This window comes from Daucus carota, chromosome 6 (assembly GCF_001625215.2).
Source record: "Daucus carota subsp. sativus chromosome 6, DH1 v3.0, whole genome shotgun sequence".
Taxonomy (NCBI): Eukaryota; Viridiplantae; Streptophyta; class Magnoliopsida; order Apiales; family Apiaceae; genus Daucus; species Daucus carota.
In genome coordinates, this window is record NC_030386.2 from 2,824,565 (window position 1) to 2,950,531 (window position 125,967).

The following is a 125,967-nucleotide window of genomic DNA, read 5'->3' on the forward strand; positions in this document are numbered from 1 at the left end:
CATGAAAGTTTTTGTGATTGAGTTTTTAGGTAGAAATTTGTTTATATTCGAAATTCAACTTTTAAAATAATAAGATATCCCAAACAATGGATTTGGATTTCAAATACAGGAATTGAAATACTAATATTCTTTGAAATCCTACATTTAAAATGAAATTCATTTTTTCAAACGGCACCTTAAAGGATTTATCTGCAATACACACTAGTACACTGCTCACCACCTACCTGCCACTCACTCTTTTTCCAAGCATTCGTGTTTCACATGAGCCCCGGTTGGATTCTTTCAGTGGATTATGGTCGAGAAATTCGTTTGTCTAAAATTACATGATTGAACCGTTTTTTTTTCCCTTAACTTGCATTGTATAATTATTATATACAGCACCACAGACCTCACCGGCTGGAAAGGTATTTAAAGCCTTTCATATATTATTATGATTTAAAGTTGCATATTATAATACTAACAATTTCTGTAACTTAGCTTACTAACTAATGTTGACATAATATCACTTTCATACGGTTGAATTTGCAAAAACAAATATGAATTTTAGGAGCCCCCGGTAGAAAAACTATCTAACATGCCAGATATACTATTCTCCGTTGGCAAAATACCAAGGTTGTTAAAAATCGTTGAAAATATGAATTTATATAATGCATGCAGTCGATTCTTCTATTTGTGAACATCGTCTATAATAAGACATTAATATAATTAATTTTGTGCCGGTCAAACTGAAATTTATTGATATTTTATCAATTGATAAAATAAAAAATATATATCACCGGAAATAACTTTTAATCTACTTTAAGATATAATTTTCAGTTTTTTAATATAATAAAAGAGTGACTTATAATTTTTGTCATAAATTAGTCAATTTGACTAATATAAATAGAAATGTTACAACTAAAAAGAGACCGAGCTAGTAGTTTATAGCATCACCAAGAATTTTCAGCTAGAAATTGATGCATGAGTTTCAAATTATAACTTACAATTTAATATAAATTGATGTGATAAGTTGAGATCAGATTATGTTGAATTAGTAATAATTTATAGGTTGCTAAAAATATAATAAAAATAAACATAATGGATAACTTATAACTTTTGGGTAATTATAATCAAAAAAGATTTTTAAAAATTTAGGTCACTATAAAAAATATCTCAAATTAACTTATAACTTTAATTCAGTTTCAGACTTTAAATTCGTTTAAACACAAACATTTTTCCAGCTTAAAATCGGAAACACCTTTAAACCCCCCGACTTAAAATCTAAACCATCAGCCACCATAACAGTGGTGCACGGGAAGAACTCAACGCCATTATCAATTTTTCGAGAATTCTAAAAACTATAAATCCAGAAGAAGTTGAAAAATATGTATTTGTATTGACCCCCTCCTGCAATACCTTTTCCGGCGAAACACTCAGCACTCAATAAGTCAGAAAGGTCTCCCCAGAAAGGTCTAAACAGGGGAGCCGGAGCGAGAGAGATAATACTAGACTAAAAGTTCTTTGGTAGCCCTCTTTGTTGGCATAACATAAATAGTACATGTATTCATATAATTCTCAAAAACACAAGTTGCGGTGTATGCTTACAAACAAGTACCAAAACTTCCTATATAAAGGCGGAACGAAAAAAGGAACTACTACGCAAGTTACTATGAATAAACTGTAAACAAATACCATGCAAAATCTTGTGGGGTTTGGCACAACATTAGAGGCTTTGTGATGATCGCATTCCATTTCCAAAATTAGTCATTTGACGTCGAGTTCTTTTTCTGACTACTGTAATTTCCGTATTTCCGAGAGATCCCTGCATCGGTTATTGTATCCCAGAGCTGCAAGTATAGTGAAAGAAAATTAATTTCCTTGATAAAGAAAACCTGTAAAACAGAAAAGGCTGAATGGTTCCACAAGATGTATAGTTCACCGCTATTGTCTACTTACTTCCAATTTTCCTTTAGAACCCCCTATAGCCAGCAAAAAGGGGGAATCTTCTGAGAAGGCTATGGAAAATACTGCTCCCTGGTATCATTACATGTAAGAAAGTGAGAAGTAAGCTACCGACTACTGAAGACTAATACAAAATATTCATAATGAATTAAAAGTTTCATGAACAATGAATCACATACAGCTTTAGGATTCTTAGATGCAAGACATGAAGGTTGATTATTGGAGATATCCCATAGTTTTACCTGCAGCAACAATAAACAAAGCTGTAAATATAGAGAAGCTATTTTGGGAAGCAGGACACAAAGTCATACACGCTGCGGATGTGGGAAAAAATGGGAAAATGCAGACTGCCAAAAAGGCTTTACCATCTTATCCGTAGAACCTGTTGCAAGAAGCTACGGAAACACGAAAAAAAACAAGTCAGTAGGACCGTTAAAAAGATAAAACATTAAGGGCCAGGTGCAAAGAGGCATGTACATTTGGTATCCGAGGGTTATAAGAAATAGAGGAAACAGCTTTGTCATGAGCATGGAGAGTGAAACTTGGCTTTGGCCCTGATGCGTCAGCCTTGGCAGCCCGTATGTCAAAACCACTAACAGTGCCATTTTCCAGACTGACCTAAAAATGCATGAATGGAACACTAATGTATAAGGTCTCACAGGAAACTATATAGTTATATAGGAAAAAAAGAAAAAACCTTCAACTTCTTTTTCTCAAAAAAAAAAAAGAAAGAAATGAAAAGAAGATCATGACAAAACATTTATCAACTTTGATTTTTAAGAGCTATGCTACTGATTTTGAACAAGAGGACAGACCACAAATGAGTGCTCGGTGTGAGGATCCCATGTCAGGCTCTCGACATCAGCATTTACTGACCACTTGAATCCAGTATGCTCCGGAATTCTTCCGTCTTTCTGTAATAGGATTTGGGGAGGGGGATGGAAAAGTTGAGCACAGACATATTCTCAATAACAAAGGAAACTGTATTTGATAATACAACAACTGCTGGTGTATATAACTGGAGACTCTAATAATTACAGTACATAACTATTTACCATAACTACTGAATGATCGAAAGATCCACTGAGAAGAACTTGGGGAGCATGATTGTTCCATGCAACAGCTTGGACCTGATGGGACAAAATCAAAAAGAACCCATTTAGAGGTTATTTCATCATTTCTCAACAGCTATAGATGTACAAGCCCCTGTACCGATGCTGAAAATTGAGTTATGAGCACTCACTCATATACAGGATGCCACAGATATCTTTCACGTGTCCAAGAACCTCTAATTTACCGACTATTACAGATTGATAGTGTAGTAGAACCAGTACATATAATCAGAAAAATCTATTAAATGAAGTAAATCTGTGAAGATAACTACAATGCTTAATCAAGTACTCGCTCTTTCTTTTACTCCTATAAAATTTGTTAACATGTACTGCATAGCTGACACAGAGATACTTGGTACATTGTATATGCACAATAGTACTGCATGTCAGACATATCTAAATAATTTAGTATATAAATAATTCTTCATCTGAGAGGAAGCTAACTCGCCGCTTACATTGTTAATTGTTTCAACAGAGAGGATTGGAACCTACCAACTACCAAGGTTTAATATTTCTTATTCTAAATACTTGAACTACTTATATTTTTGTAGGGAGATGTGGTGAATTAGATTTATGTCGGAGCCAAGCAATTTTTATATTCAGAAGCGGCTCTTTCCAGTAGGTATGTATCTATTGCTGCATTCAGATCATACTAGAGAAATACACACAGTACTAAGCATAATACTCACTTTATCTGTATGGTGTTCCATTGTGATATTGCATTCTCCAGTGGCCACGTCCCAAATCTTTACTGTTTTGTCAGCACTAGCACTAGCAAGAATATTTCTGCAAACAAATAAAAGTAAACATGTTAATGTAACTTAAACCGCGCAGACCAGAAGAAAGAATAAAGAACCCGCCATTACCTGTACTCTTTGTTCCAAGCAAGTCCAAGCACTGAATCTGTGTGACTGCCTTTTTTGTATTTAATAGATTTCTAAATGAAAAACAAGAATATAGAGGTAAAATAACAGTGTTCTTCACAACTTAATTTTTTAAAGAAATTATTACAATAAGAACAATAAAAGTGAGATACAAGTAAACTCAAACGTTATCCATCTTTTGACAGGCTCTGAAACTTTGTATTTAAAGCTCAGACTTTATTCACTGTGGAAAGAAAGTAACTGACCTTTGTTCCCTTTTTTTTCTTCTTCTCCTCCTCGGCAATACCTCCTAGTATCAGGGATGGTTGTACTTCATCCATCTAATAAACGTAAAAGGAAATTTTTTCCGTTACTGCAATGATAAAAAGTCATTTGACATCTTATGAGGTTTGAGCTCCATGAGTCACATACAATGTCAAGATCCCATATCTCAATTGCTGGGTCCATTGATCCAACAGCAACAAAGTTCCCTGTTAAGAATAACACCATAACTGGTAAATAAGGATGGAAAAAATAGAGCACGGGATGAACAAACACATATTTATTTAAACAAAAGACATATTGTCTCCCATGATTTTCCAGAGAAAAAAAGAGATAACTAGTTAAGAACTTAACGACTTTATTGAGTTCTTTGTAAATGCTCGAATATACGCTTCTCAGTTCACAATGTGAGTTGAACCAACTAAAAAATCAATTATCAGTACTCAAAGGAAACAAAGGCCCTGTCCTGTCCCTGAAATACAGTGAAAGGCGTCGATCTATGAATGTGTGGAGATGGTATCACTTATTCACTTAATTATTGTGACTTGGCTATGAGCCTATGCTTCTTTAGGATCAGTCATAAGTCTCGTGGGGACTACTGGAGTGAGATAAATAAAAAGCTTTTGACACTGTAATGCTTGGTGGACTATTTCTGGATTTTAGAGTTGAGCAATTATTTGAACTCATAAATGACAAAATAATAGTAAAGTTTATATACTCAAACAATAGTAACGTTAATATAATACACTGTTATTAAAGATCCCAAGTTTGATAGAAAAATACAATAATTTTTAGGAGGGATATATATACATTTTAAAAGCAGTTCAAATCTTCATATATGCATCAAACTAATTTGTTGTAAATCCTCTCAAGAAGTAATTAAAAGTACTGTATTAATAAATGACTACATAAATTTAATGTACAACTACAAATGCTAATAATATGTAAAAAAGTGATGTACCTTTTTCTCCACCTTTTATTGGGCAATCAAGCCATGCTGTGCAGAGGGGAAATGCCGGGAGTATAATATCATGATGGATAAACATGTTTTGATCGTCATCAACTATATCTTCCAATATCCAGATCTGTAATATAAATGAACCTCACCAATTAGTGGGGTGCTCCATGTTAAAAAAGTAAAATAAGACCATGTGGTATTATGCCAACAATATAGTACATGCCTCAAGATGGCTAAGATCATCCTCATTACGTGCACATATTATCACAGAGTCCTCGGCTTTTATTACCATATCTTCAAGCTCTTCAGAGTCATTACCCTGCAGTGTCAAAGAAGAAAACCATGAAAAATTATGACATCTAACAGAAACTGAAGACCCATATTAAAGGTACCACGCAAAGGAATAACTTACATCATCCTTCAGATATGGATCCTCTTCGTTATCCTTGTAGTAAGTGTCCCCCAGTCCCTTACTAAAAAGCTCGATGCCTAGGGTCAAATCAGGGATATACTGCTTTACTATCCTTCTTATTTATTGCCCAAGAAATAATTCACAGAAAGATAGAATTTTGGTGCTGAAATTATATTAGTTTCTACTATCTGCTGTCTACCCGCAACTATAATATAAAGGCTATACAAGGAAAGTAATTGTCAAAAATATAGGAAATTGAGAAAATTCAATGAGATAGACAGATAAAGATACCATCATCCTCTTCATCATAGTTATCCATATCTAATTCTCGTAAACCATCTGCAATGTCCTCAAAACCGATACTCTTAGATGACTTCCCCATGGCATCAGCTGCTGCTAATGCTCGAGCAACCTCATCAGGCTCCTCGACAGCCTCCACATCCATACCTTCGTCATCTTGTTCACTTTCACCATCTCCACTGCACAGATAAGAAGTGTTGTTATATATATAAAAAAAAAACTACCTACATGGCTACATCTTTGATATGTAATTCAAGATATCGAGTGCTAAATTATCCTTCATTTTTGAAAAAAAAAAAAAATACACTTCACATCAAGCCCTGAATCTGATATAGACAGAGCATGTAAAAGCTCATATTAAATAACCCTTTCTTATAATCTATATGTGAAACGGAAGGGTACTTACAAATAAACTGCTTATCCCAACCACTACACTGAGTAATGGAATTCTCCTGGTGAACCTTGAAAGTGTCATGTTAAAATGACCACAAATACTTAACAAATTACAGACATACACCCATTAAAATGTTAACATATTTATCATCATCTTGGCACTTAGTATCCATAAAGGGAGTGAGATGGAGAGAGTGAACATGGATTACTGAAAAGGGGTTGCAAGCAATGTCTGACACCACCCAAGACCTGTCTCGATTTTTCACCCACAAAACCCAAAAATGAGACTGACACGCATTTGGAATAATCCGAAACGACATTTACCATAAATATTATTACTTCTAAAACTTCAAACTAGCATTTATCAAATGCAAGTAAGTTCTGAAACTACACGACATAAACAAAGTTACACTAACACAACCCAAAAACCGAAATTGCCACAACAGCAAAAACTATCCTATACATACTACTTAAACCTAAAATCCACTAAACGAAAAATAAAGAACCTACCTTTCTTCCAATACTCCGCTCTTTATAAGCTTCTCGATTTCCTCCTTTGAAGGAGGCTCGGCTGCTTCCGGCACAGGTTTTGAAACCCCCTTAGGGATCCAAGAAACAGCTGCAATCATTCTTCAATGCCACTACTCCTCCCCTGCCAAACCCAACAAACATACAAACACAACCCCATCAAACAACACACACAACAACCTTAATCAACAAATCTTGAGACCCAATTACACCAAAATCAGGTCTTGACAACTCTACATAGCTCAATCATCAATTAACAAACTAAAAACCCTTACTATACAACTACACAAGACATTAAATTTATAAACAAATACAATATAAATGCTTATATGAATTAATCAACAAATCTTGAGACCCCATTACATCAAAATCATATCTTGGCAACTCTGCATAGCTCAATCAATCAATTAACGAACCAAAAACACTTACTTTATAATTACAGAATATATAAAATTTATAAGCAAATTAAATACAGATATTTATATAGAACTTAACACATGTGTGTATCTGTCGAAAAGATAGATATGAAGAAGGTGCAGCTTACTTAGAACACAGAGGGGCTGAGAGTTGCAGCGATGAGTTTTCAGGGTTTAAGACAGATGTGCAGCTGGAAGCTGCGGCTTTAGGATGTTTGTTTTTACAATAACCAAACAAATTGGTATTTATATTTTTCTGGCCCATGTGTGCATATTTTATAATATTTGTTTGTGTATTCATTAAATTCAAAAATAATAATGAAAAATATTTTATTGTGAAATAATAATGCAATTGGTTGTCAAATAAAAAATAAATCTAATATATTAAATAACTATATATTTCATTATAAAATTACATAATTAATTTAGAGTTTGGTAAAATTAAAATTTATTTTTTTGCCAAAAAGCGATTTGATTTTATTAAAACCGTAAGTCATCCAACATTACATAAATGAATAGTTATATCTCATTCGCATACTGTTTGACAAATCTAAAATGAATATTTTTGTTATTTAAGCTTGCAAGTATGTCACGGGCCTCACGGCTTTCCTGCACAACTCTTCCCAGGTATGAAAAGCATGAGATAAAGCTGTGAATGGCCTACAAACAATCAGATTCCACAATTGCTTCAGTACAGTTGTTATCCCTAACCCAATTTAAAGCCTCTTGAATACCAAGAGTTTCTGCTAGATCTAGGTTAGGCTATCCTATCAGGCATCTTGAGCGAGCTTCGATAACTTTCCTTCATGATCACGGACTACAAATGCATGGCTGTAGCAGTTTGTATTCTCAAAGATAGTTGCATCTGTGTTTATCTTAATTTCGTTAAACAAAGGTGTATGGCAATGCTCACCATCATCTTGATTCATGTAGGCCATAAATCGATCAAAGTTTTATCCAGAACACTCTTCCACCGGTTATAAATAGAATATGCAGATTCCACTACCTCTGTGATCTCCAAACTACGCTGATTCAAGACAAGTTCATTGCGATGTTTCCAAATCATCCAACAGATCATGACACTAATATGAATTCTCTTATTATCTTGTTGCTTAAAAACTAGTTGGAGCCGCTCGTTGAAAGAGTTGAACACCCCGCTAACAGGCTGAGTGTGCACTCTTGTCCAGCAAGTGACGGCATAAGAGCACAAAACTAAAGTAAAGAATGGTCTCAAGGAAATCATTACAAGTGGGGCAAGACTCACTCATATGTACTCTTCTTTGACGTAGAAGTTCCTTGGTTGGAAGATAATTCGTTGAAGCGCGCCATAGAAAGTTCTTGATCTTTGGGGGCATCTTTAGGTTCCAAAATTTTCTCCAGAATCCTGAGCTTGAGTCTAAGCTTTGGTTGATCTTGAGATCCTGCGACAAATAGTATGCATTTTTAACAGATCATTCTTTCTTGGACTTCAAGTAAGTCAGAAAGATGATGGTATCTTCATTTGACAATCAAAATATATTAGAGATCTTATGAGAAAGTACAATCTAGAAGACTTTTCTCCGGTCCGGCAAAGACACCAATGACCACTTCCACTAAGCTTGGTCTGGACAAATCTAACACGAAAGTTTATATTTTAAGTTATAGAGGTATGATTGGCTCATTACTATATCTCACTGCTAGTAGACCTGATATAATGTTTGCAACATGTTTATTAGACACCTTATAGCTATTAAAAGAATTTTAAGATGTCTTAAGGGTACACCTAATTTAGGTATCTAGTACCTTAAGAACGCTGGATTTGACCTAACAGACTATACATATCTTGATTATGCAGGATGCAAGATAGACAGAAAAACACTTCTAAAAGCTGTCAGTTTCTAGGATTATGGTTGGTTTCCTAGTATAGCAAGAAACAACACTCAGTATCTACCTCGACGGTAGAAGCTGAATGTATTGCGGCAGGTAGCTGTTGTGCTCAAATCTTAGGGATTAGGAATCAACTCAATGACTATGGACTTGTATTTTGTGATAATACAAGTGTGATAGCCATTTTCAACAATCTTGTACAACATTTTAGAACCAAGCACATAGATATTAGGTATCATTTTGTTAGAGAACATGTCATGAATGGAACTGGGGTACTGTTACACTTTGTACCATCAGCCGGTCAGATTGTTGACATCTTTACTAAACCACTTAATGAATCCACTTTCTCAAGATTGGTTTGTTGACTTGGAATGTTAAACATGACTTGAGCTCTTGTAATAGTTTTTATGTTTATTTCTATTTTTAGTTGCATGCTTCTAAAATATCTATTATTGGTATCTATAATGTTTATAAGTATTGATTATGTTTTAAAAATTTATCATTATTCGTAAATATTCAAGTAATTGACGGTTGCAATAACTATGTCGCCCATATCAGGGAAAGACATTGGAATTGCTGGTTCTTTATTGAATCAAGTGCCTTCACAGGCATCCGAGGAAAACTTGGACACGTTGCCATAAAAAACGTCCTTGTCTATCCTCCTGGAAGGAAAATTTACCGATCCCCAAAGGGATTTTCACCCTTATAGGTGAAAGGCAATGATTTAATTTGAAAAAGATGCTATTGTTTAGATCTTATGAGGCCAATAATGTTGTTTCTGCAGGCTGTATAAAAATAAATTTGTTGTAGGTTTATCTTCTAAATAATCAGTGAACCATACTGATTAAAAGGAACAGTTTGATTGTAATATAAACTATGCAATAAGAGTTACAAAGGAAAAGACTTTAAGAGATACTCCCTCCGTCCCTATTTACTTGTCACTTTGACTTTTTGCACGTAACTTAAGGTGATTAAAAAACATAGTTCCGCTCATTATTTTTACAATTTTCTTTTTCTGAATTAAAATATAAACTATAAATTTTAATTCAGAAAAAAAAATTTAAAAACAATAAGCGGAACTATGTTTTTTAATCACATTAAGTTACGTGCAAAAAGTCAAAGTGACAAGTAAATAGGGACGGAGGTAGCAAAGGGGAAGAAGACGTTATACATAATGTACAAAATTTTAAATTTCTAATACCATCCTAAAAATAAATGTCAGGAATAACTATTAATTATTCTAATAATTGTTATCTTTTGAAGGAACTCAGAAGGATTACAGCTTTACTTACTAGTATTTTTTGCCCGCGCTCCGCGCACGGCAGACAATTATTTATTGTTTGTTCAATTATTATTTCAGAAATAAATTTAATAATATCTTAATTTTCAATTACAAAATAGGCCGGAAATTTTATGTTAGACATAATTTTGTGATACTTAAAGGTATTATATATCAGGAATATTAAAGTGAAATTATTCGTCAAACTTAACAGTATATGTCAAACGAACACCATATTAATAAAATTTCCAAAAAATATAAATTTGTATCAAATTCGAACTAGTAACTAATCCTAACATAGAAGTACTGAAAAAACTCATATAAGCAAAAAATTTCAAATATCTGCTTAAGTATCTGCTGTAAGGTTTAAGTATCTGGAATCATGAATGGAAATTCTTTTGCAGCTAACATCAGATTTTGCGATTGTAGTTCTGATCTCTGTAGCAAATCTATACTCAAGATCTAGTCTATCGAAATTTGAAATTGTCGTCTTTGCTGATACAAAGATTTGTCGCAAATCTAATTATTTTGCTGGTAGTCGAAAACTAAAAATCGACAAATTAACTGAGTTAAAATTTCAAATACATACTCTACTGCATAATGCAGAACTTGACAATACAAATGAAACCAGAATTCAAATGCGCATTCTAAATGCGCGCATAAGAATCAGTAGAAATCCGAAATTCACATTCGACATGTATGTAAAATCTGCCATGAATCTGATCATCCGAATGACCTGATTCTACAAATTGAAAATAAACCAACATTGAACACCTCTATTTTAAGAAAACGTTTCAGGATGGCAAAATGTACGCAGACCTTACTAAAAGTATAGCGTGAAAATTCTCGCCTCAAGGGACAATAGCTTGAAAATGATCAAACTATGCTCATCTATTAATCATTTCTAAAAATCTCTGCTCAGATTCTTGCCGTTGTAATCTCATATCCTTGTTGAACTTGCTGATAAACGCTTCGATTCGGTGGTTCAACTCAGCCTGACCTATTGACATGTCCCTCTGCAGCCCACCTCTCTGCCTCCCCAACACGGACTCATTAAACGTCTCATATTTTCTCATCTCCTTCCGCCCTGCCACAGGCATAACTACTGGAGGTGCATTCCATGTTTCCGTCTTCTTCAGCTGCTTTTTTTCGGGTAATTTCCCAGCCTCAATAATTGCTTCCCATGTTGCCTCCATTGTATCAAATTCTTTGTCAATGTTTTCAGTAACCGGCTCTTCAGTAACTAAGACATGTTTGAAGTGTTCTGAAGATGGACTCTGCTTCCCTTCTTCTTTCGTTGTTTTCTCCGAAGAAACAATCTTACTTGTGTCTAGTCCAGTGAGTGGTAGTAATGTCTTTGGAGTTTCATGAAAAAAAATGAAATCAACGTCCTCATTCTCGTTGATTTCATCTACTGATGAAGGTTCTGGTGGCACTACTTCTGACAAAGTGTCACCGTAACCTTCATCTTGTAAACGAGGACTAACATATTCATGTTGGTCCTCGTTTATCTTAGGATGATAAAAACTGGAGGTAAAAACTACGAAAACAATGATGATATTAATGAGGACATAGATATAAGGTGGAGATAGCCAGAACTTGAGGGAGAGCCAAAGCTGTGGTAGGGTAGAAACTTTGGAAAAAGAGTATGGTATGACAGCTGTTTTGAATAAGAGAATTATTGAGATGAACCCTACAAATAAAAGTAGTAGTTGAATGGCCCAGAATGTGGTTTCCAATCTGCTCTTCCCTCTGTTTCCAAACAAATCTTTTGCCATGAAGAAAATATCCATTAACTTGTGCTCCTAAGACGAAAATTCGAAATGAGCTTCTGAATGGTTTTTGGGTAGTGTTAATGTTTTAGTCCAAGAACTTGATAAAATTGTTCGATTGGACGATCAAATTGCAGAACAGAATGATTAAAAAAATAGAGATGAAGAAACCCTTTAAGAAAACAGGGGATAGAAATGAAAAAAAAAACAGAGTTGGAAGAGGTAGATGAATGAAAGCAGGGGAATATAAAGATTGGATAGAAGCTAAAAAAGGGCCAGTTTCATCTGCTCAAATTTGTGCATATAAATAGTTGTAGACATGCAACACTTGAGGGAGAGAGAGAAGGGGAGAGAGGGAGGGAGAGAGGGAGAGGTTTCTGTGTGGAAATAGAATCTGTAAGCAAAGAATTGGAGGAAAGATGAAGTGATTTACGTTATACTACATACCTGAGCTTGCTGCATCATTCTACAGAGGAGAAAGAGAGGGAGAGAGCTGATGTTTGTACTATATAATGCAGAAGCACCTACTTCACTTGTTTATGTAGAGAAACAATGCCTTCAGCAAACCATTACATGTTTCCACTTTACACTCTCTTCCTGGCCGTTGATTCGCACTATTTGCGCCCACACCGTTAGATCAATCGTTATTGTTAATTCATTGTTAGTGCTATAATTAATGGCCTCAAGTTTATAATACAATCATTTTGAAAAATGCTTACATGACAAAATTGGTAACAAAAATTTTATAAAATCCACCCGATTGAAATAGAGAAAATTTTATAAAATCCACCCGATTGAAATAGAGAAGAAAGACAGTGAAATCTCTGATGGTTTTAGATCTAAAAATTATCCGAGAATACATCTTGAACGGAATCACAAAAATAAGAGAAATCGGACTGAAAACCCATCCACTTGGAAGAGAGACAACGAAATCTCCGACAGTTTTAGATCTAAGTTTCCCGAGAAGAAGTATTATTCAAAAACTAAAAAAAAAAATTATGTAATTAACTGATTTAGAAAACGAGGGAAGCCTCAGGCGGTTACGACAAGAGAAAGGTTAGAGAAAATTAGGGTTAATACTAACTTTTTAGAAAATATTTGCAAAAATACGCTCCGCAACTAGATGCAACGAGATGTAATTTCAGTTAATTGCCCCGCAAGTTTGCTAATATGGTTGCAACGGGTTGCATGTGGTTGCAACGGGTTGCATACAGTATTTTTGCAAATATATTCAAAAATTTGGTATTTTTTCAAAATATTTTTAAAAATGTAGTAATTTTTCAAAAAATAATTTTGAATTTAAATATTTATGAGAAAACCCCAAATTTTATATCCACGTTTATGCATATAAGCAATACTTATCCACTTTTAACACAAGTTCAATAGGTCAGATGGAAAAATCCACGCAAGATAATATGAAAAAATAGGGTTTGAAAACGAATTCGAGTAATTCGAATACGAATCTAGATTCGTCTCGTTAAAAGTAAATATAATTTGTATTTGTATAATAAAATGAGCGAGTTTGAATGATTTTTATAATTTGGATGAATATTGAGTCCGATTTAGGGTTGTAATTCGAGTCGAGCTGGGCGAATTTCGAGTCGAGCTTAATTCGAGTCATGTTTAATCGAGTCGACTCGAGCCGGCTCGATTAACTAATCGAGCATAAATTTTTGTCCGAACTCGACTCGGTTAATTTCACGAGTCGAGTCGAGCCGGCTCATTTAGCTAAACGAGCCGGTTCTAACGAGTCGAGCGAGCCAGCTCGTATAATTTTACACTTAATCGAGCCCAAACCTCTACCCGAACTCGACTCGTTTAATTTCACGAGTCGAGTCGAGCCACTTGTTTAATTAAATGAGCTGAAACCTTTGCCCAAACTCGGCTCGTTTAACGAGTCGAGCCGACCCGAGCCCACTTAAACGAGTTCAAGCCGGGTAAGCTCGCGAGCCGCCCAACTCGAATTACAGCTCTAGTCAGATTCTACCACTCTCATATTCGATCATATTTTTTTGGAGTAGTTTGTCTAATTAGAGATACTCGAATGTAATTCGTAAATTATATATATCATTGTGTATATATTATGTAATAATGTTTAATATTAATGAAATACTTTAATAATTATTTTATGTTAATTATAATAAGCAATTAACCGAACAAAAACACAATCATTCGAGTACTCTTACTTTTTTAATTATCTTTTTTCTAAGGAACTTTTTTAATTATCCTTAACGAATTCAAAAATAATATACAAAAAGAGTAATTTGTTATTCATTCAAGCTGAGCTGAATCATATATGAACTCAAGTCAAACAAAATAAATTTTTCTAATTTTAATTCGAATCCGAACCAAATAAAGATGCAACCCTTCGACTCGGTTTGACCCTAGAAAAAAATAATCATACAAGTCTCCCAAGAGATGACAGAGTCGCGACTAATCTCATCGATACACATATAATCATAAAAGTAATTCTCTTGGATAAGAAAGCTACACTCCACATAGGCTTTACGATTTTAGACCTAAAATTTCACTAATGTTCTAAATTGTCGTGTTCTTGTACTTGTTTGAAACAGGGAATCAACTATTGCGAATAAACACTTATTTAATGTTACAACCATATGGAGGCACTTTCCAGAACTCGGGTTTGCCCCGATCTGGTTTCGCTTTTTATTGATACACTATACATGGCTGTTTTATTGATACATTATAAGTGGTTGTTTTATTGATACATTGATACACGTACGTCCAAGTATCTGAAACATGATCATCGATGACAACCGCGTAGCCACGTGATACGCAAGAATCCACATTGATACACGTACGTTCAAGTATTTGAAACATATTCATTGATGACAACCGCATGGCCACACGCAAGAATTCATGTAACTCGTAGAATTGTTTTTTTCATGCACGAGTTTATCACCCATGTCATACTCCATTCCTATGTTTTCTGTATACGTTGTGAATACACTGTTTGGAAAAGATGTAGAAATCCTCAAACAAAAGTTAGCATTCTCAGTTTCTTATAAGTGCTTCTGACTTTTTACACGTCCGGGTTAAGAAAAGTATAAGCCGACTTCTTACGGAAAAAAGCCAGAAGAGGTTACACAAACCGGCACTATATACGCGTGTTTTGGCAAACACCACCATAGTTTTAAATTTGATTTACCAAATCATTCAAATTTAGAGCATGATAAAAATCATGTTTCAATCATATGATCCAATTATAAATTCAAATTCAAATTCAAATTTATAATTGTTATATTTATTCCTTGATCCAAATTTCATTCACTTTAGTCCACGGTTAAAATGGTTTGGGACAAAACTGAATTATTGAAGTTCGAACACATGAATTTGTGTGATAATCATTGAATTACAATTGTATATGAAATTTGGTGGAGTTTTTCCTCGAGAGTATTGCCATACAAAATATATAGAATGATTAATCCAATTATTATTTAAAAAATAATTTTATATAGATAATCAAACAATTAATTTGATTGGTTAGTAAAAAAAACTAAGAGCCTGTCTATGTGGCTTTAAATCAGGAATTTAAAGTTATTTTTGACTTTAAATTAGAAAATGTATGTTTATGAAATAAGCTTGAAATTGATTTAAATCACAAGTCATAAACGTTTTTAAGTGACTTAATTATTTTAAACATTTTATTTTGATAAAATTTACTAATACGTCATAAGTTATCCATAATTCATTTTTATTTTTATTTTTATTTTTATAATACTCGTAAATTATTAATAAGTCAAAATTATCCAAACAGACAATTTATACGCAAGTTTTTCATATCAAGTTATGTTAAGTTATACGTTATATTTTTAAACAATCAAACGTCCACTAATTCAATCTACTAGAGCATCTCCAATATTTTTTATCTAAAATTGGTTTGGTAAACTGAACTTGTAGAGAATATTATATAAATTTGTTGAACCCGTGAGATATTGTGCATCTCATATTGGATTAGTTATAATTTAAAATAGTATTCTTCAGGCTATCATGTTCAGGATATGAGTGTGCTAGTATATTTAACCCGAATACTTGAGGGGCACGTAAGCTTGCCTAAACTTTGGTTTAACAAAAATATTTTTTTTAATTTAGCTAATTGTTCTTCATAGAACATCTCCAAGAGTTTCCTATTGGATCCCAAATATAATATAAAAAATATGACTCTTAGTAATATAATGTCATATTTTTAAGAGTTTTAACTCCAATAATCCTCTCAATTTCGTCCTACTGTTATATATTTTATTCCTATTTAAACCCACTATGTCAAAAATTTCAATTCATGTAGGGGAGGGAATGCATTTTTTATTATTAAAAACAAATTAAGAACAAATTAAGATTCACTACAAAACTTCTAAAATAGAGGAAAAAGAAAAGACTCTTAAGTTTTTTAAGAGTCACCGAGAGTCTCTTGAAACTCAAGTTTTGATCTTTCTCTTCAAGTCTATTTAAGAGTCTTTTATATGTTCTTAATCACTAATCAAATCAGCTATCAAAACAAGTAATTTAATATACTAATCGATAATCACTCTACCCGTCAAACAACACATATATTTGATGATTTTGGAATTTGTATCAGTGATTGATATAATTCTCTATTTCTCGTAATAATATTGTTTGCGCAACGGTGGATGTCATGTCCCAAACTTGAAATGGGCAGGGAGTGAACAATTTCCATTGGCGAGGGGTCCTCCAAAATGAGTAAAAATGAGACCATTAGTAGAGCAATGATAGCTAGCATGCTCTTTTATGTTTGCTTTGCTTTTAAGATTAGGGTACTGTTTGGGGTTGCTGTTGTAGACAGCAACAGCAGCTTTTTGCTGAAAAGCAGGCGAAAAACTGTTTGGTAAATCTAAAAGCAGCTTTTCCGAACAGCAGCTTTTAGCTGAAAAGCTGCTGTTAGAGAAAGCAAGTCCTCCCATGCTTTTGGAAAAAGCTACTTTTCAGCTTTTGCAGAATGCTATTATAGATTTCATTATAAAATCTCACCAAAATCATTATTTTTTTTATATTACAACTCAAAATAAGTAAATATCAAAAAAATTACCAAACAGCTATCTGATTTCTACAACAGCACTTATTTTACCAGCACTTTTTCTGACAGCATAGCAATTTTTAACAGCACTCCCAAACAGACCCTAGGGTTCTAAAAGTACAGTGGTGCGCACCACACTCACACTTGCATGCCAATTTCCAAGCTAAATGCATTTGAGGTTGATGTCAAATTGTCAATATGTTAATAATAACTATTGTTAACGATCATTTACTTTCGACAACCCTCCTTCAAATCGAGAAGCGAAACTAATTAGTAGAGTCTTTTGATTCAAGATTTATCAGAATTTTTAGATTTAAAATTTTAATTAAATCACGATTAAATAACTCAAATGGTTAAGAGCTTATACTCTGTCGTACCAGATTCTGGATTCGACCCCGACTCACTCGAGAATTTATTTAAACAGATAAGGCTATAAGCCATATTTGTCAAAAACAAATATATAATTAATAAATCGATGATATATTTCTATAGATTAATACTACACTCGTTACTCGAATAAATTAATTTGTAAATTTTTAATTTTTAGTCTAGGTTTACAAGCCAACACGAACCAATTTATTTATTTTAAAATCTCACTAAGAAAAAGATGTGTTGACTTTAATGGACTAACAAGTAACCTTGATTCTACTGGTGCCTCGATGATTGTCATATACTCCCTCCGTCCCAAAATGAATGAGCTAATTTAACTTTTAGGGAGATTAAGAAAAGGTTAATAAGTTTAGTTGAAAAATGTGTAAAGTGATGGGACTTATTAATATTTAATAATAGATTTGAGATAATGGAGTAAAGTAGTGGGTGTAATAGTGTTTATATTATTATATAATGGAGATAGTGGAAGAAGGTAGTGAGTGTAACATTGTAAAGTAGTGTTAAAAAATAGTAAGTATGATAGGTTCATTGTTTTTGGAACGTCCCAAAAAAGAATAAGAGTTGTATAAAATGGGACAGAGGGAGTAATAATGAAATTGCTACGACAACTTGATTCCCTGTTTTCAGAACCTTAAAATTGTTAATGTAGGGAAATGAAAAAACAAACATAAAAATAGTTAATTAACCTAATCTTTGGCTCATTGTCTCCTTTAAGGGCATCGGCTAAACATATTTTATGTAAATTGGAAAAAATTTTGAGGCCCTGTTCTCCTTTAATAAACAGGACTTTAATTATGAACCAACGAATTAACAAAAATTAGTAATGAAACAATTTTTTTTATCCTATCAGCCACTTTAACAAAAATTGATAAATCCAGTGATAAATTGATACCGATCAATTTGATTATAGACCGACAAGGCCACAATATATATGTAAAATTTTGAAATTTAATTGTTATTAGACGAATTAATTATTTGATTGATTTATAAACTTAGCACAGTATCTTAAAATTTTTGATTGATTTTCGATTAATTCTTAAAAAATATTTAACTGACTACAATCTGATTTGATATAAAATCTCCAAAAATTCCCGATAATTCCCGAATCGACAGGTCGACCGAGTAGTTTATTTTTTACAACCATAATATAGTAATAAATTTGATATTTTTTTATAATAATAAATTAACGAGCGACGATAATCCACAAGCAAGGATAACTTTACTATTGGCTGAGTCACGAATTTCACAAAAATATAAAATCCACTTTCCCGTGAGATACGGTGAAATTTCTTCCCCCTAATTAGCTTCGTTGTTGTGTTTTAATTTTGATGTTATTGTTGTCTTGTAGTTTGTCCTTGTAATAATAAATTGATCATCTTGCTAAGTGGTCACTCTCGAAAAATAAAGAAATGAGTAGGAGCAATGAGCCCAGAGCCATGTTATATAAAAAGAAAAAGAAACAAATTAAAAGGGAGAAGAGTGGGTGCATGGAACATAAGTTGATTGGACATTTTCACTAAGATATACAAAGTTAAAGCATCTTCATCTCATCTCAATGAGCAGAGCAAACAATGGATTTTAATTGTCTACTCCATGTTTTTTAATTCATAATGAAGCCTTCATGCATGCACATGAGAATGTAGGATGAAAAAACGGTTGCTTCAACTCATATTAAATCAATTTACTTCTCATTGTACTCAAATTATTTGGTCATGTTAAGGTCGTGATACTTTTGGGTTTTTTCGTCGTATTTGAGTCGTGTTCAGAAATAATTTAGATTCACAATTAGTCTATCTCAGAAATTATTTATCACACCACACTTCAAATATTACATATTATTTTCTGGACAAGATGGTCTTGACTCTTGATCTCAAAATTCACAAAATCTCAGTTAAAATCAATAGAATTGATCCAAAAATTCACCGTGTCTTAGTAAAAATTAAGATAACTCAAATATTTCATGTAATCTTTTGGACAAGATGGTCTCAGTCCCGAATTCATGTTATCTTCGGGACAAGATGGTCTCTCTCCCGAGATCGAGATTTATAATCTCAGTTGAAATAAACAAGACTAGAGTCTTGGTTAAAATCAAAATGATCGTACTAGTCTTGTGATTCACAATTGAAATCGACTTTTGAAGACTTGATTCATAAATATATCATATATTATCAAAATCTATATTAATCTTGAAATTCATAGGACTCTAAACATTTTGAGGGCCGTGGGCGCAAGTTTTGTCGATATGAATGCACCTCTTCAGGTTCATGGGTATGTACCACCACAATACCACGTTAAACATTATTTGCCATTTATCACCCTTCCTTTTCCATGCTTGAACTCAGAAATTTCTACCAGACTATTTAATTGCTCAATAATTAAGACATTATGGTATCAAGATATATTAACACAGTTGTGGGGTTGATAAGGGGCCTGAGAAGATGATTGTTGGGCTGTCATACTCAAGTACAAGATACTAATAATGACAAGATGCAAAGCAACAAAAAATGCCCCCTGTTTTAGAGGCAAATGGGTCAAATCATCTTATTACAAAAACTTGCGAAAATTAAATAAAATTGAGTTGTTTGATAATGCACCATACTGCAACTGAATGCTTCTGCAAGTGTTACTTAACAATTCCCTCTGCAACAAACTGGAAAGATTGCAAAAAACCGGAACTAAGGGCGGTGGAACTACTGTATCTGTAGGAGTTCGGTTTTTAACAGGCCCCTTTACTTTCGGATGAAAAAGGGAGGTGCATAATTTTATGCAAAAGCATTCGGTTTAAACAGCACTATGACATACTGAAATTAAGCAGTCAAGTGCTTCACAACCAAATGACAATAACTTGCGACAACTAATGTGAGAGCAAAAGGCCAACGCTCACCTCTCGGTGTCATCCACTTAAACATTGGCCCAAAAACATGCCAGAAATGAGAGATACAACACTTATTTACAATGGAACAAGTAGCTAGCTAGGTTGGTTGAGTCAGTCGTGTTAAGTGACCACAAGTTGTTAGGAGGAGGGCTTACCAGGATCATATATTATTCAAACAAGTCGGCCCAACTACATAAGTTATAAACTGGTACATTGGCTGCACTAATCAAGTTTATTAATATATCAGCAAATAGACACAAAGGGGAGGCTATATTAAAGCATATTCTAGACGGAAAGGTCACAGAAAAACTGAAATTAATAGATTAGGCCTGACAAATCAATCGACTGTAGCAAAGTCTTTTTAACATAAGGAAAATCATTAACTAAGGAAAGGTACACCTAAGATATTTATCCATTGCCAGATGTACCAAAAATCAAAATTTTTGAAACGGATAAGAGACTTTTCCCTTAACTGTGAATCAAGGGCGGAAGGATTTCATGCACACCTGTGATGAAGTAGAGTTGAAATTCTTCTAGAAGCTAGAGTTCCTGCAGAAGAATTTTATGAGAACTGTAGTTAGATGCAAGCATGGGGTTATTTGAAATCTGTTATTTCTGATATAGTAGATTTAGATGCTAGAGACTGATAAGGCACTGATCAGAGACGTGGTAAAAATATACGGATTTCAAACTCACAGATAGTCATTTGCAAATATAGCATATATTACCTACATTTTTCTTTCATCTACATGTATATGCATAGATCATAGAAGTTAACAGAGTTAATATGTGAGTAGTAGTTAGAAAGTAAAATTTTCATATTACATCAGGCATACATTTATTCAAACAGCTGCTTAATAGAAACCAGACACCTTCAGTGGAACATTGTTTTTAAATGTGAACTTATGAGAAGTTAGTAATTTTACATTGTAGATAGTAGCAACATTTATCAACCAACCTACTCACACGGACTCTCTCCTTCTCTAAAGTACTTATACACACTCCATCCAAGTCAATGCAACTAAAGCACCAACTTGGAGGGCTGGTATAAGTACACATCTTAAGTTCGCAACTCTTGATCATAATTTCTAATCATATGAGAGGCATCAAAGTACTTAAAAATTTCCTCAAGTGTCTTGCTTCTGAGAGCTTTTTTATTTTATTTTTATAGGTATTTTCAGCGGTAGTACTACAGTCCTGCTGGTATTTTTATGCTATTAATAAACATGCAAGCGTTTGTAGTCCAACGGTTAGGATAATTGCCTTCCAAGCAATAGACCCGGGTTCGACTCCCGGCAAACGCATGTTAATTATAGAAATTTTTTGCCACGTTCATTGCGCCCCTCTGGAATTTGCGGATGCCTATCTTCTCACTAAAATATTTTGAAAACCATTGTATGATGTAAGAAATCTTAAACTAGTTGTGAGTGGCCTTGTCATTCTAGTGATCATAAGCTGTTCTTGCTCACTGTTCATTATAAGCAAATATTATCAGGAAAATACACTTCCAACAGGCAACAACTATCGGTTCCTACTTTGCTAAAATAAGTGTTTAAAAAATGAAAACTGAAGCAATAATGACTAACTTGAAGAATTAAAATGCACACACGTAATATGTTAATTCTGTCTGTTTCTTTGACTCCACAGCAATACAGCATTACAGTCTGTAGATCTAAACAATTTCTTATCCTCGGAAAAGAAAGTGGTTTATGACAGTTGTCAATTTCCTGAAACATCATATATGGACATTTTTGATTATGTAACTGAGGAGCGTCCGTTTGGGAATCATTCCTTGGCCCAGGTCCTAAGAACGCTCTTCATTAAAATGTACTAGAGCATAATTCAATGTTGATTCATGGATTACCAGCTGATAGAGCATCAGAATTAGGGTCACATAATTTATCCACATTCCCGCACTTTTCATTTATAATTAAAAACATTTAAATATTAATGCTATTTCCTGTTAACAAGATTCTAGATGCTTGAAGATATTTAAAGACCAATATTTTTTGCCGGCTACGTCATGGTAACAAGATCCTGTAGTTAAAGATAAAAACCAGGCACATTCTGTAAATACTTGTTTTCTGGTAATCTTAGAGCTTCAGACATCTGATAAAACAGTAACCTCTTTTTGCTGAAATATATGTCCTACATTCTTAATAACTAAGGAGGGAAAAGAAAGATAAAAAAGTAGAAAGTCGAAACAAACTTACACTATTGCAATGTGCAATTCATATGAAGGGACATACCTTTATAACCAGAACCACTTCCCACCTCCATCTGTTAACTAATGCTTCAGGCAACATACTGGTGTCATAGTCATCTGCTTATAGCTCTATTCAGCTCCTGCGTGATAAAATTCATATCATAAACTGATTCTCTACTTTTGGCTTCAAACAATTGCTAAAATATGCAGTTGTCTGCATCATGTACTTACATAAACATATTATATCCAAACTTATGGTTCTAGTGAAACTTTGCAGATTCCTTATTTGCATGTTCCGGCAATTAAAACTATTAATTTTATCATTTGTAAGATATTTGAAGTAGAGAACCAAAGAGTGTTCTTACAGTCAAAAGTTGCCCATCTGGACGGAGGCACAACTGTACGATCATGATCCGAGACATAGAGCAAACTGAAGAGATCTGTATTAGCATCAATCTTCTTTGGTGTTGTATCATTTTTAGGCACATTTTCAGCAGGTGGAGGTATAAAAAAATTCTCTTTTAGATCCATTGAGAGTGAAGCCTGTTAGAAGTAGATAAATAAATAGCACTCTGTATAAGTGATACGCATGCATTAATGTGCAGTGTATAATTAAATTAAAAAGAAAAAAACATTGAAGAAAAGAGAGTAAGAAGCAGCATTAAGAAGGAAAATACATAGTTCAACACCAATATCTCATTTTACATGGCTGGCATGCAATCACGAACAGATGCCTTATACCTGTATGAACATGTAACTGCTAACTATATGATGCACCTAGCTGTAGTCCAGGCACCATGCAGTATTAATAGATATTTAGTAGCAACATACCCCGTGATGCTTCGTATGAGCAGATTGTGACGTGTACTCGATTATAGCCTCTTCTTCCATAGAATATTTTCTTGCTTTCCTCGGAATGGGAATCTTGACTGGACCTTCCATTATATTATGACATGTATCGCTACTTTGAAAATCTGAAGGATCTGGTTGTTTTTTAGATTTAGAAGCCCACCTTCTTCTCTCATACCTGACAACTCCAAATCACATATTAGAGAAGAAAGAGAGAAGTGTACTTGTGAATCTCAACTCTGAATGCACACACATTAAAGATCAGCTGAGAGATTACTTGGCACGTATGAAACTTTGAATATCACGCCTGTCATCGTCTTGTGGCAATTCAGCTTCCCAATAATTGTTTGCCTTTTCATTACCCATAGCTGCACCACAAAATTCGAAAGAGCAACCTCTTATATATAAAATAGAGCCTTTTTTTTCAACCCGAAAACCTGCTATTCTGTAGATGTGCAACTCATAATAAGAATTCAACCAAACATTGTATGTTCCACAAAACGATTCTGGGACCAAAATACTTTTCTTAAGGAGATTAATACATCTCAGGTTTATAAACCTTGCTAATGTGACCACAACCTCCTCACGTTGCGTCAGGACCTCAAGACAATGATACTAAGAGTAAGTTATTCCCTGTGTGTGAGAGAGGGAGGGGGAGAGGACTATGTATATATTCTTACCTTGCATAAAGGCAACCTGATCAGGTAGCCAAGTGTCGAGTGCTGTAGATCTTACCTGTATTATAAAAAAAAAAGATAAATTAGAAAGGAAATGCTTCGAGAATGTAATGTGACTAGGTTATATATTAATAGCATTACTTTGTAACTATAAATTTACTACAAATAAAAATTTTAAAATGAAACCTTTGATATGTGTACTCCAAGACTTCGATGTACTCCCGAACATTGCAAGCATATAAATATTCCAAGATTCACACTTGCCCATCTTGGCGCCCTGAATAAAAATATATCACAAACAAATAATATTATAATGAGGTTAAATATGTTCAAATTTGTTTTCATTGTAATGCTTAATAAGGAATTTGACACTTGCTTTACGTACTGAATCAGAAGATAGACTGGTATTACATGAATATAGAAAATGTGGTAGGAAAAGGCTATAACAAAAGCTGCATAAGATGCTTAAGCACTCATATACTTGGTATAAAATTAAACAACAATCTTTTAATTTTTCACTTCAAATTATTTATTCACAAGAAATTAGGGACTGTACTTCCACCGAACATGGTTACTACATCCTGATACAACCCTGGAGAGTTTTCATGCTTTACAAATATTATGACATCCTTTCTGCAATCCTTTATTTATTCCTAACAGAACTGTTAAAAATTCACCATTTTCTAAGTACTCAGATGGTATCCACTTTACGCAATCAAGTATATCAATCTAGAATATCATACTTGCTGTGACAATCTGCACACTCCCTATTTTCTGGTAGCTTGAGAAGACCCTCCAATATCTGCAAAAAAAATAAAAAAATAAATGCAGAACTGTAAAGAGAAGTACAATTCGACACTATATACATCCAATCTCCAATAGCTTAAAAATACAAAGGAACCAGCTATAAGTGTGGTATCACTCTATCTATATTATTCTATTTCCGGTTCCTGCAATTGATATTTCTAGGCCTTCACATCCAAAATCCTCATCCAATCATTTAAGTTCAGGTTTTCGATCAAATTGAAAAACAAATCCATACCATTTATGATTGTAAAATTTCAGGAACTAGCATTTGTAGGGTTGGATAGTATATATATCAATAAAAGAATGTTGCCATCCATGGTCTGTGGACACAGGATCAACACTGGTTAAAGTCCCACCAAAATGCCCTATATTTAGTACAACTGTATAGCCATGCTTAAACATCAGCATAACCAAACCTACCTGGTATATCCCGCAGGGTTCATACCATTATAATTGCAATAAACCTAAATTACAATTAAAATCCATATGGGTATAAGCACATATGCATGCTAATCACAGATTGTTAAATTAAAAAAAAAAAAACCATATATTTAAAGTTAAGCTTAATTCAAGAAGATGTAAGGTTTTGCATGATCAACACCCCAAAAAAAGAATATATCAAAAATTTATACCTTGGTGTGTTTCTGATTAAGTTCCTTAGAGACTGAAGCTTTACCATTCATCTTTGCCAAATAAAAATTAATTGGCTTCAACAAAAAACACTAAAAAGCAAAGAAACAGAAAGAGAGAAGGAGATGGGAGATTTTTCAGTTTTGTTATTTACTTCCCAAGCCCTTTCATCTCTCCATTTTCTTTCCTTTTCTTTTATCCTTTTAAGTATTGTTTTAGTAATCTTATTGAAGAATGGCAGATTGGGTGGAAGAAGGAGGGTTCAAATTGATGCAGATGATTAAAACAATCTAAATATTTAGTGGTGGATACCATGCAAATAATAAATATGGACTAAAAATAAATACTTGGAAGCTTCCTTATTACCCGGTATCACTACAAAATTGCTTGCCTCCCTTTTTTCTTTTACATTCTGTCCTGCCCTTCACTGCGATTTATCAAAAATTTGTCCAGAACATTGTGATGGGATGGCAACTAAACTATCTGATAGTTGAAGTTTAAACGCCTTCCTTGCCCGATATAAAAAAAATGTTCCCTCCGTTTCATATTACATGTCAACTTTTAAACACTTTTAAACAAATTACGCATAATAAGAAATATCAACCATGTCCTTATTACATTTCAAGGTATGTATGAAGATGTCTATGTTGTCCTGATGAAAAAATATATTTATGTCTAAAGATATCTATTATTTATGTTAAAAAATATTGTTTTTAGTACGCTTATTATGTTCCAGAGGCGGTCAATTAAAGGGGCATGCGGCCAGTATAGAAGCCGCAATAAAAATAAAATAAAATTTCACAACTCAGAAACGATGCGAGATTGAGTTCCTAGATCTCAAATATAAACAACGAAAATTGGAAGTCAGCTTAAAACTAACTTTTCATTTGTAATCTGAGGTACAAGTGACCTGAGTCAAACTTTAAGCTTCACTTAAGAGGCAAAAAGTTGCTTTCACATCAACTTAAAAGAGTAATAAGTTAACAAACAAGATGATGAGAAAGCAATCTTCTTAGATGCATGTCATTGAAAAGATTCAAATGGCTCCTAATCCCATCTATGGACCAATAATAGATGCCAAAAATTTTAACCATTTACTGGGACCAAAGTATTTGATAATTAAATTCGAGTTCGAACTCTGTCACAAGTGGTCATATACAGCTCTCATGTTTCTGATTGACTCTACAAGTAGCAAGTGCATTTAATCAGCTTCAAGTTCAGCTCCAAACTCCTCCAATCTTTTGGCATCATACTCCAGGTCCCTTATAGCGGCATGGTTGACTGATCCATCATCTTCACTAGCCTGTATTTGTCTACCACCAAACCTAGAGTCGCAAACAGGGTTATTAGAGCAATATTTACAATTAATTAAGCAAATAAGAAAATTATCGTGTCAGTAGAGGCTTCAGTCAGCTGTATACTCAAAGGTACAAAGCAATTCGAATTATAGCTTCATACTGATTAACCATGTGCATCACTGATGTATGATAATATACGCACAACCAAATATCTCAAGTTGATAAAAAATCAATAAACTTAAAAATGTGATCATGTTTAGAGATGTCCAAAAGATCTATTCGGGCCAGATCCAGATCGGGCCAAACAAAACCGGTTTTTTTTTAAAACAGATTGGCCCGGTTTTTTTTTTAAATCGGGCCAGGCCAGGCTTTTTCGAAAAATACTAAGCCTGGTCTACTTATAAAAAATCCAGATTTTTCAGAAATCCGGATAAAATCCAGATTTTTTGAAAATACTAGGCCTGTTTTAGGCCCTCGGACCGGCCGGGCCAGACCGGGTTTTTTTCCGGATCAGGTTTTTCAAATTTTTTTCCAGATCAGATTTCAGATTTTTTGGACATCTCTGATCATGTTTATCATTCCATGCGTCTCCATGGCCAGATATATCTATGTATGATAACTTTGTTTTCCTCTTATAGAATGGTCAAGAGTTGCGTTGACAATGTGAACACTATGCTACATGGGAAAAACATGCGTATTATACTAGCACATAATTAACCTAAGCATGCTTACAGAAATTCTATAAAGAAATGAAGTCCTGCACCAACTATCATATTATAATCAGCTACTATGATGCATGATATCGAGGCACGATGATAAATGCAATTCTTTGTTAGTCATGTAGAACATTACATTGTTTTAAAATTTAGTAAAAGCAAAATAGAGGCATAAGTTACCATCTTCCATTCATCACTTCTATGCACTTCCTTGCATCTTTCCTATCCTTGAACCTCACCAGCACAACACCCTGCGGATGATTCTCACAAACCTGCAGATATTACAAATTCAATTAAGAGCCACATATGTGCATGCGCGAACTCAAACTTGGATCGACCTTTAAATGCCAACTTACTCCAACTTAGATCAATCTCTAAATTCTAACTTAGTCAAACTTGGATCAATCTCCAAATGCCAACTGACAATGTTATAAAAATGCTTGCCCTTTGATCCTTATATAGTAGTACTACTTTAGTCTATATCCAGATTTACAAAGAATGAAGGGAAACAGAATAATGAAAGAAGACAAGTCAGAGGGTCCCCTTCACAAAGTCAAGAAAAAAACTTGGCCTTTAATGTCCTATACATTTTACACAACCATTTTCCAGGCTTTTGCATATCTATTGTACTCTATAACATATACACCTATAATTGATCATAGAATATAGATATCATCTCATGATACCATTACATAATTATAGACCATTAATTCGTTGAATTAGTGGTTATGGTAATGGTCAAGCAAACAAATAAATTGGGGCGCACAGAAGGTAATTACTAAATACTACATCACTTTTACCAAGATGCAAAACAGGATAGCAACACCCAAACTGAATGGCAGATATATTACAATACCTTCACTGACTCCACAGGACCTTGCTTTGCACACTCGTCTTCAACATCTGCTGCTAATTCAGCACGTAGATCCTCATCTGCCTGAGAGCATTACAATTTTACGTCAGAATATCAAACTAAAGATATGTATATAAACAGTGAGACAGTACCACTGTAATGAGATCTGAAAATTTGCATAAGTAACATTGTTGAATTAATTTGTGTGACTGTAAGTGGTGATTTTGTTTCCAATAAAAATCACTGATATGCATCCTGATCAGTAGTTTCCATTATATAATTCCCAATTCTTACAGTTCAAATTGGAGCACAAGCCTCTATATAAGAATGTCTGCAATGTAGAACGATGCAGTAGGTGTAAATTTTTTTATAAATTAAAATATTAAGAAGTTTCACAGACCAGTTCAATTGCAATTGTGATGGAACTACTAGAAATCTGTATGTCCAAGTTAACGCTTGCCATGATAACAAAAGAGCTACATATCTTCTCTTTCATCCAGATTTTTAATGTTGTAGGTGCGTGTGTGGAAACACACATACTGGTGTGAGTGTGCATAAGTGTACATGAGTAGGTTGTAAGGAGCGCAATAGTTTACCCTCATTTCGGCAGGAGAGAACATATAGCGGAGAACAACAGTTGTTGGAATCAACAACTTTGAGTCGTCACGGCCACCTGAACCATAATACGAGCATGTTATGGCAGGGTCTATGAATCATGCCAAAGGTATAAAATTGCAACATTTTTACAGAAAATTGCTTTTGGAGATACAGTATAGCACAGATTTAAATAAAATGCTTCTGTATGACCCCTATATGAGTATGCCTAGATATTTACACTTCTTATGATAAAACATTCTTTTAAATGCCTCTAAAGTCTGTTGCAGTACAGTAAAGCAACTATCTCAGGTAGCTAAATGATTTTCAATTCTCATGGATGCATCAATAAAAGTTCAAATGCTATCAATTTCATACCCAAATTTCTCCAAAGAAACTTGTTGAATAGTTTCAACCCCCCACCAAACAAACAAGGAGAACACATATAATATAAAAATTGAATCAAATATTTCAGAATCTAAAGCCACTTCAGACAAGTAACAGAAATCAAAACATATAACTGATTATTTGCAGCAAGAAGGTTTCAGCCTCCGAAGGACCAAAACAAAAATCAGTAAGACAACCAATTATAAAAATTTGCATAGTAGTTTACAGTAGATGGCTAAAATCAGGACGCCGCAAGAGATGCACCATTAGCAGTGAAGCTTAACACACCAAGATCTGTAAAATTCCTACCACTACATTAGTATTGAACTTGCTATCGCATTAAACAGTTTCAACCCCCCACCAAACAAACAAGGAGAACAGATATAATATAAAAATTGAATCAAATATTTCAGAATCTAAAGCCACTTCAGACAAGTAACAGAAATCAAAACATATAACTGATTATTTGCAGCAAGAAGGTTTCAGCCTCCGTAGGACCAAAACAAAAATCAGTAAGACAACCAATTATAAAAATTTGCATAGTAGTTTACAGTAGATGGCTAAAATCAGGATGCCGCAAGAGATGCACCATTAGAAGTGAAGCTTAACACACCAAGATCTGTAAAATTCCTACCACTACATTAGTATTGAACTTGCTATCGCATTAAACACGTATTAAATATACTACAGCTATTATCATGTACAACTGATATGAGGAATTTCAAAACCCTTCATGTGAAATAAACAGAATTTAAAATAGCATGTCACAAAAATGTTCATTTGAATTAGATAATACGGAGTATTTGTTATCATCCCCTGTCTCTTACAGCTTCTGGGTGAACTACACAGCAAGAAATATATGGAAGACATAAAGAGCAACATAATGTATTGTGTTTGATATATCGATAAGAAAAGGTTCTAATGATCTGTATGTAATAATAAATTATGGACATTAAAAACACAACAGAATTAAAAAAAAAACAGATCTTTGTGCCAGGTAATCAGAGAAAACCTGGACTTTATAATAAGTAAAGACGTCATAAGTAAACTACCTTAATGAAAAGTCACGGTGAGAAATACAAAAAATGGTTAATAGAGATATATATATATTAATACGTCGGTTTATCTGGCACTCTACTCCATCTTCGTTATAAAATATTCATTTTATTTTATAAAATGAATATATAGTAATTGCACCTGAGCATCTGACTGTAGTGTTTTTCATCCTTGCAAGCAGGCAGAGATAATTTCCTACGCATTGACGTCCACTAAATTTTAAGTTATCCAGTTATATTAACATCTTTCAGCCTAAGGTACTCGCCATACCCCCACAATATATAAGCAACTAATACTTGTAGGGGAAATTAATCAAGCACCCTGAAAATATACCAAGAACATCTTTCTTATTTAGACCTGGATATATATCTGGTTCAAGGACATTAATCCATTACAAAACCAAATATCAACATTCATAACAAAGGAAAATTTGACCCAAAAAAAATAGTAACTAAAAGAAAATTTTATCACACGTGACATAAATACTAACCCCAGCCAAGCATCTTGTGTTCAACCTTCTCAAGTTTCCTCTTCTTCTTCTTGTCCACTTGTTTCGAAATAAATTTCTCCCCTGCAAATCATAGAGAAAAATTGTCTAAAAAACATCACTGGCACTTCAAAGCTATATATCACACACAAGTTTGATCCAATGCAAAATTTAAATGTTTTAAATCCTATGGCAGATCAAAATAATGAAACATGTAAAAGAACTAACTAAAATAGAATAAACTCCTATGGCCCGAGCATAATACCTTTCTGCTCAAACTTGGCTACAGTAACTGACATTGGATTCTTGTCACCGAGCCTTAGGGGTGACCCATCCAAAAGTTGCAACGCCAGATGAACCGATGGCTCCTAATAATTAAAAAAGAGCACAAGAATGACTTAAGAAGCACAACCAAAATATAACAAGCATTCAAAGAGAACATAGTCATACGATCAAACATCATAAAAGCTACCTTCATATATGAAACAAGAGCATCCCCCTTCTTTTTTCCTGTTTGCTTGTCGACATAGATCTTGACACGAGGCTTTTTTGTTTCAGGGTCCTAATCAATAATACATCACAAAAAGGTTCATTTAATGGAATAGAGGTATCAGTTGAAGGTCAGTCCAGAACTACTTTAAAAAAAAAAAAAAAAGAGGATAACTAGTTTGGTACAATAAAGTAAAGTTTTCTTGGAGCAATCAAAAGCATATAGCACTGCAATGCAACAAGTTTGCAAAGTGAAACAAGTTTTAACACAGTTGTGATGGTATCCAGGTGAGACAATGCACTTGCAAGGATCCTGGACACTTCTAGGCTCCCACTTGAGCGATAAGCTGCTACCCTAGGCACCCTTCAACATAAGCTATGCCATATTATAATAGTATACACATCTTTCACTTAGATTACCCCATTGCCCCTAGGTAATGGCTGGCAACATTTAGACTTCACCATGGTATATATGGTGGTTAATCCTTGTTAAATTATTCAAATAATGAAGTGCAATCTCCACTCGACATAGTCTACGCGCAAAAAATTCCATAAAAAAATACAATGTATGAACAACAATTGTGAAAAAGATTTAAACCCTAACACAGTTTTCAAAATATTTATGACAACTCCACGATCTACCCCGCACAGTACATGGTCAAAGGCTATTCAAGAGGACTTATTTATCTATAGAAAGAGATAATGACATCAAAAATAACTCAGAGGCTCTAGCATTAGCGGAAATGGATGATATTCGATGTTTTCCCCAATAAGCAATTTATCAAGGCAGAAGGACGCATATACAATTTTGATTGGCATGGTCATTCAGTTTCTCCTACAATTTTTTTCTCTCTCACCTATTTTTCACTTAACTTGGTCTCACAGACTGATACTACGGACTGGAACAATTACTTCAAAACTAAGAGACATCAACTACATAAAATAAAAGGAAAGTAAGTTGAAATAATAAAGGCACTCACCTCTTTTATTATTCCACACTTGGAAAATACTTCGACTACCTGAATGGTATTCCAATGTTAGCATTAGAAACATTAAAAAGAAGGGTACTCTAATGTTGTGTTTGGTTGGGGTGAATGATTCCGGAAGGAATAGAATGAAAAATAAACTATTTTATAAACAATTTTTAAGAAATTTCATTCATTCCTCCATTTCATTCCTTACATCATGTGCTAGAGTTCACACCTTCACTTTGAGATGGAATGCTCCATTCTCTCCCATCCTCAATTTCTTCTCAAATCTCATCATAGCAATTTTGCACTTCCTCAATTTTTTTCAAAATTTTCTTCCTATCACTATCAGTTTCAAGTATTTTTACTCATTCCATTCCATTCTCCCCAACCAAACACAACATAAGGAAAAAAACAAGGCATCCATCCATAAAGATAATACTTTGTTATACTGTAAACTGTATATCAGTGTGCTAAGCATGAGTATTTTAAAGATACAAGATAAAGAAAGATTGACAGCAATACCTCATCAAAAGTAACATCTTCTGGCAATCCAGTCACGTAAACATGCGTATTAACTTTTAATTCAAACCAACTGTCAGGAGGTTTATTAGGCTCCTGGAATGAACAATAAAAAAGGCTTTATTAGAAGAAAAATATATTATTTAATATAAGAAAGGATATAATACAGAAATATTTAAAATGGAGTACACAATCATAAAAAGGAAGTGAATCTAGATGCTACTGTTAACATTCATGCTTAACTAACAAGTAAAAGGTATGTGCCAAAACATATTAGTATATTTGCATCCACGATAATAAATTAAATAGCCGGATAACTGAATGTCTAAGGACAACAATACACAACAAAACCTACCTTCTTATCAGCTGGCTTTTCAGGTGACTTCCTCTTAGCTTCAGGCACTGGTTCTGCAACTTCACTACTAACAGTAACATCTTCCTTTCCGATGGCATCGTCGACTGTCGGAAATACTTCCTCTTCTTTCTCAAAAGTCATGTTTTCTACATCATACTCACTACTTTTTATATTGCTTTCACTCTCCTGCCATAAATTAAATCAGTCAATGTTATACTCTATTTCAGACATTTCTTCTTTCCATCTTGGTATACGAAAAAATTATAAATGGTACAGTAATATAAAAATTGGATGATGCCAACCACACAACATATCAAATATTTACTATAAAAATTTGCTAATTGTGAATATGATTTGTAAATCATCAAATGAATGGTTCCTATATCTTTAGATGGACACCTATAACTTACTCAGCTAAAGCACAAATTGAACTGAATTGCTATCACAGAATTACATAAATTTAAAAAATAAAATAAAATAAGTTTTTCTCATTACCTATTAATTATTATCATCTACTTATTGTACAACTGTTTCATATAAATCAGTTTTCACAATTCCAACTCTGTCAGATTAACTTCATAACTTGCACCTACTTGCACATCTTAGTAAGCGTCTTAGTAGGGAGAAGTGACAAAGAGAAGCTATCAGTTCGTAGTTCACATATTAATAAGGAAAATTCACAACCTGGCAATGTCTCTTTTCTTGATAGCATAGAATTATTATCAACATAAGCTGCAAAGGTATTTCTAGACCAAGAGTTGTACATTCTTGTAATCCAGGAATTAGAGAACAATAATCATACCCATGCATAATTTTGGATAACACTCGAACAGTTCAATTTATATTGTCAGTTATTGTCACTGGAGGCTAATATTTGTATACTAAGAAGCCTGCCTATCTTACATGAGGAATGCAATTTTAGGATCTACGAGTACAATAAATCACATAAGTGTATACAAATCTTAATGCCTACCTGAGGAACCCAAGCTCTAAGCCCCCTGTCCCACTTGTAGGTAGTCCCATCATCATCAGTGAATTCTTCCTCGCCGTCTGGGGGTGTCGAAGGTCTTTCAGCATCATCATCCAGCTTGCTGGAGTCAGCTTTTAACATCTCTGCTTGTGCCTGTGCTTCTGCTTCCATCACCTCCTTCTGCCATTGTTCATACTCGTCACCATTGTTGGAGGGAAAAGCCACTGCAAAATATAAATAAACAAGTCTCTAATCAGACACAGAACCAAACAGCAGACTCCCAGAAAAGCAGACATAGTATCATCACAAAACTGGACTCAGTACCTTGTTGAGCAATCCCAGTAACCACCCCTGGTATTGCTGACAACGGCTGCCACTCAGTCCTTCCCTCAGACCAAACAAGTGTACTCTCAGTGAGATAGCCGCTTAAAAAATGCTCTGTCGAGGCCAACAAACAAGCTTAAGTACATTGTTCAATATCCCGTAATACCATTTCAGCAAGATTACAGATGGAACACAATTGTCCCTAAACCATGCTCTACTTGTTACTTGTGGAACTGAAATAACAAAATAAAACAGTATAAAAAAACAAAAAAGGGCATCTGAACAACCATTCAAACCACCAATTTTTCGCATTATAATCAAATACACTCCAACCATTTCCAATCAAAAAATAAAAACCAATACAAAACACTAACCTCGCAACTCGGAAACAGCATAAGGCCCAATGTGTTGTTGTTCTTCACTCAGAATAAACCATCCCACTTCACTCACATTTCCCGTACTCTTGTCATCACCAGCCTCCATACCTACAGATATCGTAACAAAAATCACTTTACATGTATTCACTATAAAACTGAGAAACACACACAGAAATATACTTCCTCTGTCCCATAATAAACGTCCTAATTTTTTTCAAGTGTTTTTCACGCATTTCCAAACTTATAAAAAACATACTTGTAGATATTATTTTTTCGTGTTTTTTGTTTTGTATAAAAATAGGAAGTTCAAATTTTAATACAAAATAAAAAATACGAGAAAATAATGTCTACAAGTATGTTTTTTACAAGTTTGGAAATGTGTGAAAAAACTTGAAAAAGAATAGGACGTTCATTATGGGACGGAGGGAGTACAACAAACCAGAATACACCAAATCTTAGTAAACAAAACCAGTTCGCAATTCTATATAGCATAAAGCTAAATCAAACCAGGGCTTAATTCTAACACGCATTTAACCCTCAAAACACAAATGCCACCTAGACCCGAGAATTCCATCCATTATTGAGATTAAAAATACCCAGCCCAACTTATTCATTTATCGAGATTCTACAGAACATATATATAACACTTACTAATTGATGGCAATCAGCTAAACCATCAAATTCACATACAAATATCACGAACATACATAACAACAAACACGAAAACACAAAACAGCAAGCTAAATTATAACAGGGCTCAACTGTTAACACACACTAAACCCTCTAAGATAAACACCGCCTAGACCCCAGAATCCCATTTATTTATAGAGATTAAAAATACACTTCCCGGACCGAAAAATAAAAACTAATTTATCGAGATTATTAATTTATCGAACATTCATTTATCGAGATTCTACTGAACATATACATAACAGGAGAGTATCTAAAAACATAAACTACCCACGAATCAGATATATCTGAATTAGGGTTTGATAGTGATGCAATAATTATGTGATTAAATGAAAAAAAAATGATGCAAAAATATATAAAAGAAAATGATAAAATAGAAAAAAATAGTGTACCTTGTTGATTGTTTGTGTGAGAGGTGGCCATTGATTGTGCTGTGTTTGTTTCTTCTTCTGCCATTGATTCAAGCTTCAATTACAGAAAGCTGGGTTGCAGTGGCTTTATGGGCTTTTGGATCCATGTTGTATTTTAACCGTATGTAGGGTTTGGGCCAAGCATGCGCGTCGGTTCTGCTGGGCCGGCTATAAATAAATCATGGGTGTGTTAAATGCAAATCATTTTTACAGGGTAGCATTGTACAGTATCATGATTTTTATTGATTTTTAAAAATTTAAATGTATTCAATTAAGATTTATAAATACTCTTTAAAAGTAAGGAGATATTGTATTAGGATTTTAAAAAAGTCTTTCAAATGTATTGAATTACAACTTTTAAAGAGTTATCAAAAATCAATTGTTATTCAACATATCAATGACTTTGGTGGAAAAATATAATTAATAGACTTTTAATGACTTTTAATGGATAATTGCATATATTTTTCTAGAAAATTGTCACGCCATTATTGAAAAGATTTGACATGATTTTATCTTCCCTCAAATTAACCAGTCGCTCCAACCTAGAGTTCATCCTCTGCCAAAAGTCTCCCCAATTCATCCTCTTGTGAAAAAGGTTCCTTTTCTTCTCTATTATCATTCTCTATTATCATTCTGTGTTTTTACATATATATAGATCTACTTGCTTCAGCTAATAGTAATATGTATACGTTATTTGTTTTTTATTTTTTCTGCATATACACATATATGTATCAATATGCACAGAATAATGGGCGATGCATGTCAAGAGAATGACACCTTCAGCAAATTTTTCACGAGGCACATATGGGAACAACCTAATGTACCATATGATGATTGATGCAGCTGGTCCCAGTTTTGAGACACTATATGAGGATCGTTCGGCACCCATTGAAGGTTCTGATGAACCTCTAGTTGTTGATGAAGACCAATTGTACCTTGAAACTGCTGGCGGACTAGACAAAAAAACAGAGTTATATATGGACCAGAAACTAGGTGTAGTCATTATAGGGGCTCCAACTTCAACAACGAAGAATATAAACAAATACAGATGGAGTTGCAGGGACATGAAGAACCAAGTGAAGGAATTACAGGAGATGAGAAACCAGGAACTATAAAAGATGAGAAATCTGATAGAAGAGATGAAGAGCCAACTTGCTATGGTGTTTAACAATCGGAATGGAAATTAATCATTAGTGTAAAAGACTGGCTGACTTTTATTTATGTATTAAGTTTGCATGGCTTCTGAATCATAATTTGGATGCTGCTTTCGGTTGTTAATTTATGTCATTTTTCCTTTAATTAATTAAGCAATTTATCTTATTAATTGTATAATAAAGGAATGTTGAAAAGATTTGAATGTACCAAAAAAAATGTTTATAATTTTGCCAACGATTTTTACCAACATAACTGAAATATAAATTATTAAATTTTAATAGGTATTCTTTGGTAAAATTGGCAACGGAATTTCATTATTCTGTTGGTAAAGTTACCAACAGAATTTTTTTCTGTCGTAATAATTTCAACAATTTTATTACCAACAATTTTTTCTGTTGTAATAATTCCAACAATTTTATTCTGTTGTAATAATTCCAACAATTTTATTACAATTTTTTTCTGTTGTAATAATTCCTACAATTTTTCTGTTAACAACGAAAAATCTGTTGGTAAAATTAACAGAAGGTTAATCTGTTGGTAAATACCAATGGTTTTATCTCTGTTGACACTTTAACAACGGAAAATCCGGAGATATTGAATTTCTCTCAAAGTCAACACTTTCTTAATCGGTCGTAAAATTACCATCAGAAATACATATTCCGTTGGGAAAACTTTACCAACGAGGATATTTGTAATAGTTTTTTCTGTTGATAATTCCGTCGCAATTTTGAATTACCAACCGAATATCATTTTTACCAACAAAATATTCCTTTGGTAGTCCGGATTTCCTTGTAATGACTTGTATAAATATATTCAGTCGCATGATTTTAAAATGAGATATACTTTGTTCAAAATAAATAAAAATTAGATATACTTATATTTATACTAGATTCAAATTTGTACGAATCTTCAATTTATACTAAATAATATATTTTCTTTGTCACTCTCATTATTTTACCGTTATTATATATTGTTTGGCATACATGTAAAGTGGATATAAAACATAGTTTCATTACTTATTTTTAATTTTTTCTATAAATATTAAATTAAATTTTTGTTTAGATGAAGTATATTAAAATAATTTATAAAACTTACAGGAGTCTTAAAATACTTGTCACATCCTCGTCTCTCAAGATAAATTGCCCGGAGACAAATTGAGTGTATTTTTTGAGAAAAATTATAATTTCTCGTTATCAAAATACATTACGAAAGAAAATCAACGTTCCTAAAATCCTCGGAAAAGCTTAGAATCAAGTTTTATATATGTGTTATTTGACTGAGCTTAAAAATCCAGTTTTCGAATTTATAAGTCACTTACGTGTACTTTTTACTAAAACGTTAAACTTCCGATTTATAAATCCGAATCTAAGAAATTAAAAATGTTATTTTTAGTGATTTATTTTTATTTTCAATATGATTTTACAAAAATAAAGAAAATCACTTTAAAAGATAATTTATAATATTTTATTATTGTACTAATAATTTTGAAACCGGATAAGTAGTAAATATAATAATGATCCAAACATATAAATTAAAAATCATTTTTTTATTCTAGACACTTGTTTTTAAGTTAAACCAAGCCGCTCCATGATTACATCTGATAAAATTTAATATTCCAATGCGGCCAAATTCAGATATCTTATAATATTGAAATATAATAATAGCTCCAAAATCTTTCCGAAACTGCCACCATATGACAAATAAATGCAGCAAGAGATTTTCAAAATCCAGACTTCTCATCGACCAACCAAAGTAAAAAACACAGCAATTTTTTTTCCCAAGTGATTGAGAAAGAATGAGCATGAGAGATGAAGAAGCTTATAGCAAGATGTGGAATAAGAAGGGGTTGGGATGGATTGCATGGTTAAGAGGATGCTTTCATTTGATGCACGACATGTTGTTCCAGAGGATCATGACTAGACATCTGCACAATCCAATGCCTCTTCCTCCTCTCCATCCAGATTTCACTTGTCTTGTCACTGGTTGCACCAATGGAATTGGCCGCGAAATCGCGAGGTTCTTTGTCCATTTTAATGCTTTTTCTACTCCCTCTGGGTTTTTTTTTTTAATAATAAGATGCTTTTACTTTTAACATGGATCTTAAGGCGCGTTAATTGTTCAGTAGATTAAGGGAGTGTTTGGCTGGGGCTTAAAAGCCCAGGTTCTCGACTATAAGTCCGAAGCAATTTATTTGTACCGTTAATGTAAAAAAGCTAGAAGCACTTATAAGAAGCTGAGAATGCTAACTTTTGTTTTACGTCTTCTACTTATTTTCCAAACATTTTAATAACTTATAAGTCTTAAATTACTTCTCACTTCCACTCCATTTGTTTATTTTAATTAAGAAGTCACTTCTTTTAAACTCATCCAAACGATCCATAATACTACTCCCTCCGTCCCTCTGATTTTTTTTACGATTTTCTTTCACTATTTGGCACGCATTTGAAATTTTCTTTTTCTGTATAAAAGTTTAAACGTCAAATTTTTATTCAGAAGAATAAAGCATTCAAAATAATTTATAAAACTATGTTTTTTAGGAACATTAAAATACATGTCGAGCCCGGTCCTCCAATGTAAACAATTAAGGGGAACGGAGGGAGTATATTTTGTAAATTAATATGTTGGTCACATATTTTTATTAAAAATATCAATTTGTTTAAAACAATAATTTCATGTGCGGTCAATAGACCCAAAAGTGTGTATCATAAGTCAAAACGTGGTATAAAGAACACCAATGGGAGTATTTTTTTGAACTCGCAAATTTTGCAGGTGTACTTAGCTGATATGTGGTTTTGCTGCATCTGACAGGCAGTTAGCAGAAGCAGGGGCGCACGTTGTAATGGCAGTTCGGAATACTACAAGAGCTAATGTTCTCATCGAGAAATGGCAGTGCGACTGGTCTAAAATGAGCCTTCCTCTCAATATTGAGGTACACACTTACTGGCATAGATATTTCTGGGAAAATAATTCTTTTAGCAGGACCGTTTAGAATCCGAGATTCTCCCCTTAGCCGATGAAATTATAGAACTAATGTGTAATGTGATAGTTACTTATGAGCACAGACTCTTAAAACATTTAGTAGCAAACTCAACCAAAATTTGACATTCAAGGTGATGGAGCTTAATCTCCTCTCATTGGATTCTGTTGCGAGATTTGCTGAAGCATGGAATGCACGCTCAGTCCCTTTGCATGTGCTCATCAACAATGCCGGGATATTTTCTATTGGAGGTTGGCGTTAAGCTAATTATATTCAAAGGACTTGCATTTTTTGTAATAATTTTACTGAAATGTCAAAAATCATTAGATATTAGATACTGTGTTAGCTTGTTCTAATTTTTTTCAAGGACGTCTGTATGAATTTTTTCTACAAATCGTGTTTAGAACCTCAAAAAATTTCAAAGGACGGTTTTGAAGAGCATATGCAAGTGAATCATCTAGCGCCAGCCTTGCTTTCAATATTGCTTTTGCCATCTCTCATCAGAGGCTCTCCCAGTCGGATTGTCAACGTTAGTTCAACTGTAAGTTCAATGTTATGATCATGTGTCTGTGTTCTTTCGCTTATGTAACATTTCTAATTGTTCTTTTCCCTCTGCTGAAGATTCACCATGTTGGCTTTGTTGATCCTGAAGACATGAATGTCTCGACTGGAAAGAGAAAGTACACAAATTTAGCGGGTTACTCAGGCAGCAAACTAGCACAGGTTAAATAAAACTCTAGGGCAATAAGGTTTTGTTGTTAATTCTTACTAATTTACGAGCTGTTTAGTTCTTCTGACTGCCTGCTCCTTCTTTTTTATAACAAAGTTGTTCTAAATTTTCTATTTAAAGATTTTATGTAAAGCATGTTAGTCTGCATACGAGATTACAGGTGATGTTCAGTAGCATACTCAACAAGAAATTGCCTTCCAAGGCTGGTATAAGCGTAGTATGCGTATCTCCTGGAGTAGTTCAGACCAACTTCGTAAGTTTCTTGAAGATCTGTTCTTTTCATATGTATTTTCTAATTGGGATTTTAATTTGTGATGCCTCAGTGCCTGAGTAGTCAAAAATTTTACTACATGGCAGGCAAGGGATCTTTCCAAGATTGTTCAAATCGTGACTCGTCTGTTTCCATATTATAAGTTCAGTCCTGAAGAAGGCAAGACTTCTGAAACGTGACTTTAAATTGTACATGTTCCCCTTGCCTAATATGTTCATCGGCATTTGCCTAATACGTTCTGCTTAATTAGAAGTCACTGGTGTCAAAAAAACGACTCAGAAACCGTTACTGAAAGTTATTACTATTATTTTGGGCTGCAGGTGCTAGAAGTGCCTTGTTCGCGGCCACAGACACTCAAATTTCAGAATTCTGCAAGAAGCTGGAATCAGATGACTGGCCAGTTTGTGCTTTCATTTCTCACGAATGTCGTCCTACAAATCCTTCTGAAGAAGCGCATAATCTTGAAACCTCTTACAATGTGTGGGAGAAGACAATGGAAATGATTGGCCTTCCATCAGACACAGTGCAGAAACTTATAGAAGGGCAGCAAGTTAAATGCAGATATGGTTCTCATCAAGATTAGTGTTTTTTCCCAAATAGTTTCAATTTTTTGATAAAATTACAATTAGTGGTTTTGTGATCTAATTTTAAGGCCATTTAACATCATGCTAGACAAAAATGCAAAAGTTCAACTTGAAGAAGAGGCAGAAACTGCCTCTGTTATTTTCTGATGCAAAATTTTTAAGTACTATAGTTATTCGTTTCGAGGTTATTTCCCTGCTTTCGAGTGCGACATACTTCGTATTTTATTTATCATCCGCTTTAAAGAATGTGTAAGCAATTCAAACTACAGTGATACATTTGAATTTAAAACAAAAGCACACATCTTAAAGAAACATAGCAAAAGCCAAAAGTGATAGCAAATATTTTAAAATCTGGCATAAGTTTTGTGTTTTTCTTTTTTGCCTTTCCTGAAAGCTTAAATATTGTCAAGTATAGAGCTTCTCTGCTCACCAAGCTACCAAAAGTTTACCCATAGGACCATAGCCCAAGCCTTTTGTTGACACTGTTTTATATATTCAAATTTCAAATAAATTTGGTTCAAATTGCTCTTCTACTGATAATTTATGAAACAGATGTTTTGCTCCGGAAAAGAGATCAAAACAGGAAGAAAGTTAAAAGAAAAATTATTGATTGTCACAAGGAAAAAAGATACTCTAAAATTATTCCTTCCGTTCCATCATTCTTGACTTATATATTCTTTTACCGTTTGATCATGAAAATTACGAGACGGAGAAACTATTCCCTCCACCCCACAATACATGTTTCTTTTAAAAAAATTACGCATGTAATTAGATAATATTTTTCCCCTTGTACCTTTAATAAATGCATGTAGACTCTTATTAAACTTTTATTAATTATACAACTTTCAAGAAGGGTAAATTTGGAATAATGTCAATATATTGGCATTGAAAACTAAAAGTGAACAAGTATTATGAGACAAATTTATTCCTTAAAAGAGACATGTATCGTGAGACGGAGGGAGTAATATTTATTAAAATCTAAAAAAACGTAATTTGAAATATTCTAAGAATTTACGCATGCTTAACGTGACAACAGTAATATGTTTGGGACCTGGCCATTTATTTTTTTTACAGATTTGGTACCTTCTTCTTGAGCAATATAAGTAAATATTTCTTTTTCCAGCAGCAGACATGTCTATTCTCCAATGACCGGCTTGTCCCATTTTCAATGATACTTACTGCAGCTCTGCACTTCTGCAGCACTCTTAAATACATTTGGAACTCAGATACTAACCAAGAACTCAACATACTCATACTCCCCTCCCCACCTCCACAAAATTCTTGACGACCTCCTAAAATATAATCTCGACATATATTTTTAGACTCTCATTAAATATTTATATATAATTTATTTTTAAAATCTTTTTTTAAAATTAAAATTTAAATATTCAATTTTTTTTAAAAAGAGAAAATTTTAAAAATAAATTATACAACTATACTTTACGGCGTCGAGCTCTCCGTCCCCACCCTAAAGATCTCCGTAGGACGAATGGAGTTTTATTTAGATTATGGGACCGTTTGGCTTAGCTTAAAAGAAGCTACTTATATAGTGGGTGTTTGGCACGGGCTTATAAGCCCGGCTTCTGAATTATAAGTTAGAAGCATTTATTTGTACCGTTTGTGTAAGAAGTCAAGAAGTACTTAAAAAAAGCTACGATTACTAGCTTTTATCTCACGGCTTCTAGCCTTCTACTTATTTCCCAAACACTTTTATCACTTATAAGTCTTAACTTGCTTCTAACTTCTACTTCACTTTTTTACTTTAAGCAATAAGCACTTATTTTAAGCTCACCCAAACGGCCTCTAGTTTAAAATAAAGAAGAGAATTATAAGTGTGAAGTGAACTTAACTTATAAGTTATTAAAAGTGTTTGTATTAATTTATAAATCAATTGAGTGTTTGGTAATTTAAATTAAAAAATTTTAAAAAAAAATCAGATTATAAAAATACAAGAAACTTTATTAATAAATTAAATTTATTACGTGTTAAAAATTTAAAAACTACATAAAAAAATACAAATCACTAAAACAAGTTCAAAAAACTAGCATTTCTAACTTCCAAGTTCCAACTTCTGACTCCAAAAACCCTGAAAAAGTACTTCTGACTACTGTAACCAAACATTGTCAAATAAGATGAGGTTAACTTCTAGAAGTGAGAAGTCGGGGTTCCCAAACACCCGTTATGATTTAAAACTTTAGATCATGATATTTCAAACTCGATTAATGGGAATGAGATCATTATAAATTCTCGCGCTAAAATTATATTCCGATTACAATCGTGACATTATCAGGTTGTGATATAATAATTGAGACAACAAGAGGTTTTTATAATTCTTGCGCTAAAATTTTATGTACCATTTCATCATTTTTGAATTATATTTGACATTTTATCTTTGTCCAGTACTCTAGTTCTTGATTTTATTATTACAATTGATTATGAAATTAGTTAATTTTTTTAAAATTTTACATCCTTTTTAAGCCCCTCTCTTTTCTTAAAGCCCAGTTATGTAGAGACTGTACGACTACGTGGCAGACAATGCATACACAGATACTCTGTATTTATTACTCTCTCATCTTTTCTCGAGCTCTGCTTCACAACACTTGACTGCCCTCTTGTGGATCGGATGCTTCCTGCCCTCTGCTTCTCTACACAAACTAAGGTATGTCTTTTGCATCATGCATGAATGTTGTAAGTTGTAACACCAAATAACTCTCCTTTACCGGAGAGAGTGGGAAGGAGAGAGATTTGAGAAGAGACAGAGAGAGGGATGAGAGAGAGATTTAAGAAGAGACAGAGAGAGGGAGAGAGATGAGAGAGGTTTAAGAAGAGACAGAGAGAGGAATGAGAGAGAGATTTAAGAAGAGACAGAGAGAGAGTGAGGGAGAGAGAGATTTAAGAAGAGACAGAGAGAGGGAGAGAGATTCAAGAAGAGACGGGGAGAGGGAGAGAGATTTAAGCAGGTGGCTCAAGAAGATTTTCGCAAGCCATTTTAAAAATGCAATCTCCAAATCCACAACCATACATGCACTCATTCATCAAACCTTCAGTTTTATTCAACTTAAATGTGTTTTACTCTCTGTCTCTCTTCTTCTCTTCAAGATACCGTTTTTACTACTTGTCTCTACATGCAAATATATAAATCAGTTTGTCCACAGCTTGCCGGCACTAAACACTTGTACAAAAACTTCATCTTGTTCCATTTTTACTTGAGCAGAGCAAAGGGTTGTAGTTGTTGAAGACATTAAAGAATTCAAGAGAACATAAAGATGGTACTCAAGAAAGGCTCTGCAGCAGCTGTATTTTCTTCATCTTCTTTACACGACTTATCAAATCAATCAAGTCGCAGCTTCTTCCCAACCTCTAGACCTTCTTGGCTTCTTGTTTCTATTGCAGGTATTGGACCCCACCTCACCTACTCTCTGCTTACACTCGGATTATATATTTTTTTAAAATTAATTTTTGCGAAAAATTTAAATACTCACCGCACAAACGTTTACCGGACCATGATGTTTGTTTTATCCGGGTATTCTATTAAATCAAATTTTACACTATTAGTTTTAAATTAATTACTAATATCATATGATCATAACAAATTTATTTTGCTCCGACTTTTTCAGAATCTTGATGATTCCGTATATATCTTAGCTCGATTATTTCATAATCTTGATTCCGCACATATGTATGTTGTAAATGGGTGCATAATTTTTTTGTTCTCTGAATACATGAAATGATTTTGCATGATCATGAATCTGAGATATGAGAGGGAATGATATCCTATTTTTGTGAGCAAGATTTAAGTTTGCAGAAGGAAAAGCCAATTCAACAGAAAAGCCTGTTTGAAAATCCTTTTCATTAGTCTCTTTTTGAGTTTTTGGTGTCAGAAAAGAAGATAAAATTCCACTGTTTAAAATTTGAATTTATGCAGAGAAGTAGATTCAAAATCCCAAAACGTGTTGCAGAGGATATAATATATTCCCTTTTCTTGAAATCTCTGCCAACCCTCATATCAGATTCTTCAGGGCTTGACTTTTCTGATCTTGTGACTATAGTTTTATGATTCTGATTCTTTGCCAAATAGTACAAATTTTACAACTGCACAAGATTTCTAGGTGAAACTTTAATGGTAGGAGAGTCATTTCAGATTTAATTTCAGAATTCAGACAGGTCTTGGGTCTAATCATCCTTATTTGAAAAATAAATCAACGGTGACATAATACTCTAAGAGCATCTCCAATAGACTCTTAGAATCACTCTTAAATATAATATAAATTATTAGCTCTTAGCAATTTAGTGTACATGTACTCCAACAATGTTCTTCATATCCCTTCTTTATTTATTTTTATATTATTAAAAGTACATTGAACTCATAAAAAGACAAAAGAAAGTGGAAAGAAAGAGAATAAGTGGAACAAACTTATAATAAAATATTAGTTAAGAGCTATCTAGTGGCTCCTACAATTGAGGAGAGAGAAGAGACTCTTAAGCTTTTAAAGAGCTTGTAAGAGTCTCTTGGAGCTCAAAATTTGGCATGGCTCTTTATTTTTTAATTTAAGAGCTCAAATAAAGAGCCTATTGGAGATGCTCTAAAGAGTTTCGCTCCAAGGGCTTCATAAAGGATTTGGACATGACCCGAATCCAATTTTATCAATGTGATCTACAACATTGAAATAACTGTTACTCCCTCTGTCTCATTTAATTCTATACGTTTCTTTTTTACTGCTCGACACACACTTCAGTGCTCTTGTAAAATATAGTTCTATAACTTACTTTTAAAATTTTCTTTTTTCTGAATAAAAATATAACATTCAAACTTCTATTCAGAAAAAAAAAATCTTAAAAATAAATTGTAGAACTATATTTTACAGGAGCATTAAAATCCATGCCGCGTCCCCGTCCCCCAAAATATACAACTCAGGGGGACGGAGGGAGTAACATTTTATTGCTTTTAATAATATTTTCATATTTTTTATTTGAATGAATTTAAAAAGCAAGAAAAAATTATTGCCCCGTGCCCCTGTTTCCGTATTACCTAGTGCTTTAACATTTGCAGACTGCAGTGTAGGAGTATTTCCTTGATCATAAAGACAAAATATTGGGATTTAATATTGATAGATTAATTTTAAGTTTAAAATGTGGTTTAATTTTTACAATTTGGGATTGAAGATATGGACAAGAGAATGAAGATGGTGTGTTCGAATAGCATCAAAGAACAGAAGGCTGACAGTTTTGCAGAACAAGCTGAAACATACTATCAGAAACGCCCTCAGCTACTGTCCCTGCTTCAAGACCTCTACAATGGGTATCTCACACTGGCTGACCGTTATTGCCGAGCATTGGCTAAGCAACATCACTCTCCTAGTATGACCCCGGTCTCAGTTCATCAGAGTTCAGATGACGAAGTGTGCAGCAATGAGGTGTCGGATGCTGAGAGCTCGATTTCATTCCAAGCTCCTGTTAAGCCACATGTGGTAATGAATGATGCTGATAGCATTGTTGCTGAAGTCGTGATTAAGAATGTTGAGTATGAGATTGTGATTGATGAGATGAATGAAGAGGAGAAGCAATGGAATGAGTCTTCGAGGAAGATAGAGTTGCAGAAGAGCTTGTTGGAGGTTTTGGAGACAGAGAGGTTAGTATTGTTGAATGAGAATGCAAGGTTGGAGCATAGAGTAGAGACATTGGTGGATGAGAACAAAGCACTGGGGGAAGAGTCATATTTCATGAAGACGAAGGCTAGTGAGCTTGCACGGTGCGTGTTAAAGTTGAGGGACGATTACAAGGCAAACATGTTTAGCAGCAAGGTTGAGGATCTTCAGGCGCAAATTTATGTCTTGGAGAAGCGGAACAAAGAGTATTATGACCAGCTGGTAAAGCAAAATCAGAGTAAAAACAAGATTATGAAGGCGAAGCGCAATACCATTGTGCTAATGAAGCGTTATTCACAGAGCCCCAAGAAGGTTTCTAAGCTGTGGAAGAAGGTGAAAAACTTTGATATGCTCAAGTGTTGTTCACACTACAACAATCCTTAATTGCTAAGCAAAACGACACCTATTAGACTGCAAAATACGGGGGCAGTTCTGACATATCAAGGCGAAGAATGTTCTATTATGTTTTGCTGCAGTGCAATAGTGCTAACTGGTATATTGTTAAATATAAATATGCTGCTAATATATATATATTTACTATAATGCTATGCTTTTTCATACTTGCTAATGGCATGATTCTGAGATATGACAAGAACTGTGTTACTCAAGTTTCATAGCCGTATTATGTAAACCATGTTTGCAGATATATTGACAAATAATTAGCAAGTTTATTTATTTTACGGATATATGGTAACTTGGATCTCCCTAATGCTACAGTGCAGCAGAATGAAGCTGGCAAAATGAAATTACATAAACTGGATATGAATCTTTATTGTGAAGTCTCGTAAACTTAATATCAGTTTTTGTTGTGATGATAGACACATAATGTTCACATAAAGCTCATTTCCATAGAGCATCAACAATGCTGTGAACCCATTTTGAATATTTTAAACTTACTTTATGCCAACTAATCAAAAACTGGGTTGTAGATAAAATGTGCACAATACTGAGCCACTTTCCACATGCAATAGACCCACCTTATTAGTATTATAACATTTGAATTTGAAGACGCAACTCATATGTTGTCTCTGTAGTTACATAAAGATAGAGTTTTATATCAAACTAGCCACCGGTTACGTTAAAATATCTCAGTTGACTCACCCATCTCATCGGTAGCTCATTTGAGTCACTATAAACCAAATATATATCATTTTACCCACATCACTATTTATACCTCTTTACTTAATTATTTATCAAAAATTAACCTTTTAACTTTTTACTGCAAAACCACTTCAAGTACCTTCATAATTGCATCTAGTATTTATCAAAATAATTTGAAAATTTATAAAGCAACATAACTAGAGTGATCACTTAAATACATATTTATAACTATATATATTTTTAACTACGTAGTTATGTTATTTTAGAAAATCCCAAATTATCTTGATAAATACTAGAGACAATTATGAAAGCACTCGAAGTGGTTTTGCAGTAAAAAGTTAAACGGTTAATTTTTGATAAATGATTAAGTAAGGAGGTATGAATAGTAATGTGGGTAAAATGATATATATTTGGTTTGTAGTGGCTTAAATGAGTCGCCGATGAGATGAATGGGTCAAGTGAGATATTTTGATGTAACTGGTGGCCAATTTGATATAAAACCCCATAAAGATATTGATAAAAAATCAAAGAGCAAGCAAATGGGCTTGACCATCGTAGTGGGACTGCCCAGTTCAGGATGGTGCACTGCGCACCCGGTGCAGCGGGGCCCGGCGGTGCGGCAGCATACACACGGAGTGCGCCACCTGGCGTGTCGCCGTATTTCTTTTAACGGGATTCGTGGAGGTGCGGAATAGGGGGTGCGGGAGGGGTACTTTTGGTAAATTTTCTGGTCTCCGTCGCCGACTCACCACCATCAGCCAGCTTTCTTCTTCTGTCATCTCCATTCTTATATACAGATTTGCAGATCGTAGTCTATGTTGTGCTGGATACATGGACACGACGGCGCCGACGACACTCTCCGGAGCCGAAGCGTCGCCCGAGATAGAGAAGGAGAGAGATCGCAGGGAGAGAAAGAGAAAAGAAGAAAGAAAGGAGAAAAAGAGAAAGAAAGAGAGGGAGGGAGGGAGAGATTGACGAGGAGGACGGGGGAGATGAATAATGTAAAGTAATATATGTGAATGTGAATTAAATGAGTGTTAGACTTTACGTATCTCAATGTCTAGGAAGAAGCAAAAGTAATAGAGTAGTACTGTAGGCGATTCAGTCACATGGGCAGCCCCAGTTAAAATATTATTATTAAAAGCTGAATGAGTAGTACTGTAGGCGATTCAGTCACATGGGCAGCCCCAGTTAAAATATTATTATTAAAAGCTGAATGATTGCCACTAAAGAAGAAGTACTACTAATAAACAACCACCCTAAGGACCTTGTAAAAATAATGTTACCCGAGCAAATTTAAATAATATATGTTCAAATTAAAAATACAGTATTTTAAATGAAAGTTCTTATTAATTAACAAAATATTACATATAATACATATATAAATTAAAATATTATTTTATTTACCGTCTCCCGCCGCACCCGTATCCCCATATATTCAAAATTCACGAATTTACGTATCCCCGCACCGCGTATCCCCGCACCCGCACCCGCACCTATGCTTCCTAGACATAAAGTAAGTTTAAAATATTCAAAATGGGTTCACAGCATTGTTGATGCTCTTAGGGGCAAGGCTAATCTATGGACTTCAACATGACAGAAAGAGTGGCTAAAACCATCACATTTGATAAAATTACAACAAACTTTGACATCGAATACATTATGTCAGTATTAATCTTGTTTCTTTGTCTCCTAAAACAGATGATCCTTATTGAACTACACTATATTTGACACAAATTTACAAATGGATACACAATTGTCATGCACTGGCAGAACTATATTCACACAACTCAATGCACCACTAGCTTATAATGAGAGTGTGTGTGTGTGTGGGGGTGGGGTGGGGTGGGGGGGTGGGGGGCAGTGAAAATTATTTTGTAGATATTACCTTGCCTCCGCCTTAACTTAGTCAACTTGTACAACTGGATATTCTCATGACAAATCATCAATTTGGTTTGGAGGAAAAACAACCATCCTGGATACACACCTTAAGTATCCTGCAGAAAGAAAAAGATGATGTAGAAAAACAGATCTTAGTTCCTAGGCACACATAGCAAAAATGTGGGAATCATGATGCACATTTTTTCTAGAAATGGATCAATGTCGATATGCACATATTGTCTACTAGTGTATATGCATGTTCATGAACAGGCAACTAATACTTTGTAAAGTGAAAGAGATACGAGCTCTCCTTTCTATTAAAAATGCAAAGACATGTATAATGTGTTATTCAATTTGATGCAGAAACTAGATATGCATATATCGACAGGTCCTGGTCCCTGGCAGTTGATTGCCACCTGTTAAATAACATACAGAGTTTGAGCTGTTGGAATATCCAACACTCAGCCAGGATTATAACAAATTTTTAATATATCTAGCGATTTTAACTGCTGGACGGGTAAAATGACCCCGTCTTAAAAAGCGTTGGATGAGTACCCGTCCAGCAGTTAAAAAGCGTTGGACGTGTTAAAAAAAGAAGAAGCTATAATCCTGGAATCTGTATGTTACTTAACAGGTCCCTGGCAATCAACAGCCAGGACCAGGACCCTATATCTACATGCAACAGTGGCATTGGTGAAAATATAGTTAATCTACTGCTTTTAAAAAGATTAGCAGTACACTTAAATCTGGGATGAAAAGAAGCACCTTGTTTGCAACTATTCGCTCACAAAGCACTTCAATCAGACGGCCTACTCACTGAGTAATAATGAATTTCTCTTGAAGCTTTGCAATGCGATCCTGCATTAATATAAAATTTTAAATGATCGCGTGTTGTACTTATCCATAAGGAATGAGGTGAAGTGTAAGAGCAGAGGAAGTGAAAGGTTTCACAAGGATGTCTTCAACCTTGTCCAATTGGATTTCGATTTGATCAGAAAACTGTACTCCAGCTACATATATTTATGTGTTTAATAAAGTACACCGATATAATCCTTTCTCCACAGCATTTAAATGCCGAGACCATCCTCATTATACTAAGAGGAATATAAAGTAGTTATTCTTTAGAGCAACTCCAATAGGGGTTGTCAAGAGGTTGCCAACTCCTACATGGCATGGCAATCTTGGTTGCCAACCTATTGGAGTTGTATGATTGCCAACAAGTTGCCAAAAGTTGGCAACTTCCTCATATAGTAAAACACATATATTTTCTCAAAAGTGTATACATCTCTACCCATTTTTGTATTTTACATATTGTTATCACTTATAAATGGGATCATATTGGCAATTTTTAAAGTTGTCAACTACTGGAGTAGATTTTTTAAACAAAAGTTGTCAATAGTGAGATGGACGAGAGATGATATAAAATAATAATATATTAGATGATGTGGTAGAGGTTGGCAACTATTTTGACAACCTCTACTGGAGATGCTCTTAGTTGGCATGTTAACATCTTTAATCTTTTCACAAGAAAAAAAAAATGTTTACCTTTAAGAGTTCAACATCTGTATATACAAATTGGAGTGTAGTTCAACTAGTCGCCAAAGAGGGTATTATATCAAAGCCCCCACCGGCCACTACTCTCATAAATAAAAACTATGAAACGACTATCCGATTTTCAGGTGGACTCATTTAAGCCACTATAATCACTATATATATCACTCAGTTAAATCTTGAAAAAGTACTAATGAAAAAGTTGACAAACATATGATGTATTTGCTACAATTTTTTTATATTTCTTTGTACTCTTCGGTTCTTGTTTTCCTTTGTAATTCATGTGGCTCACACATTATCTGATGATTGGGATTCCATTAAGTTTTCAGTTATTTATTTTTCAAGATTTAACATAGTGATATATATAGTGATTCTAGTAGTTAAAAAGAATCCCTGTTGAGATCGGGTAGTCACTTGATAGTTTTTGGCGAGAACGGTGGACACTTTTATATAAGAGACCCCACCAAAAAAATGTACTCACACTATATTCAGTATTGATTTATCATTGTCTTCTTCATATACTATACAAAACTCAAAGTACACCAATTGAAAGAAAGCATATATATAGCGACACCAGTCCCCCATAACATGTAGGTCAAAGTATGTCGGGGCTTATTGTCAAAGATATATGTGCTAATTATGGAGCTCAATTTTATTATTAAATCCAGAAAGCAATGAACTTCGAGTCATCATGTGGTGGATTTAGATAATTCATGTGAATTCTCAGAGTACTACTGAGAACCTTAAAAGGTAATTAATGTTACCTTGAATGATTTGGAACGCCGAATGGAAGGATCAAGTTCTAGAGCCTTGGAATAGGACTCCTCGGCACCATCAAACTGCTCAATGGCCAAGAAAGCATCACCTTGGATGAGATATGCCTGTTTATTTAAATAATGATATTATCTTACTTGTTACATACATAAAGATTGTAAATTTAAATTCAGATGATCAATTCAATTCTGAACAAAACAAATTATCAAGCAATGACAGGGGTTAGCAAGACATGATCTTGGCATACAAACACAATATAATTTAAGAAGTGGACTAGAAAAAACTTATATAATTTTCAACCTAACTTCATAAGCAATGAGAAGATTTTCTATACCTAAATAAAAATTTGTAGATGAGAAGGCAACCTTGTATAAACAAGATTTGGTGGTTTTGAAATATTTGCCTATAGCTTACCTCGGGGTACTTGGGAGCCAAAGTCAAAGCCTCTTTAACATCTTCAATAGCATCACTTACATTACCTATTGCAATCCTTGCAATAGCCCTGAATGTAATTTGGGTATTGTTAACTATTGTTTATGCTAGAACATCGCCCAAATAAACAAGTAGGGTATAGCACATAACAATATTAATGTCAGATTCACAGAGCACAAGCCCCTTAATGGAAGTCCCAGATACAACAAAATGGATCACATGGTAATACATAAATTACTACGTTTAATAACATGACAATACACCACTTCCATGAACCTGCATATTAGGCTGTCTGACTTTTTTTATAGGAAGTTGTACGAACTCCCTTTTTTTCTTGCTAATTGTTGACACATGAACTTAATCAATTAATTCCTACAAACCTGTCCTTATAAAGAACATGTATACCTCCTTGTGGTTGAATTTCTATTGCCTGAAACAACACAGAAAATATGGCTTTGTCAGCACCTTTAACAAAAAATAAGTACATAACATAAGGAAAATACATATGAATATTCCAGTTCCTTCCTCCACATAAAAAAACCTCCATATTATTAGGGCCAAATACATGAAAAATCGTGAATTAACATAGATACAAGTTGTTACTTGACTGGTATTTTGTTAAATTCAATCGAACAAAGTCCGCTAGTCTGATGCAATGTTATTATAATAGTCATATCAAAACCTTAATGGTCTGATTCCATGTTAAGCAAACAATAACAACAAAAATTAAAGGTAGTAAGACTTAAGCATAACTTGATCAACACAAGTTATACCTGTGACAACAGAACTTCAGCCTGCGAAAAATTCGCCACCTCCATTTCCCCCTCAGCTCTCTTCTTCAACGCGAGCGCTTCCAAGCTCTTCCTCCACGACCCCAACTCACCGCCACACGTACTCGATAAAAGGGCAGCAGCCCTGGCAGGAGTACCCAAATGACTTACAAAAACAGCACCAGGCAGCATTACAGCATTGGGCCCAATGCCACATTTGCCAAGACACCCACATGACTTGATTGTTATATCAGGAGGTGCAAGATCAGTGAGCACTTGGAGGGTTTCCATGGAGCCTTTTCGACGGCAGATTCTGTTGACACAGACCCTGATTTCTTTGGGTTTCGGTGGGGGGTCTGTCTCTGAGGCACTTGCTCGAACGGCTTTGGGGTGTGGTGATGGGATGGAGGGGTGTGAAGAAATTCTGAGAAAATGCATGCTAATTCCCGCTCTTTTCGGCCAGTAATATGTTATCCTGTTGGGAATTTTGGTTTTGGAGCTTGTCTTGGCCCTAAAAGGTCTTTTTAGACATTAAAACTGAGATGCTCGAGGACGAGTGAAACTCAGTTAAGGATGAAAAAACATGGTGGCTAAATCGGGAGTAGATACTCATTGAACTGAAAATATTTAGTTTAACTTTTTTTTTGAAAATTAACCGAAATCTTTTTAATGAATCGAAATTTTTTAAGACATTTTTTCATGGTTATAGAAGTCACGAATCAGATTAATCAGAACTCAATAATTAATTAGAAGAATTAATCGAACTGAAAATCAGATATATTTAAATATCAAAAAATTGATATTTAGGTATATTATATTAGTTATTTATTAACAAATATATATTTATTATATCATAAATTTTACCACTGCTCATTTTTAATATGCTGTATTATTTTAATTCTTATAAATTATTATTTATACTTCGATTCAGAATAGATTATAAGGATTAATCGTATTTCAAAAATCGAATTATCCGGGCATATTGTATGGTATTGATCGGTTAAATCAGGAATTTTAAAATACTGCATTTGTTAAATTAATAATTTTTATAAATTAATAAAAAATTTGGTATCAATACTAGAAAAATAGTAATAAATTTACTCTCGATACAATAATAATGATGATATATCAATTTGTTGGGTTTTGTTAATTTGTTAACCAAAGTTAAATATACTAGTTTAGTTATATTATATGTTGAGATCAAATTTATAATTAAATATTATTGAAAGATTGCGAAATGGTACAACACCTCAACTGAATATATGAAAACATATGAACAAAATAGCTATCCAAAATGAGGTTCACTACTATCCCACTCTAAAATAAAATACGAGTTGTATTTAACAAACGGTAAGAGTTCTATTTGATGGATTCCGGTCAATAGAGCAATGCAATTCTCTACACAACCACTCTAATTCAAATACGTATCCCTCAAGTGTAAGATGTTCTCGACTTCACAAGAATGATCCCTTCTTCCATAAAATGCATGCATACTCTTTTATAGAGGGGATCAAGCTCAATGTAGTTCTATCTTATGAAACTTTTATGACTTATCCTCTAAATCATGTTTCCTTATAATTTTGTATCCTCAAAAGAAGATCTCCAGGACATAACTCCAATCGAAACACTAATTTCATAGTGTTTGGGTGCTTCTGACACTACAAGAAAATTTACTAAGAGCGACCACGATTAAAAGCCACCTTAACAGGTAGCTTTTAATATAAGTTCAAATTTTGATTTTCTGACTAATAAAAGCGACTGTTAACGGTGGTTTTTAATAGCGATCGCTTTTAATTGATAGTTTTGACATGTGGTGGCTTTTATTTGGTTGCTTTTAAATACAAAAGCGATCAACAATATGTTACGGTCGCTTTTCTATTTTTAATTTACAGGGCGGAAAAATTCCCAACGAGGGAGGTGGAAAATTTTGAACGAAAACGACCGGGTTCGGTGAAATATAAAAGTGACCGGACCACCTTTAGTGCGATTGCTTTTGTTCAAAATATTTCTTACTCACTCACGTGAGTTTGTGTCCACTTCTGTTCCCATCAACTCTCCCACATATTCCACCATTTTCTCTCCTTCCTTCAAGCTCACCCATATACTAATTTCAAAGCAAGCATCATTTCTCATAATTTGTTATTTATTTCTTGTACAATTACAAATTACCTTATTATGTTAAAATGACATGCTAAATATTATTTGCTATCTAATTTATTATATATTTCTTGTATAATTGTAAATTACATGATTATGTTAAAATGACATGCTAAATATTTGATGTTATCTACTAATTTCAAAGCAAGTAAATCATTTCTCATAATTAATTTTTCTAAATTATTCTTTATTTCTTGTATAATTGCAAAATAAAGGGTCGCTTTTCATTTGTAAGGGCGGGAAATTCAAAATCTGACAAAAAAATTTAAGTGACAGAGAGAGAAATTTAAATTTTAACAAAAGCGACCACCAAAGCGATGGTTTTTATATAGAAGCCACCGAAATCAGTATAAACGACACTCTTCAAAACTACCAACTATGTGCGGTCGCTTTTAAATAAAAAAGACCATATACGAACGCTTTTACGTAAAAGCTATCAAATTTCAGCGGTAGCTTTTACCCATTTTTCTTGTAGTGTAGAGTCCTTTGTAAAGGTGGGACTGAGAACCTCGGAATCCCTAATGCATTAGCATTTATTTTTCAAGTTTATCATCAATTCCTCGTTATTATTCTTAAATCAGCGCTAGAGATCATGTTTCTAAAAATTAGGATGCTATTTTGTGTTCTAATAGGTATCTAGGTATCTGCCATGCAAGAAGTTTTTTGTTTCCTGTTCATATCTTTCGATAGAAGTCGTGGACCTTCTTGCCGATTATATGGAGCTCTAGAAACAACCCCTTTTATTCGCGCTTCATAACAACCCTTTTATTCAGCTTGAGAGCTACTGAAGTGACTCGCTCCTAGTCGAAATTAAACACATTCTCAGATCATAATAGATGATAACGCCAAATCCCGTTCTGGTGCTTCCTCCGCCGTGTACCGGTGTCTTGCGGTGTAGCTGCTGGACGGGTGTCTGCAAAACAACACCGGAGGGGGGTTTAAGCCCCGCGGCGCCTCCGGCGTAAGAATGAGTACAGGCGTCGGAAAATATATAGACGGGAAATGAGCTATCTATGTGTGATGGGTGAAGGTGTATGGCTGCTGTGTATGATGGCTTAGAGTGTGTGAGAAATATGAGAGTGTGTGAGAAATATGAGAGTGTGGAGAAGAAGATCCTTAAGCCTCTCATCCTTGGTCTATTTATAGGCCAAGGATTAGGGTTTAAGGATGTGTACCTTGGATCCTGCTGTCCATCTGTAGGGCTTGGATGCTTAACACCTGTCCAGGTGTCAGCTAAGGAATAGTATTTTGGAGTGTTATGAGGTTTGTCTTCATAGTGTCAGTAGCTGGCATTGGGTATTGTCCTTGTCATGTCAGACTGCAACTTGTTCAGGTGTCGGCTTGGACTCTTGTGTCCCGGTCCGGGGGAAAGATGGATAGGTTGCGTCTGGGTCCGGGATCATCTCCGGGGTCCGAGATCATCTCCAAGGTCCGGGATCGTCTCCTGGTTCTGAGATCATCTCCTGGGTCCGGGACCATATCCGGGTCATATCGTGCTCGGGTCCGGATTAAGCCAATCCAGAGTCCGGGTTAAGCCAATCCTTTTCATGTTAGAATGTGGCTTGTTCAGGTGTCGGCTTGGACTCTTGTGTCCCGGTCCGGGAGAAGAGTGGATAGGTTGTGTTTGGGTCCGGGACCATCTCCTGGGTCCGGGATAGTCTCCTGGGTCCGGGATCATCTCCGGGTCATATCGTGCTAGGGTCCGGATTAAGCCAATCCAGGGTCCAGATTAAGCCAATCCGGGTTATACCCTATCATTTGCCCCCCACTCCCTTATACAGATTTTCTGTGTGAGGGAGTTGAGTGTATTGTCCAGTCCGGGCTGATTGCGGAGAAGGTGGAGTTTTTCATTTGCCCCCCTGTCCGGGCTAACCTGGACAAGGTGGAATTTTTGCTTTTGCGCCTCTATCCCGGTTAATCCGGTATTAGGCAAAGAATCCTGCTTTTGCTCCTCTGCCCGGGTTGACCCGGACTAGGTGTGAAATCTTGCTCACCTATCCAGGTGGATCCAGACATGGTGTGAAATTTTGCTTTTGCCCCCCTGTCCGGACCGATCTGGACGAAGTGGTGGGATTCTGCTTTTTGCCCCCCGTCTGGGTTGATCAGGGTAGGATGTGAGATTTTGCTTTTTATCCCTCGGCCTGGGTTGATCCGGACAAGAGGTGAGTCTGGACGAGATTGCTCGGCATGAGTCCGGACGGGATTGCTCGACATGTGTCCGGACGGGATTGCTTGACATGAGTCCGGGTGATTGCTTTTTTTTTTGTTTGCCTTAGAAAAATTTTTCCAAGTAAGATAGCTCATGATTGAACCAGGGTTCTCAAAATTGAACCGGGGTAGCTTTTGCTTTTTTACCTTAGAAAATTTTTCTAAGTAAGAGATAGGTCATAACTGGACCGGGGTAGCTTTTTTTTTTGCCTTCAAAAATTTTTCGAAAAATTTTTCGAAGTAAGAGATAGGTCATAACTGGACCGGGGTAGCTTTTGCTTTTTTGCCTTCAAAAATTTTTCGAAAAATTTTTCTAAGTAAGAGATAGGTCATAACTGGACCGGGGTAGCTTTTTGTTTGTTTGCCTTGGAAAAAATTTTCCAAGTAAGATAGCTCATGATTGAACCGGGGTACTCGGGTTCTCAAAATTGAACCGGGGTAGCTTTTGCTTTTTGCCTTGGAAAATTTTTCCAAGTAAGAGATAGATCATGATTGAACCCGGGTAGCTTTTTGTTTGTTTGCCTTGGAAAATAATTTTTCCAAGTAAGAGATATGTCATAACTGGACCGGGGTAGCTTTTTGTTTGTTTGCCTTAGAAAAATTTTTCCAAGTAAGATAGCTCATGATTGAACCGGGGTACTCGGGTTCTCAAAATTGAACCGGGGTAGCTTTTGCTTTTTGCCTTGGAAAATTTTACTAAGTAAGAGATATGTCATGATTGAAACCGGGTAGCTTTTTGTTTGTTTGCCTTGGAAAATAATTTTTGAGTAAATGGCAGTTTGCCACCACTATGTTTGGGGTTTTTTGCAGACCAGTCCCCTTCTATTATTTCTTGCAGTTGACATCCCCTATCTTTTTTGCCGCCTCGATTTGCACTCAAAATCTCACTTCCGTCAAACAGCACCGTTAACAAACGTGAATGCAGGGATAGTTATGTCCACTATTTATCCCAGCTGCAGATGAGAATATGTATGTACTATTCATATAATTTCAAGCACAAATGCAAATGAGATAACAAAAGCAACACATAAACAGATTACATAACCAGCATGAAGGGCATCATGGCAGTTTAATATTCAAAGCCACATAACCAGCATAATCAAAGCCACAAAAGCAGCACATGTCTAAATTGTCTGTGCAAAATAGAAACCCACGGCTTTTGCAAATACAACCATACAACCACCAATATTAATGTCTGCAACTACCACAAAATAAATCACCATCTACCTCCTATCTCCAAACAAAAGATTTCACCCCTTTGCAGCATCAAGAAGCCTTCTTACCGACGTTCTTCTCCATCCTCCTCCTTGCAGCCTCTAAATTTCTTGAAGTAGTAAATGGCTGTCCAGGGACTGAATGAACACCTAAAACATTTCTAGAGGGGGGCTTGTAGGGCTTGCGGATGCCTCCATGTGTAGTATCTGGCAATTCTGTTGGAGCTGTGATACCCCCCTCTGCCTGCTGCTGTGGAGCATCATTTGGAGCTGTAGCATTTTCAGGATTTGGCCTGGTAGAGGTATCATCTTGGCCCTTTTTCACTTCAACATTCTGTAACAAATTAAATCATTAAAGCACAAATCACCATCTACTTAGACTACACATTTAAGCGTTTGTTGACATGAGATACCTTTTGTTTGCAACTTCTGGCATTGTGTCCAGTGCCTTTACATATACCACATTTTTTGGGTTCTTTCGAACTTGCACCTCCTTGCTCTCCCTTGTTTGCATCATCCACCATCTGTCAATATGTAAAAATGTAAGCAAATTAGAAAAAATGCAGATAAATGTGAAATAAAACAAGACAAAGTACTCACCTTTGCTTTGCAAGTCCTTGTATTATGTCCCTTTTCTTTACAGTAAGTGCAATTCAATGATGTCTGATATCTCTTCAACATAGTTGGATCGGATTCTCTTGTTTCTATGACATCACTCCTTTTATCTCTGTTCTTTTTTGGTCTGCCTGGAGGCGCTCTCACCTTGGGAGGCAAAATTGGAGTGTTATTTGGTTCCTCCCAAAACTCCTCTCCGCTGATTGGTTCCAAGTAGTGACTATAGACCTTCAAATACCATGCTTTCTGATGGCATTCATGAACATAATTCATTGGATCTTCTTTTTGAAAAAATATGCAGGCCACTGCATGAAAACACGGTATGCCTGTTAACTGCCATTTTCTGCAGGCACACGTCGAATTCTTCAAATCAACCACTATTTGGTGTCCTCCATCTGTCATGGTGACATGATATTTGTGACCACCATTCCACACCGGCTTAGCCCTAGCTGCCAACTCCATTGACCTACAACAAATATTTAATATCCATTGATATACAACAAATATCAATATTTGGTATTCTAGCTGCAATTATACATACAGTAGTGTAAATAAAGCATTTAAACTTACTTGTGCAATTTTTTCAAAGCATTTGTACATAAAGTAGTGTTTCTACTCTCCATCTTTTGCTTCCTTTTCTGAATTCTTTCCATGCTTGTAATGTGAATCTGCTTGAACATGCTAACAATGCCCATATCCCTGAATTTATTGATTGCATTGTTAAAAATTTCGCAATTATTATTGACAAACATGTCACTTTTACATGTGTCTCTGAATGCAGATCTACTCCATTGGGATTTAGGCTTGGCTGCCAACCATTCATGAGCCTTTGGAGCAACCTGCAAGTGAAAATGTTAGAATACAAATATGGAGAGATTTACAGAGAAGGTAATTATTGCTAAACAATTACCTTCTTCAAAGCATCCATGTGCAGGTTGAAAAAATAATCAGTAGTGGACCTGGCAGCAGACCATAACAATCTCCTAACCCCTATCCCCTTATGATCTTTCCACATGTTCCGATAAAGGTGCATTACACAAAAACGATGTTCAGCTGCAGGCACTTGATTCTCTAGGGCATGAACTAAGCCTTTCTGTCTATCTGAGATGAAAGTGTAGGCTCCCTCATTTTCCATATTTAAATCACTCTTCAGCAGTCCAAGAAACCAATCCCAGCTATCATTTGTTTCTGCCTCTACTTGAGCCCAAGCAACTGGGTACATCCCATCATTGGGATCAGTACCAACAGCTGTGAGGAGAATACCTCCTAGTGGCCCCTTCAAATGGCAGCCATCAAGTCCTATGAGTGGCCTGCACCCATCCAAGAATCCTTCTTTCAATGGCCCTAGGCAAACATAGAATCTCTTGAACCTCTGCACTTGTCCTTCAACTTCACTTGGTTCTGTCATGATCTTAACAGTAGAGGAAGGCATTTCTTTCATGATTTGGTTGGCATATGCAAAAAGTTTTGCATATTCAGCTTCATGCTTCCCCACTATATTATCCCTTGCTTTTCTCATAGCTCTGTAGATCATTGACAAATTAACTTTGCACTTCAAATCATTGACCACTTTAGCATGAAAAGCATCAGTAGCCCACTTGGGGTTCATCCTCAATTCATCTTCGTATAACTTGGCAATCAGTGTGGAATTTATTTGCTTCTGCTCCCAAGTTGGATTACATGAGTGGTTCAGGTTTAGGCCCTTGATCTGCACTGTGTCACTGTTCTTGTGTTTTAGCCCATAGCATTTCCACTTACATCCAGGAGCGCATACCCACTTGATTTGGTCTTTCTGATTTTTCCTGGTTCTAATTGGCCTTTGATTCTTAATTGCGTATCTTCTCACAGCTTCTCTGAAGACAGTTCCAGAGGTGAACATCATTCCAATCCTGAACTCTGGATTTTCCATATCAGTCAGCTCATTAAACTCTGTGCAATCTTGATCAGCTTCATCACATGAGGAAATAGCTATTCTTTCGTCTCCACTGTCAAAACTGCCTTCACTTGTTTGGTCATCTTCCTCCATACATTTTCCTTTGCCTTTGTCATCTGACTTTTCTTTCACTTGTCTTTCAACAGCTTCATCAGGCTTTTGTCCTTCATCAGATGTTTTAGGAGCTTCATCGTCCTCTCCAAAAATATTATTCAACCACTCCTCTATAGGTACCTCAGATTCATGAGGTTCCTCAGGTTCATGAGGTACCTCATTTGCACATTCCTCAGCAGCCTCACATTGCCCAGATTCAACCACTCCTTCAAATTTCTTTCTTTCTTTTGATATTATCTTCTTTTTCTGCTTGGTTTGGGTAGGTTGCTCAGCTTCAGCCTCACATTTCTTGGTTTCTTTTGAAATTTTCTTCTTTTTCTGCTTTGTTTGGCTAGGTTGGCTGGGTTCTTCTCCATCATCATCCAAGACAACAGGAGTGTCTTCAGTGTTTTTAAATAGCCCCTGTCAGATAACAATACAATTTCATCAAAAAATTCCATAAAAATAGCAGTTTTAAATTGAATTAGGAGGATGATAATTAACTTACCCTAAGCATTGAGTATCTCCCCTTTTTTCTAGTTCTGAAGGGAGGATTTGGAGGAGGAATTCTCCTTTTTCTCTTCGGAGCAACCTCAACTTCACTCTCAGATGAATCTATATTAGATTCATCACCATGGAAACTCACTTTATCAGCTTGATCCACATCAGGATCCTCATTAATCTCCTTAATTTCTTCACATTCCTCCCTAATACAACTAATTCTCTCCTCCCTTTGATCAAGTTCTAACTGTGTGAATGAAAAATCATCCCACCCCTCACCTTCTGCCCTCTCTGTTGTATACAAAACCATACATTTACCATATACCAGTAAATCAACCAACACCCCTAGTTGCTCCTCAGTTTCAACCTCCAAAATACCTTGTGATAGCTTATTTTCAGGTATACATGACCATAAATCATATCCACCTAGCTTCAGTCCTAAATCAGACAACATGGACTCTACATCGACCATACAGAACTGATTCACAGAGCACATATCAAAGTAATCGACATTATTTCCGGTATATTCTTCAAAATTATCAGTGAAAAAACCACCATGATGAACTTTAAGTGAAAAGTAAATGGAATCGCCTGTAATTTGGGGGAACATAGCAACACGAAACCATAATTCAGACTAATTTTAAGCAAGACTAATTTTAAGCAAGACATACAACCAAAAAACACTACGATTAAGCAAGCAATACTAAACCCATATAGCAAATCAATACAAAACCCTAAACTCATATAGTAAGCAATACAAAACCCATATAGCAAATCAATACAAAACCCTAAACCAGTAAACATAAAAAATCCCTAAACTCGACATGCAACCACAAAGAGTAGCACATATAACAAAATCAATGAAAATACGCTTAGATCAGAATATTACTTGCATAGTTTGGTATTTCGTAGCCATTTGGTAGAGATGGTTCACGAATGATCGGGGGTGCCACTCCTTCTTCAAGGACTTGCTTCCAATATTCTGCCGGAACTTCAGCCCAAGTAATATTAGGGTTCGGATCACCATCTTGCTTCCTTAATCGACCTCGCATTTTTTGATTTTCTTCGCTAGGGTTCTACAGAGAGTTTTTGTTAGTACTGTGTTTGCGCGCTCGTTGTAACACAGAAGGGGGGGAACGAAGGGGCATTTGTTCAATACGCGAATTTACAAAAATATCCCTGGTTCCGTTAAACTTGACGGTGCTATTTGACGGAAGTGAGATTTTGAGTGCAAATCGAGGCGGCAAAAAAGATAAGGGATGTCAACTGCAAGAAACAATAGAAGGGGACTAGTCTGCAAAAAACCCCAAACATAGTGGTGGCAAACTGCCATTTACTCATAATTTTTCCAAGTAAGAGATATGTCATAACTGGACCGGGGTAGCTTTTTATTTGTTTGCCTTCAAAAATTTTTCGAAAAATTTTTCCAAGTAAGAGATAGGTCATAACTGGACCGGGGTAGCTTTTGCTTTTTTGCCTTCAAAAATTTTTCGAAAAATTTTTCGAAGTAAGAGATAGGTCATAACTGGACCGGGGTAGCTTTTGCTTTTTTGCCTTCAAAATTTTTCGAAAAATTTTTCTAAGTAAGAGATAGGTCATAACTGGACCGGGGTAGCTTTTTGTTTGTTTGCCTTAGAAAAATTTTTCCAAGTAAGATAGCTCATGATTGAACCGGGGTACTCGGGTTCTCAAAATTGAACCGGGGTAGCTTTTGCTTTTTGCCTTGGAAAATTTTTCCAAGTAAGAGATAGATCATGATTGAACCCGGGTAGCTTTTTGTTTGTTTGCCTTGGAAAATAATTTTTCCAAGTAAGAGATATGTCATAACTGGACCGGGGTAGCTTTTTGTTTGTTTGCCTTAGAAAAATTTTTCCAAGTAAGATAGCTCATGATTGAACCGGGGTACTCGGGTTCTCAAAATTGAACCGGGGTAGTTTTTGCTTTTTGCCTTGGAAAATTTTACCAAGTAAGAGATAGGTCATGATCGAACCCGGGTAGCTTTTTGTTTGTTTGCCTTGGAAAAATTTTTCCAAGTAAGATAGCTCATGATTGAACCGGGGTACTCGGGTTCTCAAAATTGAACCGGGGTAGCTTTTGCTTTTTGCCTTGGAAAATTTTTCCAAGTAAGAGATAGATCATGATTGAACCCGGGTAGCTTTTTGTTTGTTTGCCTTGGAAAATAATTTTTCCAAGTAAGAGATATGTCATAACTGGACCGGGGTAGCTTTTTGTTTGTTTGCCTTAGAAAAATTTTTCCAAGTAAGATAGCTCATGATTGAACCGGGGTACTCGGGTTCTCAAAATTGAACCGGGGTAGCTTTTGCTTTTTGCCTTGGAAAATTTTTCCAAGTAAGAGATAGATCATGATTGAACCCGGGTAGCTTTTTGTTTGTTTGCCTTGGAAAATAATTTTTCCAAGTAAGAGATATGTCATAACTGGACCGGGGTAGCTTTTTGTTTGTTTGCCTTAGAAAAATTTTTCCAAGTAAGAGATAGGTCATAACTGGACCGGGGTAGCTTTTGCTTTTTTGCCTTCAAAAATTTTTCGAAAAATTTTTCGAAGTAAGAGATAGGTCATAACTGGACCGGGGTAGCTTTTGCTTTTTTGCCTTCAAAATTTTTCGAAAAATTTTTCTAAGTAAGAGATAGGTCATAACTGGACCGGGGTAGCTTTTTGTTTGTTTGCCTTAGAAAAATTTTTCCAAGTAAGATAGCTCATGATTGAACCGGGGTACTCGGGTTCTCAAAATTGAACCGGGGTAGCTTTTGCTTTTTGCCTTGGAAAATTTTTCCAAGTAAGAGATAGATCATGATTGAACCCGGGTAGCTTTTTGTTTGTTTGCCTTGGAAAATAATTTTTCCAAGTAAGAGATATGTCATAACTGGACCGGGGTAGCTTTTTGTTTGTTTGCCTTAGAAAAATTTTTCCAAGTAAGATAGCTCATGATTGAACCGGGGTACTCGGGTTCTCAAAATTGAACCGGGGTAGCTTTTTGTTTGTTTGCCTTAGAAAAATTTTTCCAAGTAAGATAGCTCATGATTGAACCGGGGTACTCGGGTTCTCAAAATTGAACCGGGGTAGTTTTTGCTTTTTGCCTTGGAAAATTTTTCATAGTGTCAAATGATAACTCCAAACTCCGATCCCGGTCCTTCCTCCGCCGTGTCTGGTGGTTCCGTGGTGCAGCTGCTGGATGGGAGCCTACAAAACAACGCCGGCGGGGGGGTTTTGCCCCAAAGCGCCTCCGGCGTGAGAGTAAGCGTGGGTTTCGGAAGGATAAAGATTAGAGAGAGTGCTATCTATGTGTGGTGGGTGAAGGTGTTTGGCTGGTGGTTGCTGGTAGCTGAGGGTTTTTAAGAGTGTTTGAATATATGCTGGGTGTAAGTGTGTGTGAGAATGAGTGTAAAGAGAAGTTCCCTTTGAACTCTTGATCCTTGGTCTATTTATAGGCCAAGGATTAGGGTTCAAGGGTGTGTACCTGGATCCTGGTCCTACACGTGTAGGGGCTTGATCCCCTACACGTGTCCAGGTGTCAGCGTAGGAGTAGTATTTTGGAATGTTCCTTGGCTTGTCTCTATCGCCAGTAGTCGGCCGTTATGTTTTGTCTTCATTGTGTCAGTCTGTGCTTCGTGCAGTAGATGTCGGCTGGTACAAGTTTGGACCCTGGTCGAGGAGTGTGGTTGAGAAATACCCGGGTCTATCTCCTATCTCGGGTGAGTAGCATGTTCTTCAGTGTCCGGGTAAGCTACGCCGTCCGAGTTGCATGACCCGGCGAGCCCGGAGGACACCCCAGGGTGTTGATGGCCACCCGGGGCACGGGTTCTTCCAAAAGGATCCGGGTGTGGCTTGACCGGGTTATACCCTATCATTTGCCCCCCACTCCCTTATATAGATTTTCTATGTGAGGGAGTAGAGTGGAGTTTGTTCTTTTGCTTCCCCGACTGAGTGGATCCGGGTAAGAGTGGGTGTCTATGTTTGCCCCCCGGCCAGGATAGATCCGGACTAGAGCAGAGTTTTTGCTGATGACCTATTCTGGCTTGGATGGACCCGGGCAAGGTTAGAGATTTTGTTGTAGAGGGATCCGGGTTTGAGTGAATCTCGTCGACCTTCGTGCTTCAGTGTTGGTGGATCCGGGTAGGTAAAGATATCCGGGTGAGGGATGGTGAATCGTTTGAGGTATGCAGAATTTGACGGGTTGTGTGTCTTGGAAGTTGAATTGTCGCGTCTTTTGAGGAGAAATAATGACAAACAGCTGTAATAACTCTTACACAGCCAATAGAAAACCGCCACGTGGCCTATTACTGCGGCTATGTGTATAAATACACGCATCCCCTCTTCACTTCTTTATTTTCACTTTAGTTTTCACTTGTTTTCTCTGCCATTTTTTCAAAAACCGCTCGTTCGTGTTCTGCCGCTGGGGTTCGCCGGATTTTTAGTGCCGTCGCTTGTTTCGTTTCTTTGTTCCCGTCCCAAATTCCGGTAAGCTTCTCGCCCTCTTCTTCGCCTTTCTCCTTTTTATCGTGCTTCTGTTATTTCAAAATGCATGGTTTTTTCTTCTTCGAAATGCTTGTCTTTGGTTGCTGCTATGCTTTGATTTTCCTTGCTTTAAAGTTGTGTAGATGGATTTGTGATGCTCCTTTCGATGCGTGTTTTGGGGTTTATATGTTGATTTGGGGTAGTTTTGCGCGTTTTGGGTTTGAAGAGTTTGAGTTTGGGATTCGAAACCCTGGGTTTCGGTTTCGAAGGTCTGGTTTTTGGTTGCGTTTGCATTTGAATGTTCTTGGATGTATATGTATAGATATGTGTATAACTGTGAGGGTTTGAGTTTTGATCTTGATTTTTGGTTTGAAATGGTTATAAAACTGTTTGTGCCTGTTGGGTTTTTCGGGGGTTTGAACTGAGCCCGGGTACGACAAGTATGCCCGGGTTGGGTAGCTTTAGGATATGGCTGTTTTAGGTGTTTTGTAGATGGTGTATATAATCGCGAAGAGTAGGTTTCCCGACCCGGGTATATATGTCAAATCCGGGTAGGGGTTTTGGGTTGCCTTGTTTCGTACTTAGGAGAATTTTGTTGTGCTGCAATTTTATAGAACCCATAGGATCCGGGTCCCCTTCTCTCATTGCAATTGTAGATAATATGGATCCGGGTACAGTCTTTTTCTCATTGCTCGGTACTTGAAATTTCTTACGATGAGGTGCTTATAAGCTCGGGACTCGGGTAGGTCGTTTCAGGTTGAGGGAATCCGGGTAGTTCTCTTTTTCTTTTTGTACTTGAGTCGTTTCTTTTTGCCTTGGTGTTCTTCATATATGTTTAGGACAGGATCCGGACCTAGATGAAACTTGTAACGACTTGTGAATTCTTAAAACTGACCCGGGCTGCTTCTCTATTTAGGTCCATGGTCCGGATCCTTAGGCGGTCAAGACGAGAGATTATTGCTTGTTTGGCGGGCCCTGTGGAGTCCTCTAGTGACAGTGAGTCCGACGGTTCTCACGCTCTTGCGCATCGTGCCCGGGTTCGGATTTCTAAGCGGCCAAGGCAAGAGATTGTCCCTTATTCGGGAGTTCCCGGAGAGTTTTCCAGCGACACAGAGTGTGACGAGGTCCAGACTTTATCTCATCGTGCCCGGATTAAGATGGCAGAGCGCGAAATTGAGGAGTCCGGGGTCGTTTCCGCGCGTCAGGATGTGGTGATTTCGACCGGTCGACAAGTAATAATGACCCCGGAGGGCATGTGGGGAAATGGTAAGTCGTATTTTGTCACCAAAGGTCCACTGGTGGAGGAGAAGAGCTTCTATACCAATATGTCTGGTTTTTATAGATGCAAGCATCCGAACGGACGTTTGGCTCCTTACAACAAAGAGGAGTTTGATGAGAGTTTCCGGGAATTGACTGGGATCCGGGTTCCGTTCCCGTTGAAGAATCATATCAGGGAGATGTCCCCGGATGCGGCTGACCGGATGATCCGGGCGGCTTTTCAGTTGCCTTCTGAGATCGAATGGAGATGGCCTGAACCCGGCGAAATGATCTACCACCGTCCGGCCGACGGTTTTGTTCCAGTGTGGATGGAGCATCTCAGGTCCGGGTGGAATCCCCGATGGCATGTTTTCTTCAAACATCTATGTAAGTATGAGTGGAGGATCTCACCGATGCAGTTGACGCCGAACGCGGTCAAGTGGATGACCTGGTTCCTGTGGGCGTGCAACAAGATGAATTATTACCCGACGTTGAAACTTTTCCACATGTTGTTTCAATTTAAGAAATCAGGGGTAAGGCCTTTGTATGAATTGCGCTTCCGGTCGAAGGAGTGTGGTTTGGGCTCCGGGTTCATAAGCCCGGTTATCCATCAAAGCTCGCTGAAGGGATGGAATGGCGAGGTAATTATGTTGAAGGGCTTGGACTTGGCTTTTATGCCTTACATAGAGACAGATGACGAGAAAGTGAGGACGGACTTTGGTGCGCCCGGGGCGGCTGGGGAGTTCCGGGCCCAGTTGATTGAGTTCTGTAATTGCCTAGGATTTCAATTGACTCGGGATACATTTATGTGTCACGACCAATTGCACGAGGGTGGCTGTGAGTTGCATTTTTTTTTTTTTTAGTTTTTGGTTGTGCTTTTGTAGTATCTTGTCCGGGTCTCCTTGTTTGTCATGTGCGTGTTGTTGTCTTGTCCGGGTCCCTTTGTTTGTCATCCGCATGTTGCTTATTTTGTCCGGGTTCTTTTGTTTGTAATCTGCATGTTCCTTAGGATATTTTATTGTGACATTCTTCTTTGTATGATTTGCCGTCTTGTTCTCTTACTGACCCGGGTTCTCTTGATTCTTGACAGGTCTTCCCTATTTTGACCCGGATCTTTGGAGAGCTATGTCTGCCAACGACTCTTTTGCTGCTGCTTTGAGAAATTTGGGGGGAGTGCATACCCTTCCAAAGCCACAGCCAAAAGCTAAGTCGGCGAAGAAAAAGGGGGCCGCGAAGAGGGGGGAGTCCGGGTCTTCCCGTCATGAGACGGAAGGGACCGGTCATTCCAGTGCCACCCCGGACCCGGAGCTGCAGGTGAAGGATCCGGAGTTGGATTCTAATGCTGTCGAGGTGGAGAGTCCGGTCCATGAGCCGAAGAAGAAGCGGAAAAAGACTGATTCTTCTCAGAAGCACGTGATTGATATGACGGAAGAGGATCCGGGAAAGTCTGCAATGGAGGTGGTGGACCTGGGGGTCGAACTCGAGGGTGGTTCCCGGCCGGTGCCCCGGTTTGGTAAGTATCCGGTTAAGAAGGTGATTGGATTGATGTCTGAGCTCCCTTCTGACCAGGACTGGGAGATGATGGAAGATCAGGGGCTTGCCGAGAATTTCAAGGATATAGGGGACTTGTGGGGACAGGTAACCTCCTAACCCGGATTCAGTTTCCTTTCGTATTTCGCTTAGTTTTCCTTGTTTCTATATTTTTGGTTTTTGTTGATCCTGGTCTGATGCTTTTTTGTCAGCTTGGTGGTCGTCTGGCCGGGTTCAACACCCATGCCTTGGCCAGTTTGAAGAAGGAAAGAGAATTCTCTACTTCTACTCTTGCCAGGGTGGTGAAGTTGGAGAAGGATCTCGATGTGGAGAAATCAGCCCGGGAGGCTTTGGAAGCCGGGATGGCCTCTAAGATCAAGGAGGCTGAAATCCGGAAAGAAGCTGAACTGGATCAGAAGATTAAGGATGGTTTTTGGAGTGTTATGAGGTTTGTCTTCATAGTGTCAGTAGCTGGCATTGGGTATTGTCCTTGTCATGTCAGACTGCAACTTGTTCAGGTGTCGGCTTGGACTCTTGTGTCCCGGTCCGGGGGAAAGATGGATAGGTTGCGTCTGGGTCCGGGATCATCTCCGGGGTCCGAGATCATCTCCAAGGTCCGGGATCGTCTCCTGGTTCTGAGATCATCTCCTGGGTCTGGGACCATATCCGGGTCATATCGTGCTCGGGTCCGGATTAAGCCAATCCAGAGTCCGGGTTAAGCCAATCCTTTTCATGTTAGAATGTGGCTTGTTCAGGTGTCGGCTTGGACTCTTGTGTCCCGGTCCGGGAGAAGAGTGGATAGGTTGTGTTTGGGTCCGGGACCATCTCCTGGGTCCGGGATAGTCTCCTGGGTCCGGGATCATCTCCGGGTCATATCGTGCTAGGGTCCGGATTAAGCCAATCCAGGGTCCAGATTAAGCCAATCCGGGTAACTGAAAAGTGAACCCGGGTAGCTTTTGGTTGTTTGTCTTAGAATTTTTTTCCAAGTATGATTGCTTGGTCTGGACCCATTATTGAATCAGGGCTAGTATGATTGCGTAGTCCGGACTCATCTAAGTCAGGACTAGTATGGTTGCTTAGAAAAACTTCTTGCTGATTGCTTCTTGAAGACATCTCATATAAGCCGAGAGTGCCTCATTATCATACTCCCGTACCCGGAGTCCCTTCTAACTTTCTTCTACAGCTCATGGATCATGTCCCATAGATTGGTCTGATACTCGTTATTCTCATGGTCTTAGATCAGCTCTTGGGTTGGCTCATTCCTAGATCGTTTGGAGCGGGACTTGCTCATGAGCCTTTCTTCTTATAACTGGATCCTTCTTTGAATTTTTTGCTCTAGCTTTTCTTCTTCTTCTCTCCGGATGTGTTCTTTTTTTTTTTGGCCAGGATCTTTCGCCTTGTGGCATCACTTTCCCTCTGCTTCTTTTTCCTTACTTTGTCACCAATCCGGTCAAAGACGGAACCCCGGGATTGGCGGGAATTTTCAAAGTCTTCAGAATCAGGAATCAACCTGGGTCCTTTGAGGTTCTCGGCTCGTTGTTCCTGGTATAACCGGATTGCTTCGGCCAACTCTATGTTGGTTAGATGTGTAACATGGTCTGCGGTCACCGGGACATCGATGCACTTTAACTGGTTCATTTCAATTGTGACCCGAGCATCGTCTAGGTTGATCCGGGTCTCTTCTGGATTGATCCCGGTCAAGAGTGGTTTAGAGATGAGATCCTGATGTGGATTGTCCTGGTCCACCGGGTTGAACTGCTCGGATCGGGTTGATTGGGTTTGGGTTTTTCCACCCCTTGTCATGATTATAGTGAACAACTCAAACAAGAACTACCCAGGGAGTATGCTTGCTTTTTGGTGAAAGTGTATGTGTGCAGTATAGACAGTAGTGGAATGATAGAAATAGTGTAAGCAGATAGTCAACTTACTACTTCAAGAAATGCTAGAAATAGTTAAATGACAAAGGTGTAAGGGACTACAGGACAAGGTGTCTTGATGTACTACAGACAAATTTAGGGTTCTTCTAGACAGGGTTTGCTAACATGCACACAACAAAGAGAATCATGGGTGAGAGGGTTTTGAAAGATTTGAGTGCGTTTTGAAGCTTACATGGTTGAATCGGGACTCTCTTTTCGGGAGTTTGCTGATGAAGATGAGTCCAGTGGCACCGTGACCACAGGACGGAGAATACAACCTTCCCCTCCTTCTAGCGCCAAATGATAACGCCAAATCCCGTTCTGGTGCTTCCTCCGCCGTGTACCGGTGTCTTGCGGTGTAGCTGCTGGACGGGTGTCTGCAAAACAACACCGGAGGGGGGTTTAAGCCCCGCGGCGCCTCCGGCGTAAGAATGAGTACAGGCGTCGGAAAATATATAGACGGGAAATGAGCTATATATGTGTGATGGGTGAAGGTGTATGGCTGCTGTGTATGATGGCTTAGAGTGTGTGAGAAATATGAGAGTGTGTGAGAAATATGAGAGTGTGGAGAAGAAGATCCTTAAGCCTCTCATCCTTGGTCTATTTATAGGCCAAGGATTAGGGTTTAAGGATGTGTACCTTGGATCCTGCTGTCCATCTGTAGGGCTTGGATGCTTAACACCTGTCCAGGTGTCAGCTAAGGAATAGTATTTTGGAGTGTTATGAGGTTTGTCTTCATAGTGTCAGTAGCTGGCATTGGGTATTGTCCTTGTCATGTCAGACTGCAACTTGTTCAGGTGTCGGCTTGGACTCTTGTGTCCCGGTCCGGGGGAAAGATGGATAGGTTGCGTCTGGGTCCGGGATCATCTCCGGGGTCCGAGATCATCTCCAAGGTCCAGGATCGTCTCCTGGTTCTGAGATCATCTCCTGGGTCCGGGACCATATCCGGGTCATATCGTGCTCGGGTCCGGATTAAGCCAATCCAGAATCCGGGTTAAGCCAATCCTTTTCATGTTAGAATGTGGCTTGTTCAGGTGTCGGCTTGGACTCTTGTGTCCCGGTCCGGGAGAAGAGTGGATAGGTTGTGTTTGGGTCCGGGACCATCTCCTGGGTCCGGGATAGTCTCCTGAGTCCGGGATCATCTCCGGGTCATATCGTGCTAGGGTCCGGATTAAGCCAATCCAGGGTCCAGATTAAGCCAATCCGGGTTATACCCTATCAATAGATCATTAAGAACCTCCCTACAGCTTCATAGAAACTATGTACTTCTAAGTTGTTCTCATACAGCTCCACTAATGAGCTTCCATAAATCATGGAGTTTGTTAGATGGTCTTAACACGCATTTAAAAACTTTATTAAAATATAGTTATATAATTTAGTTTTAAAAAGGTTTTTTGAATAAAAATTTAAGATCCGTCCTCAACATATACAACTTAATGAAACAGAGGTAGTAGTGTTGATTAAAAACATAAATTTAGATTCATATCTCCGGGGCAATTTCACAGACCAAAAACAAATCTGATATCATGTTGCCATATTTAATTACTATACCGATAATATAACCAAAACGAATCAGCTAGTACAGCAGACAAATAAATATCGTTAAGCTCCCACACTTTTCTCCATGATTACTAAATATATACTCCCTCCGCCCCCACCAGTTATTTATATTGGGGGACGAGGGCTAGAAACGCATTTTAATACTCTCATAAAATATAATTTATTAAATTATTTTAAATTTATTTTTTTGAATAAAAATTGAATATCTAAATTTTTATATGAAAAAGAATTTTTTTTGAAAATAATTATGAAATTATATTTTATACGCGATTTAAAATATGTGTCGAGAAACAAAAAAAATTGTAAAAAAATAAGTTCGAGTATATAATTTCCCAGCCATCAATCTTGAAAGATGAAGATGGCAAGAGGCTTTTCCCGTACTTTCTATAAATGTTCTGTCCTATTCATTTGTATATAATTTTTTTTGAACGTCTCACTAATTGTATACATTTCAAAAGTAGTAAACTTTCAATATACCTATTTTTCATCTAACTTTACTCAATTTTTACATTCTTTTTAGAAATGGTTGGGTCGGAAGGAGTACTGCTCTGTTCTGCACTATCTTCTTTAGACTCAATTTGAACAAAAAGTGCACGAGTGAGTAATGAAATGTGTCTGAAGTTTGATTCTCGACTTCCCTCCCCTCAGTACTTTTTACACTTAACTGTCCGAAAGATGCTACATGGTGTAAATGTACGGGGATGGGAAGAGAATAATACTCTATTTGTTTTTGAAATATAAGTCGTTTATTTTTTTTACGCATTTTTAAGTCATTTGACCACATGTTAAAAATGATTATTTTCAAAATTTTATTTTTTTGAATAAAATTATATGATTGATATTATTATTCTTAAAAAAAAATCAAAAATAATAATTTTAAACTCTCCTTCTTTTATTAAGTTCAGCATTTACGTTAGTAAGAGCAATTGCAACAGAGTTCTAAGCCAAGATCTAAAATAATTTATTAAAAGAGTTGCTCTAACAGTATGCTACTTTCTGAAAAGTTAACATCCACTTTTCATGTCTCAAATTTTAAGGAATGCACAGCCATTCTTCATTCCTTTTTTTTTTTTTATGAATTAAATATTCATTTCTCTCGTTTTTCACACTATTTTTTGTTAATTTAAATTTATTAATATAATAATAACATGGAACAAAAACAAAACAAGGGTTGTTGTTGGAATGATCCTATAATATGTCTTGAATTACCAGGACTCTATATAATAATATTATTTTTAAAAATGTCTTGAATTACCAGGACTCTATATAATAATATTATTTTTAAAAATGTCTTGAATTACCCGGACTCTATATAATAATATTATTTTTAAAGAAACTATCCTCAAGGCTGTAACAAACATGGGTAGGACTTGTGATATTATGAATCGATCTTTCACTTTTGTATCTCAGGAGAATCCTGAATACAACACCCCAAGACACAGTTTTCTCCTTAATTAGTAATGTTATTGTTCTAATTCAATGTAAAGTTTTTGGTTAAGAAACTACACCAGTGATTGCACAACAAAGTAACAAGTGAGCTTTGAAATAGCCCCACAGCATTGATAGCCTGTCAAAATCTGATCTTTCCATCCCATAATATGGTAAAGCTAGTGGCAATTAAATATGGTAAGGCCTTCTTAATTCCCATGTGTCTTTATACTAAACTATGTTACTCATGAGCCAGCCATCAATCTTGACAGATGTGTATTCATACTGCTCTTCTATAAATTGGACTCTGTTTTAGCACAACAAAACCATCTCTCCACCACAATGTCTTCTTCCATTCACCACTATGCTGTAATCTTCTTATGTCTTGCTGCTGCAATCTTTTCTGTTTCGAGTGCTGCCACGTTTAAGAAACCGAAACCCACGGCCTTTCTTTTTCCTATCAGGAAAGACACGAAAACTCTCCAGTACTACACCACACTAGACATTTCCAGTCGAGAAAACTCTGTACAACTAGTGCTGGACCTCGGTGGCCAGCACACTTGGTTCACTTGTAACGCGGAGGTACTTGCAAGCTTCAAGGCCGTCGATTGTCACTCTAGAAAATGTAAAGACTATAAGAGCACCAGCTGCATGCGCTGTGGTTCTGACCCTGCTGTGAATGTAGGCTGCACGGATGATGCCTGTGCTGTCGACTACAGAAATCCATTTAATACTAGAGAAATAGGCCGCGGCCTAGGAGAGGATGCTTTGTTTGTCGACTCTACAAATGGATTATCAGTTGGATTCAATTACCAATCCCCCAAACCATTTCCATTCTCGTGTCTGGAATCAGATGAGTATCTCATCGGAGGCCTGTCCAATGAAACCAAAGGTATGATAGGCCTTATGAATACAACAACTTCGTTACATGCACAATTGTCAACACAGTTTAAGATACCTCATAAATTTGCTCTTTGTTTGCCCTCTACATCTGATTTTATACTTGGTCACATGTTCATCGGTGGGAAGCCATACTTCTATCCGCCTTATAATAAAGACATTGGCAGAGAACTAATCACCGCAAAACTTGTCAGATACCCTGTCAGTACTGCCAACGTATTTTCAGTAGGTGACCCTTTGGATGAATATTTCATAGATGTTAAATCTATTAGCGTCGATCATAAAATTGTCGCCTTTAATGCTTCTTTGCTATCTATCAACGAAGAAGGCACCGGAGGTACTACATTAAGTGCTGTGACTCCTTATACAACATTAGTGACTCCCATATACGAGAGTCTCCTAAGTGCTTTCACCAAGGCTGCAGCGCTTAGGAAGATGAAAAAAGTGTCGGCTGTGGCACCGTTTGGAGCCTGTTACAAAGCTAAATCTGTAGCCAAAAGCCAGACAGGACCTGTAGTGCCGTATATTGATATTGGTCTGACGGGGGGCAAGCAACATTGGAGATTTTACGGTGCCAATTCGATGGTCTTGGTAAAGAAGGATGTTTTATGCTTGGCATTTGTGGATGGAGGGTCGTCTGTAAGAACTTCTGTCGTCATAGGAGGCCATCAAATGGAAAACTATCTTATTGAGTTCGATCTCGTGACCCCTAAAGTGGGAATTAGCACTTCACTTTTATTTCGAAATTCAACTTGTTCTCAGACTCGACTTCTATAGATTTAAGGATCAGTTTCTGGTGCCAGCATCACAAGTAGTGGATATCCATATTTCCTTGTTATGTAACAGGATGTCGAGGGTTTGAGTTTTATTAAATCGATGCCTATAGCTGACTAGAGTCATCTATACGACTCTAGTCGTTTTCTTTGATTGAGCAATCAAACGATGCTTTATATCTTATATGCGTCGCTTCTGTAAACGAGGCACATTTTAATTGAGCACACAAGTCTTGATGTACTTTTGGACAAGCAAAAAATAATTTGCACTGGCAAACCATTTTCTTTGTACTAGAAAACTATGATCAACTACTCCATCATTGTGGCCACAACACTGAAAATTAGTGTTGTGTTTCCGTGTCGTGTATGAAATGGCTTCGTCCATTCCAAATACAACTTCATTACCTGCACAAATCGCGACACAGTCTAAGTTACATTGCATGCCCTCTACATCTGAATATGCACTAGGCCTCCTAAAATGCTGGTTGATCCTGATTACCAAAGCTAGAAGATTGTGTTTTCTGATAGAAAACGGAGAATCTGGCATCAGATACTGTTTTGTTGGATGGGATCTAACTCTAGGACATCGAATCGGACACCTCAGCACCATCAAATTGCTCAATGGCCCTGAAAGTATTATCTCTGAGAATATAAGCCTTTTTGTTTGAATAATCTAAATATTTTTCTCGACATTGATCTACATTACTGTATCTTAACAAGACATAACAGCTAGAATTATCAAAAAAAAACAAAAAAAAAACAACAAAAATCTAGGGTCATATCGAGATCTATAGGACAATTTGACAGAAAAATACAAATGACAAATCTGATCTTATCTGGCCATATCTAGTACCAATATTATAACCAAAACGAATCAGCTAGTACAGCAGACTAATATATAAAATACAAGCTCCCATACTGTCCCCCATGCGCGCTAACTATAATTTACTCATTTTATTTCTATTTCATCATCTCCGTGTCCAATCCAATTGTAAACTACAGGAAGGAAGTAAGGAACAGAGGGAGTATAAGTATCAACAAGATAATACTATATATCCCAAGTTATCAGTTCTCCTTGTACAACTTGGAGTTTTTCCAAGACTCTTTACTCACTCTTAAATATATTTTAAAATATTGGCTCTTAATAGTTTAACGTGTGTTCATCTCCAACAATACTCTTCATATTCACTCTTTATTCATTTTTTATTATTATATAATGTGCTTCGTAAGATAACCTAAATGAAGTAGTGAGAGAAAGAATATATAATATATAATATTAGTTAAGAGTCATTTAGAGCTCTTTATAAGAATGGACTTGGTGATTTAAAGAGCTACTAGGAGTCTCTTGGGGCAACTTTTTTCCACTTCCTCCTCAAAATTCAAGTTAAGAGCCAATATATTTACATCTCTTTAGAGCATCTCCAAGAGGCAAGAGCCTCTTAAATATAATATAGAAAATATAGCTCTTAGCAATTTAGTATAAAGTTAAGAGCATGAACTTCAACAATGATCTTTATATTTTTTCTCTATATCATATTTTATTCATGATGAGCTCCACTGTTACAAAGATCCAAATTCAATAGTGGGGATGAATTGGATGGAAATAATTTTTTATTGATAAAAATAAGTTAAGAGCCAAGTTGTGGCTCCTAAAAAAGTGGAGAGAGAGCACGATTGGATAGCCCAAATGGTTAAGGGTTTATCCTAGAGAATGAGCTCTTAACTTTTTGAAATTCTAAGAGCCTCTTGGAGCTCTAGCTCTAATTTATACATGGCTCTTTATTTTTTCACTTGAATAGAGAGCCTCTTGGAGATGCTCTAACTTGTCAATATATTTAGTTACTTGTGCAGAAAACAAAAGACCAGAATCTGACCAGAATTGTTCTTCATTCTTTCTGAACTATTGGTGCTAGACTTGCTGCTAGTGCTGGCTACATAAGAGATGGTCTATTGTAACACGCATTAAATATTTCCTATGCCAAATGCTAGTCAGGGCCTGTAGACATGGATATCGGTTTGTAGGGAAGCAAGAAGGACTAGAGGTTTTGTGGTGCGAATTAAAAGGCATCAGTGACTAAAGAATTGTTAATCTGTTATGCCTTGCTTTCGTGGATACAGGGCAATTTCCAACAACTTCAATTGTCATTGGAGGGCATCAAATGAAAAATTATCGTCTTGAGTGCGATCTCTACTCCTCAAAGCCGGGATCAGCTCATCACTTCCATTCTGAAATACTCCCTCGACTCAAGTAGATTCTTTAAATACCAAATCAACTTGGATAATTTCTAGCACAGTAGGCCGTAGCCGGTGGGAAAAATATATACTAAACTATATCTTTTAAGTGCTACTAGATTTTATGTATTAATCTCGAAAGATGCTTCATGCTAATATGTACTCTCCATATATGTCGCTGCCATGCACACTCCCCTGTTAACGTTAGATTCATTCTGCGGATCATGTGACCGACAAATTTTTATTAAAGTAGTGTGAAGCTTCCTCAGCTCATTCCCATATGTGCATAAACTAAACAAGACCTAGGTTTGGCCAGCCATCAATCTTGACAAATATGGGTACATACTACTCTATTGTAAAACTAGAATTAGAAAACAGTCGAGCTAAATCTTAAATATTGCTAAATTTTCCCTCTCGGTGGAGACTTTAAATGATTTTCTTACTGGTTTTTTACTAAAAGTTCGGATTTGAAATGGAGCCTTGGCTAGCCCCGCCTTAGGTCCGACACTGTATATAAATACAGGTCTCTGTTGCACTCGGTTTTGGCACTTGATAATAACCATTTCTTCACAACAATGTCTTGTTCCATTCACCACCACTACAGTCTAATCTTCTTATTTTTTGCTATTGCAGTGCTTTCGGTTTCAAGCCACGGGCCTTTATTTTTTTCTATAAGGAAAGACACGAAAAGACTCCAGTACTACACCTTCTTAGAATTTTCGACACGAGGAAACAATGTGCCTCTTGTGATAGATCTTGGTGGCACACACACCTGGTTGTATTGCCCTGGCTTTAAGTTACCAACCTATAAGCCAATTATGTGTGGCTCTAGTAACTGCAAGAAGTATGACAACATTACGCGAAGATGCATGGGCTGCACTTACAATGCCTGTGCTGTCCCTGCTTAATTACAGTGATTTCATAGTTTCTTTTGAAGCCTAAAGCCACGGAGAGGAAGCCTTATTTGTTGATGATACCAATGGTTTTTATTAGTCAGATTAACCTACGAAACTCCCAAACCGTTTATGTTCGCTTGTACAGCTGCTAATTTCTTGGAAGGTCTGACAAATGAAGCCAAAGGTATGGCAGGCCTCGGAAATACATCAATTTCCTTACATGCACAATTGTCGAAATAGTTCAAAGTACCTCATAAATTTGCTCTTTGTTTGCCCTCTACATCTGAATATCCACTCGGCCACATGTTTATAGGTGGGGGGGCCATATTATTTTCATCCATACAGTAAAGACATTGCCAGAGAATTACTTACCACACCACTTGTCGTTAACCCTATTCGTGTAGTCCCTGAGTTTGAACCAGGCAAGCCTTCATATGAATATTACGTAAGTCGATCATAGACCTGTGGTTTTCAATGCTTCTTTACTATCCATCAAGGAAACTTGGGAAGGGGCTGCTCGATTTAATACTGGAGGTACTCTATTAAGTATTGTTACTCCTTACACAAAATTAAGACTTCCATTTACAACGGTCTTGTTAGTGCTTTTACTAAGGCTTCAGAGTTCAGAAAGATGAAAAGAGTAACATCAGTGCCACCTTTTGGAGCCTGTTATAGAGCTAAATCTATAGTAAAAAGCCAGACTGGACCTGTAGTGCCATATATTGATATTGGTCTGGCAGGCAACACGCATTGGAGATTGTACGGTGCCAATTCCATGGTCGCAGTGAAGAAGGACGTGTTATGTCTAGCATCCATCAATCAATTTGAATCTCCAAGAACTTCAGTTGTCATAGGAGCGCATCAAATGGAAAATTATCTCATTGAGTTTGATCACGTTTCCTCAAAGCTGGGGATTAGCACTTCACTTTTGATCTGAAATACAATTTTCCTCAAAGTGGAAAATTATCTCATTGAGTTTGATCAAGACTGTTTAATTTCTTCAATTTCCAAAATAAGTTGTTCTCTGAACTTGTGTCTTCATAATTTTGTTGATGGGCATAGCAGGTTATTATATTCTTCAAGAATTATCATGATGTATATAAATGTGTGGTAAAAGATTTGACTTCTCTCAAATTGAGATCATAATTTTGGGCAGACATTTCTTTCCATATGTTTAGAAACAATTCGGTAAGCCTGCTTATATTTTAGAGGATGCCTAATGTGTTGAGACCACTATTGGTTCATCAGTCGGATGACATACTACTCACCCAAGGATTTCATTCACCTTTTCAAATTCAGACCTCTGAGAGCTCCATCTAATGGAACCAAAGGTGTGACAGGCCCTCGCCCTGCAGATACACCACCGTACCAGTGAGAAAGTGGCTATTTCCGACAAATATAATTTCGACTAGACGCAGTCCTATATATAGTTTTAATCAAATACGGTCGAATATATTAATCCGTTTAAAAAAATGTGGTCAACAGAAATTCATTAACGAAATTTTTGTTGATTTCCTGACACAAATAATATTTTCGACCGAACGTTATTTCGACCAAAATCATGGACGAGAAATCTTTAGCATTCTTTGGAGGTAATATTTTTTTCTTTCAATTGATTATTTTCGATAATTGTGTCGCAAGCTATAATTTCACACGGATATTTTCGGCCGGTTATATTTCCGACTATATTTGGTCGAAAGTATTGACCGTCAGGATATACTGTCGAAATCAGCCGCTTTACATGGTGTGAATTTCATTACGGCAGAAATCACAACACAATTTAAGTTAAAAGTTAAAAGCTTAAATCTAAATCCAAAATATCGGGTTCACTATATCCAAAATTTCAGATTTCGGATCGGATTATTTTGCCTCCCTACTGATAAGTTAAACAAAATTTTCATGTCTTAGTTTAAATTTAAAGTTAAAAACTTGTGTGAAGAGTCTATCGGATATTTAAATTTAAAGTTAAAAGTTTGTTTGAAGAGCCTATGCTCTAAGGGTACTACTCCCTCCGTCCCAATAAGTTATATACATTTGGTGAAGACACGGAGACCAAGAAAAAGAGTAAGAATGAGTAAAGTCAAATGAAAAATGGGTATTCGTCAAAAAAAAAGAAAAAAAAAAAGGGTAAAGTGACGGGATCCATTTGTATTTAATTATAGATTTGTGATAGTGGAGGAAAGTAGTGGGTGTAATAGTGTTTTTATTATTATAAAATGAAGATAGTGGAAGAAAATAAGTGGTGTAATAGTGTTTTACATTATTTAAAGTTGCTATTTTAGGAATGTATAGAAATGATGGGACATCCAAAGAGGAAACTGTATATAAATGACTCGGACGGAGAGAGTACATTTTAGCAGTCCGACTGCTTGAACAAAATCATAGACTTCCATCTACAGAACTCTCGTCAGTACTTTTTGCAAGGCTGCAGCGTTAAGAAAGATGAGAAGAGTCTCATCAGCGTGTAACAAATCTTAATCTATAGCCGATACATACATAGTAGAGGTAATTGCATATCGCACCCCCTAATTATCGTTCAAAAACGATATTGTACCCATACTTTGAGAAACTCAACTCGCACCCCTTATCTTTACAGTTCAAACCCGAGATGCACCCCTCTGCCGTTAACGCCGTTAACTCCGTTAAATCACTATACAAGTAATTGCAAACCGGACCCCCTAACTTACGTTCAAAAACGATATTGTGCCCATACTTTTGGAAACTCAAATCGCACAACCTATTTTTACATTTCAAGAACGATACGCACCCCCCTTTGCTAACTTCCGTTAAAATACTCCATCCGTCTCAATTTACATGTCCTTTTTGCTTTTCGAGAAGTCAAATTGGCTAATTTTTGACCAACTATTAGAAAATATTTATTTATTATTTTAGGAAATAGAAAGTTACATATTAATATAGACTAAATTCACTTCTTGGTGATATTTTTTTTTAAATTTTTATTTAATGAAGATATCCTCAAGTCAAAATGATTTTACATATCAAATTATTTTAAATTTTTAGTGGTATGTGTATTAAGTACTTAAAATATAAACTATTTTAAATATAAAAATAAATATTATGTGATATTTTTATAAAATATACACTTTTATCAAACAAAAATTTGATATGTAAAATCATTTTGACTTGGGGATAGCTTAATTAAACAAATTTTTTTTTTAAAAAAAATCATTAAAAAAGTAAATCTAGTTTATTTTAATATATAACTTTCTATTTCCTAAAATAATAAATAAATATTTTCTAATAGTCGGTCAAAAATTAGTCAATTTGACCCCGCGAAAAGCAAAAAGGACATGTAAATTGAGACGGAAGGAGTATTTTAACGGAAGTTAACAGAATTTAACGGAATTTAACGGAAGGGGTGCGTATCGTTCGTGAAATGTAAAGATAGGGGGTGCGAGTTGAGTTTCTCAAAGTATGGGTACAATATCGTTTTTGAACGATACTTAGGGGGTGCGATATGCAATTATCTCTACATAGTATTAAATTGTCTGGCACCGGAGATTTTATGCTGCCAATTCAATGATCTCAGTGTAAAGTAGTGTTATGCCTGGCCTTTGCGGAAGTTCAATTGTCAGAAAGTGCAACATATATAAAACTATCTTTGTGAGTTCGACTGGTTCCCCAGAGCTGTAAAACTCGACAAAGCGACATTTTAATTTAAGCAAGGATACAATGCAAACCACTGAATCAACGTTTTCTTTGAAGATTAAATTTCATACCATGGATTGTTTTTGCAGATTGTAGAATTTTTTTCAAACTATTGGTAAATTTTTTCCTTCGTAATACTTTTTCAGAGATGCTAAGCTCTGTGAGTACATCATTAGCACTACTATTTCTTTTACAAAATTTGAGACTTCCCATCTATTTATGTATTTTTAATAAAATGTATATGATAGTTCATTCTTCAGATAATTGTTAATATTAATATCAAATACTTTTTTATAGGACTGCTAGAAACTTAGATGTTACCTGCTAGAAATTCAGATGTTACCTCTAATACACTAGCAGTAATATATGGTTAAACCTCCCTCACTTCCTGCCATGCATGTGTTGCTAATACTAAACGGCTACTTGCTAAACCAGGTCTCGAATTCCCGGCCATCAATCTTGACAGAATTGCAGACTACAGCTTCTATAAATGTCGGTCTCTCCTGCACTAGTAAACCACTTGTACAACAATGTCTTCTTTCATTCATCACTGCTTATTATTCTTTGTCATCGCGATATTTGCAGTTTCAAATGCAGCCAAGCTCAAACCCAAGGCCTTCGTTTTTCCTATAAGGAAAGACGCAAATAAACTCCAGTACTACACCTCATTTGAAATTTCCAAACGCGGAAACAATGTGCCACTGGTGCTGGATCTTTTTAGCCAACACACCTGGTTCGTTTGCGACGGCTATAAATTTCCAACCTATAAGCCCATTATGTGCCACTCTGATAAATGTAGAACGTATAACAAAAAAGGGGAGCCTTGCATGATCTGTGAGCCTAATACTGTGTCTCGCACGCCAGGCTGCACTGTCGGGGCCTGTACTCTCTATTCAAATAATCCATATGGTATCTTTTTCGGTCAGGGTGCTCTAAGCCTCGGAGAGGATTTCATATTTGCCATGACTACGAATGGTGTATCAGTAGGAACAACCTACAAATCTCCCAAACCAATATTTCCATTCACCTGTTCAGATGCCAATTTTTTGGGTAATCTATCCAATAAAACCAGAGGTATGGCAGGGATCGGAAATGGAATAACTTCATTACATGCACAATTGTCATCACAGTTTAAGGTACCTCATAAATTTGCTCTTTGTTTGCCCTCCACATCTGAAAATGCACCAGGCCACATGTTTGTCGGTGGAGGGCCATATTATTTTTCGCCATATGGTAAAGACATTGCTAAACAACTGATCACTACACCACTAGTTGAAAACCCCCTTAAAATCAGGGGTGTGACACAATCAGGTGAAGATGCTGAGTATGATTTTTACGTAAATGTAACATCTATTAGTGTCGATCATAAACTTGTCTCTTTCAATGCCTCATTGTTATCCATCGAAAAAGATGGATTTGGGGGTACTTCATTTAGTACCACCTCTGCTTATACAATACTAACTTCTTCCATCTATGAGAGTCTTGTTAGTGCTTTCGTCAAGGCTGCAGCATTCAGAAAGATGATCAGAGTGGCCTCTGTTGCGCCCTTTGGAGCGTGTTTTGATTCTAAATCAATTGCCAGAAGCCAGACAGGGCCTGTAGTGCCATATATAGACATTGGTCTGGCAGGCAACACACACTGGAGATTTTACGGTGCCAATTCAATGGTCGCGGTGAACAATGATGTGCTATGCTTGGCCTTTGTGGATGCACCGTTTGTTAGAAGTTCAATTCACATAGGATCACATCAAATGGAAAATTATCTTATTGAGTTCGATCTCGTTTCCAAGAAACTTGGGATTAGCACTTCACTTTCTTTTCGAAACACAACTTGCAGCCAGTCTCGAGGCATCTAGATTTCATGGATTTAATATAATCCCCAGCATCAGAAGCTAGTTCGAGTCTAGTGAGGACTTTTTTTTTTTTTTTTGATGAATAAGACTGTTTAATTTCTTTTCAAATTGTATTTTCTTCAGAAATATTAGTGTTATTTGTACTTGGAATTTGGTTAAATGCTGATCAGAAGTATCTTTGTTTGTTATCAATTTTTAGACTGGGTGAATTAACAAGGTACTGCTTATGAATATTTTAGCGTTAACCCACCAGTTCTTCATGCCACGTCCTCTGCTAAATTTGGCATAAAAATAAAGGATTCAAGAATTTTCTTACCTTGAATTGTTTTTTTCTTTTGTCATAAAACGGTTGTATTATACCAAGATTGGAAGTTACAATATCCGGATGGACAGAGTTTCCTTCATTCAAGAAAGTATATCATTTAACCGAAAGTAAGCAAGTTACTCCGGATGTTTAGATAATCCTTTCTAGTCTGTCTGTAAACTATGAATCACTACTTAATCTGTCAAGCTTCTTTATATGTGATAAGAGTACAAGAGTACATAGTGATTCGATGCAAAAAAGCTAGTAATTTTGGTGCATTTTTCCCTTGATAAACTTTGCTTTATAAAAACATACAGACTTGCTTAATTTGCATGTCGACTAAATTAAATGTACCAGTGATGCTCTGGCTTTACTTAAAGAGATAACAAGATGCCAGAAGAGATGGTGGTATTTGTTTCAGCCTTTACGGCTTGTAAGTTACTTATAAGTTAAGTCAAACGGGCACATTATAAGATGCCGGGAATAAATATATGTGGGTGTGAATCTCCAAATTCCATGGTTGTTAGACTTTCTGTATGATACTGTATTGACTTCGAGAGGGTCACGTGCCCTTTGCTAGGGTTCGAAACAAAGATATAAGCCTGTTATGATTTCGAAAGGGCATTGAGCAGGAGCAACCAGTACAGGTGGTTTCTTATTTTTATAAGCATACAAATTCTGGTCAAACTAAATTTAAATTACAAATCAAGTAATACAGATCCTTAGAAGGCAATTTATGGACTGTTTTCAAGTGTGTTCATACCATATCTGGTCTTCCATATCCAGCTATTCTGGCAGTACAGTGGCAATAAAAAATGGTACTCATCATGTGTGCTTGTATAATAAACTAGATTCGAATATGGTGGATTCTTGACAGATCTGAAGACTACTCTCCTATAAATGTGACTATGTTCTGCACTAGCAAACCAGATCTTGAAAACAATGTCTTCGTCAAATCGCCATAGTCTAATCATCTTGTTCTCTGCACTTGCATTTTTTTCAGGTTCAAATGTAGCTAATTCGGAAAAAACACAGCCCACTGGCCTTATTTTTCCCATAAGGAAAGATACAGAAACACTCCAATACTACACTACTTTAAACATATCCAAACCAGACAACAGTGTGCAGCTAGTGATGGCTCTTGGTGACCAGCACACCTGGTTTAACTGTGACGACTTTGATTTACCGACTTATAAGTCCATCAGTTGCAACACAGAAAAATGTAAAAGGTACAGGGGCTACGATTGCATGGACTGCAGTCTTCTGATCCCTGTCCCGCCACGCTGCATCAACAACGGATGTGCTGTCACATATGCAAATCCATACGCTTTACAAGCTGTCAACAACAGCCTAGCAGAGGATGCCTTATTTGTTCAGTCTACGAATGGTGTATCAGTCGGATTAACCTATAAATCCCCTCAACCATTTCCATTTTCGTGTTCTGATCTTGTGAGGTACCTGGCCAGTGGAAGCAAAGGTATGATAGGCCTTGTCAACACAACTACTTCCTTGCATGCCCAAATGTCAAGCCAGTTCAATTTACCTCATAAATTTGCTCTTTGTTTGCCCTCTACATCCGAACATTTTCCAGGCCACATGTTTATAGGCGGAGGGCCATACATATTTCCACCGTATTCTAAAAACATTGCTAAGAAATTAATCACCACAAAACTCGTCAGTTACCCTGTCGACACTGACAAAATTTACACAATAACAGACCCTTACGACGAATATTTTATAGATATTAAATCTATCAGCATTGACAAAAAACTTGTCCCTTTCAATGCTTCTTTTCTATCAATCAACAAAGATGGCTTCGGGGGTACCACATTCAGTACTAAAACTCCTTACACAAGCCTACAGACTTCCATCTACACCGCTTTTATCAGCGCGTTTTCTGAGGCTGCAGCTCACAGGAAAATGAAGAGAGTAGATGGACCTTTTGACCTGTGTTTCAATGCCACCAGCATTTCCAGAAGCAAGACAGGACCTGTGGTGCCACACATTGATATCGGTTTCGCAGGGGCCAAGAATGATTGGAGGCTTTACGGTGCCAATTCGATGGTCTCAGTGAGTGAACAAGTGTTATGCCTGGCCTTTTATGATGGAGGAAAATATCCAAGAACTTCAGTTATCATTGGAGGGTATCAACTGGAGAATTATCTTATTGAGTTCGATCTTGTTTCCTCTGAGGTCGGGATTAGCTCTTCACTTTTAACTCGAAATACAACTTGCAGCCAATCCAGAGCTATATGATTAATCTCCTAGAAATAAGTTCTGGTTGGACAGTGTGAGCAATGCCATGAACAGAAGTTTGCACTGTCCTAGATTTGCCGGAGAGTTAATTTAAAAGAAGTTACTTATTATTTTAATTAATAAAGTGCAAATTTATTCTTATAAATTATAAGAGCATCTCTCATGGGGTTGGTTATAAGACATTGTGCTTCGATTTATTGACTATATTGGTCGGTTATAATTAGAAAAGAGTATGCTATTAATATTTTAGATTGTTATAAATAGAATATATCACTTCAGTATGGTAATAAATGAGGTGTAATCTTTCTACAAATTTCTTAGAGCATCTCCAATGGCGTTGGCTATAATCGTTAACTAAATTGGATCTATAAGACATTATGTAAAATTTGTCGAACCTGTAAGACATTGTGCTTCAATGGTATTGGCTATATTGATTGGCTATAATTTAAAAATAGTATGTTATTAATATTTAGATTGTTATAAATTGAATATATCAGTTTAATATGATAATAAATAATATGCAATCAGTGATAAGGAGGAAAATAAATTGCGGGAGATGATGTGGAATTCGCTACAAATCTGTAGCGGATCGACAAATATAGCAATCCATAGGGGGATGGCTATAATTATACACAAGAGGTTGCTGTGGTTGGAGTTCTATTTTTTGTGAATATTGACTATAAAATTTAATTTTGGAAAGCTACGTGAACTTTTAGCTAAGGGCTTGTGAGGGTTGGGGATGCTCTTACATGCCTACGGAGGTTCGACAAATATAGTCATCTAAGAGGTTGGCTAAAATTATAAAAAAGAATAAGGATGGTTGGAGTGTGATATTTTCTAGACATTGATTATAAATTTATTTTTGTTATGCCAATTGCCAAATCACTTTTTAGCCAAGACATTTTCATGGTTGGATAAGTGTTTGTTTGTAATTTAAACCTATAGCTTAGCAAAATTCTTAAAAATTTTAACTTCTTAACACGAAACATTTGGGTTAGAGACTTCTTGATCACATGCCATCGTGGCATTAGCTCAGCCCCTATCCTTTATCGTTGTGAAGATGGAAAATAATGTGACAGGAGAAAATGGACTTTTCAAAAGGTTTCCAAAAATATAATTTCTAGAGCATAATGTAACGTAATTTGTAATAGGGATATCTCTAACACTATTATTAAAACAAGAAATGATATGATACAAGAATTTACAGATTGAAGACCAGATGGATAATGGATCAAACAACAACAAAAATGAAGTATTCACATGTCACTGGAAGAAATTTATTAATATGTTCACGCCTCGGTAAAGTTCTAAGGGAACAAAAACTGTCTACATATTCAGTATTAAGTGCTAGTGGATTCTAGTGTCGTCATATTGATTATTCGTAATCAGTATTTGAAGCATGTTTAACCCTGAATGAAATGATTAAGATATTTATCAAGGACGGTACGAAGTTCGAAATCAGTGTTCGTCATTTGTGAACCAGATTAGTGCACTAAACGCCAACACATATATAGTTGTTAATCGTGTTTATCGAACGGAGAATTGATCAGGTCAATCGATACAAGTCAAAACAATCCTTCAAAATGTTACAGGGATTGACAGCTGCTGATTAATAGACAAATCAAAATGAGTCATCAAAACACTATATATATATATATGAGGAAGATCCTAAGAAAACTCAGTTTATCAAGAAAACCGAGAAACCCACTTAATCACCGTTGATTTTATAATCATAATAACATCATTTTGCTAGTAACATCCAAATTTTATGACCGGAAAAGCTAGTTTATTAAAACTTATCAGATGTAACATTATTCTGATAGGGTAACACATCTATCTGATAGGGTAACAACTCTTTTTAATCAACCCAACAATGTAACAGCTTTATCTCAGAAATAGTGTGTATAATATTCAATGTACGCGTGTAACTTATGATTCATATATAGTGGATATGTAATATGAAACAAAGGGAGTATTTTATAAAAATTCAAAATATCAAAATTACAATGATGTTGAAAATACACATTAAACTTACTCGACATGCTTGATATACACCAAAAATGTTTAGGAAAATTAGCTGCAATTAAACAAAAATGTTTAGGAAAACTAACAGAATGCACCGGTAACTGTCTTAAATGACCAGTTTGAGTTCGTTGACCAACTTGATTTATCGAACCCATTTCAGTGACTCAACCAAGTGGCCACTTTAATCCCTTATTAGCATCTCCGGAGCCATGAAAAGAAGGGTAGTCTCCTGAAAATAAACAAAAAGATATTAAATTTTATAAAAAATAATAAATTGTATTATCATTTTGGATACTACTCTTGTGATTTTTTAACTACCCGCGGAGTTAGCATTAGGATATCATTAAACCTCCTCGCACTTCCAAAATCATAAATCTTAAGTCTAGGCACCTGAGTGAATGATATTTCTCTGGTGAAGATAAGTAAGAGCTCATAGAAGCTGCCTGATCCAATCATATATACACAAATAATAATATTAATGCACAATAATAGCATAGAATTTAGATACAAGTGATACGGTAGCGTATAATTTGGACACAAATGGTATTCTTATTACCTTAATGATTTCATTAGTGATTATTCCCTTCTCCAAAGATACCAAAAAAATGGCAATCTACACCAACATCCTCTAGTAGCATGTAAACTTTTCCTTTGTAAGACAACACCTTCTTCAACTTTATAATATTGGCGTGCCAAACAACAACGATATTTCTCTAGCTATGTTAGAAGGTATGCTATTATCCACCAGTTCAACACATTTCATAGCAAATTCTTCACGAGTCTCTATCATAGACTAAATACAATTCTCCACATGCCCCTACTCCACGAATATTAGTTTGTTTATATCTAATGAATGGATTCACAAAATCAGACTTGCTCGAGACTTGTAAATATGACATAAATCAAGCGAATTGTCAAGACAAATAGTAATATAGAATTTATTAATACTATTGTTATCATTAGGTAGTAGGTATTAGGTTACTTAATTCATTTACTTGAATCATTAAAATTCTAAAAGTGCTTTATATAGCCAAGACAATCATATCATTATCATTATTAATAATATCATCATCATCATCATCATCATCATCATCATCATCATCATCATCATCTAATGGAGTATATGAAAATGGATGTTATCCTCTCTCTTATTTGACATGAATCAGAACTAATATTAACATTACCGTACTTAAGTCATTTACTTGAATCAAAAACTATATCTTCACAGTCTATTCTCAATCTCTTCTATTTATTTATATCTAAAAATCTATCATTTACTTACGGTTTTGTGTTGCTTTATTATCATATAAACCAAAAAATACTAAAAAGAGATACAAACATATAAAAGACCTGACCGAGTTTGTTATTTTACACCAAACTATAAAAAAGATTGCAGAAAGGGGGGTTGCATACAATCTTTTACAAATTAAAAGATTCAAGAAAGCAAACACAAAAAATTGCACAAAACTAAGAACACCAAGTATTTAAAAATACCGGTGGATTGTTTGATCCACCCGTGAATATATATTAAGAAGAATCTGTAGATTTTTACAAACTCACAACTGCTGGTTTTCAACACTAGAACTTACAATAAAAACTCTAGCTCTGATAATGTTTCGAACAGTTCTAATGTTGCTACTAATTTGGTTATATATCCAAAGTTTTACAAAGCTAACTTGGATACAAAAACTGCACTCTAAACAACACTTTGCGGTACCACATTTGTCTTATGTATGTATTCTGAATTGTCTTCATCTTTGACTGATCTTCTTCAAATAATCCAAGTTGCATTGCATAAAACAGATGTGTTTCTGTTTCTTCTTTATTGTCTCAAATAGGCTACCATGTCCAAATTAGTGTAATCAACCCATGTGATCTATCAGATTTAAGCTTTAGTCACTTTCAACGGCTGCTTGTTCATCCATTGAAATGTGGCTCATCCGTTGATTGATTTACATTCAGCCGTTGAGAATTCTGGTCATTCATCCGTTGAAAGTTGTGCAGACTTCATCCGTTGAAATATTACTGATTCATCCATTGATCATCCTTCACTTAGATAAAATTACATTGCATTGGATATTTACAATTAGTCATCCTATTCTACCCATCTGTTGATGCATCACAAGAAAATACAAGTACCATTACAACTGATAAAATGATAAAGATTCTAACCTGAACATTTTACATTGTGTTATGTTATCATCAAAAACTATCGATTCCTAACAGAGTTCAACAAAATAAGGGAAAATAAAAGCTCAGAATTGAATATATGTATTACATGTTCAGCTTTCAAAACTCCCTTACTATTGACATTTTCATTGACCTTCTGCAACTCACCAACCAACAGTGATTCAGTTTTTTGAAGCTTTGACATCAAATTTTATCCAATTTGTTCCATCCTTATCAACATATGTTACATTGATGGAAACTTTTACGATTACAAAAACATATCAGCATTTTGATAGTAATGATGAGGAAGGTGGGGATATAGTGATGGTTAACGATATGTACATATGTATCAAAAAGAACTTATTGTTAGTTGGCTAAGTTAGTACTAAGTAAAGTTAAAGAGTTAAAATAAGTTTTTTAAATTTTTCTTCCCACAGAACAATATGACGATAGTTGGGAATAGAATCAAGCTAAATAAAGTTGAATTTGACCGTCGTCAAATATTAAAGATAATATAATGGCATCTTATCTTTCTCTATTCAAGTTTTTGCACGAGTCGATTTGAGCATGATAAAATTCGTATGGAACTATCAATTATTATTTCTTTTTGAAAAAACACACTTGCAAATTTATAACTTTATCAGAATCAAGCATACAGACGATAAAGTCCGGAGCAGTGTATAGCCACTCTGTGGACCTAACATAGAATATGAAACTCTTGCTAAGTTATGTGCTACCATATTCACATATCTATGAGCAAACAAGACTAACACTTCATCAAAGTGTTTAAGTAAATCAATACAATCTTCAACGATTGCATGAAAGTAATTGTATTTCCCCGGCTCCCATTAACTGCATCAACCAAGAGTTTTGCATCGCACTCAAACACACACTTACTGCTCTTCCAGTCCTTTGTCCAGGTTAGGCCCTCCTTTAGACTTATGGTCTCTGCTTCTCGCGGATGATAACTTCCCTGGACTACATTGCTTCGGGCACGAAGAAAATTACCTCATTCATCTCTAATAATGCATCCTACGCCTACCTGTTCAGTTCCCAAAACACAAGCTGCATCTGTGTTTATTTTGATCCACCCAGCGGGTGGTTTACACCGCCTCCGCTCCACTGTAGATTGTTGTGCTGTTCTTTCTGCCCTTCCTTCCCAAGCTTTCTGCCATTCTATTAACATACTACTCGGTTTTGATCTTACTCCGAAAGCCGAAGTGTTAACACGGTTCCAGACCCAATTGTTTCTGCGTTGCCAAAGATTCCAGCACAGTAGACTTACCATAGGACGTCATGGGATTGAATAAAAGTCCAATGGACAGACTGAAGAAGCAAATAGGAATATTGATGGAGGATCTGTGGACTGTCCAAATCTGGCCTCACAATGACGAAATCCAGCCATCAATCTTGACAGGTGTTTTAAAATCGAATTTTTTGAACACATTATTGATCTGGAGACCACATTCCCTCAGTTGTTTACAGCGGAAACAACCACGTGGAGCTCGTGATAAATATTGTAGGCCAACATACCTGCTTCAGCTGTGAGTCTGTGACGCGTTAGCAACCTATCGTCCCGTCATTTGTGGCTCTAAGATATATATGGGCGACGGATGCATACACTGCGCTCTTCCTAGCACGAGCACTCCAGGCTGCATTAAAGATGCCTGCAATGTCAACTCCTACAATCCATTAGGCCTCGGAGAGGATGCATTATACGTTGAGTCTATGCCAATGGATTATCAGTCGGATTAAGCTACCAATCCCCTGAGCCATTCCCAATCACATGTGCAGTTTCAGATCTCCTGAAAGGTCTATCTAATGAAACTACAGGTATGGTAGGCCTTGCAAATCTAACAACTTCATTACCTGCACAAATGTCGACACAGTTTAAGCTACCTTACAAATTTGCTCTCTGCATACCATCTACATCTGAATATGCACTCGGTCACATGTTTATATGCGGATGGCCATATATTTTATTACCATACAGTAAAGATATTGCTAAAGAATTGATCACCACACAACTTTCCATTAACCCCATTAGTACTACACTGGTGTATACAACTGGTGACCCTTCGGATGAATATTCCATAGATGTTAAATCTATTAGTGTTCATAACAAACCAGTAACAATTAATGCTTCTTTGCTATCCATAAACAAGGAAGGCTACGGGGGTACCAAATTTAGTACCATTACTCCTTATACAAAACTAGAGACTTCCATATATAGCAGTCTCGTTAGTGCTTTTAGCAAGACTGCGGCACTGAGAAAAATGAAAAACGTAGCATTGGTCGTGCCATTTGGAGCTTGTTTCAATGCAAAGAATATAGACAAAAGCCAGACAGGACCTGTAGTGCCTTTCACTGATATTGGTCTAGCAGGTAACAAGTTTTGGAGATTTTACGGTGCCAATTCAATGGTGTCAGTGAGCAAAAAAGTATTATGTATGCCTGGCATTTGTGGATGTGGGATCATATCCAAGAACCTCTGTTATTATAGGAGGGCATCAAATGGAGGATCATCTTATTGAATTCAATCTTGTTACCTGCAGGGTGGGAATCAGCACTTCACTTCTAACCCGAAATACGACTCGCTACCAATCTAGAGTCATATAGGATTTTTGGACACAAGTTCTGTTTAGATATTGCCCCTAGTCTTTTCAGAACATGTTCATCTTCTGAACTTGGGATTTTGTCGAACTGCTAACTGCTGAATAAGCTGTTACAGTGTTTAAAATAATGATATATTTTTGTTAATCAGGAAATAAACCAAAGTAAGTCTATGGGAGATTAATGTTACAGCAACAAACTAGACGCAATCTGCAATCCGTGTAAAATGTTAAGATGTAATTGATTACTGGTAAATATAGAAAATCAGAGCAAAGTAAAAACATTCATCATAAGCTATTCAGTTTTTGAACTTAGAAGTGCAGCCTTAGGTAATTAAGTTCAACTCCTCAACTAAGAATAAGGAAATTACATCTGGATTTTGAGAGTTCTATCCATTTCTCTCGGTCTGAGGTACTAAGCTAGCATCATTTAAACAACTTTCTAATTTACGCGCGTAAAAGATCAACAGTTCTGAAACAATAAACACAAGTTCACCTGCAGAATTGTCTAGGCGAGTGAAAGTTTCATCTATTATTAGCATATACTAATTGTTCCGTTCATTTTCTGGGATGATCAACTATATTCTCAGCATATACTAATTTTCTAGTTCATTTCCTACAAGATCAACACATAAGGAGTGAGGGAGAGAGTATGCACATGCATCTCAAAATAAGTTTTCTACATAACAGTTAACACAAAGAAGAGGAAACAAATGCTGAGAACGATACTAAAATCTTTAATTCTGCTTAGTTATCATTTTTACTAGAACTATGAACATCAACCAATCTTCAATGCGAAGACCTATTAACATCAACCACATTTCTGGGTGCAGAACACTCTACAGACGATCAATATGGAACTTTATAATGCAGCACACATTTCCGTCGATAGCCTGCACAGTTTTTATGTATAAGATTTTAGGCTTAATGACCTTGTAGCCCTTGAAGTTTGGGTGGAAGTTCCGATGCGGCCTCGAAGTTTAAAAACGTACTCCCTCCGTCCCAACAGGTTCTTTACAGTTACCTCTTTTGGACGTCCCATCCATTTCTTTACATTACAAAACTTTCCCAAAATAGTTAATGGGTCCCACCACTTTATCACTTTTCCTTCCTTTTCACACTACTTTTACTCCACTATCTCTCTTTTATATATTAAAAATCGATGGGTCCCACCACTTCACCCACTTTTCTTCCTCTTTTTCACTACTTTATACATATTTCTTAACCTCCGTGCCCAAACCCAATGTAAACAATTGGGTGGGACGGAGGGAGTATCTTTCAACCCTCAAAGTATCTTTTTCGTACCTTTCAGCCCTTATGGCGTATACGGGTTTATAATGGGGTGGACAAAGTTGACATTTCACACGTGAGGGTTAAAAGGGGCATTAAACATTAAGGGTTAAAAGGAACATCTAATGTATTTTAATGTATTCTTTAGGGGTTAAAAGGAACGAGATGTATACTTTAAGGGTTAAAAGGTACGCCCAAACTTTACCCCGAATGTGAATTGTCAAGTTTATCCCCCGATTTATACCGGTATTTTTGAAAAGGGCTAAAAGGTACGACAAAGATACTTTGAGGGTCGAAAGGTACGTTTTTAAACTTCGAGGCCGCATCGGAACTTCCACCCATACTTCGAGGGCTAAAAGGTCATTAAGCCAAGATTTTAAGTATACTCTTGAGCACTATGGACTGAGAATTTGAAATGATCATATCAACAAGAAAGGAGTGATCTTTTGAGGATTCTCAAACAACCAACATTGCATTCTGCATGCTTTGTGCATCATTTCTGATTACTGATAAGTACTTTGTTTATTGTCCGCCCAGCAATTTATATTAAGAACTCAGTATGACTCAGCTCAGAAGTTTTACTATCAGTCATTGGCAATTTTATTCTTGTTTTTCAATGTAAACTTCTAAAGTAACTCAAATTTTAAGTTCTGGAGGCTTTAAACTTAACAGTTTTAAGAACCCTACATAAATTGTTCTTTTGATATTTTGACTTTTTTGTGATATACTATTATTTATCAATGATTTGGACAATTCTTTAACATATAAGTTAAATAAAGTGGGCCACCTGATATTTATATTTGTTGTCGAAAGGATGGCCAATCAAGAAAATAGCCATTACATCTCTCCGTATACTCGATTTTAAACTCTGGACTAAACAATTTGAGTACTTCTCAAAAAAAAAACAAAGAAACTGGATGTGAACTCAAGATAATAATGTGAATTTGAACTTCAAATTAAGCTCATTGAAATTTTGACATATTTAAATCCGGTTTTAAATTGTTAATTGATTTAATCAGAGAAAATGCAGCAAAACAAATATTTGAATAATTTGAGGCAAATACTTAATCCAGCTATATCCAAAGTGCAAACAAGTGGTGCGAACTAGTGGTGCAAAAATCTGACCATCTGTCACAAGATACTATGTAAATGTAATAATGAAGATATATTTTTGGTGGCCCTGCTTTCAGCTTATTGCTACTTAGAGTACTTGTTTTCATCCCAAGCATCTCTCACAGCCACAAGCTTTGATATTAAACTCATACTTACATTTAGAGAGAGGCCCATGAGGCCATGTGTACCAAACAATCTTGTCCCTTCTCTCTCAGCCACAAGTACTCCAACTCTTTCCTACCCCACTTCACTTCTTGAAATTTCTATACACTTCTTTAAATTTTTCAAGATTTTTTATTTTCTATATATTGACCATATTTGATTCTTTCCCTTCTTTCTTAGTACTATTGTCTTAAATTTGCGAGGACTTTGCATAGGGGAGTGGCAATGATGGTTCAAGAAATGAAGGTAAGTTTGTGATTATTTTATGACAATTTCCATGTCGGGTTGATGCTCTTAAGTACGTACTCTCAATTTATGTGTCATCATGATGTTAGTAAGGATTACATGTATATTTTTTGTAGTGTGGATTGGTTGAATGCATATTTATGGAATAATAATGTGCTGTTATGTTATTGTAGTTGACTAGTTGTGGTTTTTGGTAACTATTGGTATTGTTTGGAGAAAAATTAGTGAATTTTACTATGAACTTGTATCCGAGAAGGTCGTGCTTAGTGCATTAGCTAGAAGTAAGGCCTTTTCTTTGTTAAGATTTTAGGAGAACCGATAATTTGACAAGAATGTGTTGTCACTATATATTCTAATGGTACTATGGTAGTTGCGGCTATGGTATGGAATGGACAGAACATGTCCTAATTGGTTTTCAAGTTAGTCATTGGTTTGATGATGGAGTTGAAATTGCTTTTCTACTATGTTATAAATAGCTGATCACCGATCACATATGCTATGATGATTTGCGGGTTAATAGATTAAGTAGATGATATAGACTCAAATCCCAGTTTAGCAAAACTGTAACATATGGATCATCACAAAGTCCTAGTGTTCTCAGATCACATTTAGGGCAATTATGTCGTCAAGTTTCTGTTGGCATGAAAAATAATTTCAAAAAGATAAACTTAGCATTTCTAGAGTACTAAATTTCGAGAAACTTCTGTTAGGCATAGTTTGCTGTGCTCAATCACATAAGAAATTAACCAGACACATCAGTATTGTTGGAAATTTTGTTAGATGATACATGTGTAATAAGTAGGCTAATTGTTCATATATACGTAGACTTATGGTTGCATATAATGAGGAGAACTGCAGTATGTGGGTGTCGGTGTGTCAATTCTGGTGTTATTAATTGTTTTGGATCTGAGCTTATGATTCATCAGCAGTATAACCCGTATACTTTTATTTGACTCTACCATAGATAGCTTAGTCTCTGATGAGAAGTAATACTTCAGAGTCCTTTCCTTTTTTGACGCTAATAAGGCCACACATATTTTGTGTTTCATCTACAGGGTGAAACTGAAAACACGGGCCAGAATATCTCTGATATGTGCAGACATGAGTTTCCTACTGGTGGCAACTTGCAGTCCGAGACATTAGACCCCAAACCTCTCAGTTCCTTTGAGAATGAATATATGCCAAAGGTCTCATCTCTATCTTGCTGCGTGCTAGTTATATTTTAAGGTGTTAATTTAGTTCAAATTAAGAATGGTCTGCCTTTCCTTCTAAACAGGTCAGGAAGCCTTATACAATAACAAAGCAGAGAGAAAAATGGACAGAGGACGAGCATCAGAGATTTCTTGAAGCTTTAAAGCTGTATGGCCGTGCTTGGCGGCATATAGAAGGTGAACTTTTCACAACGTTTACTGAAATTATCATACTCTTGACCGGTTTCCTTAATCTGATTATTGTTTGTGTTAATGTATTGTAGACTCTCGTACCATAATTGTTTCAATTCAATCTTTGAACCCCCCGTTTCATATTTACATACACAGAACATATAGGCACAAAGACGGCAGTTCAAATTCGAAGCCATGCTCAGAAGTTTTTTTCTAAGGTAGATCTTAGTGTGATTCAGTTAAATGTTTTTATGTATATATTGGTTGCTAAATCATTTAGGATGAAACTAGGTTGTTTACAATGCTTTTATGTAACTTGGTTACGTATTTACTCTTCAGGTTGCACGAGATTTGAATTCTGTGAGTGCTAGCTCCCAAATTTTGGTTGAAATTCCTCCCCCTAGACCTAAAAAGAAGCCTCTCCACCCATATCCCCGTAAAGTGGCTGACCTGCTTATGAAACGATCAGTAGTTTCAGATCAGCCAGACAGATCTTTGTCCACCAATGCCTCTCTTAATGACATGGAGAACCTATCTTCAACTTCAGTCCTGCCTACGATTGGTTCAGACACGACTTGCCCAGCAGTTTCAGAACTGAATACTCATTGCCTGTCACCAATATCATGCACTTCCAACCCTCCTTCTGGCAATACGTCTTCAATGGAAAAAGATCACGAGGGCATGACATCTCATTCATTTGCAACAGAAAATGAATCACCACCGTCGGTCCAAGAGATTCCTAGCTCTAAGACAGAGAATTTATCACCATCTTCAAGCATCAAGCTATTCGGAAAAATGGTTCTGATAGCAGATTCAAAAAGGCCATCTACATTAACAGAAGAGTGTAATGATTTCTTCTCAAAAAGAGCCCATGACGATAGACTCGTTGAACAAAACAAGAAGCTCCTTGAAGCAATCCCAACAGATAACATGGAAAGTCAGGTGTCGTATGAGTTGCTCTGCAGTAGCACGCGGACCTGTGAAAGCCTGTACGAAACCAAAGGGAGTTTAAACAAAGAAAAGAGGCGCACAGATGCAGTTTCAAGAACTTTTCGAGCTGCTGTGAATCTGTCCTTGGAACTAAGATTAGTAGATGAAGGGACTGGAGATCTAAGCTCCTTATATTCAACCAGCAGATCATACAATGAAATATATGGTATACAAACATACCCTGGTACTACTAATGGGTCTCAATATCGAACTAACATTCAGCCAAGGATGAACAGCAGGGGATTTGTCCCGTACAAAAGATGTGCCGAAGAAATTGACACACTGTCACTAGTAAATGTTTCTGAAGAAAGCAAGACGAAAAAGATTCGTGCTTGTTCTTAGTACCCCCTCGCAACATTTGAGCTTCCTGTTGACGTGTGTTGCAGTCAATTACAGATCATGTAGCACTAGAAAATGTTTAAGCAAGCTAAAGATCGGAGAACGGTGAAATTATAACTGATAAAAAATGTACAAGATTTTCAGTCTTCATTGTTTGGATTTTAGATTTGCCGATGTCCCAGAGGCCTAATGGTTATGGGATTTGATGATAGTTAGAGTCCTGCATGCAATGCCTCGTTTCGCAAATTTTACAGTCACCAGAGGAACTAGAACTCCCCTGAAATCGGTTGTGGCGTATAGCTCCTTGGTTAATTATATACAAGTGTTTGTTTCCGGTACTATGCAACTAGAAAGGTACATATTTCATCATACTAACCTCGAATACCAGGCGTGTTCCTCTATTTTGCAGTAAATGGTGTTCAAGGGTTCAAGTCCATGACAAACATATGAGCCCCTCGGATGGGGTTCAGGGCTTTTATCTGCATCTTCAAGGGTTCAAGCCCTGATGAAGACGCAGATAAAAGGATGGCTTTAGGGAAAAATGCAAATGCACCATTTATAACAAGGCCACCTTTGGATTGGTTGTATACAACAAATATTCAGTTGTAAATACACAAATTTGTACTTGTATATATACAACATTTCTGGCATAAAGTGTAATATTTGAAATATATTGTTACAGTATTTTTTGTATATCTGATAATATTAGAATGTGTTCACATTTTCGTTTTCCCGCTGACTGCATATTTTTATTGTTGTGCATGGATAGTCAAAAGTACAGATAACATGACCTTAACAATAAAAGGGCAACATATGCAGTTTACCAATATAATGATGGTTAAGCAATTCTACTGATCAAATCCATATCTGGAACAAATTAAGCTCACATGGTCAAAATACTGAAAGCTGAAATAAAAACCAAGTAGCTGAAAGCAGATGTCATAGTCCAAGCAATAGCTGCAGCCATTAGATTCACAACCACCTGAGATTTCTTCTAGCAGTAAAACATCACTCTTTTCACGTTCTCTTTCAGAGCAGGCAAGGGCCTAACAGCTGCATTGGCATTTACTGCCCTGGTGTTCCTTCCAACTCCACGACCAGCGGCACTCGCCATTGACTCACCATCAGAAGTCTCAGGTTCCATGTAAAAGCGAGCTCGAAAGGCTGCCAAGTGAGCATAATATGCTGGTGGCACTGTCATTACAAAACAAAATGGAATTAAATACAGACACTGGCAAGAAAGTTGGAAATTAACATCAAACATTTAAAAATGTCTGAAAGAGCTACAGAATTAAGGGGAGAAGCTTACCAATTGAAACTGATCGTGTACACCTGGCATATCTGAAAAGCACAGGAAAAGGGGGCATAAATTTAGGTCCACCAAGATTCAATAAATAGCTTTGCCCAATATTTTAAGCAATTTAAAACACCACGGTAAAACTATGTAGTTGCCAACTAGTAACAAATATGTACTTACGTGTAACATAGATTGTTGGTAAGGGATTGCAATCCATCTGCAGAAAACTTGTTCTCATCCCACAGAACGTGATAATGTGCTGGCCGGCTGGTTCCCTGTTATTGCACAGAAGCCAAAATAATCAGAATTTTCTTAAAACTGCTACAAATGAACCTGACCATGAACCACTTGGTTAATTAATTTACTTGAATGCCCGCATGGCTACACAGATAGAAGTCGAATTCAGTGGGGTGACAGATTTTAGAATCAACCACAGTACCTGTAATTTGAACAGTACAAAATAATTTAAGGTAATAGCCCTGCAATGTATAACAGATATCACAACACAAGAGGGAAGGAACGAAGGTCTACCAGGCAAAATATTTCCACTCCTATCAACTTGATTACGGTCACGATGGTTGTTGACAAACAACCTTGTGTGATGGCGTTTCTGAACCACAACAAATGTCACGGGAGGCTGATAATTGGGCTCCAATGAAGCGCATGCCTTTTATTGGAGTTATAGACATGAAAGGTGCAGGAACAAGTACATTAGGTTCAAATTTATATTTCACAAGCAAAGCTAAAAATGCATATATATATATATATATATATATATATATATATATATATATAGGGTCGCGCTTAAGGGAGAACCAGTCCTTAAAATAGTGTCATAGAACCACTAAGGTTCTACTGCGGAACCCTAAATTTTAAATAGATTTTTATATATATATATAATCTGCAAACATCCCAAAATACCACCTTGCGAATCGCATCAAGCTCATAGAGAAGAACTTGATAGAATTGCCCCTCACTAACACCATCCCTGCATGATGAGTTCATAATTAGAACAAGGGTAAATTAGATAGAAGAGCCCCACGATATGTCCCAATATAGACGTTATAATACCTGTAGAAAATAATGCGCTCAGGTTTTTTCCCAGTTGCTCTGCGGAATGAAATCAGCAGCTCCCTAGAGCACAGAAACATAATCAACAACTTGATCAGAAACCACAAAACATAAACGGAACCAGTCTGGTTTATTTGTTAATCATTTAAAGATTGGGGAAAAGATCTTACTTAATCATGCCACCATGAACTATAGTCCCCCTGTTCGGATCCTGCCAGCTCTTGTACAGATCCTGGATGAGCTCCTGTCTATGGGCTTGGGCACAGACCAAGCCAGCATACTTGGTGATCTCAGGCCAATCTTGAGATGCAACCACCTAAAATTTTAGCAACATATCTTGTAATCAACGAAAGCAACAGCGGTAGATAATGAAGGATACTGGTCTAATAGAGGCAACACCGCAACTGTATATATATTAATACATCATAACACAAATCAAGAATATAAAAACACTTAATGAAAACTTGAATCATACTGCTGCTATTGATGGACTAGAATCTTCTCCAGGATGAGGATGTGTGACATCAGCACCAAAAATTATAGTAGGTCGGTCGCTCACAAGTGGAATCCGCCTAGACACTGCCTCACGAAGAACAGTATTTCTTCCTCCAACCTTGACATTGATCTTCAGGGCCACGTTTGCCAGATACTGCTTGCTCATCTTAAAGACATGTTTTGTCAAGCAACACTGCGACACTATTCCGAGTTCGGTCTCACAAATTCTTTTCAAGTCACCTTCGAATCATCAAAACGAAATCTCAATGAAACGAATATCATCAGACAAAGTGCGCAAACACAAATCAAATAAATAAGTCATCCACCAAAAGTGAATATTATAATCATCTAAGAGCTACAGATTGCATACCATAAAGAGAGCCATTATTATCTGGTAGAATCACAACCAACAAGTCAAGCTCCTTCTTGAGTTTCATAACCTCCTGATGTCTTGTTTTTAATACTCTCTCGACCTGATCAGGACGTGCACTGGTTGGAGGGAGAACGGGATCAGGATTGAACCTCTACACATGGAACACATTGTTTATTTTTAGTTCACGAAGCCAAGGTCATAGATAACATTAAAGCAAAAAAGCAGACTTGCATTATGTACCATTCCTGAAATTGTACACATTTGTGCAAGTTCAGAACAAAAACCACTGGCCAAACTATCTTGAACATTACGTGCAAAGTTCAAGCACATCCAATTATTGACAATTCCCCCGTTAACCATTTTCTGAAAAAGAAAAATCAAATTGATCAGAACAATATGATAGATGGGCTAGGGGTATGTTTTTGGTTCTGTTTCAATACACATGTATGCAGATGCAACGTCCAACTTTAAACAAACCCATTCAAAGCAAATAGCAACGAGAACTCAAACAGCCAGCTTGTTAGTGTCGAGAACAAATTATATTTTTATATGAAGAAAAGAAGGATAGCATATTTAACCACTGAATCTTAAAAAAGTGGGCCAGTCAACACGCTTGATTGTAGCACTTTATTTTGTTGAATATAAAACTTGCCTTATTCATCATATTCCACTGGCCAACTTGAGGCAAACATTCCTTCTCCCGTCCAGTATCGTGGTATTTTAGCTGCACAGGAAAGGAGTCAATCACCAAAGTAACCAGCGGGAATACGTGTATGACCACTACAATTTAGCATTACCCATGGTGGAGAGAGAACTCTAGCTTCTACTGAGGCTAGCTTGTCACTAATTTTGATTCCAAACTCCTTTGCATAAGGATCGTCAGCATATGCATTATGCTCAACAGTCTAAAGGACAAAACAGAAGAAGAGGACATTATTGTGTTAATCTTATTTCACGAAACATGTAGTGAGAGATCAGAGATCCCAACCACATACATTCAGCAGACCAGGTTAAAATCCAGAGACGCAAAAATATTCCAACTTTAAATTTATTTTAATTCAAATGCATAATTTGCTAGTATGTAAAAACACCACAAATCAAATGATACTACCAGCAAGCACACAAGACAGTACCTTAAAAGGAAATAAAATTGAAAACAATAAACAAGAGAAGTGTTGCAGACAAAAAAAACCTGGAGGATGTCCTTCTCCCTATCGCTAGGGCGTTGACAAGTAACTTTTAGCAATGCTGTAATCTGCCTCTCATTTAACCTTTTCGAGTATCTCTGTCCCTCTACAATCTTGCAAACCTGAAACGAGTATCTCATGGAGGTTTTAAATTAATACACGGCCATCCTAGAAACACTAAAGAAAAGAGCAATGCACAAACCTCCATGGGTAGATAATTTGGTCTTTGTAGATTGCCAACTTGTAAGCAAGGCCATTGAGTCTGTTTTAGCGTGAACTTGTATGTCTCTTGAAAATACTCCACAACAGATTTGATAGTACCTCCGTCATCTACTGGGAAACTATGTATATAAACATACATACAAAGTGTACCATGTCAGACAAGAACAAAGCCTGAAAAAAAAACTAAAAGTAACATTTTGTCATTAATTCATACGTGAGCTCTCTTGTCGCCTGTGATGTTAACCCACAAATGCGATACTTTCTGCGCATACTTCCACGGTGTAAAACCTCAACTTTTACACCCCTCAAAGCCTTTTTGATCTGGCATTCAAGTAAAGAATGGACTAAGATTGATACTATTGCACACATAAATGACAAACAGGCAGAGAATGGAACATACAGAGCAAGCTACATAGACTTGATAAAACGATATGCTTAAAGAGAATATAATATAATATCAATCAAGGAAAAATGTAAGAACAAAAACAAACATATAGCATCAGTTATCTACAATTATCAATTACATTATACATATACATATATGTATATATAGTCCAAGATGTTAAACTGAGACTACCAGAAGAGACCAGATAGGTCCATACAAGTGGCATAGAAAATTCAAACCCGTAGACACAACCCAAGGGTTCTAACAAGCACACTCATACAGAATCTCGGTATATATTACGAATAAAAATAATACTCCCTCTGTCTCATTTTAAGTGATGTTTGACTTTTTAGTTTTTAACATGTATATTGAGGTGTCAAAAAACAATATCTACACTCAATAAAATAATTCAATTCTTATATCAAATAAAAGTTTAGATTCTAAACTTTTATTTGATATATATTTTATAAAGAATAATTATGTTTAGATGTGATTTCTTTAACATCTTAAGCATGCTTGTTTGTTATGGGACGGAGGGAGTAATGCATAGAATCATTTTCCATGAAATGTGTAGTATAAATGAATTACACAAAGTTAAAATTACTTAAGCGAATCTAGACAGTATCTTGATGATCTACCAAGACTGCAGAAAATAAATTTCAAAATTTTTTCGAACCTTCACACGGTCAGCATCCGACAATGGTCTCGATGAAACATCCCTATTCAACAGTTGCGAGATGAAGTCAATAACAGGAAGAGGCTCAATAAACGCAGTGGAGGACATATCTGTAGTACAGAACATAGCTGTGTTAGTAACACAAAATAGACATTATGCAAAAAAAATCTTAAAACTATATACAGCTACAGTAATCAATGTCATAATTTAACAACATTATTATAACGCAAACACAAACCAATGTTCAGTGATAATCCCATCTGTGTTGGTCGTATGCTCTGGTAAAAACCTCTCCAGCTTTCTAGACCCTCACCCAACGGCTGCCTTCGTCCAAGATCAGCAGAATAGAATGACCGTCCCACAGGAGAAAACCTAACGCATAACAGCCACACCAAATAAAACTCAATTGCTCATGTCAGGCCATCTACTTAAACATGTCTAGTTATATATAAATACAGATGAGTAGCAATGTTCAAGTCCATGTAACCTTTACCTAGCAGTAGGCAGTTCCCTTAGAACAATGTCTAAAACCTGCAGAGCTTCTTGAGGTGCATCAGCCTGCCTCCCAGTTAGAAACATCTCCAGGTGGTGCAAGTCAGCTCGTGAAGCTAATTTGATAACAACTTTAAATTCCCGTTCCCTCCTGCATTCAAGGCAGGTGAATCAAATAGCGACAACAAAGCCTACTTCCGCGTTCAAAAAAGTTATTATATAAATTACATCCAGATATACCTTGCAGTGCCCGATCCATCATCTTCATCAGTGAGAACAATTTTGAACTCTTTGGAGATAAAAGGAAGAGGCCCAGCTGTATATAAACTCTTTCTGCCATCATAAGCAGGAAGGCGCTTCCCAAGATGAGTTTCTTTATACAACTTCACAAGCTGGTTTATCACAGCACGATTCACCCCACGAGAACTGACCTCCGGAGAGATTGAAACCTAGGCGACATGAAGAAACCTATTTACTTAAAAGATCACACTATAACATAACTTGATCCCAGAAAGCAAATACTCTGTAGATACGACTTTAATAAACAGATTTAACTTGTATTTTAGAATCTTCAACATTAAAAACAAGCATGCTACCAACTGGATCAGCTGTTATATTATATAATAGATTATAACAGCTAATAATCTGATTAACGAATCTTTAAGATTGCATTAAAAGGGTCAATAGAACTCACATCATATTGATGTAAATCCTTATCAGGCAGTTCAGCAAAGAAATGGTTCGCCTTAACAATAACTCGGGAACCAGTGCTTCCCCTTCCTGGACGAGGTGGAAATCTCAAAGATTTAGTTGACATGGGAATAGACTGAACAGCCTCGGTCGAAGATGACTCTGGCGTCATAGAGATCTGCTGAAACTTTTGTGTCAACTGCAAGGACGATGGATTAGCTGCTCTGACTACAGGACTGGCTACAGATTGAGTGTCTTCTGCTGGTAATACATGAGGCATGGGCTGAGTCATTACCCCTGCTTGCTGGGGAGCCTGGGTAGCTTGGTGCAACTCGGGAACTGATGGCCTAGAAGGTCCACCAGCAGATGATACAAATCCTCCACGGGCACCACTTGCCACACCACCACGGCTCTGGGGCACGGGTCCACGAGGTTGCTGAAAAAACTCTTGAGGTCCCCCAGTATACTGCTGAGGAGCCATTCCACCCCGCGGGCCACCACGCCCACCATCATATCCACCACGCCCTTGGTATGCACCTCCCGGTTGCTGTGGGGCCGAACCTCTAACTCCTCCCTGCTGCTGCAGCTGCTGTGGAGGGCGTTGAGGTGCCCCTCTTCCTTGCTGCTGTTGGGGCTGCTGCTGCTGCTGAGAAGGGCGTTGAGGTGAAACCTGTCCTTGCTGTTGTGGCTGCTGCTGTGGAGGGCGTTGGGGTGCACCATGTCCTGCACTAGAATCCTGGGGCCCCGAGCTCTCGCCTCCACCTGGAAGTTCAGTTCTCCTCTTTCTCACCATGCTTACAACTATATCCAGAGACATGACCCAACAACATAAACAATAAGTTTAAAATATGTTGTACAATGACAGAATCAGCAACAATCGAATAAGAGGCAATGATATAGCACAATAGCACATTACAGAACAGAATTTAGACCATATGCCAAATCTAGCAAGCTAATCTAATATCCAAGGACAAATCAGTCAAATACCCTCTACCAAACACAATTGACATTGACCTAATAATTCAGCTTTAAACCTCAAGCAAGTATCCAAGGACAAATCAGTCAAATACCCTCTACCAAACACAATTGACATTGACCTAATAATTCAGCTTTAAACCTCAAGCAAATATTATACGCAGCAACCAACAAACTCTTGGTTCAATGGTATCTCCCTCACTCCCTTTACGGGATGTTGAGGGTTCGAACCTTATCAAATACTAGTTACCGAGGCACTTAAAATCATTAACATCAACAAACACACACACTCCCTCCCCCACCCTCTCCCTCGACTGATCAATATATCAAGCACGTACAAAAGCAATTGACAACAACAGACACACACTATAATCAATATATCAAGAATATAGAAAACCACTTAACAGCAACATACACACACACACATATAAGCACAATATATAAACATCTCCTAAATAAACACATTAAACACTTCGTTTAATCAACAAAATCCACCTAAACTCCATAAAATCGTCAAAAACACACAATAAAAGGTGAAAAAACACATACAATCAAAAAATTACCGCAAAACAGAACAAAAAACTCACAGAGCCAACCAAAACAAGTGTGATTAACCCAAAACAAGCAAAAAATCCACCAATCACACACACAAAACACATAAAAAAAAAGGAGAAATCAACCAAAAAAAGCTCAATTTAACGGTGTAACACACAATACCGCTTACAATCGCCTCCAAACCGCCTCCGTGAAACCGCTAATTGATCGGAAAACAGCTTTAACACCGCCTGTACGTATATATTTTTCTCTAAGTATGTGTGTGTGTGTGTGTGTGTGTGTGTGAGAGACTCTCTTGTTGCTTTGTAAAATGCTTTGGTTTTGGTGAGGCTCGTGTCTGTGAATTGACGGTTTTGACCCTACGTTATTGTTTGTAGCTCCCGAGTGGCCACGAGTTGACTCGGAGATGACGTGGACGTGTGGAAAGTGTTTGGGGTTGTGGTCGGCCTTCGAGGTTGGTGGGTGACGTGGAGTGCCTACATGGCAACGTTAATCATGAGAAAGGGGCAAAGGTGGTGGATATGATTGGCTTTCTAAAAGTTGTGAAATTGTTATGTTTGGAAAAGTAACGGATAAGTCATATTTTTGCATTTTCTAAAAACTTAATCAAATATGATATTAAAATCATTAAAAAGTTCAAATATATTATGCTTTATTTTTTAAATGCATATGATTTAGAGGATAATAGTGTTGTAATAATAAAGTTTTAATATATATTAATATATAACTCGTGTCATGCACAGGTTAACATGTGATATTTATAATTTCATCGTAAAATAGGGTGTTACTCCACTACAGACCTCTCTTAGAATAAAAACTAAAAACCAAAATAAAAAAATTTATAAATCACATCAAAATATATCAAATATGGTATGGATTTTTTTAATTTTTAATTTTTTTAAGAATGAGAATAAATCTCAACGAGCAGATTCGACAAGATCTTGACCGAGAAGTTCCTTTCATTCAGGAAAGTTTATGTAAGATGACCGGGGACATTTAAATAATAAAATTTTAATATCTGATAAGAAAGCGCCTTTCTTCTTGGCAACCTGAAACAAAACACAGAGTGTCATATCAAAGTGATAGAGATATAGCAAGTTGCAACCAAATAATCTCCATTATTACCGACTAACAAAACATTTTGTAAAACCACAAAGAAAGTGATATATAATCGCGCAGGAAAACTATAATAAAAGAAAACAAAGTAAAGCCTAAACAAATTGAGGATAGCCACTAATTGGATCTTCATCCACTCGGTCTACATATTGCATTCGAAGTAAAACCAAGATTGTAGTCAGCTTACAAAGTACCAACACAAGGTCTGCATATAAAATCTAGATGGGAGCTAAACACAAAATAATATCGGCTATAAGGAAAATAAAGCAAACAAAAGTAACCAGGCAAAAATCAAAATGGCTAGAATTTAAACAACTGAGGATGTTGTTCACAAGCGGAAGATTAAAGCAGACAAAACAATGTTTGCTTTGAAGACCACAGGAATAAATGTTAGATCATATTCGGGATGTAAAACCACCGAAAAAGAGCCCAGGACACTTTCACAACACTGTTTTCAAAGAAGAATAATACCATGTTACTAATTTTGGAAAATGAATTACTATCAATGGCACAAAGAGAAATGACGATTTCTAAATACTTCCATAAGATGAAGTCAGTATGTCGTAAAATTTCAAATTTGGATTCAACGACTACTATTCAGAAAGCCAGGATAACAAGCATAATTATCCATGGCTTAAAGCCTGAATACAGGAGTTTTATTAGTGTTGTGCAAGATTAGCCAACACAATCATCTCTTGCTTAGTATGAAAATTTGATAGCAGCTTAAGAGGTCATGACAAAGCAAATGGAAGGAGTCTCGCTAAAAGGTGAAGAAGAAGCACTCTACACCAAGCACAACTGCAGAGACGGTGTAAAACAGCAGAGTAGGGACAGATTCAAGAATTTTGTATGCATGTCATAAAGTCATTAAGAAGAGAGGTTTTTGTTCAGGAGGAGCTTCTGCAAATCGAGATAATACTAAGAGATTTGATGGAAATTGTTATAATTATGAAAAAAAAAGCGCCATATGGATAAAGATGGCTGGTCAAATAAGAAGTCTTTAAATAGTAATATTGCTACATCCAGCACTAACGAAGAAGATAGCGTGGGTGAAGAAGCACAATGATGAAGATGTATCTCCTTTCTAAATGACAACAAAAGAGATTATTTATTATAAGAATGATTGGATTGTAGACTCTGGATGTTGAAATCACATGACGAACGATAAACATAAGATGCAAAACTTGTTTGAGTATGGGGGAAATCAGGTAGTGGTAACAGCCGACAACTCGAAATTACCAATAGCTCATGTTGGAAAGGCGGTTGTTATACCTCGGTATAATCAGAATAAAGTGTCACTACATTATATTTATCATGTTCTAGGAATGAAGAAGAATCTATTATTTGTGACTCAATTAACTTCATGAGATCACTATATTGTCTTTGATCCAAACAATGTGAAGGTAATTCAAGACCTTAATATCTCTGAAAAACCAATAATACAGGGGCATAAGTTAAAATCAGTTTACGTAATGTCTACAGAATCTGCATTTGAAGACAAGACACAAAGAAATGAGACATCAGAGTTGTGGCATATGCGGTTGGGTCACGTTATAAAGCTAAGTTTGATGATGAAGAAATCGATACTTAATGGACTTCCTCAAATTGCATTAAGAACAAATATCGTATGTACAGGATGTCAGTACGATAAAGCACATCAATTGCGATATGAAGACTCAAAGTTTAAAGTAAAAGACCATTGGAGTTGGTATATTTGATGTATTTGGGCCTATTAATCAGTCATCGATTAGAGGAATGCGATATATGATTATATTCATTGATGATTTTTTAAGATGTGTACAGGTCTTTCTTATGAAAGAAAAATCTGAAACATTTATGAAATTCAAGTATTTAAAAATTTAATCGAAGGAGAGTCAACCCACAAAATCAAGTACTTACGTAAACACAATGGAGGAGAGTATAGCTCAAAAGAGTTTCTTTAATATCTACGAGCTAATAAAATTCGTCATCAATTTACATGTGAAAAACATAACCCAAATATTTTAAAATTTAAAATCGAAATACTTTTACTTACGAAATAATTTTATAAAATTTCTATAATGTAAATATAAGGAGCCATGAGAGCTTTCGAGGATATTTGAAAAGATAATAAATAAATTCTTTAAATAAAAACTAAGCTAAAAAGTCTATTATTATTTTATTTTATTATTATTATATTATGTATTGCTTAAAAGACATATATATTGATTAGAATTTTATAACATAATGATTATTCATGTAACAAAATTACATCCCATTAAATATTTTTATTATTCAAGGGTTTTAATATTGTTTGGTACACATTTAATTGTGTATATGAAATTTAATTTCAGAATTTAGTTTTAAAATTATCATACAATTTACAAAAAAAAATTTAATAATTGTATTCAGTTGGGACCCAAGAATATAATACTACATAATTACTACTCCATCCCTAATTATTTAACTTGGGAGACGGGGTTAGCACGTATTTTAAAATATCTTATATTTAACTTTTTTTGATTAAAAATTTAAGTTTTAAATATCTAAAACCAAAGGAAAGCTTGATTTTGTTTTTCATACTTAGGGTCTGTTTGGGAGTGCTGTTAAAAATTGTTGTGCTGTCAGAAAAAGTGCTGGTAAAATAAATGCTGTTGTAGAAATCAGATAACTGTTTGGTAATTTTTTGATATTTACTTATTTTGAGTTATAATATTAAAAAAAATAATGTTTTTGGTGAGGTTTTATAATGAAATCTATAACAGCATTCTGCAAAAGCTGAAAAGCAGCTTTTTCCAAAAGCATGGGAGGACCTGCTTTTTCTAACAGCAGCTTTTCAGTTAAAAGCTGCTGTTCGGAAAAGCTGCTTTTCGATTTACCAAACAGTTTTTCACCAGCTTTTCAGCAAAAAGCTGCTGTTGCTGTCTGCAACAGCAACCCCAAACAGTACCTTAGATAACATAGCGGAGCAGTACATACATACACGCAGAACACAGATATAACTCTCACCTCTCAGTCACACATTACCACTGTTACCCCTGTAATACTAAGTTACTAACAGCGTTAAATGATTTTTAATGGAAGAGTAGTGCTAGGTGCACATAATTGTGTACAGAAAATTTGTACATAATGATGTGTCAAATGATGTGGTGGGTTTTAATTGGGGTGGTTGGTGTAAATGCAGGGGGGCATCCAATTAAAATCCGCCACATGTCATTATGTACATGTTTTTGTATACAATTATGTGCACCAAGCATTTTCCTTAATGGAAATACACATATTGCAAGAATCTTAAAACTGAAGCTACACAGTTTGCTAGATTTGAAAAATGATACACAAAGTGCATAAATGTGTAAGTGTAGGTCCACGCTTTGTAATTTACTCTAGTTTTTTTCTCAAAGTCCAGAGAGAAAAGATCCAAATTTGAGGCTCCAAATGTCACCAAAAAAGAGCTCAGAAACTTAAAAAATCTCGTCGAAAATCAGACTCATCCGGCCTTGCCCCCAGGCAACGTTCAAAAAGAGAGAGTTTATGATTTATGTGTTGTTGCTTGCTTGCCTAAGCGATAACTTAACTCAAAAAAAAAAAAATGCCAACTCGAGCCTGCGATAAGTCTCAGTTGAGTCTTATACCAGCACTTTCGGAAAACAGTACACACCACCAAGCATTGTCTCCAGTCTCCACTACACCACACACACATTGCAGCATCAACATTGTTCGTACACAATTGAGATGCTCTTTATCTGAAATATTCGCCAAGAAAAATTCTTAACTTTAGATAAACTTTCAAATTCTATGGCCCGAGTCATCATAGCATCTTGATTCTTGAAGGGGCGATTTTGCTGTCATTTAGCACAGTCCACTCGTTTCGTTCCCTCAATCCTAGTTTAATCACCACTTCTTCGTTGGTATAGTGTATATAGCGCCTAATCTTAACCAAACAAAATACATGTAAAGTAGTATTAAAAATGAACACAAATAATCCAAGAACAACTTTGCATCAGTAGACTGCAGTTGCGTTTTAACTTCATTTTCCCCTGGTTTTGTCAAATACGTTTTTCATAATCAATGTTTAAGATTTTAAGAACATCAACTAGCCATTGCCACTGTCATTTGTCGGGGATCAGATGTTTCGATTGTCAGATCTTCAGAAAAGAGTCACACGAAAAGCATCAGTTACGAGTACATGGTACACATCATTTGCAAATTATCAAGGACCAGCCAGTACTATCTATAGGTCTAGATAACAGAGCCTCGAACCAAGCCCAGAAAAGAATAGAGTCAGGAACCCTAGTCTACAGCTTAATCATTTGTTACTTGCCTTGATAAAGCAAGAGGAAAGAAAAGAAAAAACAGTACTTATGTTCATATATCTTAGAAAATATTTGAACTGTATTAAATTTTACAAGCATAGGAAGCTGGTTAGCAGCTAGTCCTGTCACAATCGGATATTAAACTGATTTGAGTAAACACATCTTACACCATTTACCGGTGATACTTAATGGACGGGATAATGGTCGAAATTAGAGAAGCCCGACTTGCCTAAAGCTATATTTACCATTCCTTGTGTTTTGGTTGGGGTGAATGGAATGGAATGAGTATAAATAATAGATAAAAGAAAATAATAGAGTGTAGGAGGGAGGATTTTGAAAAAAAATGAGTAAGTACAAATTTTGTATGATAAGATTTGGATAGAAAATAGGTATGATAAGAAATGTAGCATACCTTCACAAAATGGAGGGTTTAAGCTCTACTTAAGGTTGATAGGAATTGAATGGTGGAAGGAATGAAATTATTATACATTCAACTAAATTATAGTTCAAATATCATTCCATTCCCTCCATTTTCATTCACCCCAACCAAACACAATATAAGTGTATCTTAAGTTAAGAATTTCTAATATCGACCGTCCATCCCACTGTAAAACGGGTTCACTCAAAATCAGGGGTCATCCAATGGTGGCTGGAAACCAGACTCACATAGACTAAAAAGGTGGATATAAGAATATAACAGCAGTAAATCACAGCTAGAACAATAAATAGGCTGCACACTTCACTCCCACATTAACAAAGCAGAACTAAATTACTGACATTAAATCTAATAAAAAATCAAGAAAAAGTAGAAGAGTAGTAGTTGAAAATTGAAAATAGTACTGAAATTTGGCAGGGGAGAAAGAAATATCAGCAGCAGAATTAACATGCAGCCATAAAAGTTTGCATCAGTAATATTGATGATAAAAATTCAGAGACCTCAACTAACCTTCAACTTCTCTTAACTATCTGTACATGGTAATAAAGATCCATGCATTAACATCTACGCAAATTTAATCCACCTCAATCTAAACAAGGAGAGCAATTCAAGGCAGCTTTGATGTGCTGTATGGTGTTTCCCACGAGGTTATTAACTGTATTCACCGACTCCTGGCTCAGCTTACCGGAAGTTAAATTGCTCACTATTATTTGCACCACTACAGTAACAATTGATCCAACAGCCATTTCTCCAGCACCCAGCTTTTTCCCAGCATCAGGTAATATCGCGAATCCCGAGGACAGGACAGGGATGAATGAGGAGTCTTCACTACTCATGGCTATGGTTATTGCAGGTAGGTCTACGGGGCAGTACACAACAAGGGCACCTGATGAGTCAATGCAGCTTTCTTGAAGTATTAGCATGTTGTTCTGGCTGGTATTGAAGGCCTGGTCATGACAAGATATTAAGTTACATGTATATTAATGATGATTACGAAATATAGATCAAGAACTTGATGGAAGTAGTAACTAGTAATGACATCGTCATAAATATTGTTCTGGCATTGTAATGAAATCTCGTTTATTAAAAAGGAACAATCAAGCAGGTAGCGTCTTAGTGGCATAAATCTACCTACCAACTATTGCAAATTTGTATCATCAAAATTCGAGTCACTATCTTTATGATCCGAGTTAATAAAAGAAAGGATGGACTCATCAAAACTTTATTTATTTCATTTTTTTTTAAGGCGGCCCAACTACAATTACCTAAATTAATAAGGGCAAGTATGCAAACATAATTATATCAGTAATATTGTAGTTTAACCATCTTCTCTCGGTAACAAGAGTTAAGGGTCACTAATGACATGTTTGTTAAGGGTTAGCGATAGAGGCATCCCCGAAATATCATTGCCTTTAAAAAAAAGGTAGAGAGCAGAGGTACAAAATAAAGCAGAAGCTAAAGAGCATACCCTGAGAACAGAGATACAGTTCCCTGGATGAGATCCACACGCAATATGACCAACCTCTTGCACAGGGTTGTGATTAGAGAGAACATCCCACTAATCAATCAAACAAACAAAAGATTATCAAATAATAGTAAAAGTCATATGCATGGACTTTTGGGCTAGAGAAAAATAAACTTAATAATATAATAAATCTTACCTGAGGCCGGCTTCTTTCGTCCCTCAAGAAATCGAAAACCTTCTGAGGAGAAAATGGGAGCCAAATGGAAGTTGCTGCACTAAGAACCATGCTGTTAGGATGGCCAGGATCAGTACACTTTTGAAGAGTTGCACGTACTTCAAAATCGTTCATCCCAGAGAGCATCACTTGCTGCCCATTAACCGAGTTGATGCTAGAACAGAAACTGTTAACTATTCTTTGGGAAAGTTGCATCAAACTTTTTTTACCATGATGGGAAGTAATTACTGAAAAACATGTGCAAAATTATTTTCGGTTACTTGTGACACCACAAACATATATAACAATAGATGAAATTGTGAAGCGTGTAGAAGGCTCACCTCCTCCAAGATGAGAAAAAGAATTAGCAGCATCAATTAGACAAGTAAGCCTTTCACATGCTCTTTGAAGTGCAGAAAGCTTTCTTGTAACACCAAATGCTAACCCGCTACATATATATTCCCTAAAAAGACTATGAATTGGTCTTATATCTTCGATTTCCACATGTTCCATCCAAGTAATCTGCTATCATGAAATATATTAAGACAGTTTGAGTTATAAAACGCCACACAAAAACTCAGTTGCTATAGACTTAAAACAGGACCTTCAGGCGGCCATCGAGCATATCTTGAATGAAGCACCCTGAAGGTAGACGACGAGCTCGGTATTGAGAATTAGAATGGAGTTCTTGGGGAAAATCATAGGAAACATCAACAATAGCCCATGTGGTTTGATCAATTTGCTGGCAAAAACGAAGGAAGTAGTATTCACGTGTTGGCACTAATGGGGACAACACCTGCAACTCTTCATACATCTAGAAGAAGAACACATTCATTTACAAGAAGTTTGTATTATAATCTATACATATAGTATACAAAAATGGATAAAGTAAATAAACTGTATAAATTTCTAACCAGCTGTATTTGGCCATTTCGACTGCCCATCAATCCAGTCGATATAACCTCAACGGTTGATGCCCTTGAAACAATATTAGGGAAAATCTCCATCCACTTGTTCTGCAAAGTAAAAATATATATTCACCACACCACGTCAGAATTTCATGTCACGACATTTTGGTAGTTAGAGTATTAACCATATATAGTTATATAGAGAACATTAAAACTAACCGCATCCATGAACATGTCAACCAAACCCAAACAACCACTCATGATCACAACACCTAAATCCCTTGATGATTCGATCCGAACATACGGACTTCTACCAACTCTTGGAAAGATGCTTTCATAAGCTTCTAAATTAAGGACTTCAGTTCCATCAGCTGATGACCTTATCCAGAAAGGTGAATTGTTTTCCAAGAGCTTAATCAATTCATTCATAGCATTACGACAAACATCAATCATGAGAGACTTGTCCATATCTGAAATGAAAATTTGCTGGAATGGCAAAGTTTTAAAGGTTGAGGAGCTTCCTGAAAGAAGATCAGGGTCAAGCGATAGACCAGTCATCCCATTGTGCCCTGAACTTGCCCTTGATAAATCCATCGGTGATAAATGAAGTGGCTGCCCCAGATGGAGCGGTGAGATGGGCCTTCCCATGTACTGAGCAGCTATGGTCTTGACTCTCTTAAGCTGCATTTCACAGTTAATCACATTCAAAACTTGCCGCGTGATGCTCAAGGGCATTTACATAATTGCACGTAATTAAAAAGGTAATTCACTATAGAGCATGCTACTAAATTTAATATAAAATCTTATTTCATAAAACGCAATAAAGATCACAGCTCTTATGAAACAAACCTCTTCTCTCAACATAGCATTCTCTTCCCGCAACTTTTTTTCTTTCAAGTAGACATCTTCATCAGACTGATCAGGACGAACACAGGCGGGGCACACAGCATTCTTAAGTGCTTCAGTGATGGCTATGTTTTCACATCGAATCTTATCATTCTCGGAGCGAAGAACAAAGTTATCAGCTTTCTCATGTTGAGCCTAAAAACATTTGAATCAGCACCAAACAAAACCAAGAACGAACAAAGACAAAAATAATTTAATACCAACAAACCTTCAACTGTGTCCTCCGATTCTGAAACCAAAACTTTATCTGGCGCGGAGACAATCCCAACTCTCGACTCAGCTCCATTCTCATCTTCTCATCCGGATGAGGACATTCATTGAACGCCCTTCAATCAAACACAAATTAAAATTAAAACATAAAAAAATTAGCAATTTTAATAACACTCATCACCTTGCAACCAAACCAAACATATACACTGCATCAACTCCTAGCCAAAAAGGCCTCGAAAAATAAGATGTAAGCAGACCATACCCCGTCCAGATCAACCATAAAACAATGAAATCATCCAAAGCTATGCACACATACACACATATCAATAAAATCACCACTTCTCTTCAAGAAAACAATCATCAAACACATTCCTCAACAAAAATTAAAAAAATCAAATTTCCGAAACCCGAAAAAATAAATGAATGCAACACTACTCATAAAAAAAAAAAATCAGTGATACCCTTCAAGCCTCTGAATCTGTTGAGCATTGTGCCGCTGATAATGGCTCTTTCTCCGCCGACTCTGCGACCCTTCTCCGCCGGAACCACCACCATTGTCACCGTTATCCGCCATTAAAATAAATCTACTTAACACAAAGCAGAGCAACTTATAAATTTGCAGCAGTGCAATATATAAGGCACGTAGTGATAGTACAAGTACTTGTGTCTTTAAAGAATCTTTGTAATACTTTCAACATATACATTAAGGGGACCCCACAAAATATTAATAAAGGTGCTTTTTCATTGTAAATATTGAATGGGAGATTGAATGAAAATCTACGGTGGAAGATGTGGAATTAATTTGACCGATAAACGGCTTGACAGCTTTTATTGTAACGTCTGATTTATTATGGATTTTGCGTCCATTTCGATTATTATCATGAAGATCTTTTGTACGTATTTATCATTTGCTGACTGTGCTTCGAGCCAATCATGTGTTTCAAATTATGGCTAAAAACGTGTTTTCACAGTAATGCGTACGTTTCTTATTTTGAATAATTTGAAGTGTTCCTCTTCGAATTTTTTTTACCAAATAACTAGACACATAGATGAGTAATTACGTGGCTGTTTGGGCGAGGCTTAAAATCTCCGTTTTTGGAGTTTTAAATTAAAAGCATTTATTCATACTGTTTGTGTAAAAACTGGAGAAGCACTTATAAAAAGTTAGGATTTCTAGCTTTTGTTTCATGACTTTTATTTTATTCTCAAACATTTAATCACTTATGATTCTTAATTAACTTCTAACTTTTACTTCTTTTTTTTTACTTTAAATAAGAAGTACTTATTATAAACTCTCCCATACGGCCCCTGCAATTGATTGATTATATGAACAGCGGAGGATCACAGTATTATTAAAATGAGAAGAACCAATTATTTCGTGCTAACTAAATTTTGAGCAATCTAGCATTTTCTTTTTTCATTTTCCGCCTCTAATATATAGTCAAATTTTGAGCAATCTAGCATTTTCTTTTTTCATTTTCCGCCTCTAATATATAGTCCATATTTGGCCAAATAAACGCCAAATTAAAGATGTCGATGTCGTCAGATTTTATTAATATATGAGGATAATACTAAAAATATGAGGTTGACTGATAGATTAAATTGTATTTATAAGATATTATGTAAAATTTGTAACAAATTTTTTTTCTATGATACTACTGTATTGATACTATATTTTAAATATAGCATTTTATTATGATTTCAAGTTAATATAATTGAATGTATTGTTTTAATACGGTAATTGATGATGTGATCATTGTTATTAGCCATGTAATTGTTCGAAAAATATAGAGATTTAGTGTGCTCCTGGTCACATGCTAAAACCAATTATTAAAATATAGACAGTCGAGGATCACAGTATTATTAAAATCAGAAGAACCAATACTTATAAAAAAAACAGAGAAGAACTATATTTAATGCTAAGAGCATCTCCAACGATGTTGGCTATAATGGTTGGCTAAATTGGACATGTAAGACATTATGTAAAATTTGCTGAACCTATAAAAATTTTGCTTCGATGGTATTGGTTATATTGATTGGCTATAATTTAAAAATAGTATGTTATTAATATTTTGAATTGTTATAAATAGAATATATTAATTTAATATAGTAATAAGTGATGTGTAATCTTCTTACAGACTTGTAGCGGATCGACAAATATAGTCATCCATAAAAGGTTGGCTATAATTATAGATAACATGTGGGAATGGTTGGAGCGTGAATTTTTGAAGCCATTAGCTATAATTTTATTTTTGGTATGACAACTAGAATTTTAGCTAAGGGGTCTTCATGGTTGGAGATGCTCTAAGAGCATCTCCAATGGCGTTGGCTATAATCGTTGGCTAAATGGGACATGTAAGATATTATGTAAAATTTGTTGAACCTGTATGACATTTTACTTCAACGGTATTGGCTATATTGATTGGCTATAATTTAAAAATAATATGTTATTAATATTTTAGATTGTTAAAATAGAATATATTAGTTCAATATGGTAATAAATGATATGCAATCTTCCTCCACATTTTTTACAAACCTGTAGAGGATCAATAAATTTAGCCATCCATAGGAGGTTGGCTAAAATTATAGACAACAGCTGAGTATAATTGGAGTTGAGTTTTTCGAGCGGTTGGCTAAATTTTTTTATTTTTAGTATGACAACTCACCTTTTAGCTAATGGCTTTCAATGGTTTGAGATGCTCTAACTAAATTTCGAGAAATCAGCATTTTCTATTTTCATTTTCCGCCTCTAGTATATACTCCTTCTGTCCCCTCGTTTATTTACGTTACTTTTTGGCACACTCATTTAAAGTATAATTTTTTAATATATTTTTTTAAATTTTTTCTCTGAATAAAAGTTTGATGTTTAAACTTTTATTTGAAAAAAAGAAACTTTTAAAATATGTTATAGAACTAGACTTTATAAGAGTCTCAAAAATGCGTGCAAATAGTGTACATGACTATTCAAAGGACAGAGGGGACTATATCTGGCTAAATAAACGCCAAATTAAAAATGTCGGTGTCGTCAGATTTTATTAATATATATGAGGATAATACTAAGAATATGAGGTCACTATAATGATATATTAAATTGTATTTATAAGATATTATGGAAATTTTGTAAAATCTGTAACACATTTTCTTTTTATGATACTGCTATATTGATAATTATATTTTAAATATTAATATATCATGGTTTATTAATTAATTGAGATGAGATATATTTAGTTAATATAGTAAATTAAATATAATATCTTTCTGATTAATTTAAAAGAGTGATGCTGGCAGTTGGATACTTTATCATATTGTGTTATTCGGTTCGACTCCTTATAAAAAAAATATTAGAACGGATTCAGTAGAGTAAAGTTCGAGACCATTTTTATTGGAGACCGTGGACACCACTTACATTATTTTGTGAAGTATGTTCAACAAATATCATGTATTCATTAAAATTGTTGAAGATCATCTATGTTTCATAAGTATATAATGTATGTTCTGCAAGTTGAACAATGTCATGCAAACTAAATATATTTCGTAGAATATAACATTTTGTAATGTTCTACATGCGAAACTTTTATGATATTCAAGATTTTAAAGTGAAATAATGATTTCGTACAACATGATGTGCAAAATTATACGTTTTGTAATGTTTTTATGCAATATTTCACTTGCAGAATATAAGTGGTCTCCACGGTCTCCAATAAAAGTGGTCTCAATAGAACTTTACTCGTATTCAGTATATACTTTATGCAGAATGTCAGTACAATTTGTCGGTAATTATCCGTCTTGTTCAATTTTTTACGTTTGGTTTGTGTAAATAATGAAAAAGAAAAAAAAAGTGGGAGAAGTGTTGTTGATTTTTAATGTATAAAAGAGAGATAGTGGAGTACAAATAGTGTGAAAATGGAGGAAAAGTGGGAAATTCGTGCGACCCAATGACTATTTTTTTTAAGTTTTGTAATATAAAGAAATGAGTAAAATGTCAAAAAAAAAACCGTCAAGAATTCGGTGTGATGGAGGGAATCATTTTCCAGAAATTGTTTCGAAAAAAAATAAAAATTTCTACCGATTTAAATTTTTTGACTTAATTATCAAAAAAACTATATAACTATTATGGTTTTTTCAATTTAACCATAATAATATATTTGTTACAGGATAAAGCAAGTAACTTTATAAAATTTTATTTTAAAAACCCAATCTCACTAGTTCATAATCATGGTTAAGTTAAAATCAAGATGGGTGCCACATATATTATCAAGTTATTAATTAAATTATTTGGTATATGGGTTTTATTAATATTTTTACTATCTCATTAAGGGTCAAATTCCTAATTCACACAATCTACACAAAGACAGAGCATATTGAAACTTATGTTTGAAGGCAACGATGTTAGTGTGATTTTTTGAAACCACCGTCTATCAATACTATATATCGATAATTTTTCATCCGATTTATATTGATTTATATCGAATTGATATATTTAAGAAAAAATAGATTTTTTGGTCACCCAACTTATTGTGTATTTAGGAACTTAGCACTAAACTATGAATTTTTTTTTTGGTCAATGACGTTAGGTTCGGATTTGATTATTAACACTATATTATTCTTTTCAGCATTATTAAAATATAGTGGTAGTTTGCAATATTTTGGTGATCTGATATGTGTCTATATCTTATTTGTAGTACTTCGGATGTGCCCCAGGTAGTTCACCTTCAAGAACCAGAGTTTGACACGCGTTTTAATACTTCTAAAAAATTTAGTTTCATAAATTATTTTATTATTTTTTCTAAATAAAAATTTATCATTTGAATTTTTATACACAAAAAGAAAATATAAATATAGTTGACTTTTGAAGTAGTTATAATGAATTATGTAAAATTTTAAAATAAAATTAAAAATAAATTGATGTCTTGTGCAGCATGTGACATTCATGTCAACAATAAATTAACCATGGTTAGAGATTCATTAAAACTGGGTTATGTCAAATAGATTTTGTATTACTTTTTTTTTTGACGAAAAGCTGGGTTGTATTAAGCATTCAAATCCAACATAATACAGTCTTGAATCGACTTAGGAACAGAACTCCTGTCGATAATACGATCTGACAAATAATATGATTCCCTAGCTACTTGATGGGCCACCATATTAGCAGACCGTTTGACATAAAACAATTTCACATTGTTTAGACTTAAAAGAGAATTACGACAATCCTCAATAAGCAGACCAAAATAAGATCTAAAACTGGTAGTACTCCTGACTGCTTGCACCATTACCAAACAATCAGATTCTACTGTAGCTTCCGACCAGCCTCGAGTTTCCATCCAGCTTAAGGCTTCCTTGAAGGCCATGGTTTCTGCTAACAGAGGCGAAACCACACTAGGTTGAAAGATTGCCTTTGCTTCTATCAGTTGGCCGTCAGAGTCTCTTGCCACGAGTCCGAAACCAACACCACCACGATCGTCAAAGACAGCAGCGTCCACTGATACCTTAATTTTATTTGGCTGGGGCTTAACCCATACTAAAGCTCCGTCTCCCTCTACTAGCGGCTGGAGAGGAGTCACATAGGATCTGGTTTGGGTTATTTTCCATTGTATAAGGTACTGCCTTGCATCCGCAACTATTTTAGTGACTTTAGTGTGTCTTTGATTCCAGACAACATCATTCCGTGATCTCCAAATTGACCAACACAAAGTTACGACATCCGCATGCTTGCTACTACTGATATTGTCGAACATCAACTTCAGCCATGATTTGAAGCAATTGACAACTTGAAGTTGGATCCCAGGAAACATAATTATCCAGCACTGTCTAGCATTTCTGCAATTCACTAAAGTATGCTCAATCGTTTCGACCTCCTCTTGACAAACTGGGCAGATGTTTTGGACATTGACACGTTTCTGTTGAAGTTGGGTTAAAGTTGGAAGACACTGAGATAAAGCTCTCCAGACCGTATTAAGAGCCTTCGGGGGTGCTTTTGTGCTCCATAGAATTTGCCAGAGCTTGTCATTCTCTTCCTGGTTCCAATCACCCCTCTGAGTCTGCAAAAGTCTATATGCTGATTTGACCGAATAGTTACCTGTTTCTTCCAAGCACCAGTACAATTGATCTTCATTATTAGCCTCAGACAACGGGATAGCTAAAACACTTGCTTGATCCCTCTCATTCAGCACATCCTTTACTACATCTAAATCCCACTCCTTTCTGTCTACACGTAACAACGAAGCAACCACATTTCCTTGCAAAGGATCTGGCGACGACGTGATGTAGGGGTTCTCTTTTGACAAAAGCCACGGCTGCTCAAGAATTTGGATTCTTGACCCATCCCCAACTCTCCATCGTGCACCATCAGTGAATAAACTTTTAGCCTCGAGAAGACTACGCCAGATAAAACTTGGGTTATGGCCTAATTCAGCGTGGAAGATATCCGATGAATCATAATATTTAGCTTTATACATCCTCGACACCAGACTGTTCGGATTGCTGGCTAACCTCCACAACTGCTTGCCTAGCATTGCAATGTTAAAATCTCGGAAATGCCTAAACCCCATGCCACCAGCGTTTTTATGCTTAGCCATTCTCTCCCATGACATCCAATTAAGTCTCGATTCATTGGTTTGAGAAGAGTTCCACCAGAACTTTGTTAAACTTTTCTCAATGTGCCTTGTGATTTCTAAAGGAAGTAGAAATACGTTCATTGCATAAGATGGCAATGTCTGTGCTACCTGCTTCACCAATATTTCCTTTCCAGACCTCGAGATATAATTCCCTTCCCAGCTTCGAATTTTCGTGTAAACTTTATCTTTCAAAAACCCAAGCAGAGCTGATTTGTTTCTGCCAATTAAGTTTGGAAGACCCAGATATGTCGAGTGTTCATCCGCTTCCACCATTTGCAGGCACTGACCTACTGAATCTTTGTTGTATTGCAGAACATTTGAACTATAGAAGATTGACGATTTTGTTCTGTTCACTTTTTGCCCTGAAGCTTTTTCGTACATTTCCAAAATCTCAAGAATCCTTTTAGCCTCCACTGGATCAGCTTTACAGAACAAGTATGAGTCGTCAGCGAAGAGCATATGAGAAACCATAGGCGCTTTTCTGCTGATTTTGACACCATGTATCAATTGCTTTAGCTCGTATTTCCTTAACAAAGCAGAGAAGCCTTCAGCACAAATGATAAATAAATAGGGAGACAGGGGGTCTCCCTGCCGAATCCCACGAGAAGGGACAATTGGGCCCATTTCATGCTCTCCATGAGTGATTGTATACTTAACAGAAGTAACACATTTAAGCACCAGAGACACCCACCATTGAGAAAAGCCCATTTTCAGCAGAATTTCTCTCAAAAAATCCCATTCTATGCGATCATATGCTTTGCATTATTCTGTAACAAAAACAGTTTTATGGTTAAAATGAAAAAATCACATAAGTTTAATAATTTTTTTTGGTAATTAAGTCAAATTTTTTCTTTAATTTTCAAAGTTCTATAGTTAAGGACGAGAGATATCCGCCGAACTTAATTGTACTGTGCGGCTTGTTATACGTTTGGTTCTGATATGGTAAGCCGGAAATTCACTGGCCGGGATATTGCACTGATTACGAGGAAGTTCTGCCGGAGAAAAGTCAAAAGAAGACACCTTTCTGCAGCTTGTTTTCTAGGTCCCACGCTATGCAATTGGAAAGAGAAGCTGAGTTAATTCAGGAGTGATTACAAATTCAGAATATGTACGAGAATCACTTTTTCTTACCTCCTCGGTTCCCTAAATACTTTTCTCGTCTGTTTTTATCACATTTGTCCGTACATATTTTTTATCATTAATTTTATATTAATATTAGATATAAAAAATTCACCGTATTAAAATACTCATAAATACAAATCCAACTGGATCACTCATGATTATATTTTTATCATATAAACTAGACGTAAATTAA

At 36.0% G+C, this 125,967-nt stretch overlaps 16 protein-coding genes and 1 non-coding gene across 18 annotated transcripts; 9 read left to right on the top strand and 8 right to left on the bottom strand.

Annotated features, from left to right (window-relative positions):
• Positions 1–1,485: 1,485 nt before the first annotated feature.
• Positions 1,486–7,430, bottom strand: LOC135147321 (uncharacterized WD repeat-containing protein C17D11.16-like). The gene is made up of 17 exons (XM_064080377.1): positions 7,334–7,430; positions 6,772–6,913; positions 5,860–6,047; positions 5,569–5,645; positions 5,380–5,475; positions 5,160–5,283; positions 4,349–4,407; positions 4,183–4,257; positions 3,920–3,990; positions 3,743–3,839; positions 2,997–3,071; positions 2,757–2,855; positions 2,419–2,559; positions 2,307–2,336; positions 2,121–2,183; positions 1,936–2,013; positions 1,486–1,826 (listed from the first exon to the last, which is right to left on the bottom strand). Exons 2-17 carry the CDS (start codon positions 6,888–6,890, stop codon positions 1,740–1,742), a joined length of 1,479 nt encoding a protein of 492 aa, XP_063936447.1. The 5' UTR covers positions 6,891–6,913; positions 7,334–7,430; the 3' UTR covers positions 1,486–1,739.
• Positions 7,431–11,237: 3,807 nt separating this feature from the next.
• On the bottom strand, positions 11,238–22,720 carry LOC135147077 (uncharacterized). Its single transcript, XM_064079501.1, has 2 exons — positions 22,690–22,720; positions 11,238–11,890 (listed from the first exon to the last, which is right to left on the bottom strand). Exons 1-2 carry the CDS (start codon positions 22,718–22,720, stop codon positions 11,238–11,240), a joined length of 684 nt encoding a protein of 227 aa, XP_063935571.1.
• Positions 20,656–25,924, bottom strand: LOC135147150 (probable ADP-ribosylation factor GTPase-activating protein AGD15). Its single transcript, XM_064079963.1, has 9 exons — positions 25,612–25,924; positions 24,916–24,974; positions 24,359–24,449; positions 24,176–24,230; positions 23,773–23,863; positions 23,478–23,673; positions 23,012–23,189; positions 22,690–22,786; positions 20,656–20,989 (listed from the first exon to the last, which is right to left on the bottom strand). Coding segments are annotated over exons 1-8 (723 nt in total). The 5' UTR covers positions 25,663–25,924; the 3' UTR covers positions 20,656–20,989; positions 22,690–22,784.
• Positions 21,673–21,744, top strand: TRNAG-UCC (transfer RNA glycine (anticodon UCC)). The gene has a single exon. It is a non-coding gene; the product is annotated as a tRNA-Gly (tRNA).
• Positions 25,925–26,471: 547 nt separating the features above from the next.
• Positions 26,472–36,245, bottom strand: LOC135147149 (splicing factor U2AF-associated protein 2-like). Its single transcript, XM_064079962.1, has 14 exons — positions 36,088–36,245; positions 35,003–35,113; positions 34,629–34,742; positions 34,308–34,528; positions 33,335–33,520; positions 32,983–33,075; positions 32,470–32,508; positions 31,473–31,562; positions 31,266–31,368; positions 31,004–31,084; positions 29,073–29,149; positions 28,480–28,560; positions 27,804–27,895; positions 26,472–26,934 (listed from the first exon to the last, which is right to left on the bottom strand). Exons 1-14 carry the CDS (start codon positions 36,149–36,151, stop codon positions 26,811–26,813), a joined length of 1,476 nt encoding a protein of 491 aa, XP_063936032.1. The 5' UTR covers positions 36,152–36,245; the 3' UTR covers positions 26,472–26,810.
• A 2,685-nt stretch (positions 36,246–38,930) lies between these two features.
• Positions 38,931–41,995, top strand: LOC135147010 (dehydrogenase/reductase SDR family member FEY-like). The gene is made up of 8 exons (XM_064079111.1): positions 38,931–39,276; positions 40,069–40,189; positions 40,371–40,488; positions 40,642–40,778; positions 40,859–40,960; positions 41,128–41,220; positions 41,325–41,397; positions 41,559–41,995. The coding sequence occupies exons 1-8, from the start codon at positions 39,056–39,058 to the stop codon at positions 41,819–41,821; spliced, it is 1,128 nt and encodes a 375-aa protein (XP_063935181.1). The 5' UTR covers positions 38,931–39,055; the 3' UTR covers positions 41,822–41,995.
• Positions 41,996–44,324: 2,329 nt separating this feature from the next.
• LOC108225568 (kinase-interacting family protein) lies at positions 44,325–48,130 on the top strand. The gene is made up of 3 exons (XM_017400460.2): positions 44,325–44,481; positions 45,037–45,215; positions 46,986–48,130. Exons 2-3 carry the CDS (start codon positions 45,089–45,091, stop codon positions 47,849–47,851), a joined length of 993 nt encoding a protein of 330 aa, XP_017255949.1. The 5' UTR covers positions 44,325–44,481; positions 45,037–45,088; the 3' UTR covers positions 47,852–48,130.
• Positions 48,131–50,174: 2,044 nt separating this feature from the next.
• LOC135146719 (uncharacterized) lies at positions 50,175–54,593 on the bottom strand. Of its 2 annotated transcripts, XM_017400197.2 has the most exons (6): positions 53,980–54,591; positions 53,587–53,636; positions 53,189–53,276; positions 52,765–52,881; positions 51,215–51,307; positions 50,175–50,565 (listed from the first exon to the last, which is right to left on the bottom strand). In XM_017400197.2, the coding sequence occupies exons 1-5, from the start codon at positions 54,412–54,414 to the stop codon at positions 51,263–51,265; spliced, it is 735 nt and encodes a 244-aa protein (XP_017255686.1). In that variant the 5' UTR covers positions 54,415–54,591; the 3' UTR covers positions 50,175–50,565; positions 51,215–51,262. The 2 variants fall into 2 exon arrangements, with proteins under 2 accessions (XP_017255686.1, XP_063936620.1); XM_064080550.1 differs by lacking the exon at positions 51,215–51,307 and having other exon boundaries at positions 53,980–54,593.
• A 4,776-nt stretch (positions 54,594–59,369) lies between these two features.
• On the bottom strand, positions 59,370–60,275 carry LOC135147027 (uncharacterized). The gene is made up of 3 exons (XM_064079229.1): positions 60,156–60,275; positions 59,969–60,079; positions 59,370–59,889 (listed from the first exon to the last, which is right to left on the bottom strand). The coding sequence occupies exons 1-3, from the start codon at positions 60,234–60,236 to the stop codon at positions 59,608–59,610; spliced, it is 474 nt and encodes a 157-aa protein (XP_063935299.1). The 5' UTR covers positions 60,237–60,275; the 3' UTR covers positions 59,370–59,607.
• Positions 60,276–69,380: 9,105 nt separating this feature from the next.
• On the top strand, positions 69,381–70,677 carry LOC135147078 (uncharacterized). Its single transcript, XM_064079503.1, has 2 exons — positions 69,381–70,066; positions 70,171–70,677. Exons 1-2 carry the CDS (start codon positions 69,554–69,556, stop codon positions 70,675–70,677), a joined length of 1,020 nt encoding a protein of 339 aa, XP_063935573.1. The 5' UTR covers positions 69,381–69,553.
• A 4,527-nt stretch (positions 70,678–75,204) lies between these two features.
• LOC135147079 (probable aspartic proteinase GIP2) lies at positions 75,205–76,539 on the top strand. The gene has a single exon (XM_064079504.1). The coding sequence runs from the start codon at positions 75,205–75,207 to the stop codon at positions 76,537–76,539; it is 1,335 nt and encodes a 444-aa protein (XP_063935574.1).
• Positions 76,540–83,862: 7,323 nt separating this feature from the next.
• Positions 83,863–85,188, top strand: LOC135147080 (probable aspartic proteinase GIP2). The gene has a single exon (XM_064079506.1). It carries the CDS (start codon positions 83,863–83,865, stop codon positions 85,186–85,188), a length of 1,326 nt encoding a protein of 441 aa, XP_063935576.1.
• A 1,243-nt stretch (positions 85,189–86,431) lies between these two features.
• Positions 86,432–87,745, top strand: LOC108225619 (probable aspartic proteinase GIP2). The gene has a single exon (XM_017400547.1). It carries the CDS (start codon positions 86,432–86,434, stop codon positions 87,743–87,745), a length of 1,314 nt encoding a protein of 437 aa, XP_017256036.1.
• Positions 87,746–93,235: 5,490 nt separating this feature from the next.
• On the top strand, positions 93,236–94,473 carry LOC135147081 (probable aspartic proteinase GIP2). Its single transcript, XM_064079507.1, has 2 exons — positions 93,236–93,356; positions 93,686–94,473. Exons 1-2 carry the CDS (start codon positions 93,236–93,238, stop codon positions 94,471–94,473), a joined length of 909 nt encoding a protein of 302 aa, XP_063935577.1.
• Positions 94,474–97,231: 2,758 nt separating this feature from the next.
• Positions 97,232–100,411, top strand: LOC135147061 (protein REVEILLE 7-like). The gene is made up of 5 exons (XM_064079437.1): positions 97,232–97,362; positions 98,418–98,549; positions 98,639–98,750; positions 98,901–98,962; positions 99,084–100,411. Exons 1-5 carry the CDS (start codon positions 97,342–97,344, stop codon positions 100,074–100,076), a joined length of 1,320 nt encoding a protein of 439 aa, XP_063935507.1. The 5' UTR covers positions 97,232–97,341; the 3' UTR covers positions 100,077–100,411.
• A 438-nt stretch (positions 100,412–100,849) lies between these two features.
• Positions 100,850–108,832, bottom strand: LOC135147060 (protein argonaute 1-like). The gene is made up of 22 exons (XM_064079436.1): positions 108,654–108,832; positions 106,966–107,762; positions 106,512–106,720; positions 106,273–106,422; positions 106,018–106,151; positions 105,780–105,889; positions 104,933–105,039; positions 104,699–104,837; positions 104,502–104,618; positions 104,107–104,214; positions 103,962–104,033; positions 103,550–103,672; positions 103,307–103,460; positions 102,917–103,176; positions 102,612–102,757; positions 102,442–102,504; positions 102,295–102,358; positions 101,902–102,037; positions 101,736–101,809; positions 101,551–101,645; positions 101,383–101,414; positions 100,850–101,267 (listed from the first exon to the last, which is right to left on the bottom strand). Exons 2-22 carry the CDS (start codon positions 107,752–107,754, stop codon positions 101,068–101,070), a joined length of 3,282 nt encoding a protein of 1,093 aa, XP_063935506.1. The 5' UTR covers positions 107,755–107,762; positions 108,654–108,832; the 3' UTR covers positions 100,850–101,067.
• A 5,887-nt stretch (positions 108,833–114,719) lies between these two features.
• Positions 114,720–118,689, bottom strand: LOC135147036 (homeobox-leucine zipper protein HDG11-like). Its single transcript, XM_064079267.1, has 10 exons — positions 118,500–118,689; positions 118,037–118,154; positions 117,772–117,963; positions 117,142–117,603; positions 116,929–117,030; positions 116,619–116,828; positions 116,356–116,536; positions 115,997–116,262; positions 115,804–115,893; positions 114,720–115,282 (listed from the first exon to the last, which is right to left on the bottom strand). Exons 1-10 carry the CDS (start codon positions 118,610–118,612, stop codon positions 114,920–114,922), a joined length of 2,097 nt encoding a protein of 698 aa, XP_063935337.1. The 5' UTR covers positions 118,613–118,689; the 3' UTR covers positions 114,720–114,919.
• Between the last annotated feature and the right edge of the window lie 7,278 nt (positions 118,690–125,967).

Bases quoted from the DNA above. Each gene is read 5' to 3' on its own strand.
- LOC135147321 (XM_064080377.1), bottom strand. From the start codon at position 6,890: ATGATTGCAGCTGTTTCTTGGATCCCTAAGGGGGTTTCAAAACCTGTG. The intron at 5,646-5,859 runs GTATCTTTATCT...ATTTGACCCTAG, and splicing joins CTATGATGAAGAGGATGATG to GCATCGAGCTTTTTAGTAAG. The intron at 2,184-2,306 runs GTAAAGCCTTTT...TTGTTGCTGCAG, and splicing joins CAGGTTCTACGGATAAGATG to GTAAAACTATGGGATATCTC.
- LOC135147077 (XM_064079501.1), bottom strand. From the start codon at position 22,720: ATGGAGGTGGGAAGTGGTTCTGGTTATAAAG. The intron at 11,891-22,689 runs GTATGTCCCTTC...TTGTTTTCGTAG, and splicing joins AAGTGGTTCTGGTTATAAAG to TTTTTACCTCCAGTTTTTAT.
- LOC135147150 (XM_064079963.1), bottom strand. From the start codon at position 25,662: ATGAATGGTAAAGCTTCAGTCTCTAAGGAACTTAATCAGAAACACACC. The intron at 23,864-24,175 runs GTAAGAATATAT...TTTGTGGTGCAG, and splicing joins TCAGGTTGCCTTTATGCAAG to CTATGGGTAATGAAAAGGCA. The intron at 23,674-23,772 runs GTAATCTCTCAG...TGGAGTTGTCAG, and splicing joins CAAAGTTTCATACGTGCCAA to GTATGAGAGAAGAAGGTGGG.
- LOC135147149 (XM_064079962.1), bottom strand. From the start codon at position 36,151: ATGGCAGAAGAAGAAACAAACACAGCACAATCAATGGCCACCTCTCAC. The intron at 33,521-34,307 runs GTAGGCATTAAG...AATTTATGGCAG, and splicing joins TTAGAGCTTGGGTTCCTCAG to GAGAGTGAAAGCAATATAAA. The intron at 26,935-27,803 runs GTAACTTATGCC...TTGCGACTCTAG, and splicing joins GAAGTGATGAATGGAAGATG to GTTTGGTGGTAGACAAATAC.
- LOC135147010 (XM_064079111.1), top strand. From the start codon at position 39,056: ATGAGCATGAGAGATGAAGAAGCTTATAGCAAGATGTGGAATAAGAAG. The intron at 40,489-40,641 runs GTTGGCGTTAAG...AATCGTGTTTAG, and splicing joins CGGGATATTTTCTATTGGAG to AACCTCAAAAAATTTCAAAG. The intron at 40,961-41,127 runs GTTAAATAAAAC...ACGAGATTACAG, and splicing joins CAGGCAGCAAACTAGCACAG to GTGATGTTCAGTAGCATACT.
- LOC108225568 (XM_017400460.2), top strand. From the start codon at position 45,089: ATGGTACTCAAGAAAGGCTCTGCAGCAGCTGTATTTTCTTCATCTTCT. The intron at 45,216-46,985 runs GTATTGGACCCC...TTGGGATTGAAG, and splicing joins GCTTCTTGTTTCTATTGCAG to ATATGGACAAGAGAATGAAG.
- LOC135146719 (XM_017400197.2), bottom strand. From the start codon at position 54,414: ATGCATTTTCTCAGAATTTCTTCACACCCCTCCATCCCATCACCACAC. The intron at 52,882-53,188 runs GTAAGCTATAGG...TTAAATAAACAG, and splicing joins TGGCTCCCAAGTACCCCGAG to GCATATCTCATCCAAGGTGA. The intron at 51,308-52,764 runs GTAACATTAATT...ATATTAATGCAG, and splicing joins GGCGTTCCAAATCATTCAAG to GATCGCATTGCAAAGCTTCA.
- LOC135147027 (XM_064079229.1), bottom strand. From the start codon at position 60,236: ATGTTGAAGAGATATCAGACATCATTGAATTGCACTTACTGTAAAGAA. The intron at 60,080-60,155 runs GTGAGTACTTTG...ACATATTGACAG, and splicing joins CAAGGACTTGCAAAGCAAAG to ATGGTGGATGATGCAAACAA. The intron at 59,890-59,968 runs GTATCTCATGTC...AATTTGTTACAG, and splicing joins CCAGAAGTTGCAAACAAAAG to AATGTTGAAGTGAAAAAGGG.
- LOC135147078 (XM_064079503.1), top strand. From the start codon at position 69,554: ATGTCTGCCAACGACTCTTTTGCTGCTGCTTTGAGAAATTTGGGGGGA. The intron at 70,067-70,170 runs GTAACCTCCTAA...CTTTTTTGTCAG, and splicing joins TAGGGGACTTGTGGGGACAG to CTTGGTGGTCGTCTGGCCGG.
- LOC135147079 (XM_064079504.1), top strand. From the start codon at position 75,205: ATGTCTTCTTCCATTCACCACTATGCTGTAATCTTCTTATGTCTTGCT.
- LOC135147080 (XM_064079506.1), top strand. From the start codon at position 83,863: ATGTCTTCTTTCATTCATCACTGCTTATTATTCTTTGTCATCGCGATA.
- LOC108225619 (XM_017400547.1), top strand. From the start codon at position 86,432: ATGTCTTCGTCAAATCGCCATAGTCTAATCATCTTGTTCTCTGCACTT.
- LOC135147081 (XM_064079507.1), top strand. From the start codon at position 93,236: ATGGGATTGAATAAAAGTCCAATGGACAGACTGAAGAAGCAAATAGGA. The intron at 93,357-93,685 runs GTGTTTTAAAAT...ATGGATTATCAG, and splicing joins CCAGCCATCAATCTTGACAG to TCGGATTAAGCTACCAATCC.
- LOC135147061 (XM_064079437.1), top strand. From the start codon at position 97,342: ATGATGGTTCAAGAAATGAAG. The intron at 97,363-98,417 runs GTAAGTTTGTGA...TTTCATCTACAG, and splicing joins TGATGGTTCAAGAAATGAAG to GGTGAAACTGAAAACACGGG. The intron at 98,751-98,900 runs GTGAACTTTTCA...TTACATACACAG, and splicing joins TGCTTGGCGGCATATAGAAG to AACATATAGGCACAAAGACG.
- LOC135147060 (XM_064079436.1), bottom strand. From the start codon at position 107,754: ATGGTGAGAAAGAGGAGAACTGAACTTCCAGGTGGAGGCGAGAGCTCG. The intron at 105,890-106,017 runs GTTTGTGTTTGC...TCTGTACTACAG, and splicing joins GGGATTATCACTGAACATTG to ATATGTCCTCCACTGCGTTT. The intron at 101,810-101,901 runs GTAGACCTTCGT...TTCAAATTACAG, and splicing joins GAGTGGAAATATTTTGCCTG to GTACTGTGGTTGATTCTAAA.
- LOC135147036 (XM_064079267.1), bottom strand. From the start codon at position 118,612: ATGGCGGATAACGGTGACAATGGTGGTGGTTCCGGCGGAGAAGGGTCG. The intron at 118,155-118,499 runs GTATCACTGATT...GTTTGATTGAAG, and splicing joins CAGATTCAGAGGCTTGAAGG to GGCGTTCAATGAATGTCCTC. The intron at 115,283-115,803 runs GTATGCTCTTTA...TGTCATGACCAG, and splicing joins ACTGTATCTCTGTTCTCAGG to GCCTTCAATACCAGCCAGAA.